Source organism: Dromiciops gliroides, chromosome 1 (assembly GCF_019393635.1).
Source record: "Dromiciops gliroides isolate mDroGli1 chromosome 1, mDroGli1.pri, whole genome shotgun sequence".
In the NCBI taxonomy this organism is placed as follows: domain Eukaryota; kingdom Metazoa; phylum Chordata; class Mammalia; order Microbiotheria; family Microbiotheriidae; genus Dromiciops; species Dromiciops gliroides.
In genome coordinates this window covers 438,768,659-438,890,554 of record NC_057861.1, presented here as the reverse complement: position 1 = coordinate 438,890,554, position 121,896 = coordinate 438,768,659, and the positions used below count along the sequence as shown (strand labels likewise).

The window sequence follows — 121,896 nt, the reverse complement described above, 5'->3', positions numbered from 1 at the left end:
GGCAATGAGGGTTAAGTGACTTGCCCAGGGTCACACAGCTAGTAAGTGTCAAGTGTCTGAGGCTGGATTTGAACTCAGGTCCTTCTGAATCCAGGGCCGGTGCTTTATCCACTGCACCACCTAGCTGCCCCCTACAACTAACTGTTAATGTGAAAGCCAGAAGTTCTTCCTTGCTCTAATGCTCAACAGTGTAGTTTTGAACAAATGATAATGAGACATTTTCACCCCTATAAAATGAGGCCAACATAAACACATACAAAGAGTTGTGGTATGTTACAGCTTTCTTTTTTTTTTTTTAATACACCCATACATCTGAGAAGCAGCGTGGCAGAATAGTTATTGAATTGGCCTTAAGAGGCAGGATGGCCTATGTGAGAAATAATTATTAATAATCAATATCTTGGGACATCGAGATCTTCCCTTCTTAGTTTTCCCTCTATGCAAAAGCAAGTTCTCCTTGAGAGATTCTATGATCTTATCTAGGTCAAACATATCCCTTTACCACTTTACCATACACATCTCTTTCCCCAATCCCAGGCTCACAAAAGGAGCCTCAGGTAGAGATAGATTCCAGTTGTCTAGATAGCACATGGACTTTACTGATGAGGTGACACCACATCGAGATGGACTTTGCTCAGACCAGCTTGAACGGGGGTCTTGCATTCCTTTCTCTGATATCATCCCTGGATTTCACTTCGTTATAGCCCACCTTCAGGTCATGTTGGCCAATTGAATTTGAATGGTGCTGACCAATTAGATTTGATTGATGTATAACTCCACGCCTCTTCTAGAAATGGGATAAAAAAAAAACCCTAGACAGGTAGCCACGTTGGCTTTCTTGGGATCACATGCTCACTCTGGGGGACACAAGAAACTAAGGAGACACTTGGTCAGTACCTTACCTTTGGAAATTCATAAACTGATAACATGCTTACCCAAAACTTGTGTCTATAGTAATTATTTAACTGGCACACCTGGGTTCAAGTTCAAGTTCTACCTTTGACAGAGTTTTGTGACTCTGGGCAGAACACATAAGCTCAAAAAGTGCCTCAAGCAAACCTGAGACTATAAATTGCAGAGCAGATGCTGATTTGCATTGCTAGAGAGAGTTCCCTACACAGATGAAAGTACAAATCCAGTATTTTTTTAAAAAAGCATTCATCTCGGGGCAGCTAGGCGGTGCAGTGGATAGAGCACCGGCTCTGGATTCAGGAGTACCTGAGTTCAAATCCGGCCTCAGACACTTAACACTTACTAGCTGTGTGACCCTGGGCAAGTCACTTAACCCCAACTGCCTCACTTAAAAAAAAAAAAAAGCATTCATCTTTCCATTACCAAGTCAGATGGGACTATAGTCTCAGATGTGGGTTGGAGTCTCTGTTTATTGGTTGTGTAACTTTTGTGTCTTGGGCCTCCTCAGTTTTTTGTAAGAGGATAATGAAGGGCATGTCTAGTTGAACAAAGATATCACTGAATGGCATTTCCCCCTTTCTCTCTCTACAGAATTATAGTTACACTATATATTGATAGTTACATTATATATGACATATTTTGGGGAATCTGTTTCTGTTCTCTCTGAAAAGTAACATTTTTATAGGGAAGGTCAATGCTAGATTGAAAGAAGGTAGTCAGCATATGCTTACAGTTTTTTACAGTTAAAGTGAAATATAAAAATGCCAATTTACATTGCTGTGGTTAAAACATTTGTTTACTAATCAGTGAAATGGAGTCATATTTAGATAATATTTCATGCAAAACATACTCTAAAAAGTTACATGAAAACTTGACTCATAAATTCAATAGTAAAAAATTGTAATGTAGCTCAATGATTTACTTCTAACAAAAAGTTAATATATCATGAGGATACTTACAGAAAGGATAAAGGTTTGAAGCTTAAATTCTGGTATCAGATTAGCTATATAATTCTAGATATTAATATGAACCATGGGGATTCATTAATTTCTATCACTTTTATAAGCATGAAACAGTAATGTTCCATTTCATAGAAGAACTATTCTATACAATCCAGCTTAAGTTATCATGAACTAAAAATAAATAAGTAGGAAGTAAACAAGTGTAAGGATATGATAAATTGTTAGATATTTAATGGTTGGTCATTCTACAAACTCTTGATTTCAGATCCTGAGATCCACCTGGTTCTTCGAATTACTGTGGATCATTTTTCACCTGTCTGCAGAGATTTCTTCTCATTAGCAGCCTTCTGCTTTTGTTGCATGATTTCAGAATCCCTATGAAAACCAAAAACATAAGCTGTTATAAAAAAGTAGACTTATTTTTGCTATTATGCTTCACACATATCCTCATATATAAAAAAGCATTTGAGGTATTGGAAAAACAAGTATTAACAATTACATTTCCCCATTTCCTTACTAAGAAAAAGTAGATTGGAGCAACTGGAAATATGTTGCCTTGCTAATGCAGCCAGAATTCACATTGGATTTTGTTGTGCTAAGATGTCCTAAAGAAAGTTTTATATTTGCTAGATTTCACTCTTAGAATCTGAATGTCATCATTCATGAAAAGACAAGAGGCCAGGAAATAGGCCTAGGTTCTTAAAAAGATATTAAAGTTAAATTTGTTAATCCAAAATGAATTATTAAAAGAAATTTGGAAATATTTTAAAAATATATCTTTTATTTTGATCAGGTTGATATTAGGAACAATCATATGTCCACAAAGGAATCCAATAAGATAGGTAAACTCTTATCTGCCAACTGCAAAAACAATCTAAGTCTATAATGGCTAGGGGTGGCTGAGCTAGTGGTTACATAAGACATAAAGGTGAAGCCAAGTGAAGAATGTTTATCAGAATGTATTATTGACAAGCTTCTGTATAAACATCAGATAGCAGCAACAAGGTCCAGACACAGAAGAATGAAGAGTTCAGAACAGGATGATGAAGTGAACAAGCCATCATTCTTACTTTCACTAAAGTTAATGCATTTTTCTTATCAGCTAGAAATGACAGTTTATAGTTTCATGTAAGCTCTTTAGTTTAATTTATATTTGAATCTTTTAGTAGATTGTAAGCTCCCTGTAGTCAGGGACTGTGTCTTACTTTGTATTCCATATATACCTAGCTTATTAATTTGTTGGTTTTATGCAAGTGCTTACTTCCATTTGTCTTCAAAGAGCCTGCCCTAATAAGAAACTCAGTGTTAGTTATTTTAATATTAGTCATACAGGGGGCAGCTAGGTGGTGCAGTGGATAGAGCACCGGCCTTGGAGACAGGAGTACCTGAGTTCAAATCTAGCCTCAGACACTTAACACTTATTAGCTGTGTGACCCTGGGCAAGTCACTTAACCCCAATTGCCTCACTAAAAAAACCCCAAAACCAAAACAAACAAAAAACCCCAGTATTAGTCATACAAATGAAATGTCACATGGAAATGTTAAAGATTTTACTCTCTAAATCAATGGCTCCATGCTACAAATACAAGTTGTAGACAACATTACACAATCACAACATTTTTGAATTGGAAGGGACCTCAATGATCATCAAGTTCAACTACCTCACTCCCTTCCCCCCCCCAAAAAACAAACAAACCCCAAACCATACTTACCTGACAAAGTGTTCCCTCATGCTGCTGTCTAAAGATCTCCAAAGAGGATAAACCCACTTACCTTCTGCTAATTGTTAGGAAATCTCTCTTGACCACCCTAATCCTAATTCTGACCATACCTTTTCTCCCCATTACTTAGATAAGTTTATTAAAAACATTTTAAAACAAATCCATGTCTGGGGCAGCTAGGTGGCACAGTGGACAAAGCACCAGACCTGGATTCAGGAGGACCTGAGTTCAAATTTGGTCTCAGACACTGGACACTTACTAGCTATGTGACCTTGGGCAAGTCACTTAACCCTCATTGCCCAACAAAAAAAACCCCAAAACAAAAACAAAACAGAACAAATCCATGTCATTTGAATTTGACTATTGTTCAGTGATATCATGGGAAAGATACTCTAACACTGCAATTAATCCATAATTCTCATGACACTTACTAAATTTTGTCCTTATAATAGAGATAATCTGTGTACACAAATAACTTAAGAGTTTGGAGGACAAGCATCTTAAATTTCTTTGTACCCCTCACATGGGATACAAAGTACCCCAGAAAAGTACAGTATGATGCCTTTAACAAAGAAGACTCTTGAGCTACTTAGTAAATCTTTATTTGTCCAAACGATACTCATTTTTGCCAATTTTATTTAGAGGAGTCCTTGTGGTAGCAAAGAACTGGAAACAAAGTATATGTCTATTGACTGTGGGATGTCTAAACAAATTGTGGTGCACAAACCTAATGGAATAATTTACTAAGCTGTTAAAAAAAAACACGCATCATAAATACAGAGAAGAAACATGAGAAAAACTTATAAGAACTGCAATGCAAAGTGAATCAAACATAGCCAATAAGGCAATATTAACAATAACTAAAATAGTGTAAATGAAAAGAGCAACTACCACAAAACAATCTAAAAGAAATGTTGAAAAATTACAGAGAAAATTTGGCTCCAAAAAGAACATGAAAAGACACCTCCCTCACTCCTTTACAGTTACTTGAATGTGGGAAATTGCCTATATTATCATTTGTTTTTATGTATTGATTGGTTTTGCTGATTTCTTTCTTTTCTCTTAAAAAAGTCTTTATTATAAAGGATGACTGCTTTGGGTGAGAGGGAAGGAAATATAAGAAGAAATATAGGTGATAACAAAATAGATATTAATAATCTATTTGGGGCAGTTAGGTGGTACAGTACATAGAGCACTGGCCCTGGTGTCAGGAGGCCCCAGGTTAAAAACCTGTCCCATTTACTTGTGTGACCCTGGGCAAGTCACTTAAACCTGATTGCCCCTCCTCTACCAAAATCTATTTAAAAAAGAAGTGTCACACCTCTGGTTCTCTGCTTCTATATTCCAAATAGAGAAGGCAGTCATGAAAGGTCCTATAGCCTCAATCTGAAAAAGGACTCAACCTGGGGATTCCCATAATTCTAGGAAAATTTGTCATTTTCCTTTTCGTTATTTTAAGAAATATTTTCTGCTTCCAGGTAAGAAGGTCAAATGAAAAGCCAGTTATTTAATAATCCCCATTAAAAACTTACCTCTGCTTTCTCTGGGAGGCAGACAAGCTATCTTCTTTTCTTTTTCCCTTGCTAATCTCCTGTGTTTTCTTCATGTTTTTCTGACGGGCAAGTTCCCGTTGGTTTCCACCTAAAAATAAATAGCACTCATACTTTTAGCCCTCTCTCCATATTGTTAGTTAGGTCCATTTAAAGGACATATATGTGAATCTTTAGTCTGAATCAGCATCAGGTCTTACAGGTATGACAGGATTAGGAGACACATAAGAGTACTGTACCATAAGCACTATTAACATTGCCTGCTACCACACCATCCCTTTTTTTTTTAGTGAGGCAATTAGGGTTAAGTGACTTGCCCAGGGTCACACAGCTAGTAAGTGTTAAGAGGCTGAGGCCAGATTTGAACTCAGGTACTCCTGACTCCAGGGCTGTTGCTCTATCCATTTCGCCACCTAGCTGCCCCCACATCATCCTTTCTTAAAATCATTTCAAGTTCATAGGACTAGATTTAGGGCTGAAGGTAGGTGGTGCAGTGAATATAATAGCCCTCTCCCTGGAGTGTGGAAGACCAGAGTTCAAATCCTGCCTCAGACACTTACTAGCCATGTAACTCTGGCAAATCACTTAACTGCCATCTGACTCGATTTCTTCCACTGTACTATGGGGTTAACAATAGCACCTACTTCTGTGAGGATCAAATAAGATGCTTGGCACACAGCAGGAATAATAATCTTAATAAATGGTTCTTTCCTTCCTTTTTCCTAAGGTCCTGAGAAATTAGGTGACTTGTTCATTCACACACAAGAAATTGTCCTATTATGAGGTCAGTGCTCTCACGAAAATGGTTATAATTTTTAATCTATAGATAGAATTTGTTAGATTTAGGTTTGCAATAAGTCATCCTCCTCATTCTCAAAAGAGAGAAAAAGATCGTGATAGAGAAACAATTTTGGCTCTTTATCCTTACTATTGGTTACATCATGGTTTTAGACATCATCCATAAACAGACCATAATACATAATAGGACCATATTTCTCTTTCCTCCTCCACCCCTTCTCCCCCGTTCTATTGCCTTGTTTAGATAGGCTCAGACAGTAATAATGCCTTCCTCAGGAGATTTATGAAACATTTACATCTAAAATGGATGGGAAATTGGGAAGAGGGCTGACGCACCGGGGAGTATTTCAAAGTGTTTTAGCCGAAGCCGACAGGCTGGACCTCTGAGGTCAGTAAAAAGGATGAGGACCCGGAAGAACCAGAGGGAAGCAGAAAGTCTTTGTGGAATTGCCGTTTTTTGAAACCGGGGCTAATTGGTTCTGCATTCTCTGGGGGTGTCCCCGGTCAGCCCGGCTTTCCCTTTCCTCCCAGCTAGCTACTCTTCTTTCCCAAGATGCGCAGGAGGGCAGGGCTGGCTCTGCCACCTGGCCGCGGAGCCCATAGGGATAAGGGGTAGAGGTGGGGTCACTCGGGGTTACTAGGAGCCGGACAAGCTCCTTCCCAACTGGGAAGGCTCCGGAGGGCAGCCTCTTGGGCATCATAACAATCTGGGGCCGCAGCCTTGGGAAGGGGACCTCGTCACGTTTGGGTTCCCGCAGCCAATCCGTTAACACTTACGGGCCATCGCTACCGTCGGAGTCTCGAAGGGAACCGACAACTCTGAAACTCAACCGTTCACGCAAACGTACCACCACCACCGCCACAGGACCGATCTGGACAGCAACCGCCGCCGCACCCGCCCTTAAATAGGTTCAGGTGCTTGTGTCGTCACCAGACTCCACCCACAGCAACGAGAAAAACATTCGCTGGTGTTCGATGGAAACAGCGGTTAGTAAGGCGCATGCGTTAAAGGTGAACCCTCGCTAAGGGTCAATTTGTGTCCCGAGTGTGCTCATCTTAGTCTTGTTTTGTTCTGAAAGACGAGAGGCGCTTTCTTTCTTTTAAATCTTCTTTTTTATTATTAACGTAACAATTACAAGCACAGATATCATAAAGTATATGAACTGAAGTTGTTACATCATAGTTTTAAAAGTATATATTACATTCAACACAGTAACAAAATTGCCTTGTTTGTGGCCCCTTCTGAACTTGTCTTTTTCTTGTTTTTAATTAAAGTTTCTTTTTCATTGCGAATAATAACCAATTATTTTAATGTTCTGTTACTTTTTAAAAAAATCTGTTTAATCACCTTTCAACTCAACTCCAACTCAATAGTAAACCTCTCCCAGGCTCCTATGAGAAACAAATCAGTGATGTGGCCATGTCTAATAATGTCATTCTTCATTTCTAGTTTGTAAGGGTGGGGTTAAAGCTTCTGGTGCCTTGATTAAATCAGGTGACACTTTTTTGACTGAAACAAAGCTCAGAATCTGCTTGAATCAGTTAAAGTCATTTTATGCCTGAGAATAGGTTACTCTCTAAATAATGTGAATAAAAGGGAATTGGGTGTAAGAAATTCTGAGTTTCTGAACTGAAGAGATTGAAAAAAGGAAGAACTGAGTTGCGGCCCAGAAGGGGAATATTGAAGAAAGTCATTGTCTCTAGACATCTTACTGAAACTGTACCTTAGGGAAGTCCTCCCCAAAGTAAGCTCTTTCCCAAACTTCCTCTGTATGCACAAACGCTAAATATATTATCCAAATGTTTCCAGTAAAAGTGAATTTCAGCCTCAACCACAAAGAAGCCAGGGATTAACTAGAGATAGAGTCAGGTTAAGGTAGAGGCCATCTCTGTCTAGGTGTTAGGAATTTTCCTAAATGAGTATTCAGAGCAACTATAACTGAATTCAGAACTTTTAATATAAAAACAACAAAAACAACCCTCCCTAAAGCCAAAGATGAAAGAACCAAGTGGACTTTATTGGGATATCATATTGTACCCCTAGCCTTAAAATGAACTTATTACTATGAAATGATACAAATTCACCGCCTCTCTCCAAGAGGTAGAAGGAATGCTTCACCATCAGTTCAATCTTAAGTCAGGACTGGTCACTGGAATAGAATTCCTGCAATAGATTTCTTCTGAGCTCCATCCAGAAAGGATGATTAGTTAGGAAGACCTTCCTTCTCCTTTAAAGAAGGACTTGAAAACCTTACCAAAGTGAGAAGGGACTTCCAAAGACAAAACTACAAGGAAGAGGAATCAGCACATAAGCCACTATCAAGCTTCAAATGGATTTTCCTTCCTTAGTTTAGAAATAGTTATCTTTGTGGGTATAGTTTAATTTAGGGAGCCAAGAATCTTAGCAGGAGTGTTCTTTGTTGCAATATGGGCTTGACATTTCATGAATTTAATCAATATGCTAGTAAACTCTAATAACACCATCAAAGCTGGAATTTTATTTATTTTTTTAAGTAATAAGCTTTTTATTTATAGTTTTGATTTCCAATTTTTATCCCTCCCTCCCCTCCCTGAGGCAGTAAACAGATATGAGTTATACATGAACGGCTATGTAAAACATTACCATATTAGTAATTTTATACAAGAAAACTTGAATAAAAGAAAAAATGAAAGAAAGTGAAAAATAGCATTCTTCAGTCTGTTTTCCATCAATATCAGTTCTTTCTTTGGAGGTGGATAGTATGTTTTATCCTTGGGACTGTCTTGGATCACTATTGTTGAGAATAGTTAAGTCATTCACAGTTCTTCATCAAACAATATTCCTGTCTCTGTGCTCACTTCACTATGTATCAGTTCACACAAGTCTTTCCAGGTTTTTCTGAAATCATACAGCTTGTCATTTCTTATAGCACAATAATATTCTATCACCATCATATACCACAGCTTGTTTAGCCATTCCCCAATTAATGGGCTTTCCTTTTATTTCCAATTCTTAGCCACCGCAAAAAGAGCTGCCATAAATATTTTTGTACAAATAGGTCTTTTTCTCTTTTGGGGGATGTCTTTGGGATATAAACCTAGCAGCGGTATTGTTGGATCAAAGGATATGAACAGTTCTATAGCCCTTTGGGCATAGTTCCAAATTGCTCTCCAGAATAGTTGGATCTTTTCATAACTCCATCAGCAGTGGATTAGCATCCCAGCTTTTTCACATCCCCAACAACATCCAATATTTTCCATTTCTTGTTATATTTGCCAATCAGAGAGGTGTGAGGTGATACCTCAGAGTTGTTTCAATTTGCATTTCTCTGATCAATAGTGATCTAGAACATTTTCATATGATTATAGATAGCTTTGATTTCTTTGTCTGAAAACTGCCTGTTCATATCCTTTGACTATCAATTGGGGAATGATTTATATTTTTATAAATTTGACTAAATTCTCTATATATTTGAGAAATGAGGCCTTTATCAGATATAGTTGTTTCAAAAATTCTTTCCCAGTTTCCTGCTTCTCTTGTAATCTTGGTTACATTAGTTTTGTTTGTACAAAACCTTTTTAATTTTATGTAACCAAAATGATTTATTTTACATTTTGTTTTACTCACTATTATCTTCTTTGGTCCTAAATTCTTCCTTTGCCCATAAATCTGACAGATAAATGACTACATGCTCTCTTAATTTGTTTATGGTATCATCCTTTATGTGTAAATCATGTACTGCTTTTGACCTTATTTTAGTACAGTGTGAGATGTTGGTCTATACCTAGTTTCTTCCATACCATTTTCCAGTTTTCCCATGAGTTTTTGTTCCAAAAGCTTGAATATTTGGGTTTATCATATGCTAGATTAATATAATCATTTATTATAGTGTAATTTGTACCTATTCTATTACACTGATTCACCTATCTCCATTTCTTAGCCAGTACCAGATTGTTTTGATAATTGCTGCTTTATAATACAGTTTGAGATCTGCTAGACCACCTTCTTTTGTATTTTTTTCATTGATTACCATGATATCCTTGAGCTTTTGTGTTTCCAGATGAATTTTATTATTTTTTCTAGATCTATAAAATATTTTATGATAGTTTGATTACTATAGCACTAAATAAATAAACTTAGGTGAAGCTGGAATTTAAAAATCAACCAAGGAGATCAGACTTAAGGTACATTATTTATGGTAATAATGTTGCCCATGGTCTAGTTACTTTCCTGTTGAGGAATTGAAATAGCCATTGATTACATTTTGTACACTTTGCAACAGAAACATTATTCATCCTCCAGGGGAGAATAAGGGATGATCCTAAAGTCATAGAGCAGCATGTCCTTACCTCTGAATGCCTATTTTTAACCTCAGCATGGTTGATTTTTAGATGAAGAATAGCTTCTCATGATGACAGGTTTCTGTTGAACCTCGCTGAGAAAACCAGTGGATAATTTTAAGCAATGATAATTTCAGTAAATTTGACTGAATCAAATTGGATTTTTAAAAAAATTGTTTAAATATATATTTGTTGGAGACATTTAATTTGTGGTTCCTGATTATCCTCTGGGAACAAGTGTACATAGGTTACAGGAATTTCTTTGTAAAGAAATCTTCCTTGGGGATTTTCCTACACCAGCTCCATGCTCTGCCAAATGCTAAGGTACCGAGCACCATCCAACAACCCACACCCAGGATATATAGGGAACTCTTTTGAGCAACATATATCTGCAGCAACCCAACCTCCCAATTTCACAGAATTTACAACCACGCTCAGTGATTCCACCACAAAGATAACCCAGAAGAAACCTAACACCTGAGGGAAGCCCTCCTGAAGTTTTTCACCAACTCTGAGTAAAGACTGAAAATTGGTCAGATGCTGGCAGCATATCCATATATGAGACCTGTGAATATTTATAAAGTGTTCATCTTATGCAGAATACAATTTAGATAAGGCAGAATCCATGTCTCTAGATGTGTACCCAGGACATCTTCTTGCCACTCATCTTCCCATAGCATACTTATCTCATGATAATCCTCCCTGAAACTTTTACTATAAAAACTGAATTCAAATCTCTATTACCATTGCCTGTGGAAAAGGCGTATCATTTACAACCTATGGTTTTACTCTCCATGCCAGTGCCTCCCCAGAGAAATACATCCTTCCCTGGCCATCACTTCCCTATACATGTGTTATCTCTTCTTAGTAGAAAATAAGCCCTCTGAGGGCTGGCTCTCTTTTTTGTATTTGTAAACACAGCACTTAGTCCAATGCTTAGCACTTAATAAGTGCTTAATAAATGCTTTTCATTTATTCATTCCATGCTCTCAAAAAGCTTTCCAATGGGGGAAGGGGAATATTGTACATAATACAATCAATCCAGAAGTATTTCTTGGATAATTACATTTCATTTAAAATTTTTTTTGTTTTATTCCTTTTTTATTTTTCACATCACTAAAATTTCTCACAGTATCATTCCCTTTCCTCCCTTGCAGAGAACCATCCCATATAAACAAATATTGAAAAAAAAGAGAAAAAAATCAGCAAAAACCAATAAATACATTGAAAAAATTAAAAAATGTAGATGTTACATATCCATGAACCTTCCACTTCAGCAAAGGAGTAGAGTGCGGGCAGCTTCTATTACTTCTACTTTGATGTTATACTTTCAACAAACATTTATTAAAACTTGCTATATGCTAATTCTACATATTATAATAGTTTGCCTTTACATACAGCAGTAATAAATTAATTAATCAAACATTTATTAACTACTTACTATGCTAAGTACAGGATACACAGAGACAAAAATGAAACAGTTCCTGCCCTCAAATTACTTGTATTCTATAAGAAGATACCACACACACACACACACACACACACACACACACACACACACACACACACACACGCGCGCGCACACATTGTTTTTGTTTTTTTGGTGAGGCATTTGGGGTTAAGTGATTTGCCCAGAGTCACACAGCTAGTAAGTGTCAAGTGTCTGAGGTCGGATTTGAACTCATGTCCTCCTGAATCCAAGGCCAGTGCTTTATCCACTGCCCCACCTAGCTGCCCCCACACACATTGTTGAGTCATTTAAGTGGTATTTGACTCTTCATGACCCCTTTGGAATTTTCTTGGCAAAAATACTGGGTTTGCTATTTCTTTCCACAGTTCATTTGACAGATGAGGAAACTGAGGCAAACTGGGTTAAGTGACTTGCTCAGAGTCATATAGCTAGTAACTGTCTGATGCTAGATTGTAACTCAGTCTTCCTGACTCCAGGCCTGGTACTTTATCTACTGTATCACCTAGCTGCTGCTATGTATACATATATAGGTATATAGAAATAGATATTATGTGATGGGGGAGAGAGGACAATGAGATAAGGCCACTTATAAGGTGGCACTTGGTTGAATCTTTTTTTTTTTTTTAGTGAGGCAATTGGGGTTAAGTGACTTGTCCAGGGTCACACAGCTAGTAAGTGTTAAGTGTCTGAGGCCAAATCTGAACTCAGGTCCTCCTGAATCCAGAGCCGGTGCTTTATCCACTGCGCCTTTTAGCTGCCCCCACTGGCTGAATCTTAAAGGAGACCAAGGGTTTTTGTTTTGTTTTTTGAGACTAAGGATTCTAAGAGATAGGTTTGCTTCTAGAAGAAAGGCATTCTAGGTATGGGGGGGGGGCATCTAGTACAAAAAGCATAAAGATGGCAAATGGTGAGTTGTGTATGAGGAAAATGAGAAGGCCATTGACTTAATTCTGTTCATTTCTCCAAAACAATTTGGTGTAATAGATTTTTAAAATGAGGAGAAGATTTGTTCAAGGTCACAAGGGTAGTAGAATGGCAGAGCTAAGCTCTAAAAGAGGGATGAAGACAAATGACTCTTCTATCTGTGCAATGGAAACTGTAATAAGCAATGCAGTTTTTAACTGTTCATTAAGTCAGAAACTTTGAGGTCCATTGTTCATAGATAATTACTTGAACAGTATTAAGCATACATTGGGACTGAAAAATGGGAAAAGATAAGAACCCAACTAACACAGACCAGAAGGACATAGGTACAGGTCTGCTTACAATATAACATTTTCCTGCTCACCAAAACTCAGAGAAGAAAGAGCATCCAGGAGAAGTTGGTCAGCTGTGTCAAGAGTAGCAAATAGGAACGAGAAAAGACTAACAGATTTAGCAATTAAGAGAAATCAAGTGGGGGGCAGCTAGGTGGTGCAGTGGATAAAGCACTGGCCCTGGATTCAGGAGGACCTGAGTTCAAATACATCCTGAAACACTTGACACTTACTAGATGTGTGACTCTGGGCAAGTACCTTAACCCTCATTGCCCTGCAAAAAAAAAAAAAAGAAAGAAAGAAAGAAAGAAAAGAGAGAGAGAAATCAAATGGACTTTATAGTTATTCCTATTAAATTTCATTATCCCAGTATGGTGAAATTTTATTAAATACTTATTCTGTTATCTAATGTACCAGTTAGACAAATATCCTATCTATGTCTTCTTCAAGTCATTCATAAAAATGGTTAACAGAACAGGGCCAAGGACAGAGTTCTGCAATATTCTATCCTCCTTTAGATAAATGGTGTCAAGCTCAAATAGAAAATGATCCTTTCAGGATGCATATTGATTTAGATAATCACAAATTTACATTATCTATGTCCTATTGTACTTTTTTTTTTTAGTGAGGCAATTGGGGTTAAGTGACTTGCCCAGGGTCACACAGCTAGTAAGTGTTAAGTGTCTGAGACCAGATTTGAACTCAGGTACTCCTGACTCCAGGGCCAGTACTCTATCCACTGCACCACCTAGCTGCCCCCCTATTGTACTTTTATTTATTTTGTTAACTATCCCCATTACTTTTTTTTTTGCAGGGCTATGGGGTTTAAATGACTTGCCCAGGGTCACACAGCTAGTAAGTGTCAAGTGTCTGAGGCCGGATTTGAACTCAGGTCCTCCTGAATCCAGGGCCAGTGCTTTATCCATTGGGCCACCTAGCTCCCCCCTCCCCATTACATTTTAATGGGTAGTACCAATGAATTTTTCCAGTAATGTGTGGCCTCAGGCCTCAGATTTTGACACTTAGGTCAACACTGATTATATTAATAAGTAGTAAGTGTCTGCCGTCAGATTTGAACTCAGAAGAGTCTTCCTTACTTCAGGTCCGGCACTCTATGCACTGCCACTCAGCCTTCCTGCCACCTGGGCTCATAGTAGGCACTTAATAAATACCTGTTGAACTGAATTGAATGATGGTATTTTGTATACCCCGGTAGGATTCTTCAAAAAACCAAAACCAAAACCAAAAACTAACCATCAAGAGTTGAATAGTTTTTTAAAGTTTTTTTTTTTTAAATTCATTAAAAATTTTTTGAACTTACCAAATAAAACATATGTTCTTATATACATTGGGGAACAGGAGAAAATTGTATACGAAACAGCGAATACTGAGAGTTATTCTCCAACAGATAAATGGTCAAAGGATTTGAAAAGTTGTCAAAAGAAAAAAATGCATCAGCAAGTTCTTTCTACGGATGGTATGAAACACGTACTTTGTTAACTGTAAAGTACTCCATAAACTTGAGCTATTGATTCATATCCCCCATTGAAGCTCTTCTCTGACATTTCATCGAGGAATGGAGGTTGTTCCTTTTGAATTTTCCAAGGCTTTTTAAGACAAATGCAAACTCTAGGAATATTGACTCCGAAATGTAAAATCTACAAGTGCTTCCAGTACCGACGGGTCTTTCCTGCGGAAAACCACATAGTTCGGAGAGGCTTCTCTCCGCAGAAGATAATTCCTTTGGACCTTAGGAACTCTTTCAGACAATTTACAAAGAGTCAAAAAGGGGCTGTGATTAGCGCAGCTGCCCACACCGGGGAAATCAGAGATCTTCGCAAGAATTAATTCGTATACACTTTTACACCCCCTTCCCCCAGGCCCCCCAACCCCCAATTCATCCCCCATACCTACAGAGTCCCAGGAGGGAGAAACGTGACCCATCCAAGAGGTCAGTCCCACCTCACTTGCTCCGGACCCCGGTCAGTGGATGGGGTGAGGGTGGGGGGCGCGGGGAGAGAAAAGTGAAATGTCACAGCAATCCAGCCCCGAACCCGGCCACTTCTGCCCACCTCTTTTACCCCAGTTTTTATGGCCTTGGGAAAACGAGCATCAGGTGGCATCAGGCCACTGAGGGGAGGCTGGGCTTACGCGCTTGGTCACCGAGCTCCCAGCTCCCTGAGGGCGGGCGAAGCCGCTGCACCCCAGACCTATGCCCAGAGAACAGGCTGCGACCTTGACTTCGGCGCCGTGCGCCTGACGTCATCGCGCCCTCGCCGCCGCGCGCCTCGATGACGCCGCGCGCCGGCCCGGGCCGTCTGCCTGCTGGGCCCGGAGCTGGAGAGACGGTAGCCCGCCAGCCGCGGCCCGGAGCGGGGACATGAGGAAGAGGCGGCGGCGGGAGGCAGACGGAGGCGGGGCCGCCCAGCGGCGGTAGCAGCGTCCCTGGGGGTGGCAGGTGTAGCTCCGGGGCAGGAGCGTCACCTCCTAGCCCCCTCTTCCCAGTCAGTGGCCGGGTCGCGTTAGGGGCTGGTGGCGGCGGCGCCTCCCTTGGTTCGCCACCATGTTCCGGAGGGCGCGACTGAGCGTCAAGCCCAACGTGAGACCCGGGGCTGGCGGCAGGGGCCCGGCCGCTCCCGAGCCTCCGCGCGGCCAGCAGGCTTCTCGAGAGCCCGAGCCGGCTCTGGCCGCGCCGCTGCCGCTGCCGCCGCCGCCGCCGCCACCGCCGCCCGAAGCAGCCGAGACCCCTCCGGGGCCCCCGCTGGATCCCGGAGGCGCCCAGCCCCTGGAGGACAAGGCGGCCGAGTGTAGGTAAGAGCCGGCGGAGCCGCTTCTGTGCCGCCCTGCTTCAGACACGGGTTGGGGAGGCAGCCACGAGTCCGGGAGCATTTGTCGAGCGCCTACTGCGGCCGGTGCTTAGCGCCGGGGTTACTCCGGTGGGCGAAAGCAGGAGCCTGCCCTGCAGCAGCACCGGGTCCAGTGGGAGGGAGAGAGCGCGTGCTGGCGTGCGTGAAAACAGCTCTGACCACAGGAGATAGCGACCCACAAGTCTCAGTGCATTCGTAAGCTGTTAAAACTTAGTAAGACTTATGGGACACGATCTAGAATAAACTGGTGATGATCATCCCAGGGAAGGCACTAGTGCTGAAGGATTGCGAAAGACTTCTTGCGGAACGTGGAATTTTAACTGGGACTTGAAGGGAGCCCGGAGGCAGTGAGGAGGAGAGAATTTCGGGCCAGGATTGGGATGTGTAGTATCCCGTGGGAGGAACATCACCTCCCCAGCATGTGGTGATTCACCCGTCTGCTTTTCCAGCCCCAACCTTCAATTCCATACACATCTCCAGCTGCCTGTTGGACATTCCAGTGGAGATTCAGTAGAAAATCAGCGTGTCCAGAACTGAACTCGTCTTTCTCTTCAAAGTCTCATCTTCTATATGCTCTCTCCTCATTTCTACCTTCTAGCTTCTTTCAGGTCTCAACTAAAACCTCACTTTCCTCTGTTGGTTACCTCCAGTTTATCTGTACATAGTTGTTTTCATGTTGTCTCACTCATTAGACTGAGTGGCTCAAGAGCAGGGACTGGTTTTTTGTCTTTATGTTCGCAGCATTGACAATGCCTGGCGCATAGTAGGCGCTTAAGAAGTACTTGTTGACTTGAGGAACAACGAGGAGGCCAGTGTCAGAGAAGTACATGGAGGAGAGGAAGGAGTCAGAAAACTGGGAAGACAGGATGGAGGTCGCTTTTGGAGAGGCTTTTAATTTTATCCTAATAGGGATCCACAGGATTTAATTGACTAGATCAGCAGTGTGGACAAACTTGTGTTTTAAGAAGAGCAGCTTAACAGCTGAGTGGAGGATATATGGAAGTAGGGAGAAACGAGGAAGGAAAACCAACCAGCAGTCTATTTCAGTGGTTTAGGCGGGAGATGAAAAGACCCTGCACTAGGGTAGTGGTGGTGCTGATGAGTGCTGGGGGACCATATAGAGGAGATATTATGAAGACACAAATAACAGGACTTGGATTGTAATTGAATTTCTTTTTCTTTTTTGCAGGGCAATGAGGGTTAAGTGACTTGCCCAGGGTCACACAGCTAGTAAGTGTCAAGTGTCTGAGGCTGGATTTGAACTCAGGTCCTCCTGAATCCAGGGGCCGGGCTTTATCTACTTCGACACCTAGCTGCCCCACTCTAATTGGATATTGGGGAGAGCAGAGAGTGAAGTGTTAAGGTTGACACCTAGGTTGTAAGCCTGAGTGACTTGGACGATATCCTTGACAATAATAGTTAAATTAGGAAGAGGGGAACGTTTTTTGGGGAAAGATAATGCTCAGTTTTGGACATGTCGAAGTTTAAGCTACCTATGGGATATCTATTTCAAGATGTCCAGTTGCATATTCGAGATTGGAAGACCAATTGAGAGGTCAGGGCTGGATGAATAGTTCTGAGAGTCACCTGCATAGAGATGATAATTGAAACCAAGTGAAATAGTACAGAGGGAGAATAAGGCCCAGGACAGAGTCTTTTGTAACTGAGTCAAGGACATTGAGAAATAGTGGTTAGATAGGTAGGAAGAGAACCAGGAGAGTATAGTGTTATGAGAACCTAGAGAGCCTCAAGGAAAAGAGGATGATTAACAGTGTAAAAGATTGTAGAAGGGTGAGAATTGAGAAAAGGCCATTTGAACTGAGTATTAAGAGATCACTAGTAACTTCTGAGAGAGCAGTTTCATATTAATGATGAGGTTGGAAGCCATACTGCAAAGAGCTAAGCTAATGAGAGGAAAGGAAATGGAGGCATCTTTCCTAGATGGCCTGCTTCATGAGTTTAGCCACAAAAGGGAGGAGAGATAAAAAGATAACTAACAGGGATGGATAGATTAAATGAAGGTTTTTTGGAGGATGGAGGAGACTTGGATGTGTTTGTTGGCAGTAGATAAGAGAGAACAATTGAAGATTAGAGAGAAGTAGGCCTGATAGAGGGGCATTCTGCTGGAGGACATGGGATGGATTGGGATTATTTGTGCACGTAGAGGGGTTTTGCCTTGCTAAGGAGAAAGGCCACCTCTTCCTGTGAAACAGGGATGAAGGATGAGATAGTGGCAGAAGGCATCTAGCTATGTAAGATGAGGAATAGGGAGAAGAGGGAATGGCCTCAATTATTTCAGTAAAATAATGAAGCAAGGTTCTCAGTTGAGGGGATAGGTAGGGTAAGGGGAGGTTAGGAGGTTTGAGGATAAATTAAAAAATTTAGTATACCTTCTCTGGTGAGTTGGCTCATGGATTGATCAGGAAAGTGTAAAAGGATAGCTTTACTGTTTTGAGGGCCTAGGTGATATTATGTAACATAAATTTGAAGTGAACCCAGTCAACAGAGTTTCATTATTTTTCTTAGCAGTGTGAGAGTTGCAATTGAATGTAGAGGATGATGGGAGTAATCCTTGCTTGGAGTTTGGAGGGTAAGAGCTTCTGTATAATAAAGAGGCAAGAGACTTAAGAGAAGTCAGTGTTGAATTAGTTCACTAGGGGTTCAAGATGGGAAGGGAAGGGAATAGGCATTTATTGAATACCTATTATGTACCCGGCACTGTAAGCACTTTACAAATATTATCTCATTTGACTGGAGGGTCAAGATTGGGCAGGAAGAGAATGTGCTCAGTGCAGTGGTAATAACCTTGGAAAGAACTAATGGCTGGAGAGATTGGAAGTCATAGTGATGATGAAGAATAGAATTTGGAGTTGCAAAGCAGGGAGAGAGGTGGAAAAACAATGGATTATGATCAGGTTTAGGAGTTCATGAATTTATGGGTGATGGCAAGATGAAGGATATGCCCATCTCTGGGTAGTTGTGTGGTGGAGGAGCAGGTCATTAGAAATGAGTATTTTGAAGAATTGGGAGGTGAGGATTTTTGAGAGAGTATCAATATGTATGTTGAAGTCCTCTAGTATGAGAGTAGGAGTTGGGGAGGAGAGGAAGACAGTGAGCCATGGATTCAACTCATTGAGGAAGGGCGGATGAATATCCTGGGGATCTGTATGTAATGATTGGAATGATGCCACCTACTGGAAACTTGCTGTGGGAAAGCTCCACCATGAGGAAAATGCCTCAGAGGCATTGTGGCTTTTCTTTGTCGTCAGGAAATGATGTTTGCTCATGGGTGCTGTCTATCAAGGCTCCCAGCCAATCAACTTGAGGAGCCTCCTATTTTCTGGGAGGAGACAGGAAGGAGGAGGGGGAGCCTGCGCGGAGAGCTCTGGCACTTTTGGGTTCCTGACTTGGTGGTGGTGGTGGCAGAGGACTTCACAGGAAATTTGAGGAAAGATAGGAATGCCAGACTGTTGGAATTCTGTTCTCAATCTTTTTCTTTCTATTTTCCAATAAACCCTTAAAAACCTAAACTTGTTTTATCAGTGATTTTAGTCAGTTTTCCCCAAAACTGGGGGAACAGATTAGAATCCACATTTAGAATCTTAAATTACACATGTAGACCACAGAAATGAGATGATATGGAGGAGATGCTCTTCCAGCCAATTAGGAGGGAATAGAATGTTTGCCTCATTGCGTGAGGGCCCAGTTAAGATTAGATAACATAAATCTGGGGTGGACTGAGCACTTTTTCATAATTTAGTAAGAGCAAAAGAGTCAGTCTTTGGGAGTGGTCGAGGGTTAGGACTTGGCACTGTGTGATGCAGATAGGACAAAGCACAAGGAACTTAAATGTAAAAGATAGTGTAAAGTTGAGCTGACTCACCAAGGATTTGAGTTAGGAAAAGGAGAGTGTAGCTTGTAGGGATGATGGCCTGGGAAAGAACTGAAAGATAAAAGGAATGGAGATTTTGGTGATGTCTAAGAACAAGCTTCATGATCTTAAGGTAGAGGTAATGATGGAATGATAAAAGATTATAATCTGACAAAAGCATTTCAGAATTCATTAATTTGAAAGCAGAATGAGTAGGGGGGATTAAGGTTGAGGATATGACTGTTGTTTGTAGATGTGGTGGAATGGAGGAGTGGGTCAGGTGAGTTGAATAGATTGAGGAAGTGATAAGTTAGGGTATTTGAGCATCAGTATGTTGAAATACTCTAATATGAGCAGAAATGGGGAAGAAAGACTGAGATAGGCAATGAACTCATTGAGGCAGGGCAGAGAATGTCCTGGGCAATAGAAAATAGTTGTAAGGATTTGGATTGGGTGATAATTTTGGATGGCACGAACCTTCCTTTAAGAGATGTTTGGTGAAGGAACATAGAAGAAGTGGTGATGGGAGTAAGAAGTAGTCCAGCTCCTTTATTCCAACTAGAAAGTTGGGATGATATGCAAAAAGAGAGTAGCTAGTATTATGGGAAATAGTGGCAAGGTTGGTGGTGTCAAGAAGAGGGAGCCAAGTCTCACTGAGGGCTAGAGAATACAAGGAATAAGAAAGGAAGAGATTTAAGATGAAAAGAAGTTTGGTCCTTGTGAATCAAGTATTTTAGAGCAGTGGTGGCAAACTCAAATAGAAACATGTCTCCTTGGTTGCATATTGACTTAGAAAACTACAAATTAATATGGTGTTGTATTTTTATTTCATTAAACATTTCCCAATTACATTTTAATCTGGTTTGGCCCCCTGAATAGGCCAGTTTGACATCTCTGCTCTAGAGGACATAGGGGAAAAGCCTGGGGGAATAGGGCTGGGTTCTTGTTGGGTTAATACTAATAATAGCTAGTATTTATAAAACTCTTTAAGGTTTGCAGGTGCTTTACACATGTTATCTCTTCTGAACTTCACAACACCCCTATGAAGTAGGTGCTATTAACCCCATTTTATAGGTAGGAAAACTGAAAACACATAGAGGTTAAGTGATTTGCTCAGCTAATCTTGAGGCAGTATTTGGACTCAGGTCCAAGAGGCTCCCAAGTCTGAATGACTCCAAGTCCAAGCCATCAGTGAGGGATGGAGATAGAAAATTAAGGTGAAAAAATAATATTTATGAAATTCCAAGGTGCCTTAGGAATCCTTTATAGGAGAAATTCAAAATAACTATATTAATTTCTCTTTCTTTCTTTTTTTTGGTGAGGCAATTGGGGTTAAGCGACTTACCCAGGGTCACACAGCCAGTAAGTGTTAAGTGTCTGAGGTCGGATTTGAACTCAGGTCCTCTTGACTCCAGGGCTGGTGCTCTATCCATTGTGTCACCTAGCTGCCCCATCTGTATTAATTTCTAACTAATCAGCATGAGAAGATATCCTAACCTCAGCATTAGTACTGTCATCAGACAAAGAAGAGCACCTCCCTGGTGCACCTTAGATTATATAGATTTTACACTTTTGATGGCGGAGTAAAGACATTAAATGCACAGGACTCCTGATACAATTGCCCCCAAAATAGCAATAAAATAACCCTCGGTGAAGAAAAACACAGAAAATTACTGGCTGAGAGTTTTCTCCAGCTATAGATAGATTTCAGGGGGCCGTGATGGGCCATGAATAAAGCCTAACCCCACAGTCGGGCCGACACACCAGACATTCGCCTGAGGAATTTGTCCCAGTACCTCTGAATCGGCTGCAGCACAGGCGTCTTCTGGAACCGAGCGAGTGGTTGGGCCGAACGGCTGGCCTGGGGGGTAAGTGCAGGGATACCAGTAGACTGGGGGGAAGGATTCGACTGTCCCACCCCAGCGGGCAACCAGGAAGAAATCCTGAGATGCTGAAGGCCCAGGTTGGGGAGGGGAGCAGTCTCATCAGAAGCTGAGAACCACACCACAGAAAGCTTTGCTGGTTGGTTTCTTAGTAAATAGGCCTGAGGTTATCTCCGGACCTGAGAACAGGCCAGGTGAGATTAAAACCTGCCCCCCCCCCCCAACCCCAAACACCTGGGACCCTCTGAAGCTGAGAACAGGAGTGGAGCTGAGAAGCAGCCCCCCCCCCCCCCCAACCCCCAGTGGAGAGTTTAAAATCAAATGAAAGCGAGGCCAGGCAGGCTGAGAAGAAGCTCAACCATCCCCCGGGCCACACTGTAGCTTGAACAGTGTGTCCTGGAAGCCATACTTTAAGAAGGAGTTAAAAGCCAAGAAATAGTAAGCCAGGATGAGTAGGCAGAGACAGCAGAAGACCATCGAAAACTTCTTTGGGGATAAGGTAGACCACAATATAACCTCAGAAGAAGATAATAACAGGGTCAAAGCTCCAACATCCAAAGCTTCCAAGAAAAATATGAACTGGTCTCAGGCCATGGAAGCTCTCAAAAGGGACTTTGAAGAGAAAGTAGGAGAAATCGAAAGAAGATGTAGAGAAAAGGAGGAAAGAATGGAAAGGGAAATGAGAGCAATGCAGGAGAGTCATGAGAAAAAAGTCAACAGTTTGAAAAGCCAAATGGAAAAGGAGATTAAAAAACTGTCTGAAAATAACTGCCTAAGAATTAGGATTGAACAAATGGAAGCTAGTGACCTTGTGAGAAACCAAGACACAGTAAAGCAAATTCAATTGAATGAAAAAATAGAGGGCAATGTGAAATATCTCCTTGGAAAAACAGCTGACCTAGAAAATAAATCTAGGAGAGAGAATTTGAAAATCATTGGACTACCTGAAAACCATGACCAAAACAAAAGCTTAGACACCATCCTCCAAGAGATTGTGAGGGAAAATTGCCCTGGTATTCTAGAAGCAGAAGCTAAAATAGAAATTGAAAGAATCCACCGATCACCTCTGGAAAGAGATCCCAAAAAGAAAACCTCCAGGAATATTATAGCCAAATTCCAGAACTCCCAGGTCAAGGAGAAAATACTGCAAGCAGCTAGAAAAAAGGAATTCAAATACTGTGGAGCTCCAATAAGGATAAAGCAAGATCTAGCAGCCTCTACATTAAAGGACCGAAGGGCATGGAATATGCTTGTCCTTCAGCCTCCCTCATAATCTCAGCTGGGCTCTCCATGTGGCAAGGCAGTTTTTCTATATGTGCCTCATTCTTTCACTATCCCATTCATCACAGTAACTTTTGTAAATCTTTTCTTTACTCCATCACTCCATGGCTTTCCCCCATCACTCTCCTACCTGAGAACCTTGCCGAGTATTTTATTGGAAAAATTGTGACTATTCACTGAGAGTTCCCTCTTCTCCCTTTTCCTCACATCACTCAGATAGATGCCTTCAGCTACTATTTCCTCCTTTACTCCTATCTCACATGAAAAGGTGACCTTTCTCTTTGCCAAGGCAGACAGATCCCTCTACATGCTGTGCATTGATCCCATTCCACCATGTTTTCTCCAGCTAACTGTTCCCTTCATCATCCCCACTGTCACTAGCTTCCTTGACTTTCTCAAGCCTCAGCTAAAATCCCATCTTCTTCATAAAACCTTTGCTGATTCCCCCATACTGCTAGTGCCTTACATCTGAGGTTTTCTCCAATTTCTCTTGTATATGTCTTGTTTGTATGTAATTGTTTGCATGTTGTTTCTCCCATTAGTCTATGAGCTCCTTGAGAAAAAGGACTATTTTTTTTTACCATTCTTTGTATCCCCGGTGCTTAGCAGAAGTGCCTGGTACATAGTAGGTGTTTAATGAATGCTTGTTGACTTGACCTGACTTAACATTGTTGATTACCGCTTTCTAGGTTTTCATTATACAACTCTTTCCTGGTTTTCTACCTGTCTATACAGCTGCTTTGATCAGTCTCCTTTGCTGGTTCTTCATCATGTCCCAACTGTTAACTGGGGGCTTCTCCCACAACTCTGTCCTGGGTCTTTTTGTATTTTCTACTGTTAGGCTTGGTGATTTCATAAGCTCTCATCAGTTCCATTATGATTTCTATACAGCTGATTCCCAGCTCTCTATTTCTAGCTCTAGTTTGCCTTCTGAATTAATGGCATCTGAATGAATAAGATTATACCACATTTATCTTAGTATTTGTTTGTGGTTTTAACTGAAATGAGTTTTGAAATGAGAAAATAAATGTCTATGGTAAATATTTTAAGATAATTCATGATATTTTTTGGTATTTCAACAGTGATGAAAGACCCACTGGGGATGATGCTGGACAATCCAGTAAATCTTCATCAACTGCTTTACAAAGAAGAAAGCGAATATCAACTGTGCCTAGTTTCACTAAATCTAGTGTGCCAGCACCATCAGTTCCCCAGTCCTTGTGCACTGTTCAAGAGGAAGCACCACAACCAAGTTCCCTTCCAAGAAAAGAGAAACAACCATGTAGGATACTTAAAGCCCAAAAGCTGAGAGAAATGCTAAGAGAGGAAATGACAAAAAGAAGGGTAAGGACCTCTGTTAAGAATGGGATAGGGAGAAAGAATGGAATTTTTTTTTTTTTAGTGAGGCAATTGGGGTTAAGTGACTTGCCCAGGGTCACACAGCTAGTAAGTGTTAAGTGTCTGAGGCCGGATTTGAACTCAGGTACTCCTGACTCCAGGGCCGGTGCTCTATCCACTGCGCCACCTAGCAGCCCCAAGAATGGAATTTTGATTCTAGAATTCTACTGGAACTCTATTCAAGTAGCGGTTAACTATATCCTAGGAATTGTTCCCTGGGAAAAAGTCCATGGAGTCTTGTATCATGTAAATAATATCTCTCTTGATTCTTCTGGGGGAGACTAACGAAAGACACCATGGCTTATTACATGAATTTTGTTTCTTTTTGTAAAATTATGGCTTTTTTTCTTTTAAAAAGGCTTTACTGTTTGTTTTTTTTAATGTCACTGTCACTTCTTGGTACTACTTCATATAGAACCTTCCCTTGCAACAAAATAGTACAGCTAAGCAAAACAAACTTAATCATTGATGATTTCTTTCTTTCTTTTTTTGGGGGGTGGGGCAATTGGGGTTAAGTGACTTGCCCAGGGTCACACAGCTAGTAAGTGTTAAGTGTCTGAGGCCAGATTTGAACTCAGGTCCTCCTGACTCCAGGGCCGGTGCTCTATCTACTGTGCCACCTAGCTGCCCCTCATTGATAATTTCTAAATGAGTATACCTCATTTTATAGTATACCACCTCTCCATTGAGAGAATTTATCACACTGATTTAAATTTATGACTTTCAGTGTTGTTTTCCATAACATTATAGTTGTATCTATTGTTCTTTTGGTTCTGCTCACTTCATTATGTATCATTTCAAACAACTTTCCGAGTTTCTTAGAATCCCTCATTTTTATCATTTCTTACGGCAAAATAATATTTCATTAAATTTATATAGTACAATTCAGTCACTTTCTAATAAACATGAACCTACTTTGTTTCCAGGGTTGTTTTTATTTTTTTTGGCTACCATAAAAAGTATTGCTGTACATATTTGGCACATATAGGTTCTTTCTACCTGTCTTTAACCTGCTTGGGGTATAGGCCTGAAACTCTTGTTGCTATATCAAAGGGTGTGAACTATGTAGTCACTTTTCTATCATAGTTCCAAATTGTTTTCTGTAATGATTAGAACAATTTACAACTTTTATTAAGCTTAATTTTAAAGATTTTTGTGTACTTTCATATGTAATACTTTTACATATGACCAATCATATTTTCAAATAAAGATTTTCAAGTGACATGAGGATTTATTTAACTCAAGGAATAAGTATGAGAAACTATACTATTGAGAGAATGAAAATTGATAAAACTTTCATTTTACAGTGAGAGTAAAATTGATAAAATTGTGGTAATAGCATACGTGTAGATATTTAGACTTTGATTGTGTGGGAGGATATTTTAATGTTAAAAGCAGTTTATTTTATACTTTTAATAGAAATTCTAAATGTTTTATGTGGCATAATGAGAATCTACTTACAACTTCAGCAGGGTGGTAGTTTATCTGATTTATCAGATTTAGTGTGTATTAATGAGACTATTCTACCCCTAACCCTTAGAAGATCCTGGTTCTTAGGACTTGACTGATGGTCACTGTAACACCTAGCAGGCTGAACCCTGTTAAATAAACATTCAGTTTTGTTTGAAAGAAACTTAATGGGGACGGGTAAGCACATGGATTATGAAGGTTATTCTTATCTCTCTATACATATCTATCAAAACTCATATTGACAATAGAATCTATTACTTTATTTCTGAATGGAAGATGGTAGTAAGTGGATTACCTTTCTTAAGTACAGTTAGACCTGCTCAGTCTTCACAAATCTTAGTGGAGAGAGGGGGGTAAAAAGACTTCTGGTTGCTATTTTGCCCTTAGAAAGGATGAAATTTGAGGATACTTCTTATCCTCTTGTCTACCAAGAAGAGAGAGCTGGAGTAACTTCTCCTTTGTGTACCAGAAAAGAAAGAAAAGCAAGAAGATAGAATCAAATGATTCTTCCTGGAAAAAGCATTTAAACCAAGCAAACACTCACTTAGGCTAAAAACTCTGCAAAGTGTATGCATGGAGTGACTTTTTTTAATATTGGAAAATTATCTGTCAAAAACAAATTAGCATTTTATGCAAAGGGAATGTACTAGACTCTTTCTCAGCAACGACAGGAATAAAAATGTACCTTTTCCCCGTTTTTGATATGGTTCCAGAAATACTAGCAACAGCAATAAGATAAGAGGAAGAATAAAGGAATTAAGATAAAAGAGAAGACAAAACTGTCACTCTTTGTTGATGTTATAATGGTTCACTAAGAAAATCCTAGGGAATCAGAAAAGAAATTAGTTGAGAAATTTAATACTTCATTAAACTTACAGCCAACGAAATAAACTCATATCACCTGGCAGCATTTTTATATACTAATATAAAATCTGGGAGGTAATATTAGAAAGGAATGTTCCATTCAAGGTAAATTCAAAATGTACCGGATATCTGGGATCAGTCTACTAAAGCACATTCAATCCTTATGTAGATGTAATTATAAAACATGATTTAAAGAACTAAAGAACAACTTAAATAATTGGAGGAAAGCTCTGTATTCATAATTGGGCCATGCTTATATAATAAAAATGACAGTGCTACCAGAGTTAATTTACAATTAATTTAATAAAGTGCTTTCCCATTCAGACTACTAAAGGGACACTTTACAGAGATATAAAAAAATTCATTTGTGGGAACAGAAGATTTATTTACTATAGAAATAATGAAAGGAGATAGAAATGAATAAGAAAAGTACATCCATATTTCAGAATGTATTATATAAAACAAAAATTAAAACTATTTGGTACTGATTAAAAAATTGAAAAGTAGACCAGTAGAATAGACAAGAAAGGATCAGAAATAATTGAACTCAGAAAACCAGTGTTTGTTAAACTCCAGAACATAAATTGCCCAGGAAAGAACTCATTTGAGAAGAACTTCTAGAAAAACTGGAAAGTGATCTGTGAGAAATTGCATTTAGATCAACATCTTATATTCTATTCCACAGTAAATTAAAAATGTATACATAACCTGAATATTAATGTTCATGCCATAAAAATTTAGAAGAAAAGATAATCATCATAAGCCTTCTGTAGCTACTGCTAAGGGTAAATTCAGTATCAAACTAGGAATAGAGGAAATTACTAAAGATAAACTAGGTCATTTTGATTACATTAAATGGAAAAAACAGATTTTGCCTGAATAAAATCAATACAACTAGAATAAGATGGGAAGTGGTTGTCTGGGGAAAATCTTCTATGAAATATGTCTGGCAAGAGTCTAAAATCCAAAATTATATATAGACAACACATTCATATATAAAAGACCAAAAGCCATTCCTTACTACTTAAGTATTCAAAGAATTTGAGCAAACTGTTCTTAAAAGAATTGCAAACTAGTAACAACATTATGAAAGAATGTTCTAAATCACTAATAAGAAAATGTAAACCAAAATAACTTGGAGGTTTCATCTCAGTAAATTGGCCATGATGACAAATGATGGGTTTAGTTGGAGTGGTTGTAGAAAGACGGGGTGGGTACACTAGAAACTCTGAACATGGAGTGGTAGAGCTGTGAATTGATCTAGCTATTCTGGAAAGCAATTTGGAGTGAAGCAAATAAAGTGACTAAAATGTCCATTTCCTTTGATCCAGAGATTCTACACGAGGGTATATACACAAAGCAAGTCAGGACAAAAGGAAAGTAGTCATACACGCCAAAACAATGATAGCAATACTATTTGTCATAGCAAAGGATTGGGGAATAGTTAAATAAATTGTGCTACATGAATGTAATGAAATATTACTATACTGTAAGAAATGATGACCATGATGAATTCAGAGGAGCATGGAAAGATTAATATGAACTGATGCAAAGTCAAGCAAGCAGAACCAGCAAAACTATGTACACATTGGCTACATCAATGTAAATGGAAAGAACAACAAACAATCAAAACTTAATACTGTGAAACTAAAATGAACAAGCTTGACTTCAAAGAAGAGATAAGAGAAGATGCCCCTTAATCCCCTGCTGCTTTGCATGGGGTAGGGGTCCTGTGGTTGCTGAGAAGTTCATATCAGACTTTTTTGATATATTGGTTAGTCTTGTGAAACTTCTTCTTCCTTTTTTTATTCACTGTAAGGATGACTCTGGGAGGAGGGATATGGACGGGGTTATATATACAATGGGAAATATAGGCATGGTGAAGGCAAGAATTCCCAGTTTAGCAGGTAGAACAAAAGGGATTGACAAAGCCAAGAACTTTTGTTTCTATAACCACTACAAAGAGAGTGAAAAGGAAGAGCAGAATGAAGACGCCTCTATTCTCCTGTGTGCTAGGCAGGGAAAGGGAACTACAGGGCCTAGATTGTGGTGCCTTAGTTGAATAGGAAGAGAAAAAAAAAACCCAGAGAAAAGTTCCTCAAAAGACTTGGATCTCAAAAGTTCTGCCTACTATTTGTGGTCAATCTAGGTTCCCAGTTCTTAGTTCTTCCTCTTGAAGACAGGAGGCAACACTATGCCTTCTGTTTTTGAAGCCAGTTCTTAGTTAGAGATTACCCCTTTTCAAGGAGCAAATCATTTCTGGATCAAAGGGGACCTGGTCACATGATTTTTATCCTAAGACCTTTTGTTCTGGTTGGAGCCAATTGAGGGAGGGGTGGTTTTATTTTTTTAAACTTTTGTGTCTCACCTCCTATCCCTTCCCATTAACCTACCCTCCCAATTCTATACAGTTAGAAAAGAAACCTGGGTGTCAGTACCAGTACCTGATGTGGCAAGCTCCTAAAATTTGAAGAATTCCATATTGGTATAAAATGAGAAATCACTCAAGTTAGTTATGCTTAAAATCTTAGGGCTTTGGTACATTTGAACTGATGTGTTTTGCTTTGCTGTAAGTGTATATGTACAGAATAAGGACAATTTTAATTAGACCAAGTTTAGTTTTAATAGAACATTTAACTTTGGAACCATGCAGATATACCTGTAGGAATATTTTTATAAAGGGGAATTTCTTTTTCCTGTCAATAATAGTCTTATATAGTCCTGAGTAATGATATTTGTCATGTCCAGGGCTATAAGTAAGTTGATCACTATTATTATAGGAGTAGAGATTGGTACCAGTCTTCTAATTTCATTGATGTAGAGAAGTCCCTCTATAGTATAGATTGTTACCTTCAGGTTAGAGCATTGGAGAGTTGCTTAGAGCACTGAAAGCTTAACTCACTTGTCCAGAATCACTTAGCCAGAAGGTGTTGGAGGTGGATTTCTTGGCTCTGAGACCAGCTTTCCATCAATTGCACAATGGCTACCTTTTACTTTTTATTGTCATTGTGATTCCAGAAAAGCTTGACCAGCATTTTTTTTTTTTGGTGAGGCAATTGGGGTTAAGTGACTTTTCTAGGGTCACACAGCCAGTAAATGTAAAGTGTCTGAGGCCGGATTTGAACTCAGGTCCTCCTGAATCCAGGGCCGGTGCTCTATCCACTGAGCCACCTACCTGCCCCCTTGACCAGCCTTTTAATAGTGTGCCTGTTTCTACATACCCCTGATAGCATCGAATTTTACTGCTTTTAATTATCTTTGCCAATTTAAATGTGATATTTTTCCAGATTTAATTTAATTTGAGAGGCAGCATGACATATTAAAAAGACCATTCAAATTTAAGTTATTGGGAACCTAGGTTGAAATTTCAGCTCTACTACTTCCTTCCTTGTGACTCTGTGCAAGCCACTCCCCCACTCTGTTTTTCCTCATCTGGAAAATGAGGGGCTTGAACTTTGTGACCGACCCCTAAGGTCATGTTTAAATCTCAATTTATGAGCTATGAATTTCTCTGATTATTAGAGTTTGAACAATTTCACAGACTTCTGAGAAATATATAACAAAAAAATTGTCCATTTCTTTATTCTGGGTGCATTGCTTGTTGCTGTGCAAAAATTCTTTATTTTTATTTAATTAAATCAATCTGTCTCCTTTAATTTTTTTTTTTGGGGGGCAGTGAGGGTTAAGTAACTTGCCCAGGGTCACACAGCTAGTAAGTGTCAAGTGTCTGAGGCCGGATTTGAACTCAGGTTCTCCTGAATCCAGGGCCGGTGCTTTATCCACTGCGCCACCTAGCCGCCCCCTCCTTTAATTTTTAATACTTGAATCCTTAAAAAATTTTATAGTTATAAAATTATGTAACATTCTGCCATCTTAAAATGCATTTTAATAGATTATTGGTTCATTTTGAATTTATTACCTATACATGTATATATATATATAAAATGAATTACAGCTCTTTTCCCTGTTTCATCTTTTTTTATTCAGTTTCTTTTCTATAAAATGGGGACATTAATACTTGTACTACTTCACTCACAAGGCTGTTGTGAATGAAGTACTTTTTTTTTTTTTTGGTGAGGCAGTTGGGGTTATATGACTTGCCCATGGTCACACAGCTAGTAAGTGTCAAGTGTCCGAGGTCATATTTGAACTCAGGTCCTCCTGACTCCAGGGCCAGTGCTCTATCTACTACATCACCTAGCTGCCCCTTGGAAATGCTTTATATATTGTAATTTTGTACTTGAGTCATTTGACTTATGTCTGACCATGATCCTACTTGGGATTTTCTTGCAAAGATACTGGAGTAGTTTGCCTTTTCCAGCTCATTTTACAGATAAGGAAATTGAGGCAAACAGGGTTAAGCGCAGGCTTAGCTAGTAAGTGTCTGAGGCCAGATTTGAGTTCAGGAAGATGAGGCTTTCCGACTCCAGGCCTGGCATTCTATCCATTGTACAACCTAGCTGCTCAGTCCTATATAAAAATGGGCTGCTATTATCCTAACTTGATTAACCCATAACTTCTTCTTTTTTTTTTTTTTTTTTTTTTTTGGTGAGGCAATTGGGGTTAAGTGACTTGCCCAGGGTCACACAGCTAGTAAGTGTTAAGTGTCTGAGGCTGGATTTGAACTCAGGTCCTCCTGACTTCAGGGCCAGTGCTCTATCCACTGCGCCACCTAGCTGCCCCAACCCATAACTTCTTAGAAGATTTCATCTTTTTATATTCAGTATTGAAAATGTTTTTCTTAGTGAGGACATTTTATTTTATTTTTTTGAGGGTTAATGAGGGTTGAATGACTTTCCCAAGATCACACAGAAAATGTTTTTCTTAAAATAAAACATGGAGTGGGATATTACTAAGGTAATTTCAGTCGAGAAAGCAGTAGATAATGACAGTGGATTACATTCCTTGTTTCAGCATGCTTTAGATTTGTATGTATAAAATAATATTAAATAATTGTGTGTGTATAGAAGCAATGGAAAAACAAATATGCTGGAAATGAAAGTCAAACACCACCAGACCGTTCTAAAATGACTATGAGAGACTTGATATATTACCTACCGGACAGCAATCCTATGAAGTAAGTCTAATTACATCTTTTTTTTTTCCACTGATTTGGCTTAATGATCTAAGTATTGTTTCTAGGAATTTGTTTAAGATTTCCTCATCTTAAGGACTCAAATTCTTTGGCATGTCTTTATAGCATATTTAAGTTCTTTCACCTAGATTGTTATGAAGGAAAAAAAGTTTCGGTAATTCACTTTTGTGGGGAGGCTAGTTAGGGATGCCTAATTATGAAGTAACAGAATTATAGCAAATCTTGGTCTCATTGAAATTAAAAGTGCTTACCTGGGTATATTAACTAAATTTGACAACATTCTTGAGTAACCAAAGGCCTAGTTTCTTATCTAAAGAAAGGGATTATAGGCAAATCCCTTAACTATTCCATGACTCACTTTTCTTATTTATAAAATGGTTATATTAATACACGTTCCATGTGCTTCACATAGGTGTGAGGGAAGCATTTAATAAATCATAAACTGGCATATAAATGAGAGCTATAAATTTATTTTTAAGCCTGAATCTGAAATAATGGATATGTCATTAAAACTGGTCCTGGAAAATGCAGTGATTCTTTTTTTTTTTTTTTTAGTGAGGCAATTGGGGTTAAGTGACTTGCCCAAGGTCACACAGCTAGTAAGTGTTAAGTGTCTGAGGCCGGATTTGAACTCAGGTACTCCTGACTCCAGGGCTGGTGCTCTGTCCACTGCGCCACCTAGCTGCCCCAGTGCAGTGATTCTTAAAAGGACAAATCCTTTGGGAACAAAGTTGGCCGAGTGATATGACATCAGTTTGAATTTTCTTTCTACTGGGATGGAAGCTGGGTATAACAGAGGGAGACCATATTTTGGGGTATATCTTTGGTGGTCAGGAAGGGATACTCTAAGACAAGGGCATATGTAGCCAGTACTGCTGGCACTGCATTGACAGAGGTAGGAATACTTAGTGAGATGAGAAGGCAAGGGAATACCAGCCTGCCTTGCAAGCAAGGAAAGAAATACTAGGAGAGCAAGTTATTGAAAGCCTCCTGGATCACACCTCTTTGCTTCCTACAGATTATTTTCTAATAACAAAGTGTCTGAAAAAGCATGTCATTGGGACTCATTCTCTTCATTGACAGATTTGTTAAGTAACTTAAAAGTTGCTCTATTAAATATCAGATTTTTAAAGAAGAAAGAATAATAATTGTTTATTTAAATTTGTTATGTTATATATTGTTTAATAGATCTTCTTTGGAACAAGAAGCAAAAACTGAAAAATCTACAGCGCCAGTGCAAACTAAAAAGTAAGCTTCTGTTTCTAATTGTGAAAGCTTCTGCTATGTATACTTCTAATTTTTCTTTGTTTGTTGATTTATTTATTTTGCAGGGCAATTGGGGTTAAGTGACTTGCCCAGGGTCACACAGCTAGTAAGTGTTAAGTGTCTGAAGCCGGATTTGAACTCAGGTCCTCCTGAATCCAGGGCCAGTGCTCTATCCACTGCACCACCTAGCTGCCCCTACTTCCAGTTTTTAAAAAACTTTTTTATATTTTATCTTTCCCCCCAATTATGTGTAAAAAGAATTTTTAACATTAATTTTTAAAATTGTAAGTTTCACCATGGCCAAAATGCTATGGGGCTATGCATACCCTTTGACCCTGTAATACAGCAATACTAGGTCTGTATCCCAAAGAAATCATAGAAAAGGGAAAAGTTCCCACATGTACATAAATATTTATAGTTGCTCTCTTTGTCGTGGCAAAGAATTGGAAATTATGGGGATGCCCATCAGTTGGGGAATGGCTGAACAAATTGTGGTGTATAAATATAATGGAATACTATAGTGCTATAAGAAATGATGATCAGGCAGCTTTCAGAAAAACCTGAAAGACTTAAGTGGACTCATGCTGAGTGAAGTGAGCAGAACCAGGAGGACATTGTATACAGTCACAGGCAACATTGTGTGATGATCAGCTGTGATAGACTTCTGTCTTCTCAGCAATACAATGATCCAAGATAGTTCCACAGGACTCATAATGGAAAATGCTCTCCATATCCAGAAAAAAAGAACTGTGGATTCTGAATGCAGATTGAACCATATTGTTTCTACTTTTTGGCTGTTTTTTCTTTTTTGAGATTTTTCCCCTTGTGTTCTGATTTCTTCTTTCACAATATGACTAATGCAGGGACAGCTAGGTGGCACAGTGGATAAAGCACTGCCCTTGAATTCAGGAGGACCTGAGTTCAAATCCGGCCTCAGACACTTGACACTAACTAGCTGTGTGACCCTGGGCAAGTCACTTAACCCTCATTGTCCTACAAAAAAAAATGACTAATCCAGAAATAGGTTTAATGTGATTGTACATATATGACGTATATCAGATTGCTTTTTGTCTTGGGGAGGTGGGAGGGAAGGGAGGGAGTGAGAAAAATTTGGAACTAAAAGTCTTATAAAAACAAATGCTGAAAACTATCTTTATATGTGACTGGAAGAAAAATAAAATACTATTAAGATTTTTAAAAAACAAAACAAAACAAACTTTGAGTTCCAAATTCTCCCCCTTCCTCCTCTTTCCCCTTCCTCCTTATTGAGAAGGCAAGCAGTTTGATATAGGTTATACATGTTTAGTCATGCAAATATGTATACTTTTCGGGGGGGGGGCAGGACCATGAGGGTTAAGTGACTTGCCCAGGGTCACACAGCTAGTAAGTGTCAAGTGTCTGAGGCCAGATTTGAAGTCGGGTCCTCCTGATTCCAGGGCTGGTGCTTTATCCACTGTGCCACATAGCTGCTCCCTAGGGTTTTTTGTTTTGTTTTGTTTTGTTTTTAAGAATTGAAAGATGGAATATTGAGTGGTTAACAGCTAATTTTTTTGTTCAGGTTCATAGAGTGTTTTTCAGGATTTATCTTGCATTGGCTTTTTAACACTTTTCTCTCCATTGACTTTTGGTAGCTAATTTCCAAATAGTCATCCCAAAAGATAGAGCAGCAAGTCATAGCATAATAATTACTGGTTCTATTCACTCTTATACTTCCTTGTTTCAAGGGCCTGTGATTTAATCAGTATGAATGCTTCTTTACTGACATAAACCATAACCTTTCTATAATTTGAAATAGAGCTTTTGAAAATTGCTGTGGCCAAAAGCATTCATCACTTTGTAGTCACCTGGGTGATTAGTCTGAACTTAGGTAGTTTGACTGTCAGATGACAGAAAGAATTGTCACTGGGCCCATGGTTTTCTAGTATGTTAGTGTCTGCTAAAACTTATGGTCCACTGTCATAGACTTTAAAATTCTGGATCATTGCTATAACATGATGAGGTCTTTAGGACTAACGGAGGTCTTTTCATTTAAGCAGGGATAATTGTGAACTGAACTATTGGGAGCTCTCTTTTCTTTCTTTTTAAAAAATTTTATTTAAAATTTCAAACTTACATGTCAGTGATGCCCAGTATTTGAAACCGTGACTCTCCATCTCATACTGTTTTCTTTAAAAGTAATATTTTCCACACATTGCTTTCAAAACTACCTTGTTTGTGCTTTCTTCTGAATATTATTTTGTTTGCTTCTTTGCATTATTAATAATGTTTCAGTAACCCCTTTTTTATGACATCTTCATTGCTAATCACTCCTTTCTCCTCAACCCCTCCCTTCACCTGAAAGTATGAGAGGGAAAAAAACCCTTTTTTTTTTTTTTTTTGGTGGGGCAATGGGGGTTAAGTGACTTGCCCAGGGTCACACAGCTAGTAAGTGTCAAGTGTCTGAGGCCGGATTTGAACTCAGGTATTCCTGAATCCAAGGCTGGTGCTTTATCCACTGGGCCACCTAGCTGTCCCCCCCCCCCCAAAAAAAAAAGAAACACCAAAAAACCCAAAACTCTTAACAAAGAAGCACAGTCAGGTAAAATGAACATATACAGTGAATGCCTTTCTGCACCTTTAGGATGTCATATCTCTCAGGAGGCATGCTTCATTGTGAGTCATGCTGGGATCATGGTTCATCATCGCATTGATCAAAGTCTAAGTCTTTCAAAGTTGTTTGTCTTTATATTGTTGTTGTATAAATTGTTTCCTGATTTTGCTCACTTTACCCTTTATCAGTTTATACAAATCTCTGGTTTCATATAACTTTTTGAGTTGTTCCCCAATTGATGGACATCCCCTTAGTTTCCAACTCTATTCCACTACAGAAATAATGGCTGTAAATATTTTTGTACATATAGGTCTTTTTGTTTCTTTATTGGATCTCTTTGGGATAATTTCTAGTAGTGGTATTACTGCTTCCAAAGGTTAGCATAGTTTAGTGACTTTTGAGGCTGTTACAAATGTTTTCAGAATGGCTGGACCACTTCACAGTTCAACCAGTTATGCATTGTGTCTATTTTCCTGAAGCTCTTTCAACTTCCTGATATCCTGACATCCTTAACACTCACCTCACCTATTTAGTTAATTGTCTTGTCTTAATTTCTTAGTTAATAGGGTAGTTCACAATAGTACTTCTGTTAAGACTGCTCACAAAAGACAAAATGTCATTTTGTACTAGGGTAACACTTGCCTGGCTAAGTTTAACTATAGTACAATGTGAGAGTATCTATAAACTGTGTTCTTAGCAATACATTGCACTGTTAATTTTTCTAGTGAAAGATAGCATTAGTAGTAAAAATTTTTATAGCTTCATGCTGACCAGAAAATGCTATTTCCACAATTGAGTTAAACTGTTTTTATTTTGGGGATATTTTAGTCAAGAAGAGAAAAATATTCCTGATGCTGAAGATGATGTTGAAGAAATGGAAGAAGAGAGCAATGAAGGCCCTTTACTTGTTCCTCGTGTAAAAGTGGCAGAAGATGGCTCTATTATTCTGGATGAAGAAAGGTAAATAAAGAGAAAAACTGATGATCCTGGAACAGAAGAAATTATGGTCTGTAAGTCAAATCATTATGGGCCGATGTCACTTAACCTCATTGTGTAGTTTGTACAAATGTTATTGTTATCAACTGGGGCATACTTATATACAGTTTTGAAACTTTTAACTGTGTTGCCTTTTATCTATGAGGATGACATTACTAACCAACCTTCTGGTTGGTTTTTTACCCCCTTAGTCTAGTAGTACTTCATTTATGCTGAGCTGTTTACATTCTGTTTGGTCTTGTCATTAGGAAGGTAGATTTGCATGATTAGTTACTGCAGTGTTGGGTTTTAAGACTGTGGAACAGAATATTTCTGTGTTTACTAGCCTTTAGGGGAACTGAACTCATACATTTGACCTCATTTCTGCTGTGCGTTCAGTCAGATAAGATGATTGACATTTCAAGAGATTTGCATTTAATCAACCTTACAAGTGAATGAGCATACATATTTTATGATTTTGAAGGGAAATTTATTCAGCTATTTTTTGTTTTTACTGTTAAGTTTAACAATAACTTACTCTAATTTTGTTTTGTTTTTGTTGTTTTTGGTGGGTCAATGAGGGTTAAATGACTTGCCCAGGGTCACACAGCTAGTAAGTGTCAAATGTCTGAGGCTGGATTTGAACTCAGGTCCTCCTGAATCGAAGGCCAGTGCTTTATCCACTGCGCCACCTAGCTGCCCCCAACTTACTCTAATTTTGGGATCTTGAAATATAACTTTTCTATTTTTTGTTTATGATGATATTTTGCCTTGCTATAGTAAAAAATAAAAAGAAAACTGTAAATGAAGTAAAAAAACAATGTAAGATTATAATACTTTGATAATTATTCACCGTGATAAATGTTTGACAATGGCAATACTGTTTTCTAAGAATTAGTAATTAAATGGGGTGCCAATAAATTTTAATTAATTTAATTAAAAATGGGGCAGGTAGGTGGCACAGTGGATAGAGCACCAGTCCTGGAGTCAGGAGGACCTGAGTTTAAATCAGGCCTCAGACACTTAACACTTACTAGCTGTGTGACCCTAGGCAAGTCACTTAACCCCAATTGCCTCACACAGACACAGAAGGGAAAAAATATCCTTAAAGTATAAATTAATTGACCACAAGGGTCTTGTACTACACTATTTTAAAAAATCTTCTGTTGCTATTTGAACAGTGTTTCCTACATCATAAGAGTGCAGTAAGTATATGTTGACTGATAGGTTAAATGATGACAGAGTCTTACAATAGAACTTGTTTTTTTTGATTGAATCCTGAAGTATTTTGCAGGTTATTCTTGTTGTTAACAATATAAATTCTTAGGGGCGGCTAGGTGGTGCAATGAATAAAGCACTGGCCCTGGATTCAGGAAGACATGAGTTCAAATGTGGCCTCAGACACTTGACACTTACTTGTTGTGTGACTCTGGGCAATTCACTTAACCCTCATTGACCCACAAAACAAACAAAAAAACCAATATAAACTCTTGCAGCTCTTTTAACCATGTAAATATAATCACGAAGTATTAAGTGCCTACTATTTCAGGTACTATGCTAGACCCTAGATATACAAATACAATGTATGAAACAATATTTTTACATACTACTAATAAGGGAGATAACTTTGTCACATGTTAGGGTATTCATAATAACCATAAGGAGAATAAATATAAAAAAATTGCTGTCAAATTTAAGGAAACACATGCTTTTATGCATGAATCTGTCATGGTAATTTTAAAAAAGTGTAACCTCATTTTTAGGTATTGTATTCTTCATGTCTTTTAAAATGCTTGTTTCTTTCAGTTTAACTGTAGAAGTTTTAAGGACAAAAGGCCCATGTGTTGTTGAAGAAAATGATCCCATTTTTGAAAGAGGTTCCACAACTACATATTCCAGCTTTAGGAAAAATTATTACTCTAAGCCATGGTCAAATAAAGGTAATCACTGTCCTATTTCAGTTGATAGAGGCTTATATGAAAAAAAAATATTTTTAAATATTTTCAATGTGATAGAAATCTAATGGTAAAAGGTATGATTATAAGAGTAATTAACAATGAGAGTAAGGATAGAACTGCAGTAAATATCTAACTCTTTGGCAGAATTTTTTGATGATCATTTGGTAAAATTACTATTGTGTGGTTTTGTTTTTTTTTTAAATCTTAGGCAATTGGGGTTAAGTGACTTGCCCAGGGTCACACAACTAGTAAGTGTTAAGTGTCTGAGACCAGATTTGAACTCAGGTACTCCTGACTCCAGGGCCGGTGCTGTATCCACTGCGCCACCTAGCTGCCCCCACTATTGTGTTTTACTTGTATTTTTATTTATGATGGGCTTGTTTAAATTTTTCACATGAGTTCAACTCCCTAATTTAAATTTATATTTGGGTTTGAAATAACCTGTTTTTTATTTCACTGCTGGTGGCATAGCTTAAAATAAGCTAATATGTTTCAGGTACTAATGTAGTTATTTTCCATGGATATACTGTTAGAATCCTGGAAAGTTACATGGTATTATGAATCTTTCTGTCTTAAATTAATGATGTTTTTAAAGGAAAATAGTCATGGTGGAGGAATGTTACTCTGAAGTAAGTTTTTTTTAAGTAAAATATAATTCTATTACATGTTTGGAAGTATTTTTCTGGATTTTTCTAAGTTAATTGGGTTTCTAACAAAATATTATTTAGTCAATTCTTTACTCACTATTAACTACTTAATTTTTTTTTCTTCATCTTGCTCATACTAACTTCCAGCTTGATCAGTATATTTAAAAAGTTGGAAAAATGTGCAATTTATCACACTTGTGGACCTCCCTCCTCTGTGTAGAGGTGGAATAGGGGCACCTCATGTCTCTTCTTTTGAACCAGATTTGTTGGTAATTTTGCAACATTAATTTTTTGGGTGGTTTTTAACATTTATATTGTAGTCTTCGTGTATATTATTTTCTTGACTCTGCTTACTTCACTTTGCATCAAATGTAGGTCTTTTCATGCTTTTTTTCTTAATTCATCACATTTGTCATTTCTTATAGTAGGTAATATTTCATTACATTAATGCACCATAATTTGTTTAGTGATTTCTCATTTAGTGGGCTTCTACTTTGTTTCATATTTTTTGCTATCACAAAAATTGCCACAATAAATCATTTGGTGTATATGGAGACTCTCATATTACTGACCTCTTTGAAATATAAACCTGTTTGTGGAATCTCTGAGTCCAAGGGCATGAATGTTTTAGTCACTTTGCTCACATAATTCCAAATTGCTTTCCACACTGATTATATTGATTCAAAGCTCCAAGAATGAACTATCTTCCTATAGCTCCTCTAACTTTGACTATTCCTATCTTTTGTCATCTTTGCCAATTTGTAGGTTTTTTGATTTTCATTTCTCTTATTAGTGATTTCAGTGGTTAATAGTTTGCAGTTCTTATGAAAACTTTTTGTTCATGTCCTTTGACCACTTATTTGTTGTGGGTTAGGTTTTGGACTTCTTTAGATATCTGTTAATTGTTTATATATCATGGATACCAAGTCCTTATCAGAGAAATTCTGTACAAAGATTTTTCCCTTCCTTTATCATAGGTGCATTAATTTTGATTGTGTAGAAGCTTTTCAGTTTCATATAATTCAAGATTTCTTTAACCTTTTGTAATTTCCTCTATCCCTTCTTTGGTTAAGACTGTCTCCCATCAGAAATATATGACCAGGGCAGCTAGGTGGCACAGTGGAGAAAACACCAGCTCTGGATTCAGAAGGACCTGAGTTCAAATCCAACCTCAGACATTTGACATTTACTAGCTGTGTGACCTGGGCAAGTCACTTAACCCTCATTGCCTTGCAAAACAAAACAAAAAATATGATCTGCTTTTCTTCTTATTTTTCTCATAGTATGACAGGCCTAGAGTCAGGAAGACTCATCTTCCTGAGCTCAAATCTTACTAGCTATGTGATCCTGGGGAAGTCAGTTAACCCTATTTGCCTTAGTTTTCTCATCTGTAAAATGAGCTGGAGAAGGGAATTGCAAACCATTTCAGTATCTTTTCCAAGAAAACTCCAGATGGGGTCACAAAGAGTCAGATATGCTTGAAACAACCGATCAACAGTATAGTGTAAGATATTGATCCTAGAACTGTTTCTACCAGACTGTTTTCTGGTTTTCCTCAGTATTGATCATATATAGAGTTCTTTGCTAAATTATTTATTTTTCAGTAGGTTACTAAGTGCTATTTTTTTCTGATTCTCTCTTGCCCCATGATAGGTATTTGCTTTGTTTTCAGTTCTTTGCTGTGACAAAAAAGTAGCGCTATAAATATTTTGGTGAAAATGGGGTTTTTCAACCATTTGGTCAATATGCCTGTTATTGGATATCTGGTCAGAGCATATACTTTCTTTGCATAATTCCAAATTGCTACCCAGAATTATTCTCTCACTTATTAGCATTTGGAAATTTCTTCTTGTGATTGTCAGTACTTTGTGTTTTTTTCTATAATTGGCTCTTCGTATCTTTTGACCACATTTCAGTTGGAAAAATGACTTTTACTGTGATAAATTCGTGTTGATGCCTTATAAATTTTGTATATTAGATGTTTATCTTACTTATACAAAGGTTCCCCATCTTACCCCAATTTTGTTTCTAGGAAGCTTCTGGGTGAACTTCTTTTTGTTGTACAGAAAGCTTTTTATTTGTGTGTGGATAATCATTTTAACAAATTTATCTCCTATAATTTTTTCAAGTCACATCCTATTAAGAATTTATACATTCTCCCTGTAGAGCATATCAGTATCCTTTATCCTCTAATATTTTTTGGAGGGGTGGGGTGAGGCAATTGGGGTTAAAGTGACTTGCCCAGGATCACACAGCTAATATTAAGTGTCTGAGGCCAGATTTGAACTCAGGTACTCCTGATTCCAGGGCTGGTGCTTTATCCACTACGCCATCTAGCTGCCCCTATCCTCTAATTTTAAAGAAATATTTCTGTCACTGGTCTGTAATTGTAAGATTTTTGCATTATCTAGGTCACAAAACACTGGGTAGATTATTATTCAACCAAATTTTCGGGGACAAATGTTAGACTACTCTATGGACCTGGTTCTAGTTTATTATTCAGTCAGTAAGCATTTATTAAGTGCCTACTAACTGCTCCACTGTGCTAAGTACTGGGGATACAAAGATTGTTCATACTTATAGTCTAATGGGGGACCTTATACTCTTACTATTTTCAACTTGTGTCACTGATATATATTTTTTAAATCCCATAAAACCTTGTTTTGATAATTACTTTCTTGTGGTATGGTTTGAAATTTGGGGATGATTCCCTTTCCCATTTGGGCAAGATTTGCCTAGATCTTGTTTTTATCCCTCTCTCTCCATTAACCCCACAGTTACTCTGGTTCAGTCTCTCACCTGTGCCCATTAGCTTCTTGTTTAATGTCACTGCTGACTTTCTTTTTCCACTCTAGTCTGATTTTCACATAGCTGCTAAAATATTCCTAAAGCAAAAATGTGACCACATCACTGCTTTGCTTAGGAAACTTCAGTGGCTCCCAATTTCCTCTAGGAGAGAGACACATTTATATAATTTGACTCCAGCCAGTGTTTAAACATTGACCTCTGATTATGCCCCTATGTCCTGTATATTTCAGCCAGTTTGGCTTACTTGTGTTTTCCTGTGCAAGACATTTCATCCTTTATCTTTGTGCCTTTGCCCACTTCCTGGAATGCTTTCCCTTCTTACCATCACCTTTTAGAATCCTTGGCTTTATTTCAGATTTAGGTCATGTAACATGAATCCTCCTATAGGAAAGGAACAGTTTTCTGGTTTTGCCTAGTAAATACCTTGCATTTACTAAGTGCTTATTGTACTCTATTATTTTTAATTTTTATTATATTGACTTTGCTTAACTAATGAATTGTTTAGTTCTTCCTTTACTTCTGTAAAAATTATCTTGTAGTTGACTTTATATTAAGTTCTGTATATTTCTTCATTGGTTACTATCTTTAAGTTATCTTTAAACTAAATTTCACTCTAGTAGCATGTTGGAAGTCTTTTTCATTTCTATATAATTAGGTTCTATGAATGTTTTATAAAACACATACCTGGATATGATTTTGATTTTGTGTCAACTACTGTCTATGATCTACTGATATTACAGATTTGAAGCAGAAAACATTAAACAAAGCATGATCTAAATTTATATAAATATACTAATGTTGTATACATATTTATTATCTATAACTTCTCTACTTTCAAATACTGAAGTTAATTTGTAATTTTTCTGAAACTTTGTTTTAACAGAAACAGACATGTTCTTTTTAGCCATCAGCATGGTAGGAACTGACTTTTCTATGATTGGCCAACTCTTTCCTCACAGAGCAAGAATAGAAATTAAGGTAAAAATAAATTGTGGCATCACCAGGAAAGGGGCTGGGAAGTGCTTTGCATGTATACCTATCAATCTTTGGTTTTTGTTTGCTTTTTTATTGTTTGATTTCATTACTTTCTTTTACATTTGCTCTTTGTTATATGAAAAGTATGTTTTTCAACCTTTAAAATACATATTTATGTAGCATGGTTTAGTTGACAACATTTATGTAGCATTGTTACATAATAATAGCTGGCATTTCAATGACACTTTTAAGTTTGTTTCATTTGATTGTCACAGCAGCCTTGTGAACTAAGTACTACAGTTACTATTTCTACGTTTTTTTACAAATAAGAGAATCGGAGTTCAGAGAGGTTAAATGACTTGTCCATAGCAACAAAATGAGGAAGTGACAAGTGTCATTTGAAGCTGTTTCCTCGTTTCATATGCCCTACAATTTTCATTATTCTCCACTGTTTTTCTTCCTCTCCCCCCAATCTTTTTTTTGTGTGTGTGTGAGGCAGTTGGGGTTAAGTGACTTGCCCAGGGTCACACAGCTAGTAAGTGTCAAATGTTTGAGGCTGGATTTGAACTCAGGTACTCCTGACTCCAGGGCCGGTGTTCTATCCACTGCACCACCTAGCTGCCCCTCCCCCCAATCTTAATAGTATTTTATTTTTCTCCAGTTACATGTAAAGATAGTTTTCAACATTTGTTTTTATAAGATTTTGAGTTCCAAATTTTTCTTCCTTCCTCCCCTGCCTTCCCTCTCCCCAAGATGGCAAGTAATCTGATATAGGTTATACATGTACAATCACATTAAACATATTTCCACATTATCCCCATTGTCTTTCAAGATGAATTTTATGTTTATGCTTTGCAGTAAGAAAATAGTTGGGAGTCTACTTAGATCCTTCCCACCAAAATTCTGGGGCCTGGCCTTCCAGCCACCTCTACTGTAATCTGTCATTCTAAATCATTGAGGCCAACCATAGTATCACTTTCAATTCTGGAGGAGACAACTTATATCTGTTGTCACCGCTATTTCTCTAAAGCCAGGGTAGGATGGTATTGACATGAAATTTGTAGTAAGTTTTAGAAGATTCTAGCCCTTTGTGTACATTGTTTGAATACACCTATATAAGAGGAAGGGTCTTTGAGGTCATTTGTTTGTGTTATTCCTGCCTTTATAGTAACTGTTGGGGAGGACTAATAATAGATTGAGTTCTATAGTAGGTCCTTTTATAGCATGAGCTATACATTTTTGTCTGGGTAGTATTCTTTATTTACTTAACTATTTCTGAGTTTCCTGTTTTTTGTTAACACAGTTATTCTCCCTTTCATCTAGTGGTAGTTTTCATTTATCCCTCCCTCTCTTTTTCTTCTCATCCTGTCACTAGTCAAGTTCTGTTAATCATGTGTCCTCAGTAACTCTAAATCATTGCTTCCTTTCCCTTCCCATTGTTGTGACCCTAGTTCAGGCCCTTATTGTTGAGCTATTGCTAATACTTCCCTTTTTTGGTGGGGTGGGGAACAGTTGGAGTTAAGTGAATTGCCCAGCGTCACACAGCTAGTAAGTGTCTGAGACCAGACTTGAACTCAGGTCCTCCTGACTCTGGGACTGGTGTACCATCCACTGTGTCACCTAGCTGACCCCCAGTACTTCCTAACTGATATTGCAGCCTTCAGATCTCTACCCTTCAGGTTTATCTTTTGGTTTTCTCAAGCAAACTTTTGCTCATACTGTTTTCTGATTGAAAATCCTAAGTGTAAGTTTGTTGCCTATTAAATAAAGTCTAAACTCCTAATTTTTATATTCAGAGTCCTCTATGCTCTGGCCCCTACCTATATCCCTCATATTTTTTTTTCCTATTACTCTTCAGTGTTTCTGACAAACTGGACCACTTGTCATTCTTTAAACATTCCCTGGGTTTTCCTACCTCTGCATTACTGTCCACATTTTTATCTTGAGCTTGGGTGTTCATTTTCTCCTCTGTCTCCACTGATCACAGTCTTTCACATTTTTCAAACCCCATCTTAACTGTTACTTTTCTGATAAGGCTTCCTTCCCCTTTTTCTTCTTCATTTCTCTTAAGATAGGATCTTTCGGGGGCGGCTAGGTGGCGCAGTGGTTAGAGCACCGGCCCTGGATTCAGGAGTACCTGAGTTCAAATCCGGCCTCAGACACTTGACACTTACTAGCTGTGTGACCCTGGGCAAGTCACTTAACCCCCATTGCCCCACCAAAAAAAAAAAAAAAGATATGATCTTTCTTTCCTGTGGTTCTCTGTGGTATTTTATACCTCATAGTCTCCTAGATTTAGAGCTGTAAGGGACCTTAAAGGTTATGAAGTTCAAGTCTCATCCCTTGGGGCTCATTTCTCCCATTTTAGCATTCTTCTAGTGAAGGAAAATTACTGATAAAATTTTATTTTAATTTTACAGAATAAATTTAAACGTGAGGAAAAAACAAATGGATGGAGAATTGACAAAGCATTTCGTAAGTATTCTTTTTTTTTAAAAATCATGCTATTTGGAGAGCCTTTTAATAAGCCATATATTTTTATTCATTTTATTTCAAAGTAGACTTTTGGCACTAGTGGAATATAGCTGTCTAGAAGGATTCAAGTCCAAAACTCATGGTAAACAAGAAAGTATCCAGCACATGTTCCAGGCCTTGGCAGTAAACAAGTCATTTCGAATTAAGGCTGGTTGTAGTAGACAAATACCATTAATCTATGAAAACGTGATTCAGATCTAAAGAAGTCTATGAACGTATGGTAGAGTAGACATGTATCATTTATTGGTTAATGGAGAATCCAAAATCTAGGAGGTCAGCTGTCAGCAAGGATTGAACACTGATTGTAGGACATACCTTGGCTATTTGATTTCTTCCCTGTTTTATACTACTTGATACATGTAAGTGTCTGAGTACACAAGTTGGCATAAAAAGGTCATTGCAGTAGAAGTTTTCTCCCCTTTGAGAAAGGAATGGTGGTACTAAGATCATTAGGTCCTAATATTAGGGTTTTTTCCCTTCATATTTATGAATGTTCACTATTTCTTTTACATGCTATTTGCTAATTTAAGGTTCTTAGCTGCTTTGAGGGTTTATCTAAAATTTTTGTTTCTTTGAAAGCTAAAGAGGTGCTAAATATTTAAAGTGTTTTTAATTTTACTCTAACCTTTAAATTTTTATTATGTTCCTTATATCAAAGCAAATCACGTCATCAGGAATATTAAATGATTACTAAAATAATGGCATCCGAGTTCGTTAAATTTGGGGTGTTACTGGAAATTTTTATGTCAGGCCAGTAATGCATAAAGCATTGGGCTGTTATTATAGTACCTTTTAATTAATGAAAGGGAAAAATTAAGTTTGAGGCCTAATATAAGACACTTGGAACAGGTAGAAGTGTACAAGTAGGGAGATCTGGAACTTTGGGCACGACAATTTTCAGGCCATGGTTGGAGGAAGAAGTGGGCAGGTCTTTTGGAGGGCTTGTTCTTGGACTTGGAACATCCAAGTTAACTATCTGTCCATTACTTATCCTAGTTGATGCGTACTATGGCTGTGATCCTATCTCCTCTACATCAGGGCAACTCTGTAAGGGAGCCAACATCATATAATTTAGAGGGAGGGAGCAGATTATTCACTCAGGCATACTTGATTGGTTTCCCATCTCTAATGCAAGGAAATGCCAGGGCTTGGCCCATAATAACCATATTGTACAAGCATGAGGCATCAGTATTTCCAGAAGAAAGTATGGAAATTTTCAGAAAAGGCAAGGTTTAGGTTATTAAATTAGACAGGTAAAATGAAGGAGAGTGTTCATAGCAGAAGAAACCTTAGGGGGTCTCAGAGACCTGAGAAGCCTTTTGTACTATCAGAAATCCTGATTAATGCTACTAGACAAAAAATCTTTGCAAAGAAAACTCTTAAGGTGTTTTGAATATATGCTTAATTAAAAAAAAATAATGTACATTGAGACAGATGAATAGGCTACTTCTTCTTCTTCTCTCCCCCCACCTAGGTCCTTTGGTAATATCCTCTAGAATGTTGCCTAGCTTGAGACCTAGACAGCCTGGCCTAACCTGGCCCTACAGTATTCCCATTTGAGAGCAGTATTACTAAAATCTTTGGTCTGTGGAACAACTCAGTAGGACCAAAGACCACTTTTCTGACTACCAGCTTCAAGTTGTGGAACATGTCTGCCAAACCATTAAGGAAATTGTCAATATGATAATTGACTTGTTAACAGTGGGTTTTGAAAAATCATGGCCAAGAGGACAGGCACTCTAGGATTAGAGATTAGCAAATAAAAATGTTCTGATTTTTCCCCCAAAAGAGCAGAAAGTTGATTTTTCATTCTAAAGACCCGTGTGCTTTATTTCTATACCTGAAAATTTTTAGAGTTTACTTTATTAAAGAAACATTTTGTTTATTTTAAAAAAGAATAACTGATCATCAATCCTCTTTTTAATTTTCTAAGTTGATTGAGAAGGGAAATGCTATAAAGATATTCTACCTGAATCTAGACAGCATGTGATAATGCTTCATGATGTTGGGTGTTTTTTGTTTGTTTGTTTTTGGGGCAGTGGGGGTTAAGTGACTTGCCCAGGGTCACACAGCTAGTAAGTGTCAAGTGTCTGAGACCGGATTTGAACTCAGGTCCTCCTGAATCCAGGGCCGGTGCTTTATCCACTGCACCACCTAGCTGCCCCCTTCATGATGTTTTTTGTGGAAAAGATAGAGATATGGGCTCATTGGTAGTGCCTTTGGTGTGGAATAAGTTAAATGGCCAGATCTGGAGAATTGTATTTATGTTGTTGTTTTTTTTAAGTGAGGCAATTGGGGTTAAGTGACTTGCCAGGGTCACACAACTAGTAAGTGTCAAGTGTCTAAGGTCAGATTTGAACTCAGGTCCTCCTGACTCCAGGGCCGGTGCTCTATCCACTGAGCCACCTAGCTGCCCCTGAGAATTGTATTTATGGATTGAGGTCAGGAGTAAAATTAGCCTTTAGCAGAGTGCCCCAGGGATCAGTCTTTGGAGGCAGTTCTCAAAATTTTTATCAGTGACCTGTTTAAAGACATCAGTGCTATCTATGCTTATTTAATTTGAGATCCCACAAAAAGAATAGCATGTTAGCTAGATAAGGAAAGTATATTGAGTGATAGAACCCAGATCTCAAAAAGCTCTTTAGGACAGATGGAACAAATCTAATTAGTTGGAATTTAATAGGGATAAATGTAAAGCCCTTACCCTTGTTGGATTATAAAAATTAGCCGCATAATTTCAGGCTTGGGAAAGAAGGAGCAGGTTGCGTGATTTGGGATTTTAGTGGACTATATAAATTCAATTTGGTCAATAGCCTGACAGAGCAGCCAAAAAACTGAATACAACCTCAGGCTACTGTAATCAAAGCACATATTATAGAATATTATATTAACTTCTGAGTGCCCTGTTTTAGTGGTGGGGCATTATACAAACCAGCATGTCTAAGGTGGGGCTAACCAGGAGGATGAACAGGCTGAAGGCCAAGCATATCAGTTGAAGGAAATGGAGATGTTAAGCCTAGAGGAGAGCCAGAGCAACATTGTAATTATATTCAAATGTTTGTAAGGTTGTCTTGTAGGGATTAGCTTTGTTCTCTTTGGCCTCAGAAGAAACAGGTAGGACTAATGAATGAAAGTTTTTGAGAGACAAAATTTGGCTCAGTGTTCAGAAATATCTCTTTATGGATTAAAGATATTCCAAAGTGGAATAGACTACTTCAGGAAGTAGTGAATTTCTTATTGCTAGAGGTCTTCAGGTAGAGAGTGGATTCCCCTGTCAGGAATCTTAGAGAGACAAATTCTGTCTCGGTTATGCTGGGTGATCCCAGGTCTATTCCAACTTGGAGGTGTTGTGAAATTTGCCACAGTTGAAAAATTTGGTATAGTAGGAAATGATGCATAAATATGAAGAATTAAGAGGAACATAGAAAGATTGATATGAACTGATGCAGAATAAAATAACAAGAACTAAAAGAATGATATGATGCAATCTTTCCAGCCATGTAAGTGAAAAGATCAATAAAAGGAAGTCAACCAAGTGAGCAATAGCACAGATAACAAACATACCTTTTCCTGTAAGACAAAACAGTGGAAGACAAATCTGACAGAATGTGGTATGCATTGTCAGACCAAATGTCTGTATCAGTTATTTTTGCTTAATTGTTTTTCTTGATTATAAGGGAGGATTAGTTAGGAAATAGTGTTGAAATTACTGTGATATGAAGAGAAAAGCCATCAATAAAAATATATTTTAAAGTTAAAATTTTGTTTGTTTCTATGGATTCAAATCGGTAATAGAAAATCAACATTTTTAAATCTGCATGTTCTTCTGTGACTGTTATTTTGCATCTCGTCCAATTTTCTTATTTTATAGATAAGGAACTGAAGCCCAGAAAGGTTGCCATAAGGATAGTAAATAGCAAAGTTGGTATTCAAATTCAAATCATCTGGGGGCAGCTAGGTGGCGCAGTGGATAGAACACGGGCCCTGGAGTCAGGAGTACCTGAGTTCAAATCCAGCCTCAGACACTTAACACTTACTAGCTGTGTGACCCTGGGCAAGTCACTTAACCCCAATTGCCTCACTAAAAAAAAAAAAATTCAAATCATCTGATTCAATCTAGTTTGCAACAGGGCATGTCAGGAATTTTTGGATGGACTTATAAAATGATAGATTTTAGGGATATTATAAGACTGACCTAGGATGTCCAATCTTGAAGACTTGATAAAGATGTAGGGTGGGGGATGACTTCTTGAGGCAGTGAGTTTTTTCTTAGGAAAAATTCACTTTTCTAAGATTAGCCTCTAAGCAGACTACCCACAGTGATTAAATATATAAAGCATCAAAACTGACCCAGATTTTGAATCAGGATATTTTGTTGTTCTTTCCAGATCTACCTATAAATCCTTGGAATCCTACCTATGATTCTTTTAATGCCACTGCTTTGGATGTATTCCTTCATGGTTTGCTGTTCCATTTGTTTGCCTACTGTTCCCAGTGCTGCTGAGAGGAAAATAATAATAATAATAATAATAATGATAATAACAACAATAACTATTTATTATTATTATTACTGGTGGCAGTAGTTGTAGTAGTACTAGTAATAAATAATACATAGCATTTATATGGTACCTACTATGTGCCAGGTATTGGGCTTTACAAATAGTATCTCATTTTATCTTCACAACAATATTGGGAGGTAGGTGCTGTTATTAGCATTTTACAGATGAGGAAACTGAGGCAAACAGGTTAAGTGATTTGCTCAGGGTCATCCTTAATACCTGAGGCTGGATTTGAACTCAGGTCTTCCTGACTTCCAGCACTCTAACCACTCTGCTACTAAGCTGATTTCTGTCATTATTAGTTGCATTTCCTATGTATTATATTAGAAGGTGATAGTAGCAGAAGAACAGATAGAGCTGGGTAGGTTTTTTGGCATGCCCTGAGGTCATTAGATAATTTATTTATTGTAACTTTTAGGATATTTTGCAAATCATGACCAGAAACATTGTTGTTTACATTTTATTTTGGACAGAAGAGAAACGCCCCTTTGACTTCGATTTCTTTGCTCGTTTGCTTGAGAAGGTCCTTGCAGAAGAGGAGAAAAGAAAACAGAAAACTGTTAAAAATCAAAACACAAAAGATAAGAAGTCTTCTAGACCTCGAAAAAAACAAAATGGTATTTATTGTAAATGAGAGTATGAAATAATATTGATTTGGCTATGTCTTTATTCTCAGTAATTCTTGAGGTTTTATAGGTGGTTCTATAAGTTGGGAACATCAGGATCAGAGCATTCAACTCAAGAGTAATTCATTTTACTTCAGCTTTGTAGTCATCTGTGCATAGTAGTCTGTATAGGAGCAGTGCCCTGAATGATTTTTGGAATACTGTGTCAACAGGCTCCTTTTACATGCATATTCTAAAGTTACATTCTAAAATCCCTGGCAGATGATGGGTGGTATATGCTGTCTATATAGGCCTGTAGAATTACCATCATGTCATAATACTGCAGTACTGATTTCCAGTGTAAAAGCAATCTTTAATTATTTTATATTTTGCTCTTTTTTTTTTAAACAAAAATCTAGTTTTCTTTATCTTAGGAGATCTTATTTTATGCCATTAATGCATTTGAGTACTATGGGCATCTGAAAGGTAATTTTGTTTTTTGTTGGGAAATTATTTCTACAAAAACTTCTTGGTCTATAAGCATAAATGTTTAGATTTTCTTAACTCATCCTTTAAATCCTCCTTATATAATATATGCTACTGAAATAATGGAATCATATGATTTTAGAGCTAGAAAAGGTTATTTAATCATTTTCCACCTGATGAATTCAGGTGATGAGCTCCAGTGACTTCACCAAGGTCAAACAATGGAATTAGGGCTAGATCAAAAGTTTTCTCGGGTGTTTCTTCCATTTTGTTGTCTCTGTCTTTGTGGAAATAATATTGAGAACATCATGCTTCATTTCACAGTATATAATTCTTAGCCATTTTTCACTTGTCACTTATACCAGATGGGGAAGAAGTAACATCAATTCTGCAGTAATAAATTATAAAATAATTCTCTTAATTCTGATTTATTGAGTTCCTTGTAAAGCATTCTTAATTCATAGGATCATAGATCTGTAGCTGGAAGAAACCTCAGTTCACTGCAACTCATAAGAACAGCAGCAAGTTTCCAGATTTTTTAAATAGTGGTCACTGTTCTGATGGAGAGAAGATATAATTCTCTATTTGTTGTCTTTCCATTTTCTGTACTTTTTATACTCTTCATTTTCCTACTCATTTCTCTGTTTTACCTTTATGTCTTTTCCTTTAAAGTTGGCTATTCATATGCCTTAAAATATATATATATATATATATATATATATATATATATATATATATATATATAAAACAGTTTGAAAGTGAAAATAGAAAATTTAAAGATATTTTTGTTTTTAGTAAACAGAGTTGCCACTGGTGAAGTAGATGATGGTCCAGATGATTCTCTGAATGCCAGAGTTTCAGACATAGAAGGAACTGAAATAGATGCTGCGATTGTTGAGAAAGAGAATGACCAGTCTTTGAATAAAGCAGGACAGACGATATTAGAGCCTGTTGTAAATAGAAAGAAACGGAAAAGAAAGAAAAAGGATGACACTGATGAGCAAGAAGCAGAAAATCTTTCAAAAGAGGCCACTGACCCCTCAGACACTTCTACAGGGGAAAAGCCAAATAAGAGTAAGTGATATTTTTTAGCAGAAATCTATAGTAAAGTTAAAAGTTATGCAGTACTTATTGTGCAATGCTGAACTTTTAAATTTTGTTTTGCTTTTGAATAATCATTTTCAAATAATACATTTTAAGTGTTGATTTATATTTATGGCAGTATGTCCAAGTTATTTATTGTTTTGAAAGAGATGGATAGACATTAGAAGGTGGTTTTCATTGGAAGCATTATAACACTTATTAGAACTCATGTGTTTTTGACCATTGGTTGCTGTGAGGTTGAGGTGGAGAGTGAAAATATTAGATATAAAACAGACATTGTTTCTGTTCTCATGAGTTAAAAAATTTGTATTGCTTAAGAAGATAGATGAGTTAAAGGTAAAAGAAAAAGTAGTACGAGATCAGAAGAACCACAAGTAATTTGGTTAGAGTAAATGGGTGCTATAAGGTAAAAGCTTAATAGCTTGAAGGTATTTTATTTGTTCTTTTTCATTTGCAAAGTGGTTTACATGCACTGCCTATTTTTATACCTTGCCTCCTAACAGTCCTTTGAGATAATATCATTCTTATTTTATAGATAAGGAAACTGTCATACTTAGATGTTAACCATATGTTTAATAAATAGCAGAGCTGTAATTCAAATTTGTGTTTTATGACAGTTTGCTGCTCTTTTCACTACAGTGTAATATCTGCTTTCAGATTTTAGGGTAGTCCTTGTATGGTGGTTTTACATGTAGTTAGTGATACTAAAAAATTTATTGATTGAATCAATCGTTGCATATTCAGTATTTCCAAATTATGGCCTTAGAAAGATTTTTATACTCTTCCTGACACCATCAGAAGATGCTTCTCTGTTAAAAACGATTATTGGGGGGGCAGCTAGGTGGCACAGTGAATAAAGCACCAGCCTTGGATTCAGTAGGACCTGAGCTCAAATGTGACCTCAGACACTTGACACTTACTAGCTGTGTGACCCTGGGCATATCAGTTAACCCTCATTGCCCTGCAAAAAACAAACAAAACAATTATTGGGGAAATTTTTCTCTTCTTGCATTTTGAAAATAATATTAATTTTTATCATTGTTAATAGAGAAATGTCAACTTTTGGTAACTGTAATAAATGAGGATGAATGTAATAAAGACTTGGAAGTTTCCAATTTGGAAAACCTAAATGAGATTGCTTGCTTGCCACTGAGTGAAAATGATGAGAATGAACCCGAACACATCTCTTCAGCAAGGTAATTTTAATGCTTTTCGACAAGTTCACTTTATCTTCTTCATTCTTTTGGATTATGCCAGACATATGGGTATAGTTGGTTATTTAAGTCATTTAAAATAAGTGTACAGGTAAATAAAACCTGATTATCTCTGTATAATCACCTGATTTGAAAAGTGAGATTATTTGATTACATTTTGTTTTCAATGACTGGGGAAGAGTTAGAAATTGGAATGTAAATTTAAAACTGTGCTTGCTAGCTCCACTCCAAAAATGACTCCTAGTATTATCTAGAAGGGGAAGATACCTACCACCTGGAATTTTCTATCATTTAACACTCTTTTATATATGTGTTACAGCTAGTGCCCACCAATGGCCAATTCAGTAAATTCCTGTTTTTTAGCCTTTTGGTTTGGGCTTCTTACATAAAAAATTAGATAAACCACTGATTTTGTTTGGTTTTTTGGCTTGTGGAAGCAACCATGTTACTTTATGGTTACCCACTGCACATAATGCCAACAACTTATTCTTGAAAGGATAGCTTCAAATACTTTGTATATGTAAATTTGTACCGTCAACCTAATATAGGTAATTTTTCATTTTGCTACTTCTTAGGGTCTCTCTTGAGCAAAGCTTGCTTGTATTAACTTGTAGTAGCCATTTATTCTGAAGATGGATTTTTTTTTTTCAGAATATACATAGGTAAATTCACTTTTTCTTTGCAAATCAGTTTCAGGTACACTTTCCATTCAAGCACATAATACAGATTGCCTTTAATAAGCTCAGTTTGTCTAGCCTTAGTAGCTAATTTTTTTCCTTCCTATCTGATTGCTTGTAAAAATGTAAATTTTGATGATTATAGACATTGTTATCGCATATTTTTGAACGAATGTTAACACTAGAAAATGCTGTTAGGTCCACTATAACAAATTGAGCTTTAAATGTTATTCGCTAAAAATGCTGTACAGAGACGCTATAGGAGCAGTACGATATCAAATTGAATTAAGTAAGATGTGGGATCATCTTCTCAAGTGTGAATTGCACACTTATTAGAATTTTTTTGCTGTAAAGACCTCTGAATGTCTATGTGTGCTAATGAATAATACTATCATGTCCCTTTCACCATGCTTTTCTTCTTCAGTAATCAAGATGATAATGTCGCACCACCAGTAGCAGTTGAATCCTCTGAACTAGAGGTTTCAGATTTGTCTCCTTCAAAAGCCAAAAGTAAAGAATTGACTCAGATTGTTCAAGTTGACAGCAATGTAGGAGGAAAAATTAGTGATACTAATATTAAACTCCCGTAAGTATTTTTTTATAGATGAAATTGTAGGACAAAGAAGAGTGATGTGTTGAATATGCATGACACTTCCAAGGGCTGGATTCAGTGCTCTTTCCTTTTGATATTAAATGAATATGTTAGGGGCAGCTAAGTGGTGCAGTGGATAGAGTACTGGCTCTGGAGTCAAGAGGACCTGAGTTCAAATCTCACTTCAGACACTAGCAAGTCACTTAACTCCCAATTGCCTTAAACATCCAGGGCCATCTCCAGTTGTCCTGTCTTGCCATTGGATACAGATGGCTCTGGAGGAGAGAGTGAGGTTGGTGATCTTGCCACAGCCCTTCCTCAGTTAAGTCCAATTCAGTGCAAGTCCTGACATCATCCCCATGTCATGGTCCTCTTCAAGAATGAAGGACAAACAACAACAACAAATGAATATGTGAATAACATATGGCAGTCTGCCATTAACTTTTTATCTATTTTAACTATTTATCTATTTTATCTATTTAACTATTGAATAGGTATATGATTCCTAGTAAATTACTGGTTATAACAATGTCTCTATAAGAAATGAAGTCATAAGTGCCACAGCTTTCATTTTTACTTTTTCATGGATTTTGTGGGACTGAAGAGATCTGTGTGGTCACTCTTTCCATTAGTGCACATCATGATCCATGGAGAACTTTTCATGTTTTTCTGTTTTTTCATCAGTGCTGCATTGTTGCTGTAGCCAACATACTAGAGACCTTTTTTAATATCCTAGTTTTACTATTGTACTTTGGGTCAGTCAGTTTTCTTCCTAACTAGGTGAGCCATTTTCTACTCTCATGATCCTATATTTTTTATGCCATTTCTTGCCTCCAGGTTGTTGGTTATGTGGCTAAACTTAGTTATGTCTATAATGCATCTTTCCATTTGCCATTTTATGGATTTGTATTGTTCCATTGTGTGTAGCCATGTAACATCACCGAGAAAATGATGGGGGAAGGAGCAGGGCTACTGTCGGAGCCCACAGTTTGAGGCTCTAGAAAGCCCTTTGTGGTTTCCTGAATGTGGTTCATTCTCTTCCTTGTTCTACTCCTGGGTCAAGTTGTTGTTGTGTGTATTAATTTGATGCATTTCTCATCAATTTTTGATGCACCCATCCATTTATTTATTGATATATTTATGTCCTTACATATTTATATATTTATTCAGTTACCTAGTCACTTATTTATTTATCTATTTGCTCACATACCCACTCATTTACTTATTTCTCACGGATTAATTAAATAATTAATTGAGGGGGCAGCCAGGTGGCGCAGTGGATAAAGCACTAGCTTTGGATTCAGGAGTACCTGAGTTCAAATTCAGCCTCAGACACTGGACAGTTACTAGTTGTGTGACCCTGGGCAAGTCACTTAACCCTCATTGCCTCTCCAAAAAAATAAAATAAAATAATTAATTGACCAGCCATCTGGTTAATTAATTATTTTTGTTGTTTTGCGCATGGATGGTTAGATCAGTCTCTTGTACTACATGGATTTAACAAAAGAGGATTTATGACTCGATGTAATTTAGATGCCATCTACTAAAAGGAGAATATAGATAATCTCATATTAATGGGAACTTATAGTTACCTCATCCATTCATCTGATTAAAAAGTGGAAGTTATGAATTATTTATCTAAGCAGCCCTCAGAATCTCTTTCATAAAATCTCATGAGTTCAATCATCTAAAAAGTCTTTAGAGCTACATTTTTCTTTCTAAATTTAATGAACACTGAAAAAGAGAAAATTTCCATAAAAAAATAGAACAAAAAAATGGGATTATATGTGAAACCACAAATACATATGCTTAAAAAAATGTCTTAAATTCAGCATGCCACTGTTATGACTGGTTCCGCTTATTGGGTTTCTCTCTGACTTTTTATTCCCCTCTGTGCATGTCTTTTTCCCGGGGCAGTGAGGGTTTAGTGACTTGCCCAGGGTCACACAGCTAGTAACTGTCAAGTGTCTGAGGCTGGATTTGAACTCAGGTCTTCCTGAACCCAGGGCTGGTACTCTATCCACTGTACCACCTAGCTGCCCCTCTGTGCATTCCTTCATTCTTTTTTTTTTTCTTCCCCAGGATTATGAGGGTTAAGTGACTTGCCCAGGGTCACACAGCTAGTAAGTGTCAAGTGTCTGAAGTCAGATTTGAACTCAGGTCCTCCTGAATCCAGGGCTGATGCTTTATCCACTGCTCCACCTAGCTGCCCCTCTCTGTGCATTTTTTAAAGGTGTTTCAATAACCTTTTTTTTCTTCTTTTTTCTTGGCAATACTATCAATAACTATCAAATGCTTTTCTCACAATAACACTATGACTGAAATAGCGTAGTATCATTATCCATATTGTCCAGTTAGGGAACCAAGATTCAAGGCTGTTAAGTGGTCTGACATGTCACATAGCTAGTAAAGATCAAGTCAGGGACTCATTTTGCAATCTTGTGCCTCTTTAAAATGAGACCATATTTCAGTATGCTCTCTCCTTTATAATAAGTAACTTTGTTTTTGGCATTATTTTCTATAATTAGATGTTTTTGACCATAGATAGCTTGAATATAGTTTAAATATTATGTTGTTGTTTGTTATTTTTTTTTTAGAGAAGCTGAAAAAGCTGGTACTAGCAACCCCAGAGTGAGAGGGCGTCCCCTCAGGCCTAAACCCAACTTGTTAGGATCATTTGGAAAGAAAGCAGAACCTACTGAAAATAAAATTGAAGTAGAGAGCAAAAATCCAGAACTTCCCGGAAATGTTGAAAAGGTATGGAATAGGGAGAGACGAAGTTGAAAATAAATTAGAATTTTTCCCCCCGAAATGGGTGATTAAAATGCATAAGGTATGACTGTAATGTAATATTGTATATTTTTAAACCACTATGCTAGAATGTATAAATCCAAATGAATCACTGTACTTATTCCAGTGGTATTGCCATCGCTGAAGACATTTTTGAAACTTTCCCAATATTCATAATGTTGGCAAATCTTTGTCTTTTGAGGAGAAGTGTGATTTTTTGGAAATATCTCAAAATAAGTTTGACTGAAGTCTGATACACTTGAATAATGATGTTTTTGTGTAAAAATGAATTGTGATAGCATTAGGCGTCTCAAGTGGAGATGTGCCACTCTTAAAGGCAATGTGATATTTTTTATATAGCTTGTGAACTTTCCTGAAGGCATTTTTGAAAATGCATTTCCAAGAATGCTTTTGAGAAATGGCATTGTTATTACCACTCAGCGTGGAGGATTACACAGAACATTTAAGGCACGGTATCTCTTGTTCTTTTCAGAAAGTGCCACCCTTATTGAGACTATAAGTATTAAAATTATCTTTCACCCACTGCTATCCATTAAACTATCCAACTTCCATGTCCCTGTGTTACTTAAACACTGGTTACCTAGGAGCAAACTATCCCACTCTCTTATCACCATCCTTCTCAACCTATCCCCACCCATGTCCTCTGCATTTCCTTTTCCATAATGATCATGGTTCCCTTTGTTCTGGACTTCTTTCTCTCATACTTCTGTCATTTAGCTCTCATGGAAATGTCTTCCCTAAGATGTCCTAGATCCCTGGTTTTTGTCTCTAGAACTGGCTAGACTTTCATTCATACCCAGCATTCTCCAACATAATCATTGTGTGTGTGTGCGTGGGAGATTGGGGGGCAGTCTAAACAGTCCTTGCTTGCTCACTGAAACTTTCAGACTTTACCTTTGTCAGCATCACTCAGCAGCCTCTTCTTTTTTGAAATGGACATGATTAAAGGGGTTTTTTTGGCCCTGTATAATCATGGTTCTATACTGTTCTATACTGGCCATCAGGACATTCTTCTGCCTTTCTCAAGGAGTTCAGCATTTGGATCACTGTCTTCTCCTCTTCAACTGTTGTCTACTGTACTTCTTGCCCTTACACAGGTTCTTAGTGCAGCAGCATTAATATTTATGTTGCTTCAAACTTCCTAACCTCTTGATTCCTCTGTTTTCTCATTTTCTGTGACTTCCCTACCCCCTCCTTTATGAAGAGGGATGGTCAGGACTTGGACGCCATCCTTGGTCAAAAACTCTGACATTCCTTTTTTTTTCACCATAATCTTACATCATTCTGTCTCTTCTTAAGCATCTCTCCTCCTAAACGTATTTGTCTTCATTGTAGATTCCAATCTCTCCACCTCCATGGTAGTTTTTCAGGCCATTATGCCTACTCTAACTCCCGTTTCTTATCTTCCCAAATTCAGCCCTATAGTTAACTCCTCCTACCCTTGCAGAACACTTTTTTTGTAGAAAGTTGAGGGCATGGGCTCTTTGTCTTTTTCTAATCTCAAAACCCTTTGATATCATCCCCCACTTTCTCTTTTCCTCCACTTTCTGATGGTAAATAGTCTCTGCTAAGGCCAGCCCCTCTGCATGTGTCCATAATCCCATTCCTTCCCACATTTTCTATCTGTTGCCAGTATTATTCTCTTTTCTTCACTGACTTCACCTCTACTAGTTCTTTCCTTATGGCCTTTAAATGCATTCAGTTCTCTTTTAACCTTTAAAAAACCTTCAGCCAGATATACCCCAGAGTTTCTACTCTTTTCTTTTCTTTTCTTTCCTTCCTTCCTTCCTTCCTTCCTTCCTTCCTTCCTTCCTTCCTTCCTTCCTTCCTTCCTTCCTTCCTTCATTTATTTATTTATTTTATTTCTACTTTTTTCTTGGAAAAAACCGTATGTACTCTGTACCACCATTTCCTTTTCCTTTCTCTCCTTTTTTTTTTTTTTTTAAAGTTGACAAGCATTTATGTTCTTTCGCCACTGCTCTCCCCATATTCCTGTTGGGGGAAAAAAAGGGAAAAACAAAATCTACCTTAAGGGCATCTTTTGCTTTTATTTGCATTTTCTAATTATGAAAGATTTGAGGCATTTTTTCATATGGTTGTAGCTAGCTTGGGTTTCTTTCTTTGAAAATAAAACTGCCTGTTCATATCCTTTTACCATTTATTAATTGGTGACACACTTTTCCTCAATTTTTTGTTGAAGTCTCCTGATCTCATCATTCAACTGAAATAGATCTTTCCACTGTTACTAATGATTTCTTTGTTGCTGGTTCTGATTGTCTCGTTGGTTTTTGTCCTTGTTGACTTCTCTAATGTATTTAACACTTGACTACTCTCTCCTCCTAGGTGTTCTTTTTCTCTCTTGTTTTTTGTGAAACTTCACTCTCCTTTTTCTCTCTTCTTTTCTGTCTCATCATTCATATTACACTCCCTAAAACTGTGGGTGTTCCCCCAAAACCTTATTCTGTACCTTCTGTTTATATTTATTTGGCATATACTTATAGATGGACATAGGTTTATTTGCCTTCTTAGAGTATAAGCTCTTTGAGAGTAGGGATTGTTCCATTCTTTGAATTTGTATCCTTAGCATTTAGTGCAGTGCCTGGAAACTTACTAGGTGTTTAGTATATGTTCATTTAGCAGTCCCTTTGTGACACCTTAGAAGGACAATTCCATTTGAATGTATAAGTTTTGGTCTATTTGTTTAAAATAGCTGCTATCTTCCTATATTATATCATAATTGGTTTTTTGATGCATTATATTTGGACTTAGGGGATTTTCTTCTTTTTCTTAAATTCAGCCACAAAATTAACTTTTAAAAACTTATTTTGCTATGACTATCATGTATAAACAAGTTATCATTTTGCAATTTTCCAGAATCTCATGGAAAAAGATGAATGTAGCCCTCCTGATATTACTGGAAAGGAGGTTACAGAAACAGAGAGTCAAGGAACTGAAGCTAAATCTCAGTAAGTATCAGGAGAAATAATTTTAAAAATAGCATTTAGGAATGGTGGTAAGATGCAAGAAAGATGATCATGACATCAGATGTTTTCATTTTGCTTTATTTTTTAACTAATATGTATTTCTTTCCTCCCCTTAATTAAAAAGTAAAAAAGAAAAACAAAATTCTTGGAACAAGTATGCATAGTCAAGTAAAACAAATTACCACATTTTCCTTGTCAAAGAATGCATATCTTAGTCTAATTTTTGATTTTTTTGTTTCCACTGGTTGTATTTAAGGCCCATTTAAAGTGTAGAAATACCCAACTCAACTGAACATTGATATGCTCATAGGTACAGAAATGGTAGTTATTCCTATAGGTTGTTATAAAGCTTCTTTATTACTGCAATTGTCAAAGGATACTAAACAAATCCATGTTTAATAAATGAAGAGGATGACAGCATGGAATTTTATTGATTGGGGGGGCGGGGAAATGAGGGTTGAGTGATTTGCCTAGGGTCACACAGCTAGTGTCAAGTGTCTGAGGCCGGATTTGAACTCAGGTCCTCCTGAATCCCGTGCCCATCCTCTATCCACTGTGCCACCTAGCTGCCCCCTGTTGATTTATTTTTATTTCATTTTATTTATTTATTTATTTTTGCTGGGCAATGAGGGTTAAGTGACTTGCCCAGGGTCACACAGCTAGTAAGTGTCAAGTGTCTGAGGTCGGATTTGAACTCAGGTCCTCCTGACTCCAGGGCCGGTGCTCTATCCACTGCGCCACCTAGCTGCCCCTATTGATTTATTTTTAATCTTAATTTTCAGTTTCAAGTTCTCTTCTCCCTTCCCCCCCCTTCTACACCCATTGAGAAGACAAATACTATACCTTGTACACATAGGAAATCGTCTATACTTGAACATCAGCCATATTGCAAACAAAGAAAAGAAAAGAAAAATAAAGAGAAAAAAAGTGTGCTTCAATCTGCACTCAGGGTTCTTCGGATATCTCTCTGGAGGTGGATGTCATTTTGCATCATGGGTCCTTTGGAATTGTCTTGGATCATTATATTGCTCAGAGTAGCAAAGTCTTTTACAATTGATCATCCTTGCAATACTGTTACTGTGTACAATGTTGTCCTGACTTCCCAGGTTGTTTTTTGTTGTTGTTGTTGGTTTTTTTTGCAGGGCAATGGGGGTTAAGTGACTTGCCCAGGGTCACACAGCTAGTAAGTGTCAAGTGTCTGAGGCTGGATTTGAACTCAGGAACTCCTGAATCCAGGGCCGGTGCTTTATCCACTGCGCCACCTAGCCGCCGCCCCCCCCCCCCGGTTTTTTTTCAAAACCATCCTGCTCATTATTTCTTATAGCACAATGGTATTATATAATATTTAAACATATATAATATGATATATAATTATATATCATAACCTTTTCAGCTATTCCTTAATTGATGGGCATACTCTCAATATTGAGGTTTTTTTTCCATCCTTAAAAGAGCTGCTGTAAATATTTTTGTACATTGAGGTCCTTTTCTCTTTACTTTGATCTCTTTGGGGTATAGACCTATTAGTGGTATTGCCAGGTCAAAGGTATGCATGGTTTTATAGCTCTTTGGGCATAGTTCCAAATCATTATCTAGAATGGATGGACCATTTCACAGCTCCACAATGACAGCAACATGGGAATTATAGAAAGGAATATATACTTTTAAAAAGACACAAAAGGGCATCTTTCTCTGGTATTATTCTTTTTTTTTGCGGGGCAATGGGGGTTAAGTGACTTGCCCAGGGTCACACAGCTAGTAAGTGTTAAGTGTCTGAGGTCAGATTTGAACTCAAGTACTCCTGAATCCAGGGCCGGTGCTTTATCCACTGCGCCACCTAGCTGCCCCCTCTGGTATTATTCTTGCCAGTGATCATCAGTAGAATGTAATGTTTCCCAACCCTGCATTTGTTACTTATAACCCATGTGACTTAGCAACTCACTCCACCTTTTGGGCTTCCTTATTTCTAAAATGAAGGGTTGGACTAGATGACTTTCAGGGCCCTTCCAGCTCTAAATCTGTGATCCCTGACATGAGAAAAAATGGTGCCACGTGCGTCAAAGCTATTCCTGATATTTTCATATCCCGTACAACATTTATCATTTTCCTTTTCCTTCATATTAGCTAGTTTGATAGGTGTGAGGTGGGTAACCTCAGGAGATGAAAACAGCCTCAGGGTTGTTTTAATTTGTGTTTCTCTAATCAGCAGTGAATTAGAGCATTTTTTTTTATATGACTGTAGATAGCTTTGATTTCTTCATCTGAAAACTTCTGTTCATATCTTTTGATAATTTATCAATTGGGGAATGATTCCTAGTCTTAGAAATTTGACATAATTCTATATATTTGAGAAACAAGGCTTTTATCAGAGGAACTTTTAGTTGCTTTTATTTTTGGTGACTACTTAGTTCATCATAATGTGTTCTAGGCCCCCACTATATCCCTTCCCCCCAGTCCTCCTCCCTTCCATTTTTCTCATCCCCTTCCCTCTTTCCCCCTATTTTTGTTTTATAGAAGTTGAATGGAGTGCCTAAATGGTGGAAAGTACCAGTTTCTAACTTTGCAATTGATTGTAATGAAAAGTTCAATAAGTTTGCTTTACAGAGGATTTTTAAGAAAATGTTGGGGCAGCTAGGTGGTGCAGTGGATAGAGCACTGGCCCTGGATTCAGGAGGACCTGAGTTCAAATCCGGCCTCAGACACTTAACACTTACTAGTTGTGTGACCCCGGGCAAGTCACTTAACCCCACAATTGCCTCACCCCCTCCCCCCCCCAAAAAAAAGATAAAAGAAAATGTTACACAAAGTGAGTTATATTCCACATTGTCTTAGTTATTCACATATGGTAAAACATACTAAAGAACAGATCATACGTTAGGAAGAAAACATCCCTTATTTTATCTCTTCTTTTTTTTTCCAGTGAAAAAAGTGGTTTACAAGAAACTAATAAGGCTAATATTTTCAGACCATTGAGGTTAATGAGGGGTCGAATGCAGAGACCAAAGCCACATATAGGGAGAACAACTGACCAGAAGGAAGTAGCAGCAGAAGATATAACTGGAACTAAAGAAGAGGACAAAAGTGAGTCCAGTGTCACTGAAGGTGTAAGTATTATCTTTTTTTTTTAATTAGAAAAAAATAAAAAGCCTTGGATCCAAGATAAAATCTAATAGTTTATTTATCTTATTTTACAAACAAACCAAAATCCTATGGCTAGCAGAACAGATTTCCCAAGTGTAAAAACAAGGGAACCCTAATTTACTAGAACTTTGAAAAGACATACTTTATGGATAGTCTGTACCCAGTCTTGAATATAATTCCAGAAAGACCTCATATGACCCTTCATTTAAACAACCCTTTCTTTCCAGTTGACCCTTCCTTTCTACCCCTGCGTCAGCAGTAGTTATTTGCTTAGTAATTTTTAATATTGACCTAAGTAAAATATTTAAAAATTTAAATACTTTTCCCTTTTGGAATACATTATACATTTTGGCTCTTTGGCATAACTGACAGTTTTCTGTACTAAACAGCAAATATAAAGTAACCCATATTAATCTGCATCTTTATTATATCTGTAAAGTTTATTATGAAGACTCTAGGATCAGTTTTTAGATGTACATTGAATAATAAAACTTTTCAATAAAATTGAAACTAGATGTTTTATTTATAGTGTATAAAAGTTTTAGTGTAGTTTTAAGCTGTAATAACTTCAGTTGTTAATGTTACAGATTTACAAAAAGTGACATTTTCAAGATTTAATTGCCTAAAATTTAAAAATATTTGTTTCTGATTAAAATTCAAAATAACCAGTTTTGTTCACATTTTATAAAAACTTTTACCAGCTTCTGCTCAGTGACTAAAAGCATTGCATTTGTAGCCCTAGCTCTAACATCATGCAAAAATGAAGTTTTGATGCATACATGACAGGTTTGATGTGACCTCCCCACAACAAAATATCTAATGGAGATAGATCAGGTGACTGTGTTGGCCAAGCTTGAAGAATTATTAAAGCATAAAACTGTGCTAGGACTTCTGGGACACCCCATATTCTGATTGTGTAGATTTGTTCACTTGTCAGTATAGTTGTCTTCCATGGCAGCTGGAGCACTGACAATTTGGAAAAGGAATAGAGAGCAGGGGACAAAACAAGTGTGGCTGTCTGAATCGTTCCCGAGTTGGTCAGTAGATAAGACTGACTGTTAATGTTCTATAAGTAATATTTATTGACTAAAATTTTATGTTCCTGATGTAATTTATTTATTTATTTTTGTGAGGCAATTGGGGTTAAGTGACTTGCCCAGGGTCACACAGCTAGTAAGTGTTAAGTGTCTGAGGCCGGATTTGAACTCAGGTCCTCCTGAATCCAGGGCCGGTGCTCTAGCCACTGCGCCACCTAGCTGCCCCTGATGTTATTTTTAAAAGCTGGTAGAATTCAAGTTTCAAAAATTGAATTATATTTCCTTTATGTGTAATAGTGTTAATTTTTCTCTGATGATCTCTGATGGATTCTTTACTTTGATATTATTTGGTCTTTTTATCTTGCTCATAGCACCTATTATTCTCTCATATACAGTTAGCATGTAGTTAGTGTCATTGACTGAACTGAAAGTTTGACATCAGACTTTGAAATTATAACAATGAGACCTGTGTACAGATGTCATATCTGCATTTTGTTAATGTCCTTATAGTGATCAGTCAACAAAATTTTGGTTAGATACAGTGGTTATTGTTAGTACTGTACTATCAAAGTTAAGGGACACATCCTTCCATTTGTTAACAAGTAAAACATAATTGTACTTTTTGGATAACGTATTTTGTAATTGTGTGTTATAGAATGCTTTTTGTATTAAAACCAATCATGTCAATACATTTAAAGTAATAAATGAAAGAGATCAATATAGCTACCTTATAAGCGGATTTAAAAATCTTTGGTTTTCAAGTTACTATTTGGAGTGTTGTAATGATTCCTTATGACTCTTGGATTCTGAATCACAATAATAGCAATACCTGACAATATACATTATCACATTTGATTCTCATTTGACTAGTATGCTGAAGGGAGGATACTGAATGAAGAAGTTTTTGGAAAGATAATTTGGACATTCTTCCAGACATCCTGGCAACTTTTTGTGTGTTAATAAAAAGGGAGAAAGAATAGGTCCTTAGAGATAGGAAAATAAGAGGAAAAAGGAGATGGGGCATAGGAAATGTTATCAGCTTTTTCAGAGGAGTATTGAAAAGACAAAATTTAAGGAATCCTGTTGGAATTGTATTTATAAATAGGATGCTTTACCTTTTTTCCTCTAGAAGTACAATAGCCTGAATTTCAAATGAAGTTCCTTTCCCCACTGGGTATGTTTCTTCCTCCACTTGATGCCTTTTTGCAGTATAGAGTTGATCTATTCTCAGAGGCAATCCCAGTAGATTACTTGCAGATTATGTGCACTAGCAGATTCTTCCAAAGTAGAAAAACTTCTGTTACAAGCTTAGATTTTGCTTGGCATATGAACATCTGCATAGTTAAATTCAGAAAGGCTCATCATCAGAAGGTTCACCTTCAGACAGTGAATTTTTTGGTTATAGAAACTCTTGAAGCTTACTATTGTGTAGAGGGATCATTAATAGAATTACACCAATAAAAGCTTTTGAATTATTGAAATAACAAATGTATTTCTTAATGTAACATTTATTGTAAACTGTATAAGATGTTTGCCATTTTTTATTCTTAAGGCCCGAGTACAAACAGAAGATCAGTCATCCAACAAGTTGAACACTGGAAACAGTAGTAGTACACAGAATGAGAAAGAAGATGTAATTTCTCAGAAGTCAAAAACAGATGAGCCTCAGACAGTTAAGGAAAATCAGAGGTAAGTGCATCAGCAGAAACTAATAGTTTTGTCTTTGTATTTTGAGGTCTAGCACACACTGTGTGCTTATTAAATAAGTGCTTGTAGGTTAATTGATTGTTTTCTAATTGAAAATGCTATATATAATGTATATATGTGTGTGTGTGTGTGTGTGTGTGTGTGTATATAAAACCTATATCAGATGACCTGCTGTCTAGGGGAGGGGGGAGGGAGGGAGAAAGATCTGAAGTTGTAAAGCTTGTATAAACAAAAGTTGAGAACTATCTTTACATGTAACGGAAAAAAATAAAATACTTTATTAATTTAAAAAAAAAAAGAAAATGCTATATGTATACATGATAATTTTTCCAAAGTTTAGCTGGAAGGACTCAATGGTCATTCCATTTCTTAGAACATCTTTGGTCAGTTATAGTGAAGACAGGAAATTCTTTATACTTACTTATGAGAAAGCTTGGAAACTTGCTATTTTAAGTTTTTGGAGGTTTGATAGCATTGCATATTTTTTAACATTTCTTAAATACCCTTTATATGACTGGTTTGTTAAAATTATTGTTTCTGTAAAGTTTCTTCCTTTTACCTTGTGGAGAATAAGGTGCAGTGGGACAGCTAGGTGGCGCAGTGGATAAAGTACCAGTCCTGGATTCAGGAGGTCCTGAGTTCAAATCTGGCCTCTGACACTTGACAATTACTAGCTGTGTGACCTTGGGCAAGTCACCTAATCCTCATTGCCCCTCCCTCCCCCCCCCCCCAAAAAAAAAATCACTGGAAAATATGGTGCAGAACAGTGGTGAAAATTCTGCTTCAACCTTTCCCATAAGCAATTTTTTTTTTTTTTAGTGAGGCAATTGGGGTTAAGTGACTTGCCCAGGGTCACACAGCTAGTAAGTGTTAAGTGTCTGAGGCCGGATTTGAACTCAGGTCCTCCTGACTCCAGGGCCGGTGCTCTATCCACTGCGCCACCTAGCTGCCCCTTCCCATAAGCAATTTAAAGACAAGAACTAAAATTTTTGCTTGGATTCAGAGGGCATTCAAGTTTTGGAGAGGTTTGATATTTATGAATCAAGTTGCTTATTCATGAACAGATTGCATGATTGACCAAGGAAAATTTCTCGAATTCTTGTCATGTATTTATTTCTTTATTAATTTTTTATTTTATTTTATTTTTGTTTTTATATCACCTTCATTTCCAAATATATCCCTTCTCCTCCCCTACCCAGGGAGATAATAGCTATTCCTTGTAACGAAGACTTTTAAAAGAGAGGGGAAAAAAGCAGTTTGGCAAAACCAACCAATACATTAACTCACACTGAAACTATATACAATGTTCTATACCAGTAGTCCCCTACCTCTGCAACAAAGGGAGAGGCATATTTTTCTCTTGGTTTTTTTTTTCTTTCTTTCATTCACATGATTGTTGTCATTGTGTATATTGTTTTCCTGTTTCTGGTTATTTCATTTTGCTTCAGTTTATAATTCTTTCCATGCTTTTCTGTATACTTCATAATTATTACTGCTTTCTCATAAGATGAAATAATTATTTTTCTTTCCTTTATGAGGTTTCTATATATTCTTTTTGGGGGGGGGGTTGAGTCAATTGGGGTGAAGTGACTTGCCCAGGGTCACACAGCTAGTGTTAAGTGTTTGAGGCTGGATTTGAATTCAGGTCTTCCTGAATCCAAGGCCAGTGCTCTTTCCACTGCGCCACCTAGCTGCCCCTGGGTTTCTATATATTCTAGCACAAGTTCTCAACTACTGTTGTTTTCACTAAAAGACTGAAACATTAGTTTGTGATTTTGCTTTGTTTTTGACAGTCTTCAAGATGTTGATAAATCAAATACACTCAAACGAGGACCAGTAATGAAAACACGATTTCAGAAGCCAAGACCTAACATAGGAAGAGCAACTGGAAGAAGTGAAATTAGCACAGAGGAAAAGGCACCCAAGGAAACAGGTGTCACTGGAAAAGTAGAGGCAGGTTTACCTCAAAGTGATGGTGGATTCAGTTCTCTTCCCCTCCCAGATGTAAGTTTTGTGCTTTTTTTTTTTTTTTTGCAGTTTTCTTTATTGGAAAATATTCCTAGTTTTTTTTTTTCAGAGAAGGTTATTAGCAAATTTGTATTATGAACACTGCCTTACACCTAATGAAATTTGAAATTTTGTAAAGTGGTGGTAGTTATATACAGTTTTTAGAAGGACAAACATTATTTGTTTGGTACTAAATTCATTGTGAAGTTCTGTAATATGGCCATTAGGTACCATGATGTAGTGGAAATAATGGGTAATTCGGTTTCTTTCTAAATCCCAGTTTTCTCATCTGTAAGCTGAGTAAATTGGCCTAAGACGGTGTCTGAAAGGCTCTAAACGTTCCCTGATTCAGGATTTTATCATGCCTCATGGTTATCACTTGTTCTGTAAATTATCTTTCTATAGTATTGTAGCTACATGAGGTATAGGAAATTAGAATGAATCTGTACTGAATATAGGCTATTCCTGAGGATTTATTTTTAAACTGCCACTAACTCATCATTTGATTCTTTGCTGTTTTAAAAAAAAAATCCCCTTTTTTTGAAGTTTCTGGTTCCATTAATTGAAGTTTCCAGTACCTTTAATTAATTTTGTTAATGAGTGCTAATACATCTTATCTGTTAGATGACTGGGTTTTAAGGAGGTAGCCTAAGGAATCTTTATGTGGCATGCTACTTAAAATAGCTAAGAAAAATTCACAATTTCAGAATTCTTATTTATCTGGGATAAAGATTTGGCATGGCTTCCAAAAAAAAATTATTGGTTATAGAGTGACTTTACAAAAGTTTTAGATGCTTGAGATCATGCTTATGTGTTCATTAATTATTATAAATGTCATTTCTAGATCATAAGCTGTGGAGTGCCGCTCCCTGTTGAAGCATTTGAAAAAGAAGCACCTCCAAAGGGAATCTCAAGTCCAGTAATTCCTCTGAAGCTTTCTGGAATATCTTCTATAGAAAGATGTGAAGAAGATAAGGAAACACAATCAACAGTTGGTCTGGAGCAAGTTTCAGATATTATCCAGAGGTATCTAGTGGATGTATTTATTTGGTTTTTTTTTGTTGTTGTTGTTTTATTTTTGTTTTTGTTTTAGTGAGGCAATTGGGGTTAAGTAACTTGCCCAGGATCACACAGCTAGTAAGTGTTAAGTGACTGAGGCCGGATTTGAACTCAGGTACTCCTGACTCCAGGGCCGGTGCTCTCTCCATTGTGCCATCTAGCTGCCTCGGATGTATTTATTTGTAAGAGAAAATAAAATGTAAATTTATAGTGATAGTAAATTAGGTAGAATTTCTGATACTCTGGAAGACAGAACAAAATTTAAGACTACCACAACAAAAGGGAAAACAAGAAATATGCTGAAATTATAAGATGATGATCTGAAGATTAAATGACTTAGCAGTGCAGACAGTAATTTTATTAATTTAGAGTTTACCTCAGCTTTTGGTGAAAAGAAATATCTGGAAAGTTAGGGATAGAAGAATAAAAAGAGGGAGGGATAAATTAAAAACAGTAGCTACTTACTCTGTTCAGCATAAAGTACCTACTGTTTTCAGAGCCCTTTACTAAGCACTGTAGGAGATACAAAGTTTAAATAAGGTAAGATTTGTAGGGGCATGTGACCTACATACAAATAATACTTAATACAAAGTATTACATACTAAGTGCATTAGAGGGGTACAGAAGAAGTGCTGAGATCTGAGATAAGGATGGTCATAATTGACTTAGGGGAATCAGTAAAGATCTTCCTGAAAAGGGGGCATTTTTAATTGCAAAGGACTAGTAGGAATAAACAACAGAAGACTGAGAAGAGAAGAACATTCTTACCATTGTGTGAAAGTATGGTGGTGGGGAGGGCATGACAAATTATCTGGTTTTGTAGGAGCACAGAATGTGTGGGTGGAGAAGTAAGTCTGGACAAGTCCAGTGGTGCCATATTGTGTCCTGTCCTGAATGTCAGAGATACATGAAGACAATAGGAAGCCATTGAAGATATTAGAGCAGAATGATATGACCAGATATGGGAAGAATGTGAAGACTGGGCAGGAACAGGCAGAAAGTACAGATGGAAAGACCAGATAGGAAGTAATTGTATAGTCTAGTTGGTGAAGAGGATTTGGACAAGTTTGGTTACAGTGGGTTTGAGAGGAGGGATTCATATGAAAGGTATCATTGTGATACTAAAGAAAGGACTTGTAATTGATTAGAGGTAAGAGGTAACAGACATGGAAAAATCAAGGATGTCAGGGTTTTGGGCATGAGAGACTGGGTAAATGCTAGTACCACTGACAGAAACGTTAAAGGAAACATAAGCTCAGTTTTAGACATTGAATTTTGAGATGTTAGTGAAACACAAGAATAGGTAACTTAAAAGCAGTTGTAGATATGAAGTGCAAAAGAGCCATTTAGACAGGGCAGCTGGTGGTACAGTGGATAAAGTACCAGTCCTGGATTCAGGAGGATCTGAGTTCAAATCCAGCCTCAAGACACTTGACACTAGCTGTGTGACCCTGGTAAGTCCCTTAACCCGCATTGACCTGCAAAAAACAAACATACTTTGGGCAGCTCGGTTGCTCAGTGGATAAAGCAGCAGCCCTGGATTCAAGAGGACCTGAGTTCAAATCCAGCCTCAGATACTTGACACTTATTAGCTTTGTGACTTTAGGCAAGTCATTTAACCCTCATTGCCCTGCCCCCCCCCCCCCCAAAAAGTCTTCGGGGCTTGCTTATAATGGCAGCTAGGTGGCACAGTGGATATAGCACCAGCCCTGGATTCAGGAGGACCTGAGTTCAAATCGCCCTCAGACACTTGACACTAGCTGTGTGACCCTGGGCAAGTCACTTAATCTTCATTGCCCTGCTCTCCCCCCCCCCCCCCCCCCCCCCCCCCCCCCCCGCCAAAAAAAAAAGAGCCATTTTGACCTAGACTTCTACATTTGGGAGCTGTCTCCGTGGCATTGGCAGTTTGGAGACATGAGTATGCAGTTTGCAAGTATGGAGAAAAGGACCAAGAACAGAAGTTTGGTGTATGCCCATTTTAATGGGGTGAAAATAGGATGACAAGTCAGATAAAAAAGAAGTAAAAGGTTGGAAGAAGGACAGTATAGGGGTTTCATAGAAGCCAGGGAAACCAGCGGTATTCAGAAGGAGAAAATGTCCAATTTCATATGCTTCAAAGATTTTAAGGTAAGGATTGAAAAAGGCTAGTTGGATTTGATGACTTCTTGGCCGAATTAGTTCCAATAGAGTTGTGGGGTTGGATGTATAGTTTAAGGTGGGAGTAGAGAGTGTTGACTGAGTGGAGACTTTGGATATTGACAACCTTTTCAAGAGGTTTTGAAACAAAAGGAAAGAAAGTAAAGGAAATAGTAGCTGGCCAAGGGAAAAGGGATTAAGGGAAAGTGCTTTTTTTTTTTTTTAAATAGCACTGAGAAGATAAAAATGTGTCAGTGAACAAATAGGAAGGAGTCAATGGAGAGGGAGAAATGATAACTTTTCTGGAATAAGGAAGGTTTCTCTTTAGAGGAAGCTGGAGGATATGAGATCAAAGATTTAGCTAAAAGGATAAACTTTGCAAAATGTAGGAATATTGGATCTTCTGATGTAGGAATTGATGAGGAGGGAGTAGCAATACTGAAAAATTTTGAGGAAAGGGGTGGAGGGGTTGCCATCAGGTGACCTTTGTTTTTGCAGTGAAATAGGGAACTTAAATAATTTTCTGTAAGTTTGCAAGGTGGGAGTGTACCTAAGGCCTTGAAGAGAAAGGGAAAGGTTTAATACTGTCATTGTGGGTAGGAGTATATGCACTGTACTTAGGCAGTCAACCAATTAACAAGCATCTCCGATAAACTCCTATGTAGCCCATACCATTCTAGGCCCTGGGGATACAAATACCAAAAAATTAAAAAATGAAACAATCCCTACTCTTTTTTTGGGGGGGGGGCTGGCAACAAGGATTAAAAGACTTGCCCAAGGTCACACAGCTAGGTGTCAAGTGTCTGAGGCTGGATTTGAACTCAGGTTCTCCTGAATCTATGGCTGGTGCTTTACCCACTGCACCACCTAGCTGCTCCCTAACAATCCCTACTCTTAAGGAATTTACATTCTTTTGGGATTAAATACACAATAAATGCAAGGTAGTTAGAAGTGGAGGGCACTAGCAATTGGGAGGATGAGGAAAGAATTTGTAGTTGTGCTTGAGTTGGACAATGAATGAATAAAAGGGATTCTGTGAGGTTAGAGGTAAGGAGGGAATGCACTAAAAATGGGGGACAGTCAGTGGCCACAGATACAAAGGATGGAGTACCATGTGTGAACAACCAAGAGAACGCAATTTTGTTTTGTTTTTTGGTGAGGCAATTTGGGTTAAGTGACTTGCCCAGGGTCACACAGCTTAGTAAGTGTTAAGTGTCTGAGGCCAGATTTGAATTCAGGTCCTCCTGACTCCAGGGCCGATGCTCTATCTGCTGAGCCACCTAGCTGCCCTGAGAATGCAATTTTGACTATGCTGTAGAGTGCAGGAAGGGAAATAATGTATGATGAGGCTGGTAATATAGGTCAAAGCAAGGTTGCAGGGAGCTTTAAAAGCAGAAGAAGTTTATACAAGATATCCCCAAAGTCTTAGTTCAGTTTTAAGTTTAACTATGTTTGATCCTAGAGACAAAAGGAAATTTATTGAATAAGGGAGTATCATGGTTGGATCTAACCAGCCAAATAGCTTTGGCTGTACCACGAAGGATGGATTGGAATAAGAATAAACTTGAGGCATTGCAATAGTCCAGCTGAGGTGATGAGGTAGTAACTTTGTGAGTTAGAGAAAAAGAGTTGTATGTGAGAGATATTGTTGTGTTAGAGAAACCCATGGTGGCTATTATCTGATGTCCCTCAAGATGTTTTTCTCCTTTTTGAAGAAGTTCAGCACCTTCCCAACTCCTGCCATTATCCTAGGGCTCGTAAGCATTTAAGGTAATGGATGCTACTTTAAGCATCCTTACCCTCATAATTCTTCAGTTTCTTCAAATCCCATCATCTCCACTTCCCTTCAGCCATACATAGAAATATTTACATCATGCATCTCACCATTTCCCGTGAGTGTCCCATTTCTTTGATAAAAAATTCTGAGATTCCTCTTTCTATAACCTATCATTCCATCTTTCCCTATGCTTTACTGTCTTCCTATCTATACCTTACCCATCTTTGCTTCCATGGTGACCTCAAATCTATCCACACCTCACTGTTTTCTCTAGGACCTGGAGAAAATTTCTTCTCTGATTATACTTCTTTTCCACTCCATATTGTCCTCTTCTCTCTGATGTAGAGCCCTTATTCATTGTCTTATTTTTGTTTATCTCTTGTCAAACCGTCCCTGTGAATTACTCCCACCATCTGGCTCCTCCTTTCTTAATTACATAACTAAGTTTACTAGGTCCATTACAGATTTATGTTCTGTGACCACAACTAGACCCTCATTGCAGCAAAGCAGTCCTTTTTTTTTTTTCTTCCTTAATTTAGATTACAAATATCACTCTCTACAGAAACTATTCCAGAACATCTCTTCTTTCCTCAGACTTCCCACAGTTAAAGCTAAAAACTTTGACTCTCAAATATTTACTTAGAAACTCGAGGTCATTTGCTAGTAGCTCCCTCTTTTCATTTGAAAACTTCTTAATATCATCCTCTACTCTCTCTTCTTTTCCTCCACTCTAATAATAAGGTAGCCCGTCTCCTTGCCAGGATAACCCCTCTACATCTGCCCCTGATCCCATCTCCTCTCTTTTACTTCCACTCACCCCTCAACCCTTTGTTGAAGTCTGTCTTCTGACCTTATCACTCAAATGAAACTGTTTTCTCCATGATTATCAAGGATTTCTTAATTGCCATATCTGGTGGTCTTTTCTCAGTCCACTTTGATTTATATAGATTGAAAAAATTTAATAGAGTGAACTTTAAAGAATTAAGAATTGTGGTACCACAGCAGTAAAATCAAAAAGGAAGCAAAGGAGCAGAAATGAGTCGCTTTCCTAGGCATGAGAATCATCTTTAGTATTTGTTAGTTCTGGGAGAAGTGGGGAGCTAGAGGGCAAGGCAAAGCCTCTTAGGTGTGGAAAAACACTGTGAAGGGCTTCATTAAGTAATGCAAGTTTTATGTCTTTGATGAGGAGATTCTTGTAGCACATGGTTGTATAATTCCTAGTTTAAAACCCCCAGTTCTTGATGTCCCAGGACTATTTGCATCTTTAAGTGTCCTCTCCATACTGTAACCTTTCCCTGCAAGTATTACTAATTTTTGTTTGGTGCTTAAATGGCTGCTTTTTAAACCCGAGTCCCTTTCTAGCTATAGGTAGAAAAGGATTTGCTTGTAAGTTTCTTTTGTAGCATTAACTACTCTTTTATGTTTAATCTTTTTCTTCTCAAAAGCACATGTTCTCAAGATGAAAAACTCTCTGTAGTTAAAAAAGCCCCATTTGTGAGAAATCGATTCAAGAGACCAAAACCAAACTTAGGAAGAGCAGTCGAAAAAAGTGGATCTTCAGGAGCAGAAAGATGTGAGTTGCTGGAGAAAATGGAAACAGGAAAACCAGAGATCAGGATACAACATGATCACAAACAGGATGCCATCTCTCCCCCTCAAGATGCCTTTCTCCTTCAAGATAATGCTTCTCCCCTTCAAGTTCCTTCTTCCCCCAGTGAAGATCATTCCTCCCCACCTCAAGTCATTGCCTCTTCCCCCCAAGTTGATGCCTCTTCCTCTAAAGATGATGCCATTACTCCTCAAGGTGATTTGATGCCCCAAGTTCCTGTTTTCCCCTCTCAGCTTGCTGCCTTCCCACCTCAAGACAGTGCTTCTCCCCCTCAAGTCAGTGCCTTTCCTCTTCAAGGTGATGTTTCCCCACTTCAAGATGATGCCTCCCCGCTTCAAAGCAATGCCTCCTCCCTTCAAGGTGAAGCTTCCCCACCTCGAGGTCATGTTTCCCCTATTCAAGATGAGGCCTCCCCTCTTCAATGTGATGTCTCTCCCCTTCAAAATGATGCCTCTCCACTTCAAGGTGATGCTTCCCTCCTTCAAGGCAATTCCTCCTCTCTTCAAGACAAAGCTTCCCCATTTCAAGACGATGTCTCCACTCTTCAAAATGAAGTCTCCCCATTTCGAGGTCATGTTTCCACTGTTCAAGATGAGGCTGCCCCGCTTCAAGGTGAAGTCTCCCCCCTTCAAGTCCATGCTTCTCCCCTTCAAGGTGAAGCCTCTCCCCTTCGAGGCAAAGTTTCCCCCCTTCACAGTGATGTTTTCTCCCTTCAAGATGATGCCTCCCTCCTTCAAGGTGAAGCTTCCCCACCTCGAGGTCATGTTTCCCCTATTCAGGATGAGGCCTCCCCTCTTCAAGGTGATATTTCCCCCCTTCAAGATGATGCTTCCCTCCTTCAAGGCAATTCCTCCTCTCTTCAAGACAAAGCCTCCCCATTTCAAGGTGAAGTCTCCCCCCATCAAGTCCATGCTTCTCCCCTTCGAGGCAAAGTCTCCCCCCTTCAAAATGATGTCTCCTCCCTTCAGGTTGAAGCTTCCCCACCTCGAGGTCATGTTTCCCCTATTCAAGATGAGGCCTCCCCTCTTCAAGTTGATGTTTCCCCCCTTCAAGGCAATTCCTCCTCTCTTCATGATGAAGTCTCCCCATTTCGAGGTCATGTTTCCCCTATTCAAGTTGAGGCTGCCCCAGTTCAAGTCCATGCTTCTTCCCTTCAAGGTGAAGCCTCCCCACTTCAAGGCAAAGTCTCCCCCCTTCAAAGTGATGCTTCCCTCCTTCAACATGATGTCCCCCCACTTCAAGGCATTTCTTCCTCTCTTCAAGGTGAAGCCTCCCCACTTCAAGGTCATATCTCCCCTATTCAAGATCAGGCCTCCCCTCTTCAAGGTGAAGCCTCCCCACTTCAAGACAAAGTCTCCCTGCTTCAAAGTGATGCTTCCCTCCTTCAACATGATGTCCCCCCACTTCAAGGCATTTCTTCCTCTCTTCAAGGTGAAGCCTCCCCACTTCAAGGTCCTATCTCCCCTATTCAAGATCAGGCCTCCCCTCTTCAAGGTGAAGCCTCCCCACTTCAAGACAAAGTCTCCCTGCTTCAAAGTGATGCTTCCCTCCTTCAACATGATGTCCCCCCACTTCAAGGCATTTCTTCCTCTCTTCAAGGTGAAGCCTCCCCACTTCAAGGTCATGTCTCCCCTATTCAAGATCAGGCCTCCCCTCTTCAAGGTGATGTCTCCCCACTTCAAGACAAAGTCTCCCTGCTTCAAAGTGATGCTTCCATCCTTCAACATGATGCCCCCCCACTTCAAGGCAGTTCCTCCTCTCTTCAAGGTGAAGCCTCCCCACTTCAAGGTCATGTTTCCCCTCTTCAAGGTGAAGACTCCCCACTTCAAGGCAAAGTCTCCCCCCTTCAAAGTGATGCTTCCCTCCTTCAACATGATGCCCCCCCACTTCAAGGCATTTCCTCCTCTCTTCAAGGTGAAGTCTCCCCACTTCAAGGTCATGTTTCCCCTATTCAAGATCAGGCCTCCCTTCTTCAAGGTGATGTCTCCCCACTTCAAGGCAAAGTGTCCCTGGTTCAAGGCGTTGTCTCCTCTCAAGATAATGTCTCACCCCTTCAAGCTGGTGCTATCCCTGCTCAAGTCTATGCTTCCCCCCCTCACCTGACTGCTTTGTCCCTTCAAGTCATTGGGTCCCCCCATCAAGTAGATGCATCCATCCCTCAAGATGATGCTTCTCCCCCTCAAGTGGCTCCCTTCCCCACTCAAGATGATGCCTCCCTTCAAGTTAATGTCTCCCCGCTTCAAACCAACACCTCCCCACTTCACGTCACTGCCTCCTCCACCCAAGTCATTACCTTCTCCCCTGAAGATGATGCCTCTCCTGTTCAAGTAGCTGCTTCTTGCTTTCAAGGTGATGACCTTCCCATTCAGGACATCAACCACCCTTGTCAGAATGTAAGTGATGCTATTTAACATTAAATCTTTTTTGAAACTTTTAGTCATAGGTATGGCTAATTATGACTAGCTATGGCTAGTTATACCCTTGGAATTGGTTGTCTAAAGATTTCTGTGCGTGATCTCTTTTCTCTCATTATCATACCACACAGCTTAAGGTACAAGCACTTAGGAACCATAGTCATAGACATAATCATGGACAAGAATGTGGAAAGAGCTTGTCATGAAGTCGGCTTCTTGACCAGCCTCTATCACTAACACTGCATTGATGTGGCATTTCTATCTCTCGGACTCAATTTTTTTCATTTGAACATGGTAATAATAGTATCTTGACCTTTCTCCACTGGATTGTTGGACAATGAAGTGAGACAGTGGAAGTGAAAAAACTCTGAAAAGTTAGGAACTGTGCCTATTTGTTAGTTGTTTATTTATTTGAAACTTAGCTTATCTTTCATGACTTAGTGCATGCTTGATAAGGTGAAATCTGTTATTCACACGGATGAATATTTGAGCATTTTATACAAATTAAAACCTTTCTGAGCTAAAAATAATTTGACAGCTTGTTTTAAAGTACATAGTGCTTTTCTATTAATAGTGTATATAGTTGCTTTCTTGGTATTTAAAATAATTAATTCATTTATTATGAATATGCTTTTTAGGATGTAGCTGAATATTCTCAAAAGACAACAATTAAGTATGAAAAACCAGGTCCAGAAAAGGGGGAAGCAGAACAGACCCCAAAGAAGCTTTTAGATTCAATGAGTTGTGAACCTGAAGAGAAAGAAGCCCAAGAAAATGATTTCACTGTTTCTACAGGGTAAATAATTTTGTTTTATTGTTGTTTGGTAGGGAAGGGGAAAGAGAAAATAGGAGAGACTTTTAAAAAATTCTATTCATTTTTATAGCCATGTAAAACATATTTGAAAACTACTGTGGTTTAATATATATATATTTATAGTTAATACCAAAAATAACAAAGTAAACATTTATAGTTCAGCAGCTTTTACTGAACATTGCATCATTGTTTTTTGAGAATTGAGCAGTTTTTGTATGCCTTTTCTTTAAGCAGAGGGGTGGTAGGTTTCCCTTTGTTGGTTATATTGTAGAGGTGGTTCATAGGTAGTTCCAATTTGCATTAGAGAGCCTCTAATATTTTATACTTACAGTTAATTTTACACTTATATTACAGTTAATGAATGGAATTCTTCCCTTAAAAATGAATGAAAAACCCTGAAAAAAAAATGAATGAAAAGGCATTTAAGTGCATATTATGATGCTAAGTACTGGTTAAATTCTAGGGCTATAAATAGAAAAACAAAATAGTGCCTGTTTCAAAAGAACTCATGTTTTGTTACAGGGAGACACATTTTTGAAAATTTCATGTTCACCAATAATTCATTAACAGATAGTATGTTAAATAATTTTAATCTAACAGACATTTGATATTAACATATGAGGAAGTAATTTGTGAATTTAAGCTGCTATGATTTATTATAATTCAGAGATTCAAGTTTTATATCATTAGTTTACTTTCTCTAAGCTTTATCTTCTCTCCTCCATTCTCCCGGACTCTTAGCATCACAAATTCCCAGCAAGAAATTAAGAAAAATGATATCCAACCTGCACAACGAATGAGGGGTCGATTTAAGAGGCCTAAGCCAAACATAAGCAAAGCAGAAAGGAGAGGATCCAGGACAGCAGGAAAATGGGTTGTTGAAGAAAGGGCAAAGGAAGAAGGAATAACACAGCATAAGAATGAATCTGAAAGTAAATTCTTCACCCTTGTAAGTTAGTCTTCTGCACTTTTATTGTATTATTTCAGGAATATTGATGGAAACATGTGAAGTGGTAACTCAGAAGCAATCCCAGGGACAAATTAGGCAATTTGCTTATAGTACATGCATTTACTATTTTTATAGTAAGCCTCTTCAAGACCACACGGTTCTCCTGTTTTGCTGGTACTTTGCTATATGACTTTAAAGACTAAAAAGAAATCTGTATTGTCTACTTCTAGTTTTTCAGTCTTATCACTTTTCATAAAGGTACTAGATTAAAGATCATTTGGTCTTTCTTGATTTGAGCTAAAAAAAACCCAAAACATTTCTTTGATTTCATGTCAGGGGGCTATTATATATTTTTTTCGGTGAGGCAGTTGGAGTTAAGTGACTTGCCCAGGGTCACACAGCTAGTAAGTGTTAAGTGTCTGAGGCTGGATTTGAACTCAGATCTTCCTGACTCCAGGGCCAGTGCTCTATCCACTGTGCCACCTAGCTGCCCCGGGCTATTATATTTTTAATGCAAATTATTTGTGGGTTAACACTTGGTACAATCTGTGAACTAGGCATTTTTAATCAGTGTAACAAATAGATGAGAAGGCCACATGGCACAGTGGTTAAGAGACAGTTGGCTTAGTAAGTTAGTAAGTTAGGACCTTCAGGTCCTACTTTGTGTTGCTGAAAATTCAGTGCCTCAAGTAACTCTCTCAGACTATTATAAATTATAGATAAGATAAAAATTTACATTGGTAGAGGAAGTTCTTTACCTCGTCTCCTGTGAAATAGCATATTCAGTTTAAAAATATATACTGTAACTTTACATATAGATGAAAATGAATCTTTTTATTCTTTTCTATTCTTTAATTGTTAGTAAGTATTTAACAAATGCTTGCTTTTTGATTGTGTATGTCATAATCTTTTTTGTTTTTTTAATGAGGCAATTGGGGTTAAGTGACTTGCCCAGGGTCACACAGCTAGTAAGTGTTAAGTGTCTGAGGCCAGATTTGAACTCAGGTCCTTCTGAATCCAGGGCTGGTGCTCTATCAACTGTGCCACCTAGCTGCCTCTGCCATAATCTTTTTTTTTTTTAATTTTTTTTTTTTGGTGGGGCAATGGGGGTTAAGTGACTTGCCCAGGGTCACACAGCTAGTAAGTGTCAAGTATCTGAGGCCGGATTTGAACTCAGGCACTCCTGAATCCAGGGCTGGTGCTTTATCCACTGTGCCACCTAGCCGCCCCTGCCATAATCTTTTAAAGAAATTTAAGCCAGCAAATTTTATATGTAATATGCAAAGACTGTATAGTTTTAGTCCTTATTATTTTGGTTCAGATAATTCCTAGGTATATAACATGGCTTAACTTTGTTTTTTAGTCACGTTCTAAAATTGAAAGTGAAGTTGTACCTTCTGAAGTCTACAGTATGTGTGGAAGTAAGAATCAAGAGGTATCAGAGCAAAATTTGCAAGTTAGCAGAACTGAAATTTTAAATGAACAGATAAGGTGAGTTTGGCCTTGATATCATCAAAGAAAGTTTTAAACTTTAAAAATGTGACTTGCTAATTTTTTGTAGTTAATGTTAGCATGTGTATAATGTTTCATATAACTGTTTTTATATGGTCAATTTATTTCCAAACTTTTTATCATTGAATAATTTTGTTCCAAAATTATTTGCTATAAACAATTACTGCTGCCACTACTTTTACTCTTCTATTTTTTATTTTTAATTTAAAGCAAGGATAAAGATAAACCTCATGTTATCAGTCCAGCGCAGTTGAGAAGGAGCCGATTCCAAACAGCTAAGCCAAATTTGGGGAGGGTGTACAGAAAGAAAGAAGAACCTGAAACAGAAAAGATTGTGCCAAATAAAAATGACACAAGAAAAGCAGAAGATAAGTTGTTGCAACAAGGAGACTCTGATACCCACCAGTCTCTAAAAGTGAGATTTTTTTAAAAATTTACCTGACTCTACGCACTGATTTCATATCTTTTAAGAAAAGATATCAAAAGTCTTTGACTACGTCTTTTGTTTTGATAGCTTTTTAAAAAAATTAAAAGTTCCTTGTCAAATTATATTTTGAGAAACAGCTCAGACTTTAATTTACCATTGTTCATAGTAATTATGTAAGTGTTTTCAATTTTATTTTAGTATTTGCTTGTTGTAAGTCTATGCCTTTTAGAAAAATCTATTCTTTTTAGAGCCAACTAAGCACTATTGAGTACTTTTCTATCATGATCATGAAGGAGAGCATACTTTTGGGAGTCTTGTGCTTCTCTTCCAGGAAATTTAGGAACTTTGAGTGTTAAAACGATTCATGAATTCATTATGCATGTATTTTGAACAAGTTTAAATTGAGTGTCATGGCAAAATATAGAAACAATGTGATACTTAAAAGACTTTAAAAAAATTTCATATTTAAGGATAAAACAGAACTTCTGTCATCCCTGGGGATTGCAGCAAGAAAAGAATGTGTAGATTCCAGAGACTCTGCCTTGCCCAAGGAGTATAGTCAGTCAGAAAAATTGGATTCCTGTGACAGACAATTGGAATATGCTGGCCACAGTGGTGCAGGAGCTACTTCCTCATCCTCAGGTGTTGAAGAGCAATTTCTGAATAAATCAACAAGGTACAGTTTAATAACAAAATAATAACAATAGCAACAATAATAGCATTTATATAATGTTTACAGAGAATTTTACAACTGTCATTTCATTTGATCTTCACCACATCCTTGTAGGCAGGGGGATGTTATTATCCCCACTTTACAGATGAGGAAACATAGTTAAGTGAATTTCCCAGGATCACATGGTTAATAAGTATCTGAAGATCAATTTGAACTTGAGCCTTCCTGGCTCCGTGTCCAGTGCTCTGTGCAGTGCACTCACCTAGTTACTTCTAGTTTGATGTAGCATAACTTCTCTGATCAGAAAATTAAACATACCTCCTGCCTTTCATGAGTGCCTTTTATCTGATCCACTCATAGAGGAAAAGGATTCCTTATTTATTCATGTCAAGTCAGTTTCTTTTCTAAATTTTGATTACTCTTGCCCTTTTACATTAAGTTCTTTTCCAAGAAGGGATTTCTCTCTTATCAATGAATGAATATGAAATTCTTTTTTCCCCATCCCTGAGTGTAGGATGCATCTCATACATTTATGGAACCTGATCAGGCAGGAAATGTCCCCACAGACTAAAGTTAAACTAGGGAGAATAGGTAGTGTTGGGATGAGAATGGGGAAATGGAGAAACATGGCTCAGGTGCATTCTCCTGCCACATTCTAATGAGTGAAGCTGGAAGCCATTGACTCAGAGTTCAGAGATTATAACTCTACTAATGTTTTAGCTTCTTTTACCCTCTTCTGTTACAGAGATTAGATTGGAATAGTCCCCTTATGAATTTTTTAAAAGTACAGACTTTCTGTTCTTAAGTTCCTTTCCTTTTATCTTACCTCTTTTCTCAAATAATTGCTTGTTCCATTTTCTATTGGATGGAAAGGAGAAGCTAGCTCAGGATGAAAGCTTTGCTATGGGTTATCACATGTAGTTGATCAAAAATTGAATTTACTGCTAAATATGGAATAATAAGTTCTGACCAATGAAATTATATATATACATGTGTATATATATATATATTTTTTTTTTGGTGAGGCATTTGGGGCTAAGTGACTTGCCCAAGGTCACACAGCTAGTAAGTGTCAAGTGTCTCAGCCCGGATTTGAACTCAGGTCCTCCTGACTCCAGGGCTGGGGCTCTATCCGCTACGCCACCTAGCTGCCCCATAAATTATAATAATTATTATTTTTTTAATAAATTATAATTCTTAAAGGAAATAACCCATTAAAAAGCGTGGTGATAATTTTTGTTATTAAACTTATACTTCACATTAGTGTCCTTTATTGTTAACAAAACAATAATATAAATAAAACTGCCCTAAAAAGTTGTTTGTGTTTAGTGACCACAATATTTTTTTAAATGATCATTTAGATATACACAACAATCAAAAGAACCAGGTTGCCTGAAAAATACTGTGGGTCGAAGAATTGTTCCTTCCTCAACTCCTGAATGTGAGATGGATAATACTGACAGGAGAATGCAGCGGAAGTCTAAACAAAATTTCACCAAAGGACGTGGGTCCAAGCGTGTCCGTGGCAGGATTTCCAGGAAGGAACCTAGGAGCTCAAAGGCAGTATTAGTGACACTCCGAGCTTCTCAGGAAGAGGAAGAAGAGGATATAGAAGACCTTGAGTCTGAATATGAGGAAGAAAACTACCATCTTGCACCAGAAGAAGTCAACAAGGCACCAGTGTTTGTACCTATAGGGCTCCGGTCACCAGAACCGGTTTCTGCTCAAATTGAGGAAACCATGGAAGAGGTATTCAAAGTTTTTGATTTCTAGACATTGTGTTATTGCTTAGTTTTGTTTTGTTTTTATGTGACATTTTCTTCTGTGTAATTTAAGATTCTAAATGTGGGTTCTAATCTGTTCCCCCAGTTTTGGGGGAAACTGACTAAAATCACTGATAAAATGAGTTTAGGTTTTTAAGGGTTTATTGAAAGATAGAAAGAGAGATTGAGAACAGAATTCCAACAGCCTGGCATTCCTATCTTTCCTCAAATTTCCTGTGAAGTCCTCTGCCACCACCACCACCATCAAGTCAGGAACCCAAAAGAGACAGACCTCTCTGCGCAGGCCCTCCTTCCTCCTTCCTGTCCCCTCCCAGAAAATGGGAGGCTCCTCAAGTCGATTGGCTGGTAGCCTTGGTGGACAGTACCCATGCGCAAATGTTACTTCCTCACGCCAAGGAAAAGCCTCATGGCCTTGCCCTCTGAGGCATTCTTCTCATGGTGGAGCTTTCCTATAGTAAGTCTCCAGTAGGTGCTGTCATTCCAATCATTACACTTCTTTAGGTCATAGGATTTAAAAAACTTTTAAGTTGCCTCAGGCTAATTAAATCCATAAAAATAAGAAAGATGTCTGCACTCCCATGTGTACTGCTCAACTTTGTGGGCCAAGCACAATAATAATAGCAATAGACTATGAGAAGGGTGGGAGGAGGAACAGCTGTTTACACATGGGCATCAAAGCTCTCCGTTATAGCTGTGTTATGTAAAATACCCGTGTGGGTGTTTGTCATTATTTTTTGGAGCCCATTGGGTTGGGGCATAGTTGGGCCCAGTATGATCATACTTTTCTAGTTCCTTCAGTAAACCTGGGCCTCAACACTTTGTCCAGCCACAGACATCTCAGGATCCAGGGGTTGGAGCAAAGAATCCCTTGAGCCAGTGATTTTAATGACTGTTAAAACTCCAGAAGCTTACGAAACATGGCCAGGTTTTGATGGTAGCAGTGACAGTATAATAAACTGAGATCATTTAGCTCCAGGGTCTGACCAGAAGTAAAGGAATTACTCAAGAAACCAAGTTCCATTTGTGTCTGCAGCGTGCCTTTACTGTTCATTAGCAGGAATGATTAGTTTCTAAGGTTCCCCAGAAAGTTAAAGCATGGAAGCTTGAGAATGGCTGGAAAGCAATTAGGAAGAAGGCTAAAGCTAATTAGGAAGGAGATTAAAGTGGTGGTTACTGATGCTAAAATAAAAGAATCTTTCTGAGTGCTGCCAAAAATTCAGAGGACACCAATAAAGTTGGCAGAGAATTCATACTGAGGCATTAAAAAAAAAACACAGGTTAATTTGGCCTTTTACTTAGTAATTAATTTTGCTAAAATACAGCTATGTAGCATTGCACAGGAATTCATCAGATATACATTCTGCACTCAGACTTATTTTTGAGAGAAGAATAGCAAATTAAAATTAGTTACCTGTTAATAGGAAAACAAATTTCAAGGTATGTATGCCCTGGAGACTTTGTAGAATTATTCTGATTTCCTAGGACGTGAATAGCAGTTTGTCATAGTGATTGTCATTAAAGAAAAGTTTCTTTTGTATTCCATTTGCTAGGGCATGCAAATGTATAATATATTTTAGCTAATTCATCAAAAAGGGTTGAAACAAACAAAAAACTAACCTTTAGTGTTTCAAAATGCCCTATTCTCCAAACATCATGTATAACCGATGTTACTGTGCCTTGTGTTTTATAAAATGCTCAATTTTTTTAAAAAGTACCTTTACTTTTCATTTCATTTTAGCTTCAAAACAGCAAAAGGTTTATCCCCATTTTATAGGTAAGGAAACTTAGGCACAGAGAATTTATATGACTTGATTAGGCCTAGCACTTAATTCAATATGCTGATATTTTTACTTTTAATTATTAGGTCACATGGTCTGTAGAGACATCAGGTTAATGGGAAGAGAGCATTCAAGGTAGACCCTTGAGGGAAGCTTGTTCTGTTCTACATTCCCAATACAGCTGCCATCCAAAAGGCCACACAAGTCGTTAGAGAGTAGGGCCAGAAAATAATGACAAAAGAGAAGAGGGTGTAGTTGTAGTCATTATGTAAAAAAGTACCTCTAGTTGTGTTTTTAAAAAACTTTGCATTATTTCATATGAGTTTTTAGCATTTTTCTTTATACTCCTCAAATTTGAACTTCTTTATGTTGATGTAATTCCATTACATTGATATCCCACAGTTTGTTCAGCCATTTTCCAACTAGTTGTTTCCAGTTTTTCCTTGGATAATGAACTAGGACAGTAATAAACACCTTTATAATAATAATAATAATAATAATAATAATAAAAGCCACCTTTATGCAGAGGAAAAAAGAGAGAATAAGGTGTCAGGGACTTAAGTTTAGGTAAGATTACTGGTAATGTTTAGGAAATTTTCTTATTGGCCAGTACACCGTCACGTATACTAAATAAGGATTATTATCTTTCAATCCCTTAGCTATGAGTATGGCATATTGGTTTAGGTTGGTCAACATTTTATTTTCTGTATGTGTTGCGTCTCCCTACCAAACTATGAACTTTAAAAAGAAATGTTTGGGGTCAGCTAGGTGGCACAGTGGATAAAGCACTGGCCCTGGATTCAGGAGGACCTGAGTTCAAAGCCAGCCTCAGACACTTGACACTTACTAGATGTATGACCCTGAGCAAGTCACTTGGCCCTCACTGCTCCACAAAAAAAAAAGAAAGAAAAGAAATGTTTTTATTGATATCTTGTTTTTTGGGATGCTTTTATACCACAGTCATTTTCCAAAAATAATTCCCACTTGTTCCCCTCCTTTGTAACTAATTGCCTGAAATTAGGGACCATATCTAAAAACATATGAATCATAATATACACATAATCATCCTAATCTGTCATCAAAGAAGAAAAATGTGTTTTATCATTGCCTTCTGTGACCAAGATGGGTCATCCTATTCAGCTGTGTTCAAAGTTATTTTAAATTTTATTATTAAAGTAATTTTGTATAGTATACTCGTGATTCTACTTTCCCCATTCTGTAATGGGGAATCCATATTTTTCTGATTCAAATCATCATTTCTTAAGAGTACAGTAATATTCCATTATATACATATACAACAATTTATTGAGTTGATGTCCAGTTAGTAGATATATCCAATGGCATCAAAGGGGTTCAAATAGGTTAGTGACTTTTCTTGCACAATTCCAAATTTTTTCCAGAATTGTTGGAACACTAAAAAGCTTTTCTAACAGTATATTAGTATGACTTTCTTCCCATAGTCCCTTCAGACCCCTTCTAAAGCCTCCATTTGTGACTTTTATCATTTGGACTAATTTAGTGGTTTGTAAGATGGTATTTGAGAGTTTGTAAAATTTGCATTTCTTTTATTACTAGCAATCATGATTTTTTTCATGTTTGTTGGTACTTTACATTTCTTCTTTTGAGAACTGTTTAGATCCTTTGACCATTTATCTGTTGGGCAATTGCTCTTAGTGTTATATTTGTTAATTCCTTATATATATATATATATATATATATATATATAGGTTATCAGATATTTGATAGAAGGTTTCTTTTTCCTGCTTTACAGTTTCTCCTATTACCTTGATTTTGTTTGTGCAAAACTTTTAAACTCTTTAATCAAAATTATTTGTTTTACCTTTTGTTTGTTTCTTTTTTTGGTGGGGCAGTGAGGGTTAATTGACTTGGCCAGGGTCACACAGCTAGTGTCAAGTGTCTGAGGTCAGATTTGAACTCAAGTCCTCCTGAATCCAGGGCTGGTGCTTTATCCACTGCGCCACCTAGCTGCCCCTGTTTTATCTTTTGTGATATTTTTTCTCTCTCATTTGGTTATGTATTTTCTCCCACCTATAATTTTGAAAGGTTTCTTGTTCCATTGTCCTTTAATTTCTTATAATATGACCCCTTTAAATTCATGTCACTTACCCATTTGTAGTTTATGGTGGCTTATGATGCCATATAAGCAACTAATTGAAAAGAGGTTAAATTAAATTCTCAAGTGAAACATGAAGTTTTCAAGTTTAGTATTGTTAAATTTTTGTAGTCTTGCAAATGAAATAATAAAATGTTTTCATTTCTACAGCTTGAAATTTCTGTGAATGTCCCAGATGTACCATGTATTACTCTTGCTGAACATCTCCTTCCCAATGTAACTGTGTCAAATGAAGGACTGCATCAGGAAGAAAATCTGAATGCCTCAGTTGTAAGTATATACTTGAATTTGTTACCTTTACTTCATTTATAGGCATTCAAAAATAACTGGAGTAGTATTGTTATGAATATCTACATACAAAAAAAGTAGTTAATGACATGTAAAATTGAGACTAATAATACCAGTGATAATTAGGTAGGTACTACATGCAGGTAGGTACTACATTCAGGTTTCTTTGTAACCCTGCTGTGTAGTATTTACCTGACCAGTGCTAGTGCAAGTTGTATCACTTGTATTCATCACTCTATTCTATCTTAAATGAAGGCCCTTCCTCTCCTTTCCCCCAATATTTTAATAATTCCTTGATTCCAATTTTAATGAATTAATGCCAGTTTTTAATTGTTAATAATATATTTTTTCCAAGCCATTTGGAAGTCACATTAATTATTTTACATTAACCTTAGTCATTAAAGACTTGGAGTTATGGATTTTAATTTCTATTTCTAGACTTTGTAACATTTATTTTGTATTAGTATATGTGTCAATCTATCTTTTCAAAAAGGACCCTTTCAGACTTGTTTTTATTTAGAATGTAGCTGATAGGAGAGATGCCCTAAGAGATGAAGAAGAAGGAAAGACACGAAGGATAAGAGATGCTAAGAGGTTTCATCCGTGGGCATGGTTAGTACAAGGATACAAAGAAAGAGGAAAAATAGGAATAGGGAATACTTTTATTTTTCCCTACTTGTAATTTCATGAATAATGATAAAAAAAAAGAAAATCAAGCTTTAGAATTATCAAAAGCAACTCCATGCCTGATTGCACCCTGTCAGGTGCTAAACTAATGCTTGGGGAGATAATTTAGTTCACATTTTTTTCCTCTCTTTTAGGAAATTACTACCATTGATTATCCTCATGAAGAAACAGGTAACTTTTAACAGGGAAACTAATTAAGTAATTGTTGGTAAATTTCAGTGATTGAGTGATGGAAGGTGGTGAAGGATTCTCTAGTGGATTGAACCAAAGGAGTGAATGCTTTTTTTAAAAGAATTATATGTTCTTTTCTGATAGTCTAGTAGGTGAAGGAATAAATAAGCATTTATAGAGGACCTACTATGTATCCAGCATATTTTGTTTTTTTTTTAACATAGATGAAAGGATATTGTCATACCAAATAGTTATTTGATACTATCAAGAGATATCTTTTCAAAGGAGTACAATGACTTTTTCAGTAATAGATTAGATTGATCAAATAATTCATGGTCTCATTTTGATATTTCTAGTATTTCTTTGTAAGATGTTGATAGTAGTATAATAAAAAAGGGAGAGTATCTTCAAATAGATTCTTTTGGGGGGGGGGGCAATGGGGTTAAGTGACTTGCCCAGGGTCACACAACTGGTAAATGTCAGGTGTCTGAGGTCAGATTTGAACTCAGGTACTCCTGAATCCAGGACCAGTGCTTTATCCACTGCGCCACCTAGCTGCCCCCAAATAGATTCTTTAAAAAGTAAATTTAAATAAACTTTGGTGTCTACAATGATTCTTTTATTCACAGTTGGGTAATTTGGTTTATAGGTATCAATGATGGAAGCACAGAAGCTGCCATAGCTTTACTTACAATGGGAAATCAGATGTTGCAGTCAGAGACCAGTACTGAAGGTAAGAACAAGAAGGAAAAAAACAAGATAGGTTTTGGAGGGGGGGGGAAGGGGAGAAAGCACTTCCTCAAAAAAACCTATTCCTCCATTTTAACCAAAAATGAAATTGTAGGCTTTCATATATCAAAAACATTTTTACTACTAAGACTTTATCAGGAGCATGCATTTTGGGTTGTTTTTCTAGTAATGGTAATATACAGTAGTTTTTCAGCAGTTTATATCTCCTGTAGTAGCCAGCAGTATGGACTGTCAGCTGTGTAATAATAGCATTTCTTTTGAATGTGATGTTGGCCCATGGAAAGAGGCTACTTCTACACTTGAAACGTCTTTGCTTAGATTTTTTTGGACAGCAGCAACTGTTCAGTGTTTATTACGGAAGTAAATCTGTAATCATAATCATCTTGGCCCAGCTCCATCCTAGACTTGCCCAGGGTTACACAGCTAGTAAGTGTCAAGTGTCTGAGGTTGGATTTGAACTCAGGTCCTCCAGAATCCAGGGCTGGTGCTTTATCTACTGTGCCACCTAGCTGTCCCCCTCTATCCCATTCTTTTTGCCATTCTTTATAATTAAGTACTCACAAGGTATATATAACCACATGTACCTACATACTTGGATGTACTTAATTCCTTTAGTTAATGAATTTTGCAGGAGTAGAGAATTCTGGAGCTGTAGAGTACCACAAAGATCATCTAATCTAACCTGATAGTATAGATGTGGACCCTGAGGCCTAAAGAGGGACTTGCATAAGGTCACACAGCTAGTATAAGAGCTGAGACTAGAACCCAAATCTTCTGACTCATGGACACTTCTTTTCATCGTAAACTTTCAGGATGTTTGTTCATTTTTAAAAAATACTAATTTAAATAAAGATGCATTATTTTTTCTTACAAATGTATTGTAATACTTTCTAGATTCATTAAGAGAATATGTAAAGGCTGAGTTCTTCACAGATTCATTCAATTAAGATAGTATTAGATTTTCTCATGCGATTTTACAATCTCCAATAGTATCAAGTTTGTCATTTAAATACCTATCTTGAGACTCATCTAAATAGGATTTTGTTATGGGCAGCATGAAGGATTCCTTAGGAACCATTTTCACCTAAATATATATTTGTTCTGCTCATACCCAGGCCATGTTTTCATTATATGAAAATTGTTAAAGTTACATCTTTAAATGTAATTAATTCTTCATCATATAGGGCTAATAAATAAGAAGGAATTATATTGCTATATCGAATAAAATCCATTTGAAAATCTCTTTGTCGCTTTCATTTCTTCTTCTGTTTTCATACAATAGGAATAGTATGTGTGCTTCCTGAAGATAACTTACGGAGCCATATTTCTACTTCCAACCCAGAGAACTGTGACCACAGGGTTCTTCTTGAACATCAAGTGCTTTCTTCACCAGTCCCTAGTACATTGCTTACAACACTGGATGAAAATAAGAGTGTATCAGAGGAGCAAAGTACTGGAAAAGAAATGAACATACCTGGGCAAATAAAGGAAATTTCTCCACCTTCCAGGTTAATTTCTTGGATTTTTCTTTTTAGATCTAGTTTCTTTTGACCGGTAGTATAACAAAATGTAAATTACAATGTCATTTAAAAACACAATTTTAAATTAACTGCCTTAATATACCAGATACTGTTGACGTATATTTAATCATAAAATACAAATCAGAATGAGAATTGGTGGTACTAGTTTCTTAATTTTGAAAAAAAAGCAGTTGGTTTCTAATTAACATTTCACATTGATGATGTATTATGGTATGTTTGAGCCTTTGTGGAAACTTATTTAAACTTACCTAAAGTAGTTAAAATATTTTATGAACATTGAACCAAACCTTCTCCCTTACCTGTTTACTCCTTGCTAGTAAGTTTGTCATTTGGAAACTGATTAATTGATTTAGACTAATAAGATTAATGTATTTATGGTACAGTAAGATATAGCAGCATCTTTGAAAGATCTATAATTAATTTCTGTTTTTCTTCCTTTCTGTAGTAGCCAACCTTCTAAAAAGACAAGCTCATTGAGAACAAGAAGCAGATTTCCTAAACCTAAGCCAAACCTTAGTAAAATACTTGGGAAAGATAGACATGTTCGTCGGAAAGTTACTAGTCTTCCTGAAACTGTGGATCAACAGGTCGATATCCAGAGTGGTGAGTATTGTGGTTCTTTTTGTAGGATTTGGAGGTGCTTTTGGCCCCACATATAAGTTTATGGCATAGCATTATTTGAAATGGAATATTATATCTGGTGAGAATCTGCTTTCTACCCTTTGACTTTAGTTTATCTTTCTGATCTTTAATTTACAGGGTTTCTCATATTGAAAGGCAGCATTTATGTTTCCTCCTAAATCTTTTTGGGTGGCTAAAAATTCTCAGTTTCTTATTTCTTGTTTAATTGTGTTTCTAGTTTTATTCTCATCCTGGTCACATTCCGTTGAACATATTCTAGCTTAACACTGTTTTTGCTAAAACAGTGTATACAGAACTGACCGAAATATTCCAGATGTGTTTTGACTAGTACAGAATTCAGTGGGACTATCTCCTCTTTCTGTTAATGTAGCCTGAGATGACATTAGCTTCATTGGCTGCTGCTTCAAGTTTTTCACTCATATTTAGTTTGCAGTTTATAAAAACCTAAGGTCCTTTTCATACAGTCACATCTCCCACATAGACTATTTGCTTCTTTGAATTCTAAGTATATTAAGAGTAGCATAAATAGGTTTCAGAATGAGAGCAATAAGAGATATTGCTGACATGGAGAATTCTTTGTTCAGTTCTGGCTACCACATTTAAGGTATGATTTTTTTTTTTCTTTTTCTTTTTAAAATTTTTTTGAGAGGCAGTGGGGGTTAAGTGACTTGCCCAGGGTCACACAGCTAGTAAGTGTTAAGTGTCTGAGGCTGGCTTTGAACGCGTGTCCTGAGTCCAGGGCCGGTGCTTTATCCACTGCGCCACCTAGCTGCCCCCTAAGGTATGATATTAACAAGCTAGAGCAGAAGAGGCCATCCAGGATGTTGAGAGCACTGGAGAATATGCCATATGAGGGTCAGTTGAATGAACTTGGGGAACATTTACCTTAGAGGAAAAAAAAAAAACTTTAGGAGGAACAAAATGAAACCTACATTTGTGTCTATGCAACTTCTCTCCAGTGGTCCTGAGTTCAAACCTTCTGAAGGTATGCAGAACAAGTCAAGAATAAAAGGAATAAAATATATGGCCCCTCTTCTACATGACAGCCCATATATATATATATACATATATACATACGTGTGTGTATGTATGTGTGTGTGTGCATGTGAATAGTGAATATCACAATTCTCTCCTCACTCCAGTCTATCCTCCACTCAGCTGTCAAAGTGATCTTCCTAAAGCACTGAATATATCACTCTCCTATTCCCTTTCTCCCATTTCCCTTCCCCCCACCCACCTTAGTAAACTCCTTTGGCTACCTATCACCTCTAGGTTTAAATATAAAATTATTTATAAAATAAATATAAACATAAATACAAACCCTTCATTGAAATATTAAGCCATCACATCTTACCTATCTATTCTCTGAGTTCTTTGAAATTTGCTTTTTCTCTTTTAATCTTTTACGATGTCTTGGAGGGGCAGCTAGATGGCGCAATGGATAAAGCACCGGCTCTGGATTCAGGAGTACCTGACATTTGACACTTACTAGCTGTGTGACCCTGGGCAAGTCACTTAACCCTCATTGCTCCCCCCCCCCCCCCCCGCCTCCCCAAAAAATGTTTTGGTCACTTCCTCCTGAGGTTATGGTTAATTTTTGCTTTGCCAGTGATTTCCTTCATACTGTTCAGTATTAGGTCAAAAACAGCCGTTCTGCCTTCATTACTTTTACCTTCTAACTGAAGGAATTTTAAGCAAGGCAAAGTGATTTGTGAGGAAAACTAGATAATATCAATTTTAAGATAGTAAATAAACATAGACATCTAGATATTGTTTTCTTTCGATATGTCAAGTAATGGAGATTTTGTTAGAGTCTTTTCTTTCTTCTTTTTTTTTTTTTTTTTTTGTGGGGCCATGGGGGTTAAGTGACTTGCCCAGGGTCACACAGCTAGTAAGTGTCAAGTGTCTGAGGCCGGATTTGAACCCAGGTACTCCTGACTCCAGGTCCGGTGCTTTATCCATTGTGCCACCTAGCTGCCCCCTGCTCGAGTCTTTTAAGAGGGTAATGTCAAGAGAGCTCTGGAGTTTGACTAGTAAGACCTGGCATAAGTCTTCTCTGACCCTCAGTTTATTAACCTGTGAATAGAGGATAATGATACTTCTTTTTTTTTTTTGGTGAGGCAATTGGGGTTAAGTGACTTGCCCAGGGTCACACAGCTAGTAAGTGTTAAGTGTCTGAGGCCGGAATTGAACTCAGGTCTTCCTGAATCCAGGGCCGGTGCTCTATCCACTGCGCCACCTAGCTGCCCCATGATCCTTCTTTTTCATAGTATTTTTGTAAAGATCATATGAGTAAATGCATATTAAATGACTGATAAACTCACTAAAAATGATATACATAATTGTTAAATTTTGTCTTTTAACTATGGTTTTCGGTGTTATATTTTACAGGATGGGTTTTAAAATGGAATTGTTTAAACTGGGTTGGAGTTACCAGTGAGACACAATATACAGCACAATATATTATTCAGATTTAGAGCTCAGTAATGTGATTGGCTGTTGTCATTCTTTTTCCCCCTTTGTGAATAATACATCAGTATTTATTGTTTAGGAATTGTTTAGGAGAGCTGCTGATTGAGTAAGTTATGTTGGTAGGAATTTAATCAAGAATGTGGTTTTAGTTATAAGGCATCTTATTTTGCACAATATGTTGAATGGCTTACTCTTTTTTTTTTTTTAAACCGGGATGTATAGCTTCCAAAGAAGCCGTTTTGGAAGATACAAACCTAGAATCAAAGATTATGACAGATGGCATGATGCAGACTAGCATGCTGACAGATCTACACAGCTTCAGAGGCACTGATGATGGCAAAGAAGTCAACCAAATGGAAAGGTAAACAGAAGGAGGGAACTCCATTTAGATGCTATAGACTGCTAAGAGGCACAGGAGATAGAGTACTGAACCTAGTCAGGAAGACCTAAGTTCAGAGCTAGCTCCAGACACCTACTAGCCGTCTGACCCTGGGCAAGTCACTTAACCTCTGTTTGACTCAGATTCCTTAACCGTGAAATGGGAATGAAAATAGCACATACCTCCCAGAATTGTCATGAGATTCAAATGAGCACTTTGCAAATTTGAAAGTGCTAAGTAAATGCTGGCTAGCTATTGTTAGCAATATTTGTAAAATGGCATGATTTTTCCAAGCTTCTGTATTGATGAAAATATTGTTTTATAGGTTAAAAATAAATAATTGGACTTCTATAAAAATAATTGGTTATCTGTTGTATAGTAGAAATGCCATTGAACTGTGACCAAAGGTACCCCATTTGTAATCCTGGTTTTGCCACTTGGTAGCTGTGTGACTTTGGGGAAATCACTGAACTTCCCTGAGCCTCATTTTTCTCAGCCTCTATGCCAACAAAGTTCTGTGATTTTATACCTATTTTTCTATATATTTTTTTTTTACTTTCAGAGAAGAAAACCAGAACAAGGAATCTCAAGAGGCTCAAGTGGTATCTCCCTCCTCTATACTAACCAAGACCAGTTCATATGACATCAGCTATAATGTCACTAATACTCCTACAGGAGAATTTTCTAGTCATGATGATGGAAACAATTTATTAATGACTCATTTTGCCCAGGTAAAAGAACATTTAGTCTTTCCTTTTATCCTGAACTCCTTTCAAACTCCAGATCATTTTACTGTGATAAAATTTTGTTAAAATATGAACACTTTCCCTGTCTTTTAGTCCTAGAAATGAAATAGCAGATGTTCAGTTAATGCTAGTAATTAGTTTTATATTGAAGTGCTTTGAATCTGGTAATGGCAGAATGGAAGTACCATAACATTCCTCTTTTAAACACTTACATCTGGATTTAACTTTTGGCTTTGATTGATTGAGAGATTTTGTAGTTGGGATGTATAAAGGTAAGCATGGATGAGAAGGAGTTGAAAGGTATTTGCTAAAAAGAACAAATAGACTAAAGTACTCACTCACCTTTCTTTTCTCCCACTTTCCTTCTGAACATCACACAATTAGTACCTGTTAAATTGATTATTAAATGTGTGGAGACTTGCCAAGGTCAGATTCTTATTTGTTGCACATGATTATTCATTTATATGCTTAAAAAATTACCCTATAGCCAGTTCTTTGTATTTATAGGTCCATCTACCAAAACATGGAAATTTCTATGTAGAACACTTCTTTGTAGTGATATTCATGGGAGTAAGATATTACTCATTTGGGTAATTGAGTTTGCAACCTATCACAATCTTAGGAAGTGCTTATATTTTAATGTTCCAACAGAAAGAAAACACACATACACTCACACTCATACACATAACAAATTCCTATAAATTCTTGGCCTTCTCTGTACTTGAACTGTTTTTTGTTTTTTCTAACTTCCTGTATGTTTGGGGCGAACCTGAACCTCATTTCTCTCATACCTTATCTATGACACAGCTCCTGGTATTTACAGATTGAGTAGCACCTCCGTGGCAGGTTGACCTGTCACTTTCTCTGTCCTCTCTGTGTTACACCCAGAGCATACTATCTATCTACTAATTTACGTTTTTAATAATGTGACTCTTGTCAAAGGCTAATGACCATATGCTAGAGGCTGGCTGAGAAGCAAGTTTCTTTCTCCATATAACTTTTTTCTCTAACAAGTTGGTACTTGTTATGCAGAAGAGACAAGGTTAAGGATCACTATCTAAATGATTTCATTAGATTATAAATTATTTGGGTGATGTAGTCACCTACTTAGGGTGAAAACACTTCAGTTTTCACTCCTAGGTCTCTTCCTATGTGTCTGTGCATGTGCATATGCATGCGCGCACGCGCACACACACACAAACACACACACAATTAAATAAATGCAAAACATTGGCAAAGCTGAAGATTTAAAACTTTTTTAAGATTTCAAAATATTTGGGGTTCATATAATTCCATGAATCCAAGTCTAATGCCTGTTCATTGTTTCAAGTTGTCCTAAAATAATCTTTCATTTTGAATTTTTATAGCAATGTATATTGAATAGTGCTACAAAAGCTGAGCAACAGAATGTAATTGTTCCAGATGACATAGCAGGTATGGTATACAACTCCTATAAAGTGATTTTTGTTATTGTTTGTTTTTCAGTTGTGTTAAACTCTTTGTGAAACCTTTTTTTGAGGGGAGGGTGGTGACAGATACTGGAATGGTTTGACATTCCTTCTCTAGCTCATTTTACAGATGAGGAAACTTAGGCAAACAGGGTGAAGTGACTAGCTCAGGATCACACACATAGTAAGTGTCTGAGGTTGGATTTGAACTCAGGTCTTTCTGAATTAAGGTCCAGCTTTCTTTCTGTAGATACCCTATGTATAAAGTGATGTGTCACCCATATTTTTATCCTGATATTTTACCCTTATTGGGCCCATTAAAAACAAAATTTTTTCATTCTTAAAGACCTATTTTTTGTAAATGTTGAAGTGAGTTTTAAATCAGAAGACTTAAATTTCCCTCCTCATAGTGGATCATCTTTCTTTTTTTAACTATTTAATTTTCTTCCCCAATTACATATAAAAACAATTTTTAATATTTGTTTTTTAAAGTTTTTCAGTTCCAAACTCTTTCCTTCTCTCCCTCATTGAGAAGGCAAACAATTTGAGATAGATTATACATGTGCAGCCATGCAAAACATTTTCCCATGTTAGTCATGTTGTAAAAGAAAACAAAGACAAAAAACCCCAAGAAAAATTATGCTTTGATCTGCATTCACACGCTATTCTTTTTTTGGGGGGGGGGGCAAAGGAGGTTAAGTGATTTGCCCATGGTCACACAGCTAGTAGGGTCAAGTTTCTGAGGCAGAATTTGAACTCAGGTCCTCCTGAATCCAGGGCTGGTGCTTTATCCACTGCACCACCTCTATTTGTTCTTTCTCTGGAGATGGAGAACATTTTTTATCATGTCTTTCAGAATTGTCTTGGATCATTTTAATTGCTGAGAATAGCTAAGTCATTCACAATTGATTATTATGCAATATTGCTATTAATGTATACAGTGTTCTCTTGGTTTTTCTCATTTCACTTTGCATCAGTTCATGTAAGTCTTTCCTGTTTTTTTCTGAGAGCATCCTGCGCTTCATTTCCTATAGCACAATAATGTTCCATCACAATTATACACAAGAACTTGTTTAGCCATTCTCCAATTGATGGACATCCTTTCAATTTCTAATTCTTTGCCACCACAAAAAGGGCTGCTATAAATAGTTTTGTGCACATAAGACTCCCCCCCCCCCTTTTAAAACCTCTCTGAGGATACAGAGTTAGTAGTGGTATTACTTGGTCAATGGGTATGCATGGTTTTATAGCCCTTTGGGCATGGTTCCAAATTGCTCTATAGGACGATTGAATCAATATATAACTTCACCGACAGTGCCTTAGCATCTCAGTTTTCCTACATCCCCTCCAACATTTTTCACTTTCCTTTTCTGTCACATTAGCCAATCTGTTATGTATGGGGTAGTAGCTCAGAGTTGTTTTATTTTGCAATTCTATAATCAGTAGTGATTTAGAGTATTTTTTTTCACATAACTATTTATAGCTTTGATTACTTCACTTTGAAAACTACCTGTTCATATATTTTGACCATCTGTCAATTGAGGAATGGCTCTTATTCCTATAAAGTTGACTCAGTTCGCTATATATTTGGGAAATGAGGTCTTTATCAGAGAAACTTGCTGTAAAATTTTTTCACAGTTAGGATTACTGTATATTTCACTCTATTCTATTTTCCCTGTTTATCCTACTCACTCTCTCTCCTTTCACACTGTCCATTCTCAAAAGTGTTTTGCTTCTGACTGCTGTTTCCCCCAACCCAACCTCCCTTCTGTTTGAGTCCTCCCTTCCCCCCATTCTCTTATCCCTTTCCCTTCCAACTTTATTATATGGTGATATAGATTTCTATACCCAGCTGAATGTGTATGTTATTCCCTCTCTGAGCCAATTCCAATCATCTTTCTTTTTGAAATAACATCATTTGTACTTTGTGTGAACCTTTGTGCTAAGGCTAATTTGAATTATAAGAAAATTGCCAATACATCCTAGTTCAGATTTCCATTACTAACTCTTAAATTTTAATAGTGAATCTGGTTGCTGCTGATCATCAAGGAGAAGAGGAGGAGCAGACATTCATTTTAACTCTGGTGGAAATCCCCACAGACGCAGCAGAGCAATTTACTGGTTTGTCTGATTCATTAACTTCTGGAGCTCTGCTACCAGCACCCATATTGGTCAAATCAGTGAATAGAGAAGAAAGGGGAGACTTAAGGTAAATTAGGAAAAATGCTATTTTTGCTGAATTTTTTGGGAAGAAATTAACAAATTGGTTTTTAAAATGGAATGAGCTTAGTTGAAATTCTATTTGTTGTTATCCTAAATATTTTACTTTAGCTTCTGGATGGACATTTAGAGAGTACATGGATTGTGACCATTCTCATATTTGGTAAAAAAGCCATTTGGTTGTTGATATTTTGTTATACATTCTTATTCTGATTTCTCATGAAAAATGTTAGATTTTCCTGTAACCTAGTTATGAGTTCACTTACTTAATATATAGGATGGCCCAAAAGTCTTATTGCAACTTTAAGCTACCGAAGCTTAAAACTACATTAAAATTTTTGGGACTTTTTTATATAGTCTTTGACAAATGATATTAGAAATCTAAATGTTAGAGATATTTAAGTTAAATCTTTTAATTTTGAAGATGAAGTTATTAAATATTTCAGATTTTAAATCCAATACATAAAAATTCAAGTTGAGATCAGGCCTTAAATATGAACATAATTTGAAAGTAGAATTTAGTGCATAATTTGTCATTGTTTTTCATTGGGATGACACTTAGAGCACATTGTAAAATTCTAAAATCCAATTTATTTTAAATGCAGCTTGAATTTCCCAGTTGTTGAAGATGCCACACATTTATCTAGTTATGGAAATAGTGTACAGCCATTTCCTGAAAAGCCCCCAGCTGATTTGGATCTGACATTTGGTGAAACACTTGTTTGCGGACTTGAAGAAAGCAATAGTTTTGTTGCTCCTACAACACTTAGTGTTTCCACTTTAGGAGATGATTGTCAGAAAATCACCTCTGAGGTAAGAGAACTGTTAAGGACTGGAGGTAACCATATTCTGTCATCCCTTTTTCTGTTTGGATTTTGAAATCTACCAAATACATGGAGAGACAAAAGTAAATAGTATTTACTACAGCTATAAGGAAAACTCAAAACCTGAAAGGACCATATAAATGTCAGGTATCGTTATTAGATGTTCATGCATATGGAGCAAATAATGCAAAAGGAACCTTCTCAAAGGAAAATTTGAAGAGCAATAATCTCTCTCCAGTAGAAGACAAATTAACATAATATTTGGGTTTCCCTGAAAGGTGAATTAAATAATAAAGATGTGAAATCTCATATATGTCTCTGCACAGCTGTACTGAGGGTTGTATCTATACTATTTATTGGTTTGTATACTAGTACAAACAATCTGAGCTAATCAAGGAAGTGTATAAGAAAAAGAGAAAATGGTTTCGCCATTAGTTAAGCCCAAGGGAAGCATGGTGGATCAGTTGTTAGATGGACTTGGGAAGGACGTGGACAAGAATCCCGAGGATGGGCAGGTATAAATGGGTTGCAGTGTGCATCATTGGGAACTCCTTTCTCAATAAGATCACAGATCCATTTGAGTGTCTGAGTACTATTAACTGATATTTCTTTAACTAGTGATAGAACATTCTGAGCATTCAGAGAATCAAGAAAGTGGGGAGGAATTAATTGTTTGATGAGGAAATGTGAAAATATTAAATGGCTTGCTTTGATAAATTTCAGTTACATGAAATGAGTAGAGATAAGCCTTGAGACATATCCTTATAGTGCCCAGACTTTCATATCATTCTCCATTTCTTGTTGAGAAGAACAGAGTGCTCTTCTCAGAACATATTAGGGGAAACAATAGAACTAACCTTCCTTTGGTGGTTTAGTTTGAATATATACATTGTTTGCCAAAGACCCAAAGGGTCCCCAAAATGTAACCAACAGAGAGGCAATATGGTAAAGGGAGAAAAGAAGAGTTCAAGTGCTCTTCATTTAAAGTTAGAGCAAATGGGCTCACATCTTTGCTTTGTCACTTGTTTTACCTCTGTAACCATAAGCAAGTCATTTAACCTCTTTGGTCCTCAGTTTCTTCATCTGTAGAATGAGGGAGTTGGTCTAGATGACTTGAGGTCCCTTCTAGCTGTAAGTCTGAGAATATGAGATATAACCTTAAATCCAGATGATTCCAAATTACTATAATTTTTCCCAAGAGTACTGTATTATTCTATGTTCTTTATTTCATACCTCAACATAATTAAACCTGCAGTTTCATGGAAAGTCCTAAGCTTGTATTTTTTGGTAAGAAGTCTTTTTTATAATTTATAAAATGTACTCTTTGTACATGAAAATGGTACTATTGAACCACCACCATAGGCCAAGAGATTTGGTTATTTTTCTAGTAGCAACATATTTATTGTTTTAGAAACAGTAATATCCCTTTGTTAAATGACTGATCTGAACAAGGGTAAATTCTTTAAATTTATGGAACACAATTCCAATTTGCAATTGAACCTGTAACCTTGATTCTCAGCATAATCATCTGAATTGTTTTTAGAAGAGATTTTTGTCATCTCATTCAAATTACTGAACCAAGAGGAAAGAAATACATTTCTAATTTTAATATTTATTTAAAACAGGTATCTCCAGAAGAATCCACAAACGTGTACATGAATGCTGCAGGTGAGGGATTTGATGTTTACATTTTGCTCATCGTCATGTATTACCTTAATCTAAGCAGACATTTCACAAGCTTGAGTTAGGCTTTTGAAAGAAGTCCTAGCGATGTGGTTATTAGCCAGTCTTAGACACTGGTATAAATGAGGCCTCTGCTTGCTAATACCAATAGCACCCAAACCTCCTGTCAGCTTCTGACTTTTGTACTTAGTAGCAGTGGGATCTTGGGCAAGTAATTTAACCTCTCAAACCTCAGTTACTCTCTTCTGTAAAACAGATAGAACACTTGTCATTACCTGCCTTCCCATGTAGTGATGGCAATCAAATTATTTAGTTATGTGATGGATCATCACTGGTTTTAGTATCGGCAGACTTCTTAGAATCCTAACAACATTTTTCTGTTCTTAATTAAGAGTGCTCGTGGTGCCTTCCATAAAACAATTTGCTAGTGTTAGCATCTTGTCCTGCCCCAAACCAAGTAATTATCAGCCTTTTTTTTTAAGCCTAGAAGTCAACTTTATGCTGACTGGCCTTAGTCCATACTCTGAATTTTAAAGGATTTTCTTTACTCCCTAGAATCATCCTGAAGATTCATGTTGGGACTAATAGAAGGCCTCTGTGCTTGGCTTTCTCCTAAAGGTCCTAGAAGTTTTGGTTCCAATATCTGTACAACAATTCTTTAGGAAATCTGTATCAAATTAGCATTTTGGTGTCCCTCTCCCATTCCCATCTATTATATGTACCTCTTCATACTTCTTTCTCTTTTTCTCCCATTTTCTTTTTCCTTTTTTCCTAATCTTCCTTCTCTTTGCTCTCAGCCTAACCTTGGGCTTTCAGTTGTACCTCAAGTCATTGCTTAATAATGTTTGAAAAATTTGAACCAAGGAAGTTGCATTTTTAAAAATTTTTTTTAAAAAAATGGATAGAGTGGTGTGGTGAAGACTTGGATAGCTAGTGATATATTTGCTTTTCAAAGCCTGTTACCATTTTGGCTTGGCCTTCATTCTAAAATTCAGCTGTATTCAAATCCCAAAGCTAGAATGACTTGTCAGTGATTGGAAGTCCTACAACTGTATAAATTCTGAGGCTTTTTGTTCTAAAGACAAAGCAAAACCACAAAACCTTATCTTTAACGTAAATAAAAATGTTACTTAGTTTCAGTCACCACTTTATAATCAGACCATTTGCAACACAGGTTCCCAATAACTTTTTTCTCCATTTTTATGGTACTTTCTTTAGTATTACTAGCCCATACAAATTTCATTGTGTTACTGGTTCATGGTACATACTCATCAGAAACTATCAAAGGAATGAAAGAACTTTTAAAAATTATAATGTTAAATTACATAAGGGTGAATCAGTGTCTCTCTTTTTTTGCTTGTACTTTGACTAATTTGGTTGAGAAGGATGTTGGAATCATTGGCTAAATGGAGCTTTTGATACTGTGAGAATTTCAGTGATCTATAATATTTCTACTTTTAAAGACTATTGAATAGTCAATGTTGGAAATGCTGTGGTAAGGCAGGCTTATTCATCAGTGTACTGTTAAGATCTGTCACTTGTCACAATCATTATATAAAAAAGTTTGGAATTGTGCTGACAAAGTGATAAAAATGTGACCATATCATCTGACCCAGAGATTGCACTCAGACCTATACTTCCAAGGAGATCAAGACAGAAGAGTTCACATTCTAGTGGGAGCAACAATATGCAAAGAACAAAGTATATGCAAGATGTACTGAGAAGATTAAAATTGATCCTGTATCTTTTTTGGGGGTGGGGGGACAGGGCAGTGAGGGTTAAGTAACTTGCCCAGGGTCACACAGCTAGTAAGTGTCAAGTGTCTGAGGTCAGATTTGAACTCAGGTCCTCCTGAATCTAGGGCCAGTGCTTTATCCACTGTGCCACCTAGCTGTCCCTCCTGTATCGTTTTCTTATAGGTCCTGTTTACAAGTAATTGATTTTGCCTTGTAACTGCTCAAGTCATGGTTCTTTTTCTCTGAAATTAGTTCAGACTTCAGCTGTCCTGTAATGGGTTGTTTTAAAATCCAGCTTTCTTGCCTCAAAGAATTTAACCTTGGGGAATGTGTAAGAAAGCAAGGAAGTTTGGGTCTGATTTGTGCCACCAACCTGTCCTTTAAGGATGTCTTGTTTGTTGTCCAAAAGTCTGGGCTGCTATCTGCACCTGGACTTAGTCTCATGAAAGAATAAGCAGGGGCAGGTGGGTGTCATTGATAGCCCCCATTACCAAACTTTCAACCAATCATGTTGTTTCCTGTGCCTCTGCTCTGTAGTCATTTTGCCCTTAATCCTATGAGGTCATCTACCCTGCATTATTCTTTGTTCTGTACTCTCCAAAACCTATATAAGGGGAATTAACCTTTTTCTCGGGGGTCTTTAGCAATAATGGAGGCAAGCCATTGACTCATTTATTGGCAGGTAGCCTGCCTCTACTAATAAGTGTTTTCTTGTGCAGAGCTTTGCCTCAGTTTTCCCTTTGTTAAAATCCAGTCATGGGGCAGCTAGGTGGTGCAGTGGATAGAGCACCGGCCCTGGAGTCAGGAATACCTGAGTTCAAATCTGGCCTCAGACACTTAACACTTACTAGCTGTGTGACCCTGGGCAAGTCACTTAACCCCAATTGCCTCACTAAAAAAAAAAAAAAATCCAGTCATGACAGTATGCAGAATAAATGGAAGACAATCTTAGGGAGCATGCACAAGAATCAGGAAGTATCAGGATAAGTTTTTAGCAGAAGGCAGGATTTGAGCTGAGTTTTGAAGGAAGCCAAGGACGTTTGAGAAACAGAGGTGAGGAGGGAGAAGATTCCAGGTTTGGGGGACAGCTAGAAGAAAAGCCATAGTCTGGAGCTGGAGAGTTGTGTGCAAGAACTAGCATATAGGCCAGTATAGTTAAAAAGCAAAGGGTAACAAGACAGAAGTGGTAGGAGGGGCCAGATTGTGAAGGGCTTTAAATGCCTGAAGCCTTTATACTCGATCCCAGAGGTAATAGGCAGTCATTGGGTTTTGTTGAGTAAAGAGGTGACGTGGATTTATTTTAGGAAAATCACTTTGATAGCTGAAGAGAGAATGGAGCAGAAGGGAGAGATTTGAGGCAGAATTGCAGTAGTCCTGATGAGGGGTGATGAGGGTCTGTACTGAGGACAGAGAATAGGGAGGGTAGCTGTATGAGTGTAGAGAAGGGGATGGAGGTAAGAGATATTTTGAATGTTCATAACAAGGTTTGACAATAGATTGGATAAGTGAAGTGAATGAAAATATGGAGTTGGGGGCAGCTAGGTGGCACAGTGGATAGAGCACTGGCCCTGGATTCAGGAGAACCTGAGTTCAGATCAGGCCTCAGACACTTGATACTAGCGGTGTGACCATGGGCAAGTCACTTAATCCTCATTGCCCCACAAAACAAATAAACAAAAAGACAACCCCCCCCCCCAAAAAAAGAAAGAAAGAAAGAAAGAAAGTATGGAGTTAAGGATAATATAACCAAGGCTTCAAATCTGAGTGACTGGGAGGGTGGTGGTACCTTCCATCGACAATAGTAAGACAGTTGGGAAGGTGGGAAAGTATGGAAAGAAAGATAAAGAGCTTTGTTTTGGACATGTTGGGTTTGTGAGATGCCTATGGGACATCCAGTTCAAGATGTCCCTAAGGCAGTTGGTGATGCAGGAATGTAATTTAAGAGAAATTCTAGGGCTGGATCTACATAAATGAGGCAGTGATTAAATGAGTTGTGGTACATTCATGTAATAGAATATTTCTAACTAAAAAATGCTGAGTATCAATAAATAAAGAGAAACATGGGAAGACCTAACGAGATAAACTGATAGAAAACAAAGCACAACCAGGAAAACTATTTCTATAACGTCTACAACAGTGTAAATGAAAATAGCAAAACATAACTGAATAGTGTATAACTATAATGACACAAACTTGCCCCCCAAAAGAGAAAAGTGCTTCTTTAAATATTTTTGCACATATGAGACTTTTCCCTCCATCTTGGACCTGAGTCAGGGCGTAGGTACATCATTTACTTTCGTTTTGGTACGGTACTTTTTTGGAGGGGAGGTGGGGCCAGAAACTTTAACCATTTTCCATTTTAATCAATTCAGCTTATTCTGAATGAACTTTTAAAATGTTCCATAATGACTATTGTAGCTTGTAGTGAACTAGATATATGAAGATTCTTTTTTTTTTTTTTTTTTTGGTGAGGCAATTGGGGTTAAGTGACTTGCCTAGGGTCACACAGCTAGTAAGTGTTAAGTGTCTGAGGTCAGATTTGAACTCAGGTCCTCCTGATTCCAGGGCTGGTACTCTATCCACTGTGCCACCTAGCTGCCCCTATATGATGATTCTTAATATCAATTACTGATAACATTTTTAAGGCATTTCAGATCATTTGAATAAATACATTTCCTGAGTAACTTGCTTTATTTGTACTCATATTTTTTTTGTCTTCTGAAGGAGAGTCTTATGAAAAGCAGACTGTTGTACCTATCTTGGGAAGCACATGTACAATCACAGAACCTCAGAAGACAGAGAAAGAGCAGTCAGAACTTACTGTGCAGGCTTCAGGAACTGAATCTTGTGATGAGGTGACATGTACTCAAAAAGAAGAGAATGTTCCTCATTTACCTCAAGATGAGACTGTAGTATCTGACAAGGAAAGAACTGGGGCTACCCATCAATTAGAACAGAGAAGCAAGTCATCCTCTTTGTTTTCCAGGTATTGTGAAGAAATCTCTTAACTGTGCAATAATGGTTTCCTTTCTTTTTTAATTTATCAAACAAATATAGCCTTTAAACAAATTAAATATTATTGTGATAGTTGGCAACTTTCAACTCTCTTTTTGACCTGAAATGAAGGAGTTCCAGGCATATAAACAAGATTGTCATTTTGTCTTTGTTTCTAGACCTGGCCGAAGACCTCTGGGATTTTTATCTTTGATATGTTCAAAGAATAATTTGGATTCTGAATCAGAAGCTACACCAATGAACAGTCAAAAGCGTTTGAAACCTCTTATACCTATATCAAGGCGTAATTTTAGAAGACCGACTCCACTAAATGAAAGCAAGAGAAAAAAGCAAGACTCTTGTCCCCTTCCTCCCACAAGTTCTGAGTCTCATTCTGAAACCAGTCCTATGAGCAATTCAGCACCTCAGGTATGGATAGTTCTTTCTATGTTTTGTTGCTTCTATGTGAAATGGAATAAATTTTATGTATTCAATTAAGAGGGAACATAATAATAAACAATGGTGGATCCTTTTATGTGAATATCAGCAAAGGCTACAAAATAAAACACTGAAAAAGGAGAGGAAGAGGGTTTTTTTGGGGAGGGGAGGTTTTGGGGGTTTTTGCAAGGCAATGAGGGTTAAGTGACTTGCCCAGGGTCACACAGCTAATAAGTGTCAAGTGTCTGAGGTCGGATTTGAATTCAGGTCTTCCTGAATCCAAGGCCAGTGCTTTATCCACTGTGCCACCTAGCTGCCCTGAGTTTGTTTTTTTTTAATTAGGGATTTAGTCTTGCAGAAATTTCTGGATCAAACCACTAATCTAATCAAAATTAGAAGCTTTAATACGATTTCTTTAATACACAAAGCAGCAAAAAAAAGAAAGCAGTGTCTGACCTTGTTAATCTGAGGTAGAAGATTAAAAAGTAATTATGACCCCATCAGCTCATATATATTCTGTTCTTTAAAAATTGCATTTGTCTTAAAACTGTGGAAATTTATTTTGATTTGGGGACCCTACCTTTAGGCTGAGATTAGAAAGCCTTAGGCCCTCAGGGTCTCTCCCCCTCCTCCTCGGCTTCAGCTGAGCGAAAAAGCCCCGTGGGCTATACAAGACACCAGGTCAGACAGCTGGGGGGAAAAAAAAGCCCCCAGCTCCCTCCGACCTGAGCGAAGCTATCTGAAAGATAGCCTGTGCTGAGGCACGTGAAGGGGGAATGCACCCTTCCCCCCCCAACCAGCTGCAGCTCTGGCTGGCGGATTAGCTTGGTCTGTGAAGGTGAAGGAAGCCCCGAGATTTGAGTGGAGAGAAGAAAAGGTATATATAGACCTGGGAGTGAGACAGGAGGGGGGGAGACAGACTAGATAAAGAAGGACAGACTAGAGGACGGACTGGAGATGGACTAGATAGACAAGACTCAGGGGGGACGGACTAGGAGAGAGGCTGACTAGAGGGGAGTGAAGACAAGGACCAAGGAGAGTTCAGTTCTGGTCTGACAAGGTCTGACAAGGTTACAGGCCTTAATACAAACCAGGGAAAGTGTAACGTGCCCTGAGGCTGGAGGCGGCTAAGGCCCTTATTGTATTCAAGAAGTTCCAAGCGCAACAGGTGCAAAAGAGATGCAGTGGAAAGCAGTCAGGTTGTACTTTATTTCCCTGTATTCCTAATTTGAAATAGTATCTCATAAATAAATAAACTCTGCTTTGATTATTTAGTTAGAGCCTTCTTAATCCTGTGCTTATCAATTTGGGAGTGGAGCAGTGTGGTGGAACTTTATAAACGGCCCACATTAAATTAACGAAGTTAGATAGCCAAATAGTCAAAAGTCCATAGTTTAGTCCTCCATTCAGAAAGTTTAGTCATCCATAGATTAGGCCCCCCAAATTTAAGCTAGTCATTCAAAAATATTCTAACATTTGAATGGCAACCACGAAGGGATTTACGGCCCAATTATAATTTTTCTAAATTTATCATTTTTCATATAATCATAATTTTTATAAGTCCAATTATATATAATTTTTTTCAGGTTAGTTATAGTTATTAATGATTAATTTTTTTACACAACTAAATGTTTACTCAATTTCCATTACTAAAATATATGTGTTATATATGTATGTGTACATATATATATATATATATATATATATATATATATATATACTGTAACGATTGGAATGACGCCACCTGCTGGAGACTTACTGTAGAAGAGTTCTGCCCATGAAGCGAAGGTCTTTGAGGGCAAGACCAGGAGTCAGGAAGTGACGCGGGCTAGTGGAAGGAGGAAGGAAGAGACTGGCGCTCAGTCTGGCGCTCTTTCCTGAGGACGCTGGTGGAGAGTGGAGCTAGAAATGCTCTCTCCCTTTAATAGATAGAAATCTAGGCCTTTCTCTCTCTCTTTACCAAATTCTTATTCTCCTTAATAAATGCTTAAAAGTCTAACTCTTGCTAAAGCTTATAATTTATTGGCGACCACTCATTAGATATTTTAGACAGTTTAGCTAGAATTTTAGCCCTTAACAATATATATATATATATAAAATGCAATACCATTATTCATTTTTAGAGGCACTTTCTATGTGACTGAAAATGTCCTTGCCATTTTAAATGCCAGTAGCTGGCACTCTTGGTTTTTCTGGGAGGCAGTCACTCTGCTTGGTTTAAGTATAGTATATGTAGTTCATATGTTATGCCTTTAACATGGTAGAATTATTTCATTAGGAAATGTTATGAAATGTAGGATTGTTTGCCCATACATTGAATGTCTCTCTAGGTTGTATTCTGTTCTGTTCTAATTTCTTGTATATAATCCTAAGAATTTGCATGTGTTTAGCTATCTTGCATACATTTTATCTGCAATATGAAGAGAAGATATGAACTCTGTCTTAAAGATAGTAAATCTCAAAAGTGCAGGGTTAAAACAATTTGTCTTAGCCCAGACAGCTTACCTGGTATATAGTCAAGAGAAGGCTTTAAGAAAATCTAGGTTCTGGGTAGTTATACCAAGAAAACAGTAACTTTGTGTTTTAGCATTGAATGGTATTCTTTTTTTAAAAAACTTATTTTCATTGCTATATTTTCTACATTGCCTCCATTTCCAAATTAATTCCCCACACCCCCAGTTAACTTTCCTTTAAAACAAAGATTTAAAAAGAAAGCAACTATTATTGGTTTGGCAAAATTTACCAGCACGTAGACTGACAGTGTTCTATAATATAGTAGTTTTCAATATTTATTTTTCTTACATTATTAGGTTTCCTGTGATCAGTCACTCGAGGAAGAAAGTTGTAAAAGTGACCAAAAGATGGAAACTGAAGAGGAGCCAACCAAAGTCACTGAATATTTTTTTAGTGATATTTTTATGGAAGTGGATGAAACAGAGCAAAGCTGAGGCTTTTTACAAAGCTTGGGATTTTAATTCTGAATTGCAACAACAAAGCAGTATTTAGCTGAAGGATCACTGTTGATTTTTCTTGGATTTATTTTGTATTTAATGAACTTGGTCTTGAAGCTTTTAAAATCACTGGAATACATTGTGGATATTTCCCTCAAATTGGTTGAGTCAAGCAGCTAAGACTTGTTTATCAAACAAATAATGACTCTTGTTTACATTTTGACCCTCCTCCTGTGCTGGCCACATGTGGACACTTTGTGGTGTCACAGATAAATGCCTTTTCAATCATAGGCCTAAAGTCTTTGGAGGTTGATTGTATATAACATTTAGTGAACACTTCTTTTTGTGAAGTTATTTCTTGGTAGGGGCCTTTTAATTTGCCTCTGTAAGTAGATGGAAGCAGATTGTGAAACTTTAGAAAATGGCTAAGAAATAGCCATTTTCTATTATCAGTTATTTCTCTGACTATAAATATGTATTTTTGTAATAAAAGAATCCATATTGATGTAAGATTGATGGTTCAAATTGAAAAGTAAATATTTAACTTCAATATTTGTACAGAGGTGAAACATCAAAAAACTTATTTATTTATTTTTTATTTATTTATAAGAGTGCTGTTCTGTTTTAGTCTTTTCACCTGACAGACTTGTGGGTAAGGTAGAAATGAATGTATATATCCAATTAGGAATCTCTTCCTTAATTTTGAAGCCATTGGCCATAGTTATTATAATGGATTATGTTTGGACTCTTGGGATTCTAAAGCCAGAGAGATTTTCCTTGACTGACTTGGCTTTCAGTGGTATTTTAGGTGGTCTTTTCTTTTAATTTGGGATAAGCACATTCTTTCCAACACGAAAATATCTTGCATTTTATTTTTAATTGGTTAGGCAAAATTCCTTCCACAAGTTAGTGATTGTAAATTGTTGTCTTTTCTGCTGCTTTTTTCTTCATCCCCTAAATTCTACACAAACAATTTGACTCGAGATAAAAAAATTTCTAATAGGTATGAATTATACAATTGAAGTGAAGTCATAAACTCTTTTCAAGGTAAACTCTTGGCCAGTTATTTCACTTAAGAGTTGTAATTTTAAGGTCTAGTGATTCATCTGCATAATCTAGGAATCCCCTCAATCTTTTTTCCCTCCAGCAATTTTGATGAAGCCTCCCAAAGAATATTTCTGGTTTTCCTGTTTTTTCCTGTTTTTCATCTTCCATTAATTATTTTGTGTTTGAAGTCATGAATCTTTCCTGAAAGTAAAACTCTTCACAATGTAAACTGAATTCCATATATCACGTAGAAAAAAAATGAATTTCCAAATCTGTTGCCACCTATAAAAATGTTTTTTTTTTTTCCTTTAAGGCTGATTGATAATTAATAATGAAAATATTGCCAAATTGCAAGGAAAAAAGTTACACACAGAAAAATAATTATATACATTTCCTGTGAAAATTGTGTAATTGAGGAAGGGGACCAGAATGCAGAATCTGGAACTACTCCCCTCCAGAAGAGGAGTGATAGTACCTGCAGAAGAGACATCCAAGCACCATCAGGAAATATATAGTCTTGAGTTCAGGCTGGGAGAGGGGAGGAGGGCTGGTGGGGACTGATGACAAGATTCCTAACTTGACTTTCTTCCCTCAGGCTAAAGGCAAGGCAAACAAAATCCATTAAAACTAATCTTAGGCCACAGGAGTTTGCATAAGCCACATTTAGGGAAAAGATGATTTTGATTCAAATCAAATTCCCAAGAAAATTTTTATTCTGTAGTGATTACTGCTTTGTATGACCCATAAAAAGATGGAAAATTAAGTCTAAAGTCCAGATAGGATAGGATCACAGGGGGGAGACCCCTACACTCAGCCATGCAGGCATACGATAAGCATCAGACACAGACAAATCATGATAATTAACGCATCACTTTTCCACTGTGGTCTTTTTTAAAAGTCATAAGCAAAAAAAAAAAAAGTCATAAGCTAAATTTCTTTCTCTCTGAATTTTTTTCAGTATTAGATTACGTGATGGAACAATGGTTTAATTTACCCCTTGCAGACTAAATTTTATGAACAGTGCTAATTTAAAAAAAGGTTGCCTCTTGCAGATTTCGTTTGTAAACAGCATCTTTTGGGGAAATGTTATATTTTTACCATGTATGCAGTGGGTTCATCTGATTGTTTTAAAGAATCAAGTCAGCTGGTTAAAGAAAAAGAGATATGAAAACAAATTTAGTACTACCGTGAAAATGAAAAGATTTATTCACAAACATTTTAGGCCTCAGGCGTATTCAGAAGGTTTCAGTTTTGTATTTTATAAAGTATTCATTACAGGAAATATGATTGTGTCTTTATCTTTCCCTGTGGAATACAAAGACTTTTTTTTAATTGCCACATAAGTCAGATTACATGTCCTGTCTTAAAATGCATTTTTGAAAATAGGAAGTGATTATTTTAAAGAAAAAAAAACAACGAGGAATGATCAACACAGAAACACAATTTTTTTTTGTCAACATCTGCTAGTTGCATACTGGTGATTGGAAATAGAAGTGATCATCTATACTATGTTGCCTAACAGTTTATTGATGAAAATGGAAAAAAATGGTCATTTGTAAACTTTCTTGTTTCAAAGAAAGTGATGATCTTTCATATATGTAAATTATGTCAATAATAAAGTAATTTTATACCATTCCTTCTCTATCCTTTCAGTTTTAATTTAGAAAGACTAAACAGACTTATCTACAGTAAACCACAAATGGAAGCCTGCTGATATTTTCGTGGTCATTTTCCTTCCACCATGAGAAAAATCAAGCAGGAATTGTCTATTTATAATTAATCACAACTTGATATAGAGGAATTAAAGCCACCTTTTTTTCTTTCCTGGAGTCAGATGCTATCTACTTCTGAAGCTAGTTGTATACTATGAGCAACTTAACCTCCCAATTTCACTTTCTTCATTTGTAAAACAGGGTTAATAATACCTGTAGTGTTGGGGCAGCTAGGTGGTACAGTGGATAAAGCACCGGCCCTGGATTCAGGAGGACCTGAGTTCACATCCGGCCTCAGACACTTGACACTTACTAGCTGTGTGACCCTGGGCAAGTCACTTAACCCCCATTGCCCCACAAAAAAAAAAAACAAACAAACAAACAAAAAAATAATACCTGTAGTGGGGGGGCAGCTAGGTGGCGCAGTGGATGAAGCACCCAACCTGGATTCAGGAGGACCTGAGTTCAAATCCGTCCTCAGACACTTGATACTTACTAGCTGTGTGACCCCTGGGCAAGTCACTTAACCCCCATTGCCCTGCAAAAAAAATAATAATACCTGTAGTGCCTCCCTTAAAAGGTTTTTGTGAGAATCAGATGAGATTGTTTATGTAAAGTGCTTTGCAAACCTTAAAACACTACATAAAATCAATTCTCTTTGAAAGCATGAGGTACATATTCCTTATTTTTGGGGTTTTCTGTTTTCTACTTATTCTGGGGAAAGATGGATGTGAAGTTTCAGATGTGAGATGTAACCTCTCGTTAGAGGCAGGCTTAGTGCCAGCACCCTGTTCAAGTTCAAAGTTCAGACAAAACGAGGCATCCACATCATCACACAGTTAAAAGGTTTACTTTGCTCTAATACAGCAAGGGTATCATGACTCTTAGCTTTTCTGGATACAATTCCCTTCATCTCTATATTGCAAACAGAGATGGTCAGCAGAGCAAAGTATGGCAACTTTTAGTGGACTTCAGAAATCCACCAAATCAGAGGGACCCCAACTCCAGATGAAGGTGACTTTTCATGTCCTTAGGTGACTAGGAGGCAGGCATCGATCAAGTTCCAGGGACAACTTTGTTGTCTTAGAGAAAACTAGTTCCAGTTGCAGGGAAATGGTGTCTCATCCTGTCATAACCCCTCCAGGCACAAGAACCCAATTATAATTTTGGATGTGGCTCTTAAATCTGCTCGTGTACTCAACCCAGAGAAATGCTGAGAACTTAGACTTCTGGCTCGTTTTGTTCTCCAATATGTTTCCGGAGCTACTCAGGCTAACCATGGCATTAAACATAGCAGATGTTTTATTTGTACAACAAAATATAGAAAAGACTTGTATAGTCAAGAAAAACTTCCTGCTTAATGGAGGCAATGTAACGGACTTATACCAGAGCATGGAGACAACAGAATTCTCCCACTTCTCTCAATGGCCTATATGGTCCTGTTGAATCATAAGAATGGCTTTATGGTATGGGATCAGTGGTGTATACTCTCCACAGTGCCAACAAAAGGCAAAGTAGGTTTTTTTCCCTTTACATCTAGATCTTCCTCAGGCCCTTGGTTCTATGATTCCCTGCCATTCTGATCACCTCCCCCTCTTTTGGCACTCAATCGTGATTCTGCCAATTCAGCATTCCTGTCTGCTAGCTTCTTGTCTCTAGGGCCAGGCTTCAGCACAAGTTTTTACAGGTCCACATATGGCTCAAGGTCTCCATATGTGGTGCCAGCTCCTTCCCTCTAGGGGCCACCCAAATGTGCACAGGCCCCTCTTAAACTGGCATGCTGCCTCTTGGTCTTACATAGTGTCCTATGCTGTTTCTCTCATAACCCATGTGATCTTTTCTATATAGAAATGTTGGTATGCATCCCATGAGTCTTCCACGGATAAGGTATTGGGCTTATCTGACTACTTGGCACATATCATCAGCTACAAAAATAAAGGCAGCTAGGGGCAGCTAGGTGGCGCAGTGGATAGAGCACCGGCCCTGGAGTCAGGAGTACCTGAGTTCAAATCCAGCCTCAGACACTTAACACTTACTAGCTGTGTGACCCTGGGCAAGTCACTTAACCCCAATTGCCTCACTAAAAAAAAAAAATAAGTAAAGGCAGCTTTTGTATGAATTCGAGTTCAAATAAATTTATAAAAAGTAAAGCCTACAGTAAAACTTATCCATCTGTGCTTTTCTGCTAAAGGTGGTCACCATAACAAATTGTGGTATGATTTGAATGGAGATACATAGGTGGTACGTTGAACAATTTTTATGTTTTCCCCCCAAATTTTAGATCATATAACCTTTCTTTGTGAGCTAACATATTTTAGGAAAGCCAAAAAAAAAAAATAGAAACCTTTTGACAAGTTGGTCAAGAGCACATGGTGATTTTTAATTTGACTAACATTGTGCAAAGATGTTTTCAAGGAACTGACAATGTAGTACTTTGTTTTCAGCTTTCTAGCTGTAAAAGTATATTTGGCAAAGAAAACAAAATGGTACCAAATCTGAGATCCCTTGACCCCAGAGAAGACGAGTTGCAAGCAGTCAATAACTAACCACCAGAGTGAAAAAAGGCAAAAGTGGCATAGCTCATCAATGAATGTCACTAATAATAACAGCACTTATGTAGTGCTTTAACATTTGCAAAGCAAACAAATATCTCATTTTATCCTTACAACAATCCTGGGAGGTAGGTGTTATTTTTATTCTTGTTTACTAAATGAAGAAATTGAGACAAATAGACTTGCCCATGGTCACACAGCTAGTAAATGCCCAAGGCAGGATTGTTACTCTCTTTTCCTACTCCAGGTCCAGCACTCTATCCATTTGCTGTTCCAATGGTTAATTAGAAACTATAAATGTGCAAACATGTAAGTGAATATCACCATTCATAAGGTGAAAGGGCTGGAGAGAGGGCAGATAGGTGGCACCAGCCCTGGATTTAGGAGGACCTAAATTCAAATCTGGCCTCAGACACTTGACACTTACTAGCTGTGTGACCCTGGGTAAGTCATTTAACCTTCACTGCCCCATCAAAAAGAAAGAAAGAAATAAAAGAAAGGGCTGGAGGAACCACTCTATGTTCTGTCTTGTTAAGGATAATAATGTGTTCATTGAGAAAGTGGAACTAATGCTTCAAGGGGAGACTTTCATATGACAGAGCTGATGGAGGTCAACTGTCATGAGCTCCATCTTCTCTTCCACTGCACATATCAAAATTGTATCCTCTTTTGCTCTAAGTTTTAATGGAGAGGAGGTCCTTTCTACCAAGGTTAATCCTTCCATTTATGCTCTTGATCACACCCCTCTACTTCTCTTCAATCTCTCCTTTTTCACTGGTTTCTTTCCTTCAATCTACCATCAGGCCAGATCTGATTATATCACTACTGCCATTCTTCTTCATCTCACCCTCTCACACACACTCGATCTTCAGAAGTTCCCAATTGCCTCCTAAGATAAGGTACAGACTTTTCAGCCTGACATAAAAAGCCTTCCACAATCTGGCTCCCCTCTATCTTTCCATTCTTAGTTTCACATGTCTTTAATAGACTCTGGGCAAATCAGGAGTACCTGCTGGATGTTCTAGGGAACATCCATGACAAGATTCTATCTGCTACCTTTATGCCTTCACACAACTGGTTCCACATATCAAGAATGCACTCCTGGGGGCAGCTAGGTGGCACAGTGGATAAAGCACTGGCCCTGGATTCAGGAGGACCTGAGTTCAAATCTGACCTCAGACACTTGACACTTACTAGCTGTGTGACCCTGGGCAAGTCACTTAACCCTCATTGCCCTGCAAAAAACCAAAAAACCAAAACAAAACAAAAAAAGAATGCACTCCTTTAGAACTGATGAACTCTGAATGCAAATTGAAGTGGGCTTTCTTTTACTTTTTCTTTTGCAACATAACTAATAGAAATATGTCTTGTAAAACTTCACATTATAATTGATAGCAAATTGCTTGTCTTCTCAAGGGAGGGGGAGGGAAATAAATTTTTTAAAATGAATGTTTAAACTTTTTTTTACATTTAATTGAGAAGTATTTAATGAAATAAATAAAATATATTGAAAAAAAGCCCAGTGTGCTCTATTGCTTATATGAAATCTTTCTTGGGTATCATCAGTCATTAGGACTCTCATTCTCTTGAAATTATGTTGCATTACTTGGTATATTGTTTGGATTTACTTGTACACATATTGCATTCTCCCCAGTCTAATGTAAACTACTTGAAGGAAGGTCTACTGTTTAGTTTTTATAACATTTATTTGGGGGGTGGTCAATAAGGGTTAAGTGACTTGCCCAGGGTCACACAGCTAATGTCAAGTGTCTGAGGTCAGATTTGAACTCAGGTCCTCCTGAATCCAGGGCCGGTGCTTTATTCACTTCACCACCTAGCTGCCCCCTACTGTTTAGTTTTTGTATACATAATATCTAGTACAGTGCCTTGTACAGAGTATACACAGTAAATATCAAATTGAATCTTTGATCTCATCAGTGTGGATCCTGCCTCCAAGAATGAATATTACAACCAGATGACAACTCATTTGTATTTGCCCATCTGGTGTGAATGTGTTCTTCCACAAATGCTTTGAATGAAGTATACCTAACCTTCTGGGGTCCTCTTGTTCTCTTAAATTTGCAGGCTATAAATGGAGCACCTGAGCTATGTTACTCCTAACTCTCAGCACATAACACCTGACTTTTTGTTCAGTTTTGAATCCTTCTGATGATATTTGTCTTTATCAAGAAGATAACAAAATATAGAAGTATGTAGTGCATGAGGTCACATGTATAATGGATATATTGCTTACCTTCTCAATGGGTGGGAGAGAGATTAGAGGGAGAGAATTTGAAACTAAAAAAAAAAATTAATGCTAAAAGCAAACAAACAAATAAATAAATAAATAGAGGATAAGAAAAGAAAAACTGGAAGCAAAGGAAAATCCAAACAATATTCATTACAGAATGACTAGAACAGAATGCAGCAACTTTACTTAAAACCACTTCTGTAATATACCAGTAAGTTTTGTGTTACTGCTAATTAGCCATTTTATATTTCACCTTAATGGACACCAGCCAATCACTTGTCTGCTGGTAAAATGGATCAGGCTTGGTACCTTTCCTCCTGGTGGATGATCTCTCTAATGTAGACACTTCTCTTACAGTTACCCTTTTCAGTTCTGGGGACAGACCTTGCAAACATCAAAGGACATTCAGACTTTTCAGAACTCACAAGGTCATCACCAGTTCTGGACACAGGAGATACTTGTTTGTCAAATATCAGAAAAAAGAAAAACAACAGTCAAGTGGGCCCCTGGGCCCACTTGCCTAGGTAAGTCCTCCAGCACTAATTGCCACATGGGCTAGATTGTCGTCATACCAGGAGAAATGACCCTTTCTAGTGTTATGTCCAGCTATCTGGAGAGCTGCCAGTTGGGGATTCTTTTCTTTTAACAGGTCCTCTGTGTCATCTGTTCTTCTGCCTCAGCAGCCAATAAAGGGACCCTAATTGATGAATCATTAATGGCTGGAAGGTTACCTTACCTCTTCATTTCCCCTCCCCACCTTCCCAGCTACCACATGGTTAATCAGAAGTGGACATAGAATATCTGCGTGTTCTGAACAAACTCTTTTTACACTTTAATTCTTTTATTAGACTTCTCAACTGCTCTTAGGGATGCTGTGTTCTTTCCTCCTCTTTTTCTGGGCTTCTTGTTGTAATTATTGTAAAAGTATTCTCTTCTTGAGTTTTCTCCTGGCATTTGCTTACATCATAGCATTTCTTTATTGTATTAGGAGCTTTTCTCTGATTGTTTTTTTCCCCTTACTTTCTCTGCTGTATTTTTTTCTGTATGGGAACTTCCTCCTGGATGTCTTTTCATTCTCTTCTTTTAAATGTAGTCCATTTTATACATTTCTAGCAATTTTAAGGTGATAAAGTGATGCTAAGCTCTCATTCAGCCATCCTGTCAGAATTTTTCTGCCTGTCCTTTTCGTTGTAGAGTTCCCCTACTTATCCTGTTTTCCAAAAGGAAATTTTGGCCTATGTTTCTAAAGTGCCATAGGTATGGAAAACACAATAGTTTCTACTTTATCTGGTTGAAATTCATTTTAGTTTTTGGCTGTTTAAAAATGTTATTCAATCCCATATTTCATATATTACAAAACATGGAAAGAAGACCTTTTATAGGTGCTCTGGAGCTCATCACACTAATGAGTTAGGTCCCCAGGTCATGGCTACTATATCAACCAAGACTCTACCTTACGTAAATAAATTTATTTAATTGGATTTCCATGTGAATGTGGTGGAAACTGTAAGGATTACTACAAGAATGCTTGTCAGAAATGATGAAAGAGGGGGCAGCTAGATGGCACAGTGTTTCAGGAGCCCTGGTTTCAGGAGGACCTGAGTTCAAATCCAGCCTCAGACACTTGACGCTTACTAGCTGTGTGACCTTGGACAAGTCACTTAACCCTCATTGCCCTGAAAAAAGAAAGAAATGATGAAAGAGATGGGTCCATAAAAACCTGGGAAAACTTAAATGAACTGATGGATATAGAGTGAAGTGAGCAGGTTACATAGTAATACCAACGTTATAAAGATAATATTTATTTATTTATTTATTTATTTATTTATTTATTTATTTATTTATTTATTTATTTATTTATTTATTTATTTATTTATTTATTTATTTATTTTTTTATTTATTTATTTATTTATTTATTTATTTATTTATTGGCAGAGCAATAAGGGTTAAGTGACTTGCCCAGGGTCACACAGCTAGTAAATGCCAAGTGTCTGAGGTCAAATTTGAACTCAGGTCCTCCTGAATCCAAGTCATGTGCTTTATCCACTAGCTGCCCTGATAATTAATTTTTAAAAGACTTAGTGGCTCTCATCAACACAATGACCAACCATAATTCCAAGGCACTCCTGATGAAACAGGCTGTCCACCTCTAGATAGAGAACTGATAGATTCAGAGTACAGACTGGAACATGTTTTCTTCTATTTAGTTTTCATTTTGAACATGGCTAATGCAGAAATCTGTTTTATATGTCCATACATATTTGAAATGGGTTTTATTTTTCATGTTATCTAAATGAGTGGTGAAGGGTGAGGGAAAGGGAGAGAATTTGGATCTGAAAATAAAATTTCATTTCACTTTTTTTCAAAAGAAAGGCAGCGTGGTGCTGTGGATAGGAACAAACTCTAGAAAGTGATTGCAAATTGCAACCCCAGGTAAATGTCTAAGATTATGCAAACTGTTGTTAAGCCTGAACAATTTGCATAAGATTCTACTCATTGGTGGAAAGGATAAGAACTCAATTCTGTGTGCCTTCATGAAGGGCAGAGTTGACAGAAGAGCTTGGGAAAAGCTCCATACCATCTTTGGGAGAAATCCAGAGAGAAAGAGAATGGATTTTGGGAGGCAACATGCAGAAGAAATCTGGCTCCCCAACATGTCCCTGATTTCCAGTTTGCCTTCTTAGGGACTTCAAGGAATTTCCCTATGAGTGAGATAGGAGACTTGATGAAGCTGAACTACCTTCTTCCTAGTGAAAGAGCTCATTCATTCTTTGTATTGTCTGGAATATTCTCATCTGTATAACTTCCCCTATTTTTGTTTGCTCTCTGCTTGGATAAATGGGTTTATTCACTATTCACTATTTGTGATGACCTTTTGTATAACTAGCATTTGTTGGGAAGGATATATTTGTTGGGAAGCCTTTGGATATAGACTTCACCCCTTTGCTCTTTAAGGGATAATGACCTGGAAATACAGCATAAACCTAAGAACAAAATTAATTTCCCTAGATTAGCAACATCTGGGGGAGGAGAATAGCTATAATTCTAGTCTGATACCCCTCTTTTTGAGGAGAGAAGAAAGGTCAACCTTGTGATCCTCTCCAAAGAGATTCTTCCAATAGAGGAATCAAAGTCTCTATTGAAGAGGGGTGGACAAGATTCCAAGGATTCACACTTCCCTATAAGCCTCACTTAGAGAACTCATAAGGATATATAAAAACTACATGGACAACAAACATACACTAGAAATTGCAGAAGAGTTGGAGATCCGTATCAATGGAATGAGTTTCCATACCACAAATTTCTCTGATTCTATCACAATTGTGGAACAATCTCTTCTCACCATTCTAGTTGTGCTCATTTCTATTCGTGTGCCTGTGCTCCTATTCTTCCCCTTGTCCAGAATGCCTTTCAGTCCTCTTTGCTGATGTAAATCCTATGTAACCTGCAAGGTGCAACTCAATCCCAACTACTATGTGAAGCCCACCCTGAGTCCACCAGTTCAAGCACTCTTCTTTCTTTCTTTCTTTTTATTTTTTCTTTTCTTTTCTTTTTTTTTTTGCGGGGCAATGAGAGTTAAGTGACTTGCCCAGGGTCACACAGCTGGTAAGTGTCAAGTGTCTGAGAGCAGATTTGAACTCAGGTCTTCCTGAATCCAGGGCCAGTGCTTTATCCACTGTGCCACCTAGCTGCCCCTCAAGCACTCTTTATCTTAGAGACAAATACTGTTGTCCTTATTGTCTATATCACAGAATAAAGTACTTAATCCTCTTTCCTACCTAAAAAATATTGTTTCCCATGTATAAATCATGTCTTTTCTCCCTTACCCCATATGCCAAAGATGTTGCTTTTCAAGAGTAGGAAGCATGACATCTTCTTATCCTTTCCACCCTCTTGCTTTTCCTTCCCTGAACATTCCCCTTCCTCCCAGTACAGAGGTTGGCACACAGTAGATTCTCAGTAAATATTTTTTACCTTGGCTTGACTAAAATTGAGTGCTTAAAACTACATGTTTGAAGTTAGTGTGGTTGTAGGCTAGTTCACAGAACATGTGTGCACAGGCCTTTTTAATCAACCATTTAACAGTGAAATTAATTTATGCTAGTTAATGTCATTAGTAGAAGAATGAGAACTGCTCTCCTGGACCTATTTTGTTTTGTTTTGTTTTTGCGGGGCAATTGGGGGTTAAGTGACTTGCCCAGGGGTCACACAGCTAGTATGTATCAAGTGTCTGAGACAGGATTTGAACTCAGGTCCTCCTGAATCCAGGGCCGGTGCTTTATCCACTGCGCCACCTAGCTGCCCCCTCTCCTGGACCTTTAAAAAAAACCAAGAATTCAACTTGGAAGTTCTAAAAGGGTCATATCATGAGTCTTTTGTCATTGCCTTAACTAATCCCTTCTATTAGCTCCACATACTTCATTGTAATTATATTTGAAGATGTCCTTGAAATAAATCCAGCTGTATTTATTTCTGTACCTCTAGTGAGATGTCAGTGTGACATCCAGATTCAGGAGTGGAACATAGGGTTCAGAAAACATAGGAAGCTAGCTTCTGGCTGCCCATCTTCCTCATAAATCTACTGGAATAAGTCCAGTGTGGAGGCTCTGTGTTAATCAAAATTTTATTTCACTTTTGCCAAGTTTGAAGATGTTATTGCTGACCACCTTGTTAGGCATGTATACTGAAAAGGATGCCCCTTGCTCTCAGCATGCAGAAACACACAATCCCTTTCGGCTTCTTAGTTACCAGTTACAACAGCTACAAGCTCATAGTGTCCCGTGTACATAATGACTGATTTTAGGTCTTGATTCTTGTCCTCCAACAATGCTGGGGCACATAGTACACAACGGTCAATTGCTTCATAAATACTTGAGTGAATGCATGAATATGATTATATT

General features: G+C 37.5%; 1 protein-coding gene and 1 long non-coding RNA gene across 4 annotated transcripts; one reads left to right on the top strand and one right to left on the bottom strand.

The window, feature by feature from the left end:
* Positions 1-2,083: 2,083 nt before the first annotated feature.
* Positions 2,084-14,919, bottom strand: LOC122736304. Of its 2 annotated transcripts, none has more exons than XR_006354188.1 (4): positions 14,905-14,919; positions 6,721-6,908; positions 5,128-5,236; positions 2,084-2,249 (listed from the first exon to the last, which is right to left on the bottom strand). It is a non-coding gene; the product is annotated as an uncharacterized LOC122736304 (long non-coding RNA). The 2 variants fall into 2 exon arrangements; XR_006354187.1 differs by having other exon boundaries at positions 14,901-14,915.
* A 411-nt stretch (positions 14,920-15,330) lies between these two features.
* Positions 15,331-112,103, top strand: BDP1 (B double prime 1, subunit of RNA polymerase III transcription initiation factor IIIB). 2 transcript variants are annotated; one of them, XM_043965714.1, is made up of 39 exons: positions 15,331-15,801; positions 23,975-24,236; positions 31,592-31,701; positions 32,908-32,967; positions 36,404-36,535; positions 38,357-38,490; positions 42,847-42,941; positions 45,359-45,413; positions 50,506-50,649; positions 51,919-52,197; positions 53,276-53,423; positions 54,543-54,704; positions 57,308-57,467; positions 60,396-60,487; positions 63,426-63,609; positions 66,236-66,372; positions 68,184-68,394; positions 69,242-69,423; positions 74,815-77,371; positions 78,031-78,188; positions 78,948-79,155; positions 80,519-80,646; positions 80,878-81,082; positions 81,565-81,770; positions 83,129-83,516; positions 87,614-87,733; positions 88,573-88,609; positions 89,259-89,342; positions 90,642-90,867; positions 91,346-91,503; positions 94,237-94,375; positions 94,956-95,124; positions 96,507-96,573; positions 98,610-98,796; positions 99,413-99,620; positions 101,257-101,299; positions 105,775-106,036; positions 106,224-106,473; positions 109,293-112,103. In XM_043965714.1, the coding sequence occupies exons 1-39, from the start codon at positions 15,554-15,556 to the stop codon at positions 109,428-109,430; spliced, it is 8,733 nt and encodes a 2,910-aa protein (XP_043821649.1). In that variant the 5' UTR covers positions 15,331-15,553; the 3' UTR covers positions 109,431-112,103. The 2 variants fall into 2 exon arrangements, with proteins under 2 accessions (XP_043821649.1, XP_043821655.1); XM_043965720.1 differs by lacking the exons at positions 15,331-15,801; positions 23,975-24,236 and adding an exon at positions 28,134-28,398.
* The last annotated feature ends 9,793 nt before the right edge of the window (positions 112,104-121,896 follow it).

Bases quoted from the DNA above. Each gene is read 5' to 3' on its own strand.
- BDP1 (XM_043965714.1), top strand. From the start codon at position 15,554: ATGTTCCGGAGGGCGCGACTGAGCGTCAAGCCCAACGTGAGACCCGGG. The intron at 50,650-51,918 runs GTATTTATTGTA...TTTTGTTTTTAG, and splicing joins ACCTCGAAAAAAACAAAATG to TAAACAGAGTTGCCACTGGT. The intron at 68,395-69,241 runs GTAAGTTTTGTG...TGTCATTTCTAG, and splicing joins GTTCTCTTCCCCTCCCAGAT to ATCATAAGCTGTGGAGTGCC.